Genomic DNA, 144,179 nt, shown 5'->3' with positions numbered 1-144,179 from the left:
ATATTCGAACAATGTGTCGAATAAAGACAATGCATACGTCATCTGCAGTAGGTAGGTGTTAGTTTGTTAGTATAAAAATAAAGATAGTTAAGTAATATATTATGCTCTTATTTCCAATCTAAATCATGTGAGATAAGTTTAATCCCTGCACGTACTAAACTGGGTTTCATTAATTGCTCAAATAAATTAATGCGAGAAGGTGTTATCTGATAAGTATATTAAGTAGGATTTGTAATGTTTATTGATTGTTCGATTTTTTAAACCACGATTCCTTTAGCTTCAATGACCATTACTTAGTTATATTAGGTATACTATGCCTAATAATTTTTACTGGTACTGCAGTTAATTATGCAATTAACGACATACGACGGTTATAATTATCAATGAAAATAAATAATAATAACAATTCGACATCGGTAGATATACATTCGATAAATGTGGGTAACTTTTTGTAAGTCACAATATTAGTTTGTTAAAAAAAAAGATTTCAACATAATATGTGTGTAGGCGGGGCATTATTGTGCTGTCCATAATAATGGGTCACTCATTATAATATACAACGACATAAAGGCAGCCATCAAAAATACACGAAAACAGTACGTATAATAATGTATTGTACACAAGTACTTAGAACCCACGTCATTATAATCACCACGCCATTTATAAAAGCACACAATTATTATATTTTGATTATTATATTATTTTGTAAGTGACGTTCTTGTACATGGTATACATTGATTATATTATAAGTACAACAAACATGAATTTACAATATATGACGTATCGCTATATACCTATACACCTAATAGACTATCCTGATAATATTATTATTATTACGAACACAATAATAATAGTAATATTTTATTTTTGTTTTATTTTATATGCCCAGTGGACATAAAGTACAGAAATTATTCAAAGTTATATCAGAATACATAATAACAATAGATTTCAAAGAGTATAAGAGTCAAGGGATAGGAAAAAACAAAATATAAAGCTTAAAGCTTAAAGCTATAAGTCCCAAATATTTTTTATACTCATACAATGTTTCAATTCCGAGATAGAATGAAAAACAAATCAATTGTTATATGTTTATTATTTAAAGTTAACATTCGGTTAATGGGCACAAAAATACATACCGCTTGTTGGCAAGTATATAGTTTTGTTTTGGATATTTGTATTAATTAAAACAAAGATATCGGAAAAGTCAATTTTGAAATTTAGTAGGTGATAAATCCACCGAAAATCATTAAACTGCCTTCTAAATTCCAAATGTTCAATATTAAATATTTAAGCTAACAATTACAATGGTAGTTCAATGGTGATAATAATATGCGAATTTGAACTGTATTTTTATGAAAACAATATTAGGTATAAGTTTATTTGTCAGCATACTCTATGAAAACGTTTAAACGACTCGTGACAGTTACCTAACGAACGTCAATTGCGTATAACACATTTTTAAGATTAAATTATTTTACATAAATTAGGTACGGTATAACGCCATTCGGCTAAAGGCTAAACCATTGTAGTTATTACCCACTCAGATATTATAATATTATTATAGAACTTCTTAAAATGCTCTTAATAACAGCTAAGAACCAATTAGTTTATGATTATAAGTCAAACTCTGCAGATACCGAATAAGTATGTTATTATTGTTATTACACGAATTAATTTAAATCGCTACATAAACCCGTATTATTGTAATATTATTAATTTCTACAAAGTTTATCAAATTTAATATTCTGGTCTCATACATTCCTTCAATCCTACAATAAAAGGTAAATCCATATACTTGTAAGATTATGAAGTGTGATATCAAATTTATAATATTATGACATAGTTAATATTTTATACAATAATAACTAAAATAATACGTCTGGGAAACAATATAGCACGATCATTGATCACTAAACGACCATTTATGTGTATATAATGTATATAATACGTACACCTCGTAGACGTCATTAATATATTGTAGGTACATAAATGGCCACTTAAATATGTCGATTTAATTGACACATTAATTAAAACGATTAATATGGTACTAATTAGTAATTTGTATATAATTTATAAGCCCACTAATATAGTAATTCCGCGGTGTCACATCGTAAGAGAAGAAAGCAAATAAGTCTCTGCTGTTACGGTAGAAATGATTTATTATACAGTAAAATAACTATAAATAAGAATATTATGTTATATATTTAATACGTATTAAAAATCTATCTCATGATGCAGTATAAAGAGTAATAATAAAAGTACAAAAAACAATTACCACACATTTTGTGAATATTTTTTTTATTACTATTCGATCACAAAACTTTTGTTCATACATACATTGTAATATTAACAATTATAAACTATTATAATTTAATTAACTTCCTCAAGCAAACCAATATTTATAACCAAATCTAAACATGTAAGCAAACGTAATGTAAAAAATAAAATAACTAATGGCCTTTGCCGCCGAAGTTGTAAACGATCAATAAAAAAAAAAAAACTATTATATTACTGATAACCTATTATTGTTCTTTTATAATTAGCTGCAGATACTCGAAAAATTAAATCTACATAAATTATTCGTCTTTTCTAAATGGTCGATACTGCTGAAAATAGAATTTTAATTTCTATATAATAATAGATATAGAACTATATTAGTTTCAGGTTTTGTGGTATTTATTTATCAACACATCGAGTCAGTTGTAATACATAATATTATAGCTAATCAATGATACTATGAAACATAAACAAATATATTGGATTATTCTTAATAATTAAATTCACTAAAAAAATAACGGTAGTAAATAACCTGTTATAGGAGCAAATGTCGTACTGTTGCTGTGTGATGTTTTCAAATTTCCAAAACATAACTAATACCTACGTCCTACATGCCACATAGTTGCTTTTCTCGTTTATTATATAATCATATTTGGCATATCAATCTATAGGATAGAACATAACGCCACCACTAACTGTCATCTTGAATACTGAATAGGTATGTGTCACGAATTATAACGAAATTGAATAATAATTAATTCACTGAGCTTCTTGACAACATAATGTAACTAATATTTTATTAAATACTGTGTACAATGTGCATTGTACATGTAAACTGTATTTCGCGCTATTCAATTTGTCGTTAAAAAAAATGCATTAAAATTTAATCGCAAACCTTGATTAAATACCTTTTTTGTGCACACGGAATCCATTGTAAGTTAAACAAATTTCATGTTCTAATATAATATTATTCAACTATAGGTGGGTGCCTAACGGGAGTAGAAATATTAAGTAACACAATAATGTAAAACACGACTTATTATCACGTCATCAATACAGCTGAACATAATACAGATGAAACGTCTGGTCTGCAATGACAATATTATGTGATCATTTTTAGGACAAAAGTTACATTTTTACAACAATAGTACATTAAACGGTATAGGAAATTTTACATTTAATTGAATTAACAAATATATTACCGTTGTGATGTGTACAATTTTGGTCATATCATTCAATCATATTTATACATTAAATTAATATAATATTAATAAAATCCTACGGAAAAGAAAATGTAAATATTATAACGTTTTACCTATTCAAAATATATATAGGTTCTTGATACATTGTTTTCCTATGCCTGAATATTATGTCAAACAAGACCTGAAAAACATTGCAAATTTTGAACCTTAGAATGGTCAGTTAGAACTATAACAATAATATAATATCAAAATTATAACTCATGGGCCATGGCCTATGTCGTGAAGGGTAAATTTTTGTTAAACAAAGAAAATAATAATATAATGGTGTGTGATTTAGTATATGAATTATTTTTTGCGTTTAGGTTATTAGATTATAGAGCATTAGATACTGAGATACAGCAACACCTACGACATGCAACGTCGTATGCGATTTAATGAAATTAGTAATATCGTGTTTTCTTTTTTTAAATTGAATTTTTATTATAATTAATTCAAATTAGAGTATTAAAGATTTCCAGTAAAATCGAATTGACAATTCTGTATATTTTTACATTTGATATATATGTCGTAATGCTGAAATAAATATTTCTACCTTCTCTTTAGGTAGTAAATGAGACGACTTACTTTATGACCGTCTGTGTAAATATTGATCATTAAATCTTCGATGGACCATATACGAGTGTACCTATTTAAGAAAAGGTCGTGGCTCGTTTAAGCGCATTTTAAAATTCTATCGACAATAAGCTTAGATCTATAATTGCAATAAAGTTCGTACGCATATCAATAAGTTAGATTACCTTATCGGGAACACTTTACAATAAATTTGAGAAAAAAAAATACAGAAAATAATATAATAATAGTATTATTGTATTGTTGTTGTAGAACTAATACGCTCATATGGGTAGGTACTCGCATTCGTAAAAAGTAAAAAAAAACCACGAGCAAGCCGGCGGCTTCTTCCTCTGCTCTAAAACGGCCGTTATCGCAAGCACCGTAATGGTGTTCACACGATAATACCCCCTCTCCCCACCCGCCCATCGATCATCTATACGATTCAATGCCGATGCAGCTGAGCTAGTCGGATTTGACGTTCCTTTTGTGTTTGTCAACCCGATAATCCGATCGGTGTCGCTGCCGAGAAGTATGTGCCGCGGCTTTTGTCAAAAGACATACGCGAATCTTTTTTTTTTTAACTTCAGTTGTAGCAGTAGCAGCAGCAGCATCAATTATGGCCACGAGTGATTTTCATAACACCTGCAACTAAAACAAAAAATCACGAAATAATGCACCAAAGCTCGCAAGTTCATTATAATAATATAATATAATATGACGTAGGTATAATACTTCTTAAAAATAAAATAAATATTTAATTTATTTACGAAGGAAGTGATGTTTACTATAGTGATTATATACTATGTTTTAGGTATATAGGCAGGGCCGGCTCAAGGCAAATGCAATCGACACACTCGCAAATGGTAGCATTTTGACCTTAGATATTTTGGACAAATTTTTAATCACATCGGGCCCAATAAGACCGACACTGAGTATATAAATAGGTACTGTAAAACCTATTTCCGGGTTCTCTGCTCACAAACATATAGTATTGTTTTGAAGACAGGTAGGTACTAGTGTATGAAAATGTCATAAAATTATAATTGTGGATCATTTCTTGAAATATATTTACGAACCATTTCAAATGAATTTGTAACATTTTATTTTTTTATATATTTTTTGTTTTACGTACAATTTTCATAACTTAACTTCACAATATCATAATATTAGGGAAAACAATTACTAACTAGTGAGTAGTTGTATATAAATATAAATGATTATAATTAATACTTGTATTAAAATTAATTCAATGTTTCACGTTTTTGTGAAATATTTCTACTGAAAAATACTATATTATTATTGTATACACTGTAGATTTAACCACGTTCTGGAATTTTTTTTCTGATGAAAAATGATTTAATGAAGGTATTTTTCGTTCAATATAATTTCAATTTTTTTGTCTTCGTTTATATGACACCGTCACGCAATTTCGTGATTTTCAGGTCAAAAATCGTAGAATATGCATATTATCAAAATAGAAAATTACAGAAAACGAGAATCCTCGTGGTGTATTTACATTTAAGTATGTTTAAAATTAAATGATATGACTGTCGGGAATCGTGTAAGATTCAGCACATTGCACAACGCAAAATAATATTACAATTATACTCAAGAGTGTACTGCTGTCACGGATCTGAGGATCTGACACGAAATTACGTTTCTTATACCAACAGTGACGTACGCAGAGATAAAGTTCTAGGGTTTTGACCCCCCCCCCCCCTTAAAATGTTTTCATTTTATAAAACAAATTTGATTTACCCCATTTCAATACACAGTCGATAAATTTTCGGTAACTTTTAATAAATATAAATTAAATTGTTAATTTATTATTAATTATAATCTATTATAACTAATTATAAAAACTGTTAAGCAAACTATTTAAATTGTTAATTATTACATAAATTATTTACTCAGATAAAACCCTAACTGAACTAAAATCCTGCGTACGCAACTGTAGGTATACCTGCCTGCCCTTAGTATGGATTTTACGAAAAAAATATGAATACTTGATGTAAGTCTCAACATACAAAATATGTCAGATATATTTAATTATCGCACTTCTGACAATAGTTTTAAAAATATATAATATTTTACAATGTTTCCAAACATTATTGCAGACAGTTTTACGACCTAGGCTTTACAGACTGACCGCATAGGCACCATATAACACCCGTTGACATTTTTGAAAAGTGCTAAGTTAACGAGTTCCTCCAGTGGACCCCTTTTTATGTTGTATTATAGTCTCTTATTAGAGTGGTGGCTATAATATGACTATGCTAAGCGGCCGATATCGAATTTCCATTCGAGTGCTCTGCCTTTTGGTGGCCCCGAAGGCGGTGCACTAAAAAGGTCTAAATGGACATATTATTATTTTAAGATAATTAGGAATGAGTGTCAAACTCTGGTAGCTGTATCATAATATTGTGTGTTTGTTTTGCAAATGGCTGAACTATAATTGTTATTATTAATTTACATTATTATCGTAATTAATATTTTTTTCTTTATAAATATTGTTTTTTTTTATTCCGATTTCAGGGTCCGTAACAGAACTTTAACATTATTAGATATCATTTGAAAAGTTTTAACAGCTATCCTAAGACACATCGTATATTTATTTTTAAATTGAATGATAATATTTAACATCGATAATATAATCCTAAAAAAAAAGTTTTGCAATGCTAAAGGATCAATGCTGACTTTGGGACTTAATCGTGGGACAGTATAGTCTTACCGCACACTACAGAGTTACACGTTACATAATCTAAGTGCGCTCTAACTTATAAGTACTTGAAAACAACTCAACCAGATAATCTTGAACACAAATGTTGTATTTTCTGTCAACCACCATGCGGATAAATAAGAACGTTCGACATTCCGATGATATTATTTTTTAATTTCCTTCAAACTCAGTCTATGTGTGTGTTACTCGATTTCATAAAAACCAAAAACATTCTGATTTATTTATTTTTATCCAAAAACACGAAAACTGGTAAAGGAGTATCTATCTTCCGATCATAGTATACCGAGCTTTTATTCGAATGCCCCGGAAATAAGATAAAAATATCTCTAAGCGGAACTTAAATTACACTTCATTACCCCTATAACCGGGCCATATATCATTTCATACTTACATAATTTATCAATCATTATATTCAGTATTTAAATTCCACGAAATGAAATAATTTTACATTTCTTAAGTATGTTCAAGTCTTTAAAGTTAGATCACAATAACCTTGAGTTTGAACTTCAGGTCTCCGTAGGTGGAATTCTAAAATATTTATCAAAATAAACATAAGATACCATCACTGTAGTAAAATAAATATAGTTTTCCATAATTATTCAAGCTTAAGACAGTTTTAAGTGTGTACTTTCGTCCAACGTTTTTGACGTAGAAATTATAAGTTGTTAAAAACCACTACTCAATGAATCGTTTATTATTTTAAAAATAACTCACCAACAGTCGTGGTATTAGACTATAAAATTAAAATAACATATTGTGTTATTATTTATTTATTATTGCTACTTTGTGTATACTATTAGACTATAAAGGTTATTATTTTTTTTTGTTAAGGCATCAAGAATCGTGATACTATGAGCCTACTTTAAAATCAAAAACAATTTTAATAACTTATTTTGAACTTTGTATTAAATTTACAAGCCTTATTAGTTACAAAAATTGGAGAATTTCTACATTTTTAACTACCTATTCATTTGAAAATGTGACTATAGTTTTATCAGAATTTGAAATTAAAATTCTTATAGAATATTATTGCAACTATCTGTACTTTTGATTTTTTTAGTTGGTATATAAAAAACTTATAAAAAAAAACTCTAATTATTTTCAAATTATTTAATAATAAATATTATAAATTTTAAAAAAATCACATGTGTGATAAATAACTCTAAAAGAATCAAATGTGTTGAAAATTGTTGTTCGGTACCGACTCTAGCGGTGACAATAGTTATTTGGTCATAGATCTCCGCCGATAGAGCACAGAATCTTCTAGAAAAGAATCCCACTCCCCGGCCGCTCCTGTACCGTACAGAACCAGCTCCCACCGCCGGAACAAAGGTCTATCACTTATACGTCACATATCTTAGTAGTATTCAGTCGTCATCTGTCGAATCTGTCATCGTATCTACTACCTAAATTGTGCCCACCCGTTGTTGTTGTCGCGGTGTATGTATACATAATATATTTACGCGCCGCATTGCCGCACAAGTTCGATTTAGTTGTCGTTGGTGGCATGTGGTTTTCATTCCGTAGGTAATAGGTGCAACGAGCATTAATAAACGTGCACCCGCGTGCACGTAAAGAGTAGTGACGAGTGAGTCAATAGTGGTCGTGCACGGGTGCGATCCAATCGGTTACCAAAAGGACGTCGGACATTCGGAGTTCGGACAGCCATCAGCGTGTGGGTCGCGGGACCTGAACGAAGACGAGCAGACATTGGGGTGGTCTTCGTTATACATTTATATGAAGCCATATGCAGTCGAGCGGTCTACAATAACCGGGACGCAGTATCATAATACTTGATACTCAGTTTTTATCTATATTCCATATTATCCCATTAGTATTTGCGTATAGATATGTTGTATTGGCATTATATCAATATTTTTCTATTATGGCCTTTGTGATGTTTATCGTATCATTATAATAAAATTACGGTCTTATTATTTTATTATTATTATTTTCGGAGTAAGTGATTGGTCCAATATTCATATTATTTAGTAGGTGGGCGCCTATACACCCCTATGTGCATATGTGCTTATTATTATTATTATTATTATTTATAATAAATGTATTCAATTCATGTTCTATTGTTATGTCGTGTGAGGAAATATTATAATATAGTCCATTTGATATTATTATCAGCCCAAATTTGTTGATTTATTATTATTAGTGTTAGCAACCTATTAGTTTATAAATATTAGTCAAATTATAAATATTAATCAAATCTAAACGACAGTCAACAATTGTATTATAAATAATAAATAATAACATAAGCATTTTGTGGAAATTTCGAGTAACTAAGGTAATTCGTTTTCTAAAATACTAATTAAATTAATGAATACCAATAATATAATTTCATTATAATTAGATAAAACAATGTCAGTTTATGTGTATAATTTATATTATACTTGCGTAAGCTAATTATTATGAGTAATTCTTTATCATAAACTACGGAAAGTTAGAAGTTTTTCATGCTCGTTACGAATGATGATTTTGGTAGGTATTTATATATGTATTATTAATAATGGGATCTGCTTTGAATGCTTTCATTCTTTTAACTCCAATCTCCAACCAACTACCTGTATTTAATATGCTACGGACTGTTTAATTAAAAACAGGTAGGTTTAAAATTAAGCTTCCTTGTTTTTATAAGTACGAACACGTTTCCGGATATTTGGATGTGCATTGTTGAGTGTTATTGACAAGCCTTATAGGAACGAACATTATACCTACAAACCTACTACATTTTTAGTTCTCAATCAATTTTTGTGTAAATATTTGTATGGCGATATCGAAACTTTTTGATGATACAGAATAATAATATACAAACGGTTTCTTTCGATTCTAAGCTTTGTTTATGTTTCATAAAAATGATTTTATCAATTTATTTGGTTTCCAATAAAAATGTATGTTTCTTTGATTGGGACGAAAAAGTTGTATTTTATTTTTATAGTAATTCTTATGTTATTTATTTATTTATACATAATAAACAGGTAGGAAGTACAGATGTATAAAGTTTCAGTATCACAATTTAAGAGCTAACAATAATCAGGATAATAATAATAATAATATAATATGAATACAATAAAATAAAATAGTATAATAATAGTGAATAATAATTAATAAATATTTTATGAGTTGAATTAATTTATAACATTTAATACTGTACAATTTGGTTAACAGATAATAACACATTTCAACTTTAATATTGAACTTAATCTTAATAATAATAATAAATATGGTATTTAATTTATTGTTAGATTTAAACCTTAGTATACATTTTGTTTGAATAAATCACGCCTGTGACATAAAAAAGAAATCTATGCGATCGGCTATAACATTACATAATGAGAGAGCTGTGGGGAAAAAAGATGTGGAACTGTAGTTGTTTTTATAAAATGGTAGGTACATGAAACAAATTCGATTTTCTTAAATAGCGATTTGGTGTTTTAAAACCAATTATAGATAGCAATCCCGGGGAATCAATAAGACCGTTTAGTAAATCAAATAACAACATAATATCTGCAACATTCCTTCTTAGTTTACAATTTGTAAATCCGAAAACCGAGTTTTGCAAACTGGTTATAATAGGTATATTCAATTTATAACATATAAGTTTTAAAAATGATTTTTCAATCGTCTATTTATATGAAGAATAACTTGGAGACCAGACTATACAGAGCCAAACTCAAGATGAGATCTGATAAGTAAAAAGAATAATGTTTTAAATGTATAAAGAATTTACTATTTATAATAATAGTTTATGTTATATTATATTGATTTTTAATAATTTTCTTGAATTATTTTAGTAAAGTATAGTGCCATACACACAGCTTCATAATAAGACATAAATTGATTTTTCATTTTTGTACTTCTACGTTTTAGGAGTAACATACAGGACACACAGCATAAATTAACATAAATGTTTTGAAAATGTCATTGTGTACGCAAAATATAAAGATAATTTACGTAAAATGCTATTACAAACATATTATATGGTTTTGTGAAGAAAAAATCCCGTTTTTCCCAAGTTATAGGTTTCAAAAAATACTGGGCATTTTTTATTTTAACATCCTAAAGTAGGTACCTACTAACTAGATTCACTTATTTCCTACCAAAAAATATATTGAAGTTGAAAACCAAAATAATTTCTCTCCTATAAATTGTATACACAATAGACATGTACAAAAAAAGAACACTGGACCATTGGGAAATCAATACGTACTCAATTATCGCTCCGCTCAGAAAAAAAATAAAATATATTTATCATACATTAGCCTAAACATAATCACAATTCATTTTTTTCCACGTAAGATGGCATTGGACATTAATATATTATGATATGAAATTATTAACTTTAAAGAAAATCCGATATTAGACGTGATTAAAACTTAAAAAAAGAAAACATGAAACTTATGCGTCTGAAAACGATGTTCACATATTTTATACATAGATTTCTGTTCGATTGTTTCCTTATTAGCACAAAATTAGTAAGCTTTTGACACCTTGCAATAACTTCATAAAATTTTCAACCAACCACGATGGTATTCATGACAATAGGCGCATATACATCATATATTATACAAACTAACCATAATTAATATTATGTGTTGTACTCATAGATATTATTATGTTAAATGTAATATTATTTATTTAATCATGGTGTATTAATTATCCAATGTTAACTAGTTGTTAAAATAATAATAAAATAAAATATAGATTACACAAAGTGAAAAAAAAAAATTAAGTAAGAAAAACAATGACTTCCGGTTCCATTTCCTGTCAAATTAATAATGACGCGTTATGGATACCTGTGTGTACAATACGCAGAACGTGTACCTTAATTTGAAGGATTTTTAAGTACTTATTGTTTTTTTTTTCTCCCAAAATACATATTTACTAATGTAAAATCCAGTCCCAGCCACAAGCCATTCAAATATAATACCGCGTTATACTAATTACCAATCTATTTTCTGATAATAATATTTTTTTTTAATGTGGTCTAGTCTCATTAATAATATAATAAAATTAGTATCATAAAATAATAAAAATTACGACAAAAATTATTAAAATTTATTTTCCTATGGTAGACCTAATATTTTTATAGTACCCTTAAGTTTAGGTACTTACATAGTATTTACTATTCATAATATTAAAAGTTACTACACAATATTATAATTCTTTATAAACTTAATAAAAATTAAATTACTTAATTTATTTTATTGATATTTTAATACTTAAACTATATATATATATATATATATTAGTTTTATTATTGTAAACACCTTCGGTAACATGAACCATTTGATTGATAAAAAGGTTTATTTACGTGTGTATAGTTTCTTATTCTAGTTATCCTACTGAATATTTTTTACATCTTGGTTTGGCATTTTATGGCTTTTATGTATTTGATGATATTGAATCTTGAATGCAGAGGCAGAGGATGATTGTAGAGTATTTCAATTAATTATTCCGGCAAATCGGAGTTTGATCTGATATTTTAGGTATATTCGGCATTCGGTGAGTATATGATTGACTTGTATTATACCTAATAAACAATAAATTAACTTAACATAACATGTTCAGTAAGAACCATTATCCATAACACACAAATAAAAATAAAACGAAAAAAAACATTTACGCTTTGCGCTTTTAAATCTTGAACATTATTCATTATGTATATTGATTGCTATGTCATTGCGATATGGACATCATTTTAAATTCTGAGCGGAGCGATGATTTTATCGTGATGTGTGTTTTTTTTTGTGTCTGTCATAACGTTTTTGGGCGGTAAAAGTACTTCGATTTTTAACTTCAGTACCTCGTTCGATCAGAAAGTGAATCTAGTTGGTACTTTGGGGGGTCAATAGTGAAAAATTCTTAATAATTTTCTAAATAATCGAGAAAAACAAACTAAAAATTAAGCGAAAAACGGGAAATTTTACGAACACTTATTTTTCGACAAAATCGATTTTGGTTTTTTATGTAACTTTAAAACAAATGACCATAGATACATGAAATTTTCACCGAATAATTATATAATTTCGACTTAAGTTGAACTATTCATAGGCATTTGAAATTTTCGAATATTATTAGTTTTTAAAAAATTATATATCGATAAAAATGTATTTGTTAGTTTGAAAAGCTTGAAAAATTATTACAAGGCTCTTAACATATTGTTACAATAGCAGTTGAAAAATAACATAAATTCATAGTCACAATTTTTATTTACAAGCATTCAAATTTTGAATTTTGACAACACGTAAAAATCATGAAAATTCGTAAATTATTTTAAGCTAGAAATTCATAAACAATTTTCATTTTATATCTAAGATTTGAAAATTTAATACATGGCTCCTATCATATTTTTACAATAGCAATTGAAAAATAAAAGAAATGCGTGGTCTTAATTTTATTTTTACAAGCATTCAAAGTTTGAATTTTGACAACATATTATGTAAAAATCACGAAAATCACGAAAATTTGCAATTTATTTTAAACTAGAAATTCATAAAAAAATTTCTTTTTAAATCTAAGATTTGAAAATTTTTAATAATCTATAATATATCCTAGACAGATAAACCGTCTTCTCTCAGAATCGTTTTTCGTATACAATGATATAATATCATTGGATTCAAATTTAATTCCATCCATTACAGTAACCCAATGGTAACTTACTGTACAGCAGAGCGACATCCACGACTTACCCCCCCCTTTTTTTTTTTTAGTGATAGTGCTTAGAAGAAGGTCTTTGAGTATATGGGTAAAACACGATTGCGTACGTTCGTTATTGGCATTACCTTTTTAAGCAACACGATTGCGTACGATTTTACCTATTTTTTAACTACATGATTGCGTACGAAGTTTTAAGCGTTGTTGCCAATTTTCATATCGATATACAGAGCCCCCACAAGGGGGTCTGATGGACCTTGAGTACAAGGGCCCGAATACTTTAAGGGCCGGCGGGCCCGTTGAAATTTATTTGTAATTTTTGAAATTTTAGTAAAAATACTTATTTTATATTAATTAATATTGTAAAATAACATTTTAGGTACTTGTTTTTTCTTTTTTAATTTAGATAATATTGTAATAAAAAAATAGAAAAGACATTATTAACGTTGGACTGTTTATGAACGAAATAAAAATGATTTTTTTAATTTTTAGTGCTTTTTTTTTGTTGGATTTTTGAGACTTGCTTGGATTTTTAACTGTTTCTGAATTAAAATCGGTCTTTTTTAATGAAATTATATTTTTTTGTCAATCGAATTATCAAGTAAGTTGTAAATGTATAGATTAAGTAAATAGAACGATTACGTTGATGCAACGTCCTTTTTTCACATATTTTTTTATTTATTTATTTATTTATTTACGATAATTTTATTAAAATAATAATTGACAATTTATTTATTTATTAATTTCTTTATATTATTAAGTTAATCTCATTTTATTTATTATTTTATTATTATTTTTTTTTATGTATTATTATAGAACTGTAAATGTATTCGATATTTATTATATTATTATTTATTTTATATAGGTATGATGAAATATGGTAAATTTGATAACGTTGCATACAATTTCATACGCAATCGTGTTTATTTTTTTTTTTCTGAAAGGTACTTTTAACCCATCTACAAACATACGCAATCGTGTTGCCAAAAAGGCCAAACGTACGCAATCGTGTTCTACCCGAGTATATATTAAAAACGTATTTTGGGTAGTTTTTTCAATTAAGGTAATAATAACAAATTAGTGACGCTATCCGCAGCAGTCACAAATACAAAAAACTATTACTTCATCGGACAGCTGACGCTCGTCAATCGTCTCATTGGGACACAAACAGCGTGATTCTGTCGACTCTCCCAACTTACCCGATCAAGGGAGAGGTGAAGTCGGAGACAGGCAGCAGGCTGTAAGGTAGATACAAACCTTTGACGAAGGTGACGACTTGCTTAATCGGTGACGTTTTACGTATCACCAAGTCCTTGACGACGACCACCGCGACCATTACGAGTAAACGGTAGACTACCAAAACGTCCGAGGTAAAAAAGTCCGAGTAAAAAGTCCGTGTTTAAAAAGTCCGATATAGGTACGTCATATAATTAAGTAAAAGAAAAAATTAATACTTAATTTAATTAAGAAATAATTTTAATATATGATTATATTTTATTTGTATGATTAATTATTTTGATTGTTTTATATTTAGTTATATATTATAATTTTTATCATTGATTTTTTTTGATAATATAATATTATACCGGACTTTTTTATCTCGGACTTTTTTCCTAGGACTTTTTTACTTCGGACTTTTTTTCCGCGATTCCGAGTAAACATATTATAGTTAATTTTGTTAAAATAAAATCTAAAATTTCACTGTACATTCGATATTGCATTCAGTGTCTGTGTATTATTTTTATATCTCACCCAGCACAGATTTTGACCGAAAACGGCAATTGTATAAAATGTATAATTATTATTTAAAAAAATGACTGAAGTCAACGCAATTCATGTCAATACGTATAATAGGTGGTAAATTACTGTTTTAAAATATTAAAAAATAAAAAGTGAAACCTTTTAGAATATTTATAATATTATACAATTATGGTTATGGATAAAATAAAAATTGTCAGAGAAAGACTGTGTAAAATCAAAGATTCGGTTTTTCAGATATATTTATGCGTCGGACACAAAATCGCATATATACATTTGGTAATTATTGGTATAATTTAGGTATTACATACAAATAAACCACTTATATAGTTGTCACCTACGATCGGATTTCATTCGTTTATAGTCGTAGGGGATAATCCACATCACATAGCATTGCGAATTCTATACGGTCATTAGTTGTGTAAAATCTCATAAGCAGTTAATATTATAACGTGACTAACAATAGTGAAACTAATACGTTTTATCTTATGTTATTTAGTGATATTAAGTATTCGTCTGAGGCACTGTTAATCATCATAATCATAACTCCCTTTTTGGTTTATCATTTCATAATGTAATTTCACGTAATAAAAGTAACATCGATAAAAATTAAGTATTATTTTTAAGTTTTTGTAAAATCATTTTATTTATGTCTAAAGGAGACAGACCGAGTGTTTCCCAAGGCGACAGATACACGAATAACGTCGACTGTGTTTGACTAAAAAAAAAAAAAATACACTGCAGAATAGCGCCTAATAAGAGATAACAATATAATGATAAAATATTAAAAGTGCCATAACAAGGATTATTTTCAGGACGATTGTTATAAACAGATAACAGACAATTTATTTGATTTGAATAATACCAGCTGTGCATATAATATAATCACACGACGTTGTACAGATTACTGGCGGATACTAATAAAATATAAAAAAAAAATCTTATCTAAAAACGTACGCACGTAATATAGGAGACACCTATGGATGCGGTTTTTTATAGTCACTGCGGGTACATACAAATGTAGCACCGTAGTGTAAAGGTATTAGCCGGTAAACTGCAATAGCTAATATAAGTGTTAATAGAAAAATTAAAAACTATTATATTATAATATTATGGTTTTTATTATTATAATTTTTTTTTTTGCTCATAATTCCGTATTGACTGCACACTTAAACCTCAGCTCTTAAGAGGTAAGTAGGTAAGTACTAATGCGTGAAACATAACGTTTAGACCTCGATTAATTGGATTTTTTCAATGGATATACGACCACTATTAATTAGCATTTAACGAATAAAACAAAACATTTTTATAAGCATCGCGATTTTAAATTTTCTTCCCTTTTTTGCACATTTAAATCCAATTATTATTTTTTTTTTTCATTCGCATTCGACTTATAATACGCTACGACGTACATCAACCACGATGAAACACGAACAGTACCAACCTAACGCATTTATATTACATTACGTATACACTTGCAAGTAGCCTTGTGTGGGTCTTTTTTTCGTGGCATTTAGGAAGCTGCTACTGGTACCCCCAGGAAGTTATTTTAGGCACGTAAAATTCTGATTAAAAAATATTCGAATTTAGAACAATAAGAACAACTGAGGTAATAGATAGTAATAAAAATAAAAATGAAAATAATACAAATAGATAAATATAATCAGAGCGTCGAAGCCTCCCAGTGAAGGTACTACAATAAAAAAAAAAAATAACACGAATATTAAGATTGAATTAGATTGTCAGTAGCCAGTAGGTTTCTACACCACTTGCGCTTTAGCCGTTTGGGAGGATTTTCAGGGATAGTCAAGGAAGATATATCATGCATGAGTGGGTTTCTGTGGTTTAAGAGGCAGTTATGGAATCTTTTGTAGTGTGTTTTAGCAAGTCTACAACAAAGGGTATGGAGTGGTCGTGATGGGAGTGTGTGAATGGAAACGTAATAAGGTGTTTTAGTGATTTTTCTTAGAGTTTTGCAGGATTGATAGATTTTCATTCTATTGATATTAATAGGTAACTATTCGATGATATGTAATTTTTCAAATTGAATTACAAAATAAAAAATAATAAAACTTAAAATAGTTCGAGTAGGTAATCCATAGAATCATACAATTATTGTAAAATTAAACAAAAATATGGTCATATAAATAAAAAAAACAACAACAAAATAAATTTGATACAAATTATAATCGCTCGTAACATCATTCTGCACTGGGTAGAGTTTTTGAAATCATCAATGATGGAAATAATTATAGAAAAATTCATAAATTATTGGTCGGCTGGCTGACACGTCGTCGTCGTCGCTATCAGTGTTTCTAGACTGTTATGATTTTTATTTATTTTTAGTAGTTTCTAGTGGGTATGTGTTCAGAGTATGCAGCGACCTCCTACTAGCGACAACACACTACGGGACGGTCATACGCAGATCGAGAAGTGCTTTCAATAATTATTTTCAATAACCATGTGGAAGTACTGTTTACGTTTGTTGTCTGCCTGCGACTGTCTTCGGTAAAGCACGATTCCGTACGATTTTGATCAAATAATGGATTGTCAAAATTACCTCAAAAACAATATGATTCCGTACGATTTCATTTTACAATGTTGCTATTTATTATATTTATTTTCAATTTGTTATTTATTTGATTGTCAATAAAAAAATTTGATGAAAATTTGTCAATTAAAAAAATATGTAAAAGTATAAGTTGTATAAAAAAATATGTAAAATAAGCCGATATTTATAGCGATTAAGTAATGCAAGTGGTTTACCTATTTTCCGAAAAAATAAACTTCACTTCGTTAATGACTTCCATATTGACTACTTAAAAATTGTATTTGCATAACACACCGCATTTTACAACTTAACATAAATGACAAATTTACTAAATGGCGACAAGCGACTGTAGTTACGAATACGCACAATAACGTACGTAAAACGCTATAAAAGTCAAATATCTACGTAATCTTATGGAAATTTGGCAACATTACACTAAATCTTGGGCACAAAACGTACGGAATCGTGTCCTATCCACTGTCTTAATATTAACCAAATTCATATTAAATATATTACCCTTCAAAAACGGTAGCTCCTATACAGTATCGTGCTCCAAACACACAAGAATGGTAAGCACCTATTATAATAGAATCAACGTATATATTACACTTTTACAATAACTTTATATGTATATATTTTTTTACTTATTTATTCACATTTCATACACATATATAAAACTTAGTAATGGTAACAAAAATCCATAAACATTTAGGACTTTGTAAGTTATGGAACAACGTTGTTTAAAAGTTCAATAAATTATTATATTTACATATTACGCTAGTTGTTAATGATATTATATTATACTATCCATTACTAAGAATTTTAAAGTCTTACAAATTATAAAGAAATGTGTCATAATCGTTATGAAAAATTCAACAACAATGCGTGCGTACATTGTAATATTATGTACATAATATCTGTCCTTCCTTCCATAGTAATACTATTCGTTTAATCATTATGCTATCAAAACAAACACGAAGTTATATGGAAAGTCATAAATATAATATGATAAAAGACGTTAAGAGGCTCATAATACCTACATTTTTTTTTTTTGTGGTGTGAAGAGCGTGGCATATGATGATGGTCGTTATGGGTATAATTTAATAACGGGTCTTAATGATAAATTTACTAACGAAAAAATACGTGATCACAGTTAAAAAAATTGTTTCAACTTAAAATTATATCTCAACAGAGAGTGTGCTGTCAATATATTATTATTGTTTTCGAATTCAATTGTAACGTTTTCCACAAGGGGGAAACACGACTATACCTATAAGTGGCTAAGTATACATACATATCCATAAAATATTGTGTTGTTAGTTTTTCAACGATGAACTGCATAATTTACGTGATGTATTGGTGTTCAAATAATTCCTAATTTATTTATATAATTATGCGTATAATATAAATTACTAGTTGGAGATTACATGTCTCGGAACAAGTAAAAACAATGCATAAAATCTTTTATAATCACAATAATTCGCATACATTATAGCGTCCCATTTGGCATTTTGTATAATTTGTATAGCATAATATTGCGCACAAACATTTAAATACATTTTACGCATATATTTAGACCTTATATTATGTTGTGTTCCGTTATATTTATGCTTTCACGAGAAAGAAATGTAAATTAATATAAAAAGTGAAACTTTTGTCAAATGTGCAATACTCATAGTGTCCACCTTATTTATTATTTATATTACTGACCAATATCTTTTTTTTTTTTTTTTTGTATAAACGAATATGTATAAACGAATACGTTTAATAATAACCTAACCTTACCCTATTTTTATACATATATTATACTGTAATTTATATTTATTATTTACAAATTATGTGTTACAATTTTGCTTATATTTTTCACTGTACTATACTTACATGTTTTTATTTATAGAAATTAATGGTAAGTGTGCATTTACGAGCTATAATATTGTCCCACGATATATTTGTTTCGATTAATTTAATTATTTTACGTACATCCTGCTGGTGGTATAATTACAATCAGTGGGTAGGGCAATAATGTACTGGACCGATTAAAATAAATTATTATTATTATATTACTATAATTATAGGTTGTATTGTTGAATAAATCTGACCGTGTCACAGATTTACGAAGTACATTGTATATTCGCTCGTCTCTATGATTAGTCTCGCTAGACAATTTGAATAAAGATAGATTATAAAAACATGAACGAAATAGGGATAAGCACAATAGCTTGTTGTATCATTTATTTTTATAACAGTTTATCATATTCAATCGATCGTTACGTAAATTTATCAAAAATAATATTTTTATTGTTATTCTTATGTTAAATAAAAAAAAAAAACTAAAATAGTTATATTTATTAAACGATTATAAACATGTCAATTGTTAAATTAAGTAAAATTATTTATGATGATTGTTAACCTATATTCTATAAGGTCATCATAGCAATGATGGATTTTCATTTTCATTTTTTTTTTCGATTAAAACTATTAAATGCCAAATCATGATTAAATTGCAGTTTTTTCTTTTAAACACCTACGCTTCTATAGGAAATTTATAAAAATTATTGATATTAACCTAAGTTAAAGGCACAGCAATAAGCATATTTTTATGACGATAATTGTTTTCATTTTCAATTTTTAACAGGCAATATTTGTTATAAAATAAGATCACAGAGTGTCTACTATCAAAATAAATTTAATTTCCTGCAAACATATTGTGCAACTCTTAACTTTCCACAATTCATTGGTCTAATATGTAAATTACCTTAGTTTTCCACATTTTATTTCTACTTTCCATCTGTATTATATCACGCTATGCTAAACTTTGAAAAAAATTTTAACAAATTATAATTTTTGAATAGTATTAACTTATATTTTAATTAATTAAACAGGGTTTATCATTTTTTTTCGCAACGAATACTATTAAAAAAAATATATATATATATATATATATATATATATCAAAATCTCAAATGTAAGTATTATAGAATAAGACAGATAAATATACAATGTTTGTCTACATTTTAACGACACTGAAAAGTTGTTATATATGACATAAAAGTAATGAGATAAACTTTTAGCTCAAGTCTTTACGACCAAAACTGTTTAAGTAATACCCAATAAAACAACAAGACATAATGAACACTTCAGATTTCTCGAGATTTCACTGAAAAAGTGAAAAGCGACATGAGATTATAACTCGTACTTTTAATTTATATTATTTTTCACAGCATATAATACTATTTAACATGCGAATATTTATATAATCTAAATAACATGGAACAAAGATTTAGGTAGGTACATAATAATATAATGGGGTTTATTTTACTGATTTATATTTAACAGATTCAACGTGTACTGTGGTAAATTCTAAAGTAATAAAATATAACTTTGTAAAAACAATTATACAATATACACATTTAAAGCACTAACTTCCTGCTTGAAAAAATAATATCAACTTATAATTTGATTCTAATTTATATAATTTAATTTTAATATCACCATATTTAGCATAATATAAAGTTGAAACTAACAATATTATAGGTATTTTGTTTTATTATTCCTGAGAGCCCATGGAATTTGTCTCAGTAATGACTTATTTCGTTTTTTTTTTTTTTTTTAACTACTGTCCCTAATAAACATTCAGGTATAACTACATTTAAACTTTACAAAGACGTCGAGTAAATAATTTCAACATTTTTTGAAATTTCAGCGACATAGTGTTCCATTTTTGTCTATACATTAATGTTAAGTTTTTATCAATTTTGATAAAATTATACAAACATTAAATAAAGACATAATTAAATTAAATTTTAAAAACAAGTGGACAAGTACCTAGGTAAACACTCTAAGGTATAGTCTTATTAGATGTCAAGTTTAACTCGTCATTGAGTAGGCCATTGTAATATATATATATATATGCATTAAATTTAAATCCAATAACGATTTCAAATGCCTATTAAACTTGAAATTAATCTAAATATATTCAACAATTGATTGAGCGTAGAAAATAATTTATGTAACAATGGAATATCGTATGTTTCTACGATTAATATACCCATTGAATTACATTATCTAAAACCATTAAAATTGTTATACTATGCGTAAATAATATAAGTTTGTAAAAATTTAAACGTATGACACTCGTAATCAATATTTTTTAAATAAAATTTAAGTCATTTTTTTTTTTAATAACTCTTGTAAGTAAAACTATTGAGTATAGATAGTAAAGATAGTACTTATCTATACTCAATGGTAAAACTTTTATGACACCTCATACCTATTTCATATTCAAATTTAAAGATATATTAGGTATGAATAATTAAATATGTCATACATTTTTACGATTAAGACGGATTACATTAACTATTTAACTTCATAATAATATGCTCTCTTAAAAAAAATTATTGTTGGATTATGCACAGATTTTCTTTGCAATTCCAATTTATTAAAAATATGAAATTTAATTTTTAAATTTCAGACAACTCATGTAAATTTATCTTTAAAATTCCTTGAATATAAAATTTCTGAAACTTTACATCACTACAAATATTATTGGTATTACCTAATTAATAATAAATTATTCTTGTTAATAGTAGCGAACACACAGGGAATAGCTCAGAAAACGTTCTTCGAGCCTATTTATCATCGACTTCAAATTTAACATAATAATAATATACAGTTTGAAAATTATTACAGTGTTCTATCTTCTATGAAAGATAAACTCAATAACTCAAAATCTCACATACAGCAGAAAGATTTCTCTACTATTTTATATAACTAAAAATCAAATATATAACATTAAGTTTACGTACTAAATCATGTTTCATATTCAATAGGGTGTTTTAATCGCTTATAAATTAAAATAAAATAAATGAAGTATATTTATAAATATAAACTTCTTAATTGAAATATTTACATTAGTTTTTAAATTAATATGAAATAAATTTAAATTTCTTCATTGTATACCTACGTTGTATTCAAATGCATATTTTATATTCAAATTTATAAATGTATTTATGAAAAAAAAACAGACATGTATCGAGAAAAAATATTCGATACGTACGCAATGTATAACATATACATATTACTATTTTGTCACATAAATTGAAATCGAAATTTTTTTAATCCATTAGTTCATACATATTATACGATCGGTAAATGCAATAACAGTAGAGTTTTTCGCTATCGTTACTAAATATAATATAAATTAATAATAACGAAAGAATCACCAAAATCTTGACTCGATCTCCTTTTTTATAGATCTCAACTAGGATCCATAGTATACCATATTATTCTATTTTTGCATAGCAATATTTATGAAAATTAGCTTAAAAATATATTTTAAATATGTCACTTATCACTTATAGTCCAATGCAAGTATTATTACTGCTTATAAAACAGTTTTAAGATTTTTTTTTATAGAAGATTAAAAAACCATTTATTTTACTCGTGGTATTTTTATAGTTGTTTGTTTTTTATGCTTGACTTAGAATGTTCTGTGTACACGGTATGGGTTCAATTTCGTTGTTCAAAATGAAAAAAAATAAAAAAGGTTTCATGTCCTATATTTATTGAAGCTTAACCGATTATTTTGAAAATTGAAAGTTATCAGGCTAGGTTTTCGTGAAGAAAATTGAAAAATAATAAGATAAAAATATTAATTTTTCCAATGCTCAGTTTATTGTAGATACCTATTAGTTATTACGTATTATTGTTATAATCCTCTAGAAGTCATTAATAATATAAATTAGTAATTATTGCATTTAATTAATAATTTAGCGATTTCTAACGATGGTACTTTTAATTAACAAAAAAAAAATCATATTATTAATAAGCTACTTATTAGTTATTTATTATATAATTTCGTTAGTTTTTAGTTTAGTCACTAGTTTATTTTGTTTTATAAGTCATATGTTTAAAACAATTTTTTTTTTTTTTATTAAGAATAAGACGTCAACAACTAGGTCATTAGCCTATGTATGTTACAGATATTAGTGAGGTATTAATGTATAAATATAATTAAGCTATGGTTATAAGTTTCATATTTACAATTTTTAAGTGATACAGTATTGTTTACAATGAATTGGGTATACATAGATTTGACTTAATATTTAAATTTTTTTGTCAATGCCAATGGATTCGAAGAAACTATGGATCAGGTGGGAGTTGTGTTCACCAAGTGCTTCCTCCATTGAAGAAGGTTGATTGAGAATGCTAAAACAATATTATTTACATAATAATTTTAATGGTTTTTTATAGAAAATCTATGCCTATAAATTGATTAAAAATAAATTGTACTTTTAATTGTTTCTGACAATATAACAAAATTATAAAATAATATAAAATTATTGATAAGAATATTTAAATCATACGAATACAACAACTAATTTTTATACTTTATAACTAATACAGTAAATATTTATTTTTAGATTCTGAACGGAGCGAGGAATGTATTAGTTTTACAATGATGTTTATTCTTTTATCTTTTTCTTTTTTATTCTGTAAACACTTTTTCTCCCTCTAAAATTGCTCAAAAGTACCATCTGTTCTAAAAGGTAATGTTCTTGATTTGTTGCTATAAAAACGTTATTTTTCGATTTTCGAAAAGGTACTCGAAATAAAAGTGGTTTAAGAAGAAAAAAACGTACAATTTCATAATTTAAATATTTTATAATATTAAATAATTACGGACGACGTTTTCTCCCAGAAATATTGCTTCAAATGAAAAATGACAAGAGATGTTTTTTGTTATATTTCTGATTTTGTTCCTTATGGTTTAAAGTTTGGAAAATTTTAACCATTTTTTAGCTATTTATAGACATCTTAATTTTGGGAGTTTTTTGTGGTAATTTGGTTAAAAATATTCGTAAAAACTTGAAATTTGGGTTGTTTACTTATATAAGCCTTACCTAGACACGGTAAAATTTTCAAAACATTTGAGCGACTTTTTAAATCTAAGATTTGAAATTTTTTGATAATTTATCATATTATTATATCCTAGACAAATAAACCGTCTCCGCTCAGAATCGTTTTTCGTATACAATGATCAATGATGTAATGTCATTGGATTCAAATTTAATTCCATCTATTAAAGTGACCTACTGTACAGCAGAGTGACATACACGACTTACCCACTTTTTTTAAATTGAATTACAGTTTTGATGTTAAATTAATATTAAAAACAAAACATGTTAAGCCAACACTTACCAATATGTGCAGTTGTTCATTAATATTTAGAACTAAGCTCTTAAATGAGAGAATTTTTTTTTTATGTATACATTATTTATATATTATAATATTCACACTCGTATATTCCATTATACTCTTAAGTTACGTTAGAAATAGGTGCATAATATGCAATCATATTTCGAATAAAATGTTCTACCACTTCATGTTTTTACTTAAATTTTGTGAGTGCAACTTTCCTTTTTTACACTTCATAACGTGAAGAAGTGAGATTTTATATTCAGATACGATACTTTGAATTCAAGAAGTATAGTTTAAAAATGAGGGACTATAATCTATATATTATTATTTAAAAAATTCAGAATTTGCAAAAAAAAATAAAAAACAAAGAGTTGTAGGTTACTTTTATACATGATAAACCATTTGCCTAACCTAAATTGCCAATGGCTGTTAATTATTTTTAAAACAAATATTAAATTGTCAACTTCTGAAAAAAAAAAACACTTATTTCTGAAACTCGATTGTATTGTTTATGAACTATGGTTCATTACTTGAATTACGATAAAGACGACATTTAATTAAATTAAATTGTTAATTATTTTATAAAACACGCCGTAATTATTTTTTTAGGGACGATGAGTTCAATTATTAATGAGTTGACGCGGTTTACACAAAATGTTATACTATGTTATTAGTAAGTTTGCTTGTGATTAGAATTTTTATTTTTTCGTACAGGTAAAAACCTGATATTTCAATGTTCTCAAAGTTTCTAGAATAATTAAAAACAAATCTTAATGATGAATGTTGTTTGCCGTACATAATAAAATTAACAGACGAGTATAAAACGATAATACTTATATAAACTGTGTGATTAACTTACTGAGTGCATCCCGTGTTGTTTAGTATATGAGATTAAAAATTATACCTTTAGCTATATATGTGTAACATAATTAATCGGATTAAACATTTTCAAGTAGACATGATCACAAAAGTACGTGTATTATCGTGTTACGTGTTGCATTATGATATAATCAAGATAAAATAAACAATACACAACAGTACAATAAATAAAAATAAAATACATTTTTCATATGCTCTGATGCAATATTTTTAACATTCGAATAAAGACGACCGCCAAATTTCTGAATTTCTTATCAATATCATATCCCTAGGAACGTATATATTCAAAATTCTAAGTAAAATATTCCTATAGGTACGTGTGTTATCGACATATTGTGACAAGTTTTTGGTGTAAAAATTATTTTCAAGTTGAGTAATATATATTGTATTTTTACATCATTAAACTTCAACACAACTATATAATGTAAATTGTGTTCTTCTGGTTAAATAATCATTATGAACATTTTATTTTAGTATAATGTGCTCACCCATAATTTTATAAAAATAATATGAAACTATTCTTCACTTTTCCTAGTTGATGTGTTTAAATCTATAATAATATTAAAACACATTATCTGTTTTATAATTTTACTCATCTCATTTACTATACTCATAATAATTATAACATGTTACATGTTTTGAATAATTTTAACGTTGGACATTCATCATATTTCACCTTATATAGCCACATTCGTTTCACTTTTAAATATTATTAGTATTGGATCATTAACATAAATTTAAAATATTATGTTACTATAAAAGCTCAAAATTTTAATAACTGAATTTAAAAAAAAATGTATTTATATTTGATTTCCTTAATATATTTTTTGGAAACGACCATTATCAATAAAAAATGGCGAATGAGTCATAATATAATAACCATTTAGTTCAGCCGAAATCAATGAATTATGTTGAATGTTGATGCATTTGATTTGTATAGTACTAATATTATCGTGTCATTTTTGTTTTTTTTTTACAGAAAATATTTTAATTATTTTTTAAATCAACGTCTACATCATTATAACGGAGAAGGTATTCATGAGTGTTCAATATTCAAAGTCACTGAGCCACGTGAAGTTGAGGGAAAAACAAAAACAACTATATTTCAGCTATTTTGAAATTATATTGAGAGAATTGAAATGTAAATAAACTAGATTTCTAAGTATAAGTTATATAATGGTTCTAATTCTACACAATGTGATTTCAAATTTGGAAATAAAGCCCTGGTGATTGTTAACAGTAAACACTCAAACACTCATTATCTCTAAGATTATAAACGTTTTTCATGCTAAATAGTTTTTTTACACTATTTGAGGCAACACAAATAAAACATGTTTTTTCAAAACAAATTGATGGACTATACATTTAATACTATACATATGTATAATACACGTACGTTTGTATCAAAATAACGCTTATTATAAATTATAATATGGTGTTTCCCCTTCAGTCCTCACTCTCATCCAAGCACTAAGATAAGTAGTTATCACAAGGACTTGAATTTATTGGTCACACGCCTGTCCCTCAAATCAAAAAAGACTGCCCGATATGTGAACTCCGTAATAAACAATCAACCATCAAATATATCACATTTGAATACCTAAAGTTCAACAGCCTTAGACTGCACTTGACGATGCAAATTCTAAAAATATTCGCAATTTTTTTACAAACATAGGTTTAGCAAAATTAGTTTAAAAAAAAAATTAGCATAAATAAGAACTTATTTACTGTCTTACTGTCCAACATAATGTCCTCCCCCACCCCTATAGCGTTGAAACTAATTTGTAAATATCGTAGGCTAATGACACCAGTTGTTGAACCCAATAAAAAAAAAAAAAAATGGTATTTCAAAACTTTTCAAATAATTTAGACACGGATAGAACGTAAATAACGGTATGTATATATTATTATTGCAATCGGAAAGGTTAACTGCAATAGGCGGCTGCTAGATTTATGAGCGGAATCACAATTTATATTATTATTACGGTAAGGTTCTACAAATGGCTTCACTTTAATTTTGCATATGAGTTCGGTAAGTCTACAAACGTCATTATTTTCTTTTAAAATAAAAAAAAATTATCCCATAAGTATATGTAAGTTTTTTTTATGACCGAAACGTGGTTATAACATAATATCAATGTTATTTGTTAATATTTCAATCAGAATAAAGTTTAATTTTTCTAGCATGTACTGAAGAAGATTTTACATAGGTAACAACTGATCAAAATAGTAAATAAATAAACCCAATGGCCTATATCGCCGAGGGTATATTTCGTTTTAATAAAAAAAAAAATAATAAATAATAAATATAGAATGGATATACATCAAAAGAGTAAAAATATCCAAATTATTTGCATTCGAATAAAATATAAAATATAAAAGATAATTATATGTTTATATATTAACGATTTACGCATTGAACTATTTTCATTTTAGTAAATTGTAATATTAAATAGTAAAAATTATTTTAGGATTTTATATTTTTATAAAAATATCATACTTATCACTCAAATTTTAACGTGACAACAGTTTGATTATTCACTATAACTGTTTATTTACAGATCTTGTTCAACAGGTGAAAAATCTATGAAAAACAATAAACGTTCCGTATTTTGTATGTGTTTGTATGTTTTATGAGCGAAATTTTGGAAAATAGACTTCACAGAATACAATGAAAAGTCACCAAATCCTTTAAAACCACAACACTTTTGTGGTCCATCATGTCATGCAAATCTAAAATGTCAACAATAAAGAAAGTAAATTCAGCTATTTTGTTATATTCACACGACTTGTTCGGATGCCTTATACAGAGAAATGTTGTCATGCGAATTCAAATTTAAATTCAGTTTGTGTTGTTACATTTAAAACTTCCAACCGAACACATTTTGTCACAATTTATGTCATTTAGATAAATTCTTACACGATTTAGTCTTAATTGTTCAATTTATTTTGTATTTGATAATCATGTTTCTAACATCCTTAATTTATCATAGTGTCAATTCAATGCTCACAAATAATTATCGCTTTATATTCTGGGATATATGTATTGAGCATAGTACAAAACAAAAGTTTAAGCATTTAAGTTATTTGTTAATTTTTCCCAAACTTAAAAACATTATTAAACTTGCTTTCAAACTTAGAATATTATTAAATTTATAGATATAATATTGATCTTAGAGTATAATTAAGTCTATGAATGGATGATTATTGTCTTAGATAAATGTATTTACATATATATTAATTAACCATCACTGCAATGACATAAAAGCGTATTATTTTATGTAGATATTTATACCAACAATAGAATATGGTAAAATCACCAAGTACCTATATACTCACTGAAGGTCACTATATAGTCAAGCTAGTAGTAATGTCACGTAGATATTATAATATAGGTAATTGATTATGTATTTCAGGTTTGAATATTATCATATTTTGTGGGCAAGTAATAATTATTCAGTTGTTTCTTCAGAACCAATATAAAACATTATTAAATTAATACATACGTATGAAAACATCCACTAAAGTCATACCGTCATATACAGAGTGCAGGTTTGTTCAAAATGTACACCATCAATCATCATAATATGCACACCACGGAGACTTCAAAAATATATCGTTCACATTTAATGAGCGTGTATTAAACTATGTACCTATATAGTTATACGATACAAAGTTGTACACTACATGAATATAATATTATTTATTATATAGCTTGTATAGTTGCCATGTGGATCCGACATTCATGTATACTTAAAACCCACCTAATACTTACCTAATACATTAAATAATAATATGCACCCCAAACAGGTATATATTTTTAGATATTTATAAATTTTTATTCATTAAATGAGTTTGTGTAGTACTATAATTCCATTTCATAATTTAAGGCGGGGATGTGCAACTGATGGCGGCGGACCGCGAGCCGTGTTCTGCCAGCGTACCTTTTATCTCCGACCCGTGCTTTATATTAATTCTAACATTTAAAATATAAACTGATTTACAACTTCAAGATAAAAAATAAACTTTTTATAAAATTATTGGTTTTTAGATGGATTCAGAAAAAAATTGATTTTTTTTTAAGAAAATATGCATTGTTGAAAAGAAATTAATACTTTTTCTGTGCTGTAAGATCATAAAAATATAATTTGATATTAAGTTGAATTTTGAACTATATGTATTAAAAACCCACTTAAACGAATTAATAATGTAGTATTCGAAAGAAAATTTTAAGAAGTTGAACAATTGCGTCCTCAAATTAATTTGTTTAATAATCCTAATAATTCTATATGACAGTTGAAATTTAAAATAAAGATGCTTTCATTTCACTCTGAATTATATGAGTTGCAAATAAATCCATTTTTATCTACAAAACAGATTTATGTTTGGTCTTAGAAAACATAATCTGTTGAAAAAATATTCACTTTTACGAAATTTTTCATTGAAAATTTATGTTATCTTTATTGTTTGAGACAATTTACGTTTGTGATTTTACATTTTCTAACATGGAATATTGATCATATCAAATTGAAAAAAAAATCGTTCTACAGATGAAACATTATATTATCATCTAATTCGTATTTCCATTTCAGAAATAGAAAATTGATTTTGCTACTTGCGCAAACACACATTCTCAAAACTCTCATTAAATAAATTGTAAAAATTATACAAAATAAATGCTTATAATTAATTGTTATTTTTTGCGTTTTCCATTAATTTAAAGAATACAATAAGTGTTTAGAATAATTATTAATTAACAAGGGTAGGTATAGATTTAAATTATATAGTTCCATCGACACTCGCAAATAATGGAACAAAATCGTATTCATGTTTACGTATTAAAACTGTTTACCATATACGAAGCATTGAAAAGTTATATATATCTAAAAATATAACAGCATTGAGTTTTCACCTTTTAATACATCATAGGAACTCGTTGCATTTTAAATCCAGTACAGAGCAAAACCTATTGATTTACAGCGAATTTTTTTTCAGTGAACACGTGTTTTTGATAGAAAAGATTGCACCAAAAGTTTCATAATATCCCTATATCGATTGAAAATCGGACAGCACAGATGGTATTTCATACAGTTTATTTTTTAAATTCCCAGTATACTTATCAATAAGATATTGAATAACTTAAAAAGGTCAGTGAAATTTAGAGGAAACCCATTTTTGACTAAATCCTTCATGTGGTTTGAAAGTATAGAAAATAATAATGTTAAAAGTGTTTTTTAAATTTTAAATTTTAGTATATATCTGCTGCTAAGCTTAATAATAAAATAAAAAGCTTAAAATCAATAATCAGTATTTTTTAAATTAGTAATAACAATATAGTATCTAATGAAACGTGGAACTTATATTTAACAGAATAGTACCATGATAACTATGTTAAAAGAGGGTGCAATCTAATTCAAACTGACTCCATTGTAAAGATAGATTGTATTTTTGTAACTTTTAAAAAAATTATAAAATTCATGCTCTGTGCGCAACCTTGACCATAAGTAGTATGATATAGTCTCACAGTACCAACTGGCTAAGTTTTTATTACTTTACTATTCATTAGTATTTTAAACTAAAATAAATATAAATAATTATCAACATAATCGCATCACTTGTGTAGGTTAAACAAAAAATACAAATAAATAATTATTTTTATTCTTTTAAATATTTTTTACTGAAAAAAAAATAATTATTTTAACCCGGAATATTGTCGTATCTCTTAATAGTATATTGCATTTTTCTGAAAAATTGCAATTATCAATAATACATAAAAAAATTATTTAGTACAAAAAAGCACGTAATAAAAATAAAAACATCTTCATAAAAGCAAAATAACATGCACTGCATACACAATATAATAGACTTTAGATTGTTTAGAATAACTTTTTTTATTTCGAAACATTCCTTTCAGTTATTCTAAATAACGATGTTTATTCCTCAAGATTAAGTTTAGCAACTTGATTTACTGTAAGTATTTACTAACCAAAATTACAATGAACAAAAAATTTACATTGTGAGAATAAATAATTAATAAATTTAATACAAATACAAACGGTAAACGACTATTTCTACAAATTGTTTAGAAAAATCGTATCTGATTTATAAAATTTAATTCTAATAAAATTAAAAAAAAAAACATATTTTGAAACCCAATAGTAATTTTACGTCAACATTGCTGGCACAATATATCCTAGGTATGAACTATATTGCATCGTACATTTTTGATTTATATGCAAACATCAAATTCACAATAACATTGAATGTCTAAAAAGAGTACCTACTTATTCATTTTTAGGAGTCAAAAAATATTTGTATCGTACATCAAAGTTCGAGGTAGGTTGGCACCTATAGGATACACTTACACTGTATAGGTAACTTAAATAAACAGTTAATTTATAGCTCCAAATATTTCTCAGGCATTATATTTTCTTAGCTGAGCGTTCCTGAGAGTTATTTTCTATTTGTTTCACTTTACTAGTTGGCGGTTCTCTAAACAAAACTTTAATATTTTGTTTGTGACGTACTATAAGAGTAATTAATAATGGTGAAAAACACTGTATCAGCGAAACACTTAAAGGTTAAAAAATAACTGTCTCTCTTTTTCGGCTAAAATATACTTCTTACCACTTGTTTAATGATTTCAACATATATAGAACCATTAATTATAACGTGCTTATCGTTGTGCGCTACGATAGTAGTATAAGTACCTAGTTAGTCCTTATTACATAATTTAATATTATGTAAAATGTGCATGTTGTATAATTTTATAAACATTTACAACCTCTTGAAATATTAAGGACAAATTATTAAACTATAGGCACTGTACCTATAATATTTTTTTTATACGTCATATAAAATTTAGAAGTGATCATTGGTTCAAAAATATTAATTAAGAACTGTCTAGACGACAGTAGTCAGTAACTATGATCAACTAACCAGATAGAAGAAAATGTTGTATTTAGCTCACTTATTATTTAAAAATGAAAACCATTTTCGTTCACAGCATTTTCTATTTATTCAAAACATAAATTAAATAATATCGTGAAGTTATTTTGAGACACCACAAACCATTAATTGGATAACAAATAAAATATTTCCATTAATAATATTAATTTAGATGGTGATCTTGTAATTATCTATGTATCCAAAATTATATTTGCAATTTAATTAATATTTTAATAATATAATTTCACTTCATAATTGTGTAATAATATACAAAGAAATTGGCAGTTAGATGAAACTAATGAACGGAGGAAAAATAGTTATTTAATTTTAGATTCCGATTGATGAAATGAATCAATAGATTTTACAACGTTAAATGTTTTTTTATTTCTGTAACTGAAAACTGAAGACACTTTTTTTAGTAAAAAATTTTTTTTCGGGGGGTGGGCTGATCAATTTTTTACACAGCGGTGCATTAAATACCTATTAGCACGGCCGAAGCTATAGAAAACTAAAAAAATAAAGATGACAATTTAAAATTAGTAAAATAAAATTTAAGACTTTTTGAGTGAATATTGTACACCATTGAAATAATTTTTAAATTTTATTAACATTTCGGGGGGGGGGGCTGCAGCCCCATCAGCCCTCCCCCTGGCTATGCCACTGACTAGTATGTATACACTTAGATCTATTTTAGTACTTTTAGGTGATTAGAATTTAACATTTTCAATAGGTAACTACTTTTTAAAATAATCAGGAAAAACTATTAAAAAAATATGAACGTAAATTGTTTGAATGTTATTATAATTATTGTCAAAATAATTATTTGATAACCAAGATTACCAAAAGTTAGACCACCTTCACTCTAAATCTTTTTCATCATATATACGATATGATTTATCATTAAATTCGAATTTAACACAGTAAAAATTACAATGTCTACTTAATGACGAGGTACACACTACTCCTACTGTGCGGCTATCGGTTACCTGCCTCTGCTTTATACTTAAATAAACTAACTAAAATTTAATAATTAATTCACTAAATGATATATTTTATTTTTAATTAATTATGAAAACAAAATTTCAAAAGTTATTCGTAACTAAAAATTCATTTAATTATATTCTCAGTATTTTAACTAGGTAGGTATCTTCATAAAATATGTTGTGAAAACTTTTTCAAAACTTCAAATCTCCTGATAAAATGATATTATAATTCGTATTAACTTGTATGAGTTATATAGAACTCTGAGAAACAAATAATAATATAAAACTGGAAAACACTATGGTGTATTGTTGTATATTACTATTATAAATTATGATTGCAGGTATCTTATTTACAGTGTTCAAGCAAATTTTGATAAATAATTAAACAATAAATCTAGGTAGGTATAGATAATAAAGATCAGTAAATATGTTTTTATGAAAATAATTTTTAATCCAAAAACAATGCATTCCAGTTAATTAAATAAAAGTAAACCACAGAATTTAGTTATTTACATGTAGATAGGTAGTTAAAATTAGGTTTAGTCATTTATGTTAGTTTTTTGTAACTTTAAATATACTTAAGAGTTCAAAATTTGAGTTATAGGACAAATTGTATTGAATATATTCCTTTCAAAAACTTAGAAAATTATTTTTTATTTATTTGTTTAAATTTATGATGAGATCCACATGTTGTAAGATTATTTAAATAATATTTGATCTAATAAAGAATTAATTCATAACTACTTTTAACTAAAACAATCTATTTCTTTTGCGTACATATTAAATATCTAATTAATATTTAGAACTATATGAAAATATTGGTATAAAATATTATTAAAAAAAAATAATAATAAATAGATACCATAAAAGACATTTTAATGTAAAACCTCTGCATATCCTTTAATGATCTCAAATTATAATTTAAATTAATTAATTTCGTTTAAAATAAAAATATGAAGATTCAAACATTTATTACTTAATTCCATCATGTTTAAAATACACAATGATTATGTTTCATACAATAGATTGTGGTGCTTATTTTTTTGTAAGGAACAAATACAAGTTGTGTACAATTATAATAAGTGTAGGTATATGGGATATATAAATAGTTTAAATATACAAATTATACGTTATTATTCTTCATAATGTAATAATGGACTACTAAATATGGGTATATCTAAAGACTTACTAAGCTTTATTTAACTCGCAAAACACATAGCGCTTACTGTTCAGTACATAAAGTAATAAGTTTAGTGGGAAACCTACCATATTCCCCTAACTTACTTAACTCACTGAATATTTTCATTTTGTATAAAATATCCATTCATTACTATTTTCCTCATAAAAATATAATATTTAAAAATAGGTATATAAATTTGAGCATCTATTATTAATTCAAAATGTATTATATAAGAAGAATTACTTACTTGTATTAGGCATATTGTAAATGTACAGTATATTTTTATCAATAATTTAGGTTAAAAAAAGTTTACATAAATTATTTTCATTAGACTAGAATACAAGTTCATTAGAACTTGATTATAAACAAAGTATTAAAATAACTAAATTTATAAAAAAATTATTGAATTATAGCCTATATCCTATTTTTATTAGAAATTATTTCAAATGTGTTTCGTATATTCATTATTTGTAGACTGCATATTGTAATAAATATTTATATTTGTATTAGACCGGAAAGTTGGTAGACAACCTCAATATTCTTTTTCTTCTAGGACTTAAAGCGGTCCATTTAGAACCATCATCGCCTACAATGCACTTTTCCACCTTTCCCTATTCAAAACCACTTCCATATCCAGAAATGAATTGATTTCCTTCAGGGTTAAAAAAAATAAACCTCAATCACTGAGAAAAATTACTGAGAACATATACGTCTAAATAAATTATTAATACATACATTTATTAGTGGAAATTTCAAACAGGTAAATCAAGTTATAAAATATAGTGATTTGAATGCTATTGCAGTAGATGATATAAAATTTAGTTTGAATTTGTTTAAGATTTAGATTTGTTTCCGTCAATAACTATTTACTGACTAATATATTTTATCAAATAACATTTTGGAGGAAATTATATCTTCTTGCTTAAAAACAACAAACAATGGGCTAAAATAATTTAGCGGGAGTCTAGTTGGCTTTAATGTATACTTCTTATACACATACGCATACAATCAATTTCAATTATACAAACTATCGTGAACACAAAAATAGTTAAATATTATAATATAAATTTTGATTTTATTGATCGAAAACTCTAATGTTGCATCATTTGAAAACCCATTGTTCTTTTGGTTTCAAATTTTATGGCATCAAAAACAATATATTTTTATGTGATACGAATTTTACTGCCATACGTGCACAAACTATAATTAAAATTTTAAATGTTTTTACAGCAAAAATGTATTATATTATAGTAAACACAAATGACCAATTATAGGATAGAGCGAAACTATTATGCATTGGTATCTTTAGATATGTGTACGCATAATCAGTTCTTTACAAAGTGTTGTCATAATATTATTATGTTCGGTCTGACGCGTAAAATCAACCAAGAATATGGTAGGCATAATATTATATGACACCGACACGGTTGCTGCCAACCACTACAACACACCTACGCCGACCCACGCCAACCGCTGTGTTTGCCGCCCTGACATCCACACTCTCCCCAGAATCCCATACTATTTGTTGAACAACATTTAATTATATTAGCGATGTCATGAATCTAGATTTTTACCGACAAACCAAACCTGAATGTAATTTTTTTTCTATTTAACGAACTCTAATCGAACCGAACTTGTAAATTGTAACTATAATTATATATAAATTTAAAAAAACTATTTTAATCTTGTATTTAATGTCGTACAAAATATTATATTGATAGAACTATAGCGAAATATACGAAAACATTCAATTTACACACTAAAAATGCCGTATTTGTTTTTTAAAATACTTTATTCATCAAAGTCAATACTAATTTTAATTTCGTCGGTTTGATTTTCAAACCAAATTAAACATCCCAAGTTTCATTCAGTTTGGTTTGAAGATTGATCAGTTGGTAAGCATCACTACACCATTATTTTATAGGAAATATAAAATGATAATAGTAATACAACAATAGTTAATGTGTAATTTGTTGTGTCTACGTCAAGTTTAAAATAACTATAGATTATCAAGTGCCTCAATTGTATTGTTCTGAGGCCAATGAAAATATAAAAACTGTAAAAGTACTATAGCAACTTGATAATAGTTGCTACGTATTAATTATTTTTTTTTTTTTTTTAAATCATTAAATGCCTTAAAAATAAACCAATAATTTATTAAGTTACATCAAATATGTTTTTTTTTTTAGAACTGTTAGTGTTCAATAGATAAATAATTAAACAAAAATCATTACTTTTATTTATTAAACTGCATTATAAGTCAAATCGTACTGAAATATTTTATTTATTTAAGAAACTAAACCAAAAGTCTACTTATGGTTGGTAGGATAAAAAATAAAACAGAGCACAGTGGAAGAAATAACTGTGGTATTGTTATATGTTAATAAATATTCTAAGAGTGCAATATGTAGTAACAATAATAATTGTTACATTTCAAAATATTTTCACATCAGATCTCTTATTGTGGTAATTTTAATGAAAGAAATAATTGCACAATACTAAATGTCCACCACGTTGTCTGGTATTATAATATATTAATATCATTTAGCTGTTGGCACTTGGTAGTAACACAATATGAAAGGGCGTTGCTCAATAATTTATTTTATTTTATGATAAGAATAAATGCTGACGATCACCCCAAACGCCACGCCTGCATTGAATTCACTGCCGACAAATTATGTTTCGTAGATTCTAAGAACGAACGACACATTTCCAGAAATAGTACAGTTGTTACTTTGTAAGACATTTTTTTTTATTAGAGAATCCGCCAAAAACTGACAATGTGAATTGGTGATCATCGAGCAATAATAATATTACACAATGCATTGGACAGTCCTGCAACGCAGTATCTATTATATCGTAAAAACGTGTACCTACAAAGGATTGGTCACAAATGTCGAGTGTTTGGTATGTTTACCGCGGGTGCCTGCACGCCCGCGGTCCTCACAATAATATTATTATTATACGTGATCAAAATAACTCGACCATGGTGTTCAGTCAAAAATAAACGTAATAATATATCATGCAACTCTGGAAAATGTGTACAATTTTTACCGAGCTTTAAAACAAGTGAATTCCTCTATAGTATAAAATATATGATTTTAGCCCGTCAAAATCTTTCGTAGAAAATTAAATTTTAGCGAAAAATCCATCATTGAAGTATTTTTGCATAATACATATTATAATAATATGCTTATATATCCCATGGGATTAACTCAGTGGACAGCCAAATACGTCGAGTCCATCTCCCATTTGATATTAGCAAATCGTTTAATAAATTATCTGCATTGTAAAAATAATATACTCTAGGGTTGTCGTATTTTATTCTGCTTAAGCCTGGGCAAATATATTTTTTGCATAACTTTTATGTGAAAAGTTGTCTACTCCTTTATGGTCAACATCCAGATTTAACACATTTGTCCATAACTGTTGAATACCACACAAAATGGTTAGCACTTAACGAAATTTACGTTTATAAAGCAAATACTAACGCAATGTTACAAATCGAAATGAGTAATTATTGACAAAATCATCAATTATTAGTATGACATGACAACTCTAATAAGATCTAATTAAATTACACATAGCTATAATTTTATAACAATGTAACATAAAGAATAAGATAACATAAGAACATAAATACCTAATTGTAAACTAAATAAGTATGACGTATCTAATCAATTTAAGATTAAACTTTTCTTTCGAGTAAAATACAAATCATAACATTTTAACGGGAATGGACTAATGAAATATTTTATGGATTTCTACTGTCACCGCAATCTTATACCATTCTGCTTTCTTATCAAACTATATAAATTTATAAATGAAATACCATATTATATTACAAATTTCATATACTACACCGATGTCATTCTTGTTGTGCCTCTGAATTCGTAACGAAATTCTATCGACAATCGCTGGCAAAACATGTAAGGCTAAATAGGTTTTTACGTACCGTAATCTATAAGTTGCCTACAAACAATGGTAATTAAGTTTGACTATATAGACGTCCACAGACAACCACGGAACAGTAAAAGTACAAACTACGAGTTTGGACCACGATAATGCGAACCATATAGTTTTAATATAGGTAACAGTTTTTGGTTTATATAATACAATAGAATATAGTTATAGTCGCTACAATATGATACAGGCTTGACTGTTACTACGGAAGATAAATCGTGGTAAGAAAAGATTTCACGGCGGTAAACGGTGACCACGTCAACGGTATATATTACCTGTGAAACGCAATTAGGGGGAAGGCGCGTATTTCTTACATCTTCAAGGAGGAAATTTCTTGTCTACGATTGACGGTGTAGGTGACGACCGCGACAGTTGGTGAGCTACGACTGCAAACCAAACATGTGCACAGTTCGTGAAATAAACGATTCGTCTACGATACCTTCGTCGTTTACGCATAATCGGCAATAGGTTTCGGTGAAGAATATTATCGAGAGACGTCGTCGTCGGTTTTCGGAGAGAGTGAAAACACCGAAAACCTAATTCGTGTACGGCTGTGGCCGATCATACTGCTCAGGTTATTTGTTCCCAGCTAGTGATTTTCGAACCACATGTCCGGGTCGATCAAAACGCCACCCATAAGTCATGAACCGATTAATTTTTTTCCTCGTATACGTAATAGTAATAATTAATTAATCACGGTTCCTTAAGCGCGAACATTTAGCGGTACGTAATTTGGGTTATAAACGTTGAATATCATAATTTATTATTTCACACTAATTGAGTATAACAGCGTATAAAATTATAATAATTCATAGAACGACCACACGCGTTCATAATTTTTTTCGTGAGAATGTGGGAAACCGAGTCACTCAGAATACAAATAATTAAAGATATACCATATAATATAACAAAATGGTTTTTTTTTAATTCGTTACTTTGATTTTTCAAACGAGAATACATTTTTTTTACACAGTGCCAGTGCAAAATTCTCTTTTTATATAAAAAGTGATAGTTTGGTTTTTTTTTTTTACCGAAATCCGTGATCTTCTCGGGCAGGGCTTTTTTTCTATATTTCGGAACAACCGACAATACCTCTGATGTGGGTCCGAACACTCCGAACTTTTAAATGACTTTGAGTGTTAGTACTTACATTTTGTAACTTTAAAAAATATGATACCCGCCACAAATCGAATGACGTGCTCTGGATCATTACTAGTAGGTAAAAGGTTTTTGTTTCCAAAAAAGTAATCCATGGCCGAAACTTAAACATTTTGATACACGGTGAGGCACTTGGCCATCGCTACAATCTGATTTTGGATTGACTCATCGTGCACGTCATCGGCACGTAATTCCATCTGCAGGCCATCATTTAACCACTAGAACTAGGTCTGATAATATAATACAAAAAACGCTATGAGTCTAACTGATGCATGTTTTTTTTTTACACCGCAAACTGCCGCTCCTTTGAATACGTCACGCATTTGTGGAAAAAAATAATATCACGTGCAGTGTTAACTTTTCGAATTATTCGCATATATTATAATTTGATCATACGCCATATACGGCCGAGATCGCTTTTCCCCTGATTTTCACGTGTTTGGAAATCGGGAAGTCATGGTGGTCCTTCCAGTTGTACACGAAACAGCAATACTATTATTATTATTATTGCCTACAGACATTGTGTGTATGGATTGCGGTACTACTGCCCACATAAACCACTTATATATTATATTGTTATTATTATTATTATTATTATTATTATTATTATTATTATTATTACATAGTAATCGTGATGATAATGTCGACGGCGTTACCGCGAGACGGTGGCGCGCGCGCCATTGGCCGACCGCCGGGCGGCGCGCGTGGCCGTTAAAAAGTGGCGGGCGAACGCGGCGTGCACGTCTCGCGAGGATTCCGACGAGGAACGCGTCGGCAGTAGACTTGTACGCGGAGGCAGCGACGACGACGACGACGACAAAATTATTATTGCAGCGTGCTCCTTCGAATCCGTTTGTTAGTTGTTTTTTATTTCACCGAAGATTTCACCCTTTTGGCTTCACACGGTCTCCGCGTCCAGACTATAATTTAAAATAATATTATTTAAATATTACCATATAAATATTATCTGAAGCCATCGTCATCGCGGCGATTATACAAAGCGACACCGTGAGACGCGATCTCCGCAGACGACGACGAAATCGTTGTCGTCGCGATATATGACAAAAAATAATAATAATAATATCAAAATATTAATTGCCGCTGAAGGTGTGCGAAATCGCGATTTTCTCGTTTCGACGAGGAGCTCGCGTAGTACAACAGTCGTACACGGTGTCGCCGTTGACCGCGGCCAGAAGACGCGCACGGAGTAGACCGTCGTCGTCGTTCCGCGATTTCATCGCCTTCATTAATTAATAAGTAAGTATTTTACATGAATACATCAAAATATTAATGATTGTACTGGGTATGGGATTGTATTTTTGTGTTGACAATTCACACGTAATAGACCGTCGTTGAAGCTCGAAAGTCCACCACACAGTTGATATTATTATTTATACGCAATCATAAATAGTTTATTATTAAATTAAATAATATATCAAAAGTAAATAAGAGCGAAATATATTTTATATCACAGCACTGCGGTTTGGCGTGGGGTAGTAGTTAATAGGTGTATCAGCTCTACCATTTCACACGATTTTTATCTAAGCTTTAAATGCTTTTTAATGATTTAATATAACATTATATGATGTACGATTTAGATACCATTAATACATTACGTGATGCGATTAATAGTATCACTATATCATACAGCATGCATATAAAAACACTATTACTTCATTATTTATTATTATTTATATGCAACTATTATTTATTTTTTTTTTTTTAAATGAACAATTGTCGTAATAAAAATAAGTAAAAGAACTAGTTTTTATTTTACATAATGTATTTTTATTATGCACCTATCTAAAATATATAAAAATTAAAAATATATTATTTATGAAACTAAAAATTGTTTGGGGTGATGGATAATTTAATTTAAAAATAATCACCAAGTTTTTACCAAATATCGGTAAGTAGTAAACCCAGGAATTGTCAATGCGTAAGTTATATGATTTCTGTGTCCACCAAAATATATTTTTGAATAAAGTTAAACAATTTTGAACACTAAATGAATAATAATAAGACGATACCACGCATTTATATTATACACAACTAATTAAATTATTATTTTGAGGTAAATATATAATGATATAGATTACCAATGATAATGCTAATTCCCAAAAATGAGAAACATTATCTTAAAGTTCAAGTTCAATTTCTTTGAATAGCTACTATGATTAGAATTGTTATTTAATCTGTGTAAGAACCATGAAAATGCTTGAATTCTAGTTCTTAATAGTTATAAACATAAAATGGCAACACAATGATTAATAAAACGTTTGAAATAAAATGTAAATACCTTTAATCGAAATTACATGCTTGAATTTTTAACTAAGTACCTACCAACTATAAAAAAAAAAAATACTCACTTATTTGATAAATAAAACATTAATTGATCATAAATACTGCAGTATTCGTCCACTAACAGTATCCAATATATTACAACAATATAATTAAAAATATCCTTTTAAATTAATTTCATAAAACATCGCATGGTGTTGTAAAACAAATAAAACAAAACATTTAAGAAAAAAAAAACCGATCACGTTTAAAACGAAAAAATTGTAAAACATAATTCAATTACTCTTGGTTGGGATTTCAAAGAAGGAATTCGAACATTTCGCCCCATCACATCGTACTTTTCACCACGGTATTTTTCGGTGTACTGGACATTGTATACAGCGTTAAGGTTAATGTTTGGTTTTTCCATTCTATCTAGGGTGTTTTTTCATAAGAAGTTGACACTTATTTTCGATTTAAATTTTAAACTATCTGATGGAACGCTGCAGTGAGCTGGGGATATAATCGGGTGTATCGGGTGTAAGTGTGTAATGTATACACAGATAAAATAAAAAATCATTACATGCGAATTGTATTATGTTGTTTTGTGCCTGGATAGTTCAATAATTTGTTTTTTTTTTTTGGAGTAAGCTTCTCGCTTGTTTTAAAATTAAAAACTTATGGATTATAGTTGAGTCTTTATTCAATAAATTTACCATTTTTTCTTGTTCAATATGACATGTGCAGTATATCATTATATGTCTGTAATACAAATACATCAAAAACGAGTGAAACATCTTTTCAGAACATAATATTTAATTCTAAAATCTAACAATAATGTTAAAAAAAATCACATGAGAAAATAAAAACAAACTCGCTGATGATTACAAAAGTACAAAAAATAAATTACCTAATGATGTTCATATTTTCATATTTTTTTCTTGAATACAAGAAGATTTTTAACAAAATACTTATAATAAATTAAAGTAATGAAGTTCGAAAATATATTGAGAATTCATATGTACATATAGCTTAAATATTATAAAATATAAATTATAAATTTTATGTCATATTTGAAATTAATACGCAAAAACAAAATAAATAGAAACATAAAACGGTGGCCAATAAAGATACAAATGTTATACGTTTTATGTGAAATGTAAAAGATTTTATTCGTAATATAAATTAAAATAATATTATATATTATAACTGAGATATAATTTATTTTTATCTATGCTAGCAGTGTTTTATTGATATGCTTATTAGTTATGCAGCCAAAGTTTACTAAACTTAAATTGCAGGATATCACAATATTATTACCAGGGCTTAACAACTACAACCAGGGTAGTTGGGGCTTAAATATTCTGTCAACCCAATATTGAAGTATTTCAAAGCGGTCATCTTTATAAAAATTGTATAGAAATATTATAATTAAATACTTAGTAGACCTAATATTGATTTACATTGTGATACAAGTGAGATATCGGAATATTGGTTTGTCAACATTATTATTATTATTATTTTAATTATAAGAATATTTTTTTTTTTATAAATAATAACTATTATTAAATTAAAAACTTTCTGGTTAAACATTGTTTAAATAGCTTTTATTACAATTTAAATTCGTCTATAGTTGCATATTTAAATATTTATAACTAACTACAACCACTGTTAAGAAGAACCATGTAAATTCTATAGAATATAGAATATAGCAATATAAAATTTACCTATAAACATTATTTTTAGATAAGATTTTGGATAAAATAGACAACACGATCAATTCTATAATACAATTTTAAAATTAAATATCACACAATAACTTATTTCTATTAAATATTTTTCAATGAATCCAAAAAAAATAAAAATATTTTCCAATTTATTGGAATTATTTATTTATAACTTTCTGTTATAATCAGATTTTTTGTTTCTCCAATTAATGTGATTATGTATGATTTGTTAGTATAAATACATAATTGTAATTACTTATAGTTATTAATTGTATTTTTATTATTTATTCGATAAGTTGAATTTTCGTGAAATTGAAAATTAATAAACATTAATTATATTTCTATTCACGACCATCTTAAACAATGATATAAATTGATATAATTTTATTTATGCAATTTTTAATGAACACAATTGTCTATACTTACATTGCTTATATTGATACACTATTGTTAATTTTCATTTACAATTAAAAAAGATAATAACTTAGTAGGTAGATCAATATTATCAGTGTGACAATTTTAGCTTAATATTACTTAAATGATGGGTGGTCTTAAATTGTATATTTGTTTGAACTTAAATCATATTGAGTTAAATAAAAATATTAAAAATATTTTGTTTACTTTCGATGTTTAAATTTAAACACAAAATTAAATAATATTACTATTTACAATATATGCCTAATATGCAACTAATCATAAGTATATTATATTAACTCCAAGTATCTGGGTTAATGCATCCAAACAATCACGTATGGTTTATACATCTTTAAATTGTAATACAAAAATATAAATGTTTCTTAATAGTTTTACTACTTATAAAATTGTGTACTTACTAACCCACTATAGTTAGTTGCTAACGTGAATAATATGTACACAATAAACCAAAGGTTAGTTCTATCTTACCTACAGTAATAAATTAGCCATAAACATTTATTTTTAAAATAACTTTTTTGTCTTTACTATTTATTAACTCATTCATAAGTAAATAAATGTTATAGTACTTACTTGTCTTAAGAAAAATAGATTTGTTGAGTTATTATGAAATTTTAATAAAAAAAGCCTCATGACTAAAATCATTCAATTTTCCATTCCTATTTGAAGTTCAAATGTACTAAACTATTTTATTTTTTTAATAATTTTAAAATTTAATTAATAGTGATTAAGAAAATATTATCAAAAACGTATTACTTCGTAGAAAAGTTTTCGGTGAACAAACCAATAACTTTTTACTATTTTTGAAAAATTTACAATTTACAATTGTTCCTTAACTGTGTAAAGTGAATTATTGAGTTTTTGAATAAAATTTAAAATTTAAACAACATTAAACTGGGGCGATAGGTGCATAATAAAAACGACATAGGTTCTATACTATACGTATACCTACCTTACACAATAATATATAATATGCAAATATACTCTAAATTATTCAAAATATGTTATAATCAAAACAATGATAGGAAACTCATTATACTTTGAAAATAAATATTTTTTTCAAAGTTTTAAAACATTATTGGTACATATATTTTTAATTTGGTATGCATATATGACTTTATTCGATAACGGTTGGTCATTTATAAGTATTTAAACAATATATTTAAATTTAAAAAGTAATTATATCTCAAAAAGAACTTTAAACCGTAAATTATGATAATAACAATATAATTTAACTAACGCAGTATTGTGATATTTAGATAAAAGCAAACATTTATGTGTAGAATTTTACTCCAAACCTTTATTAAATATCAAATAATAGACTAAAAACTAATAACAATCGTTGTATCAACAAAACGAAAAAAATATTTATACTTGACACATTATAAAGAATCATTGTTTACCTGGTTATTATAATATTAGCAAATTGAAAATTTAAATTTTTATCAATATTCAAATTTATTTTTATTCTTAACCTAAATATTATTCTATTAATACAATTTAATGTAAATTGTTAAATCTCTTGTCTTATAATATCGTGTAAAATATGTCAAATAATTTAGATTGAAACCCAAAAATGTAAGAAGCATATTATGTATACCATACATATGCCTATATGTATATAAAATGTTTTTTGAGTTATATTCTTAAACTGTTATTTTTTTCTTTAAAATGAATCTAGAGAGCCATTACACAATGTGTTCCATAAAAAGACATTCGATTTTATCAATTATTTGTAATTTTATGCTATATATCTAGGTAACACCTTATAAAAGTCGCAACGAATAATAATAATTAATATTTATCTACTCAGTACTCATATTATATTTTACGTGTATACTGTTAACCTATAAACTACTATATATCATCCAGTTTTTCATTTATACTATTTTTGTTGTTTATATAGATTAAACGAAATCGTAAACAATAATTTTTCTGATGTAAACGTAAAAAATCAATTTTCTATTAATTTTTGTATCCAAAATATCAACAATCCCAACAAATAATATCGTAACTCGATTTTACTATGTTTTTTTCAGTGTTACTGTATTTCTGTAAATCTCACGAAGATGGTACCTAATTAGTAACCAAAATCTTTAAAGGATTTCTTGGAAGAAATTTTGGATAGTAACTTCCAACTTTCCATTAATGCCTTCCTAATTGGTTCTACAAAAATTCAATTTCCTATATTATAAACTAAGATACATAACATATTTAATTATTTGTACAAGTAGGTACATACTCAAAATAGTCTTATAATAATTTATATTATAAGTTATGTAGGTATGCGGTATGTCATAGTTTTCAAATTATATTATAAAAAGCGGGTAAGTCGTGGATGTCGATCTGCTTTTGCTGTACAGTAGGTTACAAGTGGGTTACTATAATGGATGGAATTAAATTTGAACCCAACGATTTGATATCATTATATACGAAAAACGATTCTGAACGGAGACGGTTTACCTTTCTAGGATATTATATTATAGATTATTAACAATTTCTAAATCTTAGATTTAAAAAGAAAATTTTTTATGAATTTCTAGCTTAAAATAATTTTCGAATTTCCGTGATTTTTATGTACGTTGTCAAAATTCATACTTTGAATGCTTATAAAAAAATTGTGACTATATATTTCTTTTATTTTTTAACTAAAATTGTAACAATATGTTAGGAGCCTTGTATTAAATTTTCAAGCTTTTCTACCTAACAAATAAATTTTTATCTATATTAATTTTTAAAAACTAATAATGATCGAAAATTGAATATGACTATAAATAGTTCAACTCAAGTCAAAATATTTTTAAAACTGCATGGTAAATAGAACATACTTATATAAATATTCGGTGAAAACTCCATGTATCTATGGTCATTTTTTTTAAAGTTAAATCAAAAACCAAAATCGATTTTGTTGAAAATTGATTTTGCGTACAATTTCCCGTTTTTCCCGATTATTTAGAAAAATATTGAGAATTTCTTTATTTTGACCACCTCCCCCCCCCAAGTACCAACTAGATTCACTTTCTGATCGAACGAGGTACTGAAGTCAAAAATTAAAGCACTTTTACTAGTTTTCAGTTTTACTGCCCCAAAACGTGATGACAGTCACAATAAATAAATTAAATAATTTAAAAAAAACACACACATCATGGTAAAATCAATACATTTCTCGCTCCACTCAGAATCTAAAATTATAAATTTATAAATCCAACAGATTAAGCTACCTCTATTATATGTCAAAAAAAATAAGTTATTTATAATGTCTACAGTTTTACCCAAATGGTTATAATTCTCGTGAGTTGTAAAGTCATTTTTACTATATCTAATACTACAGATAAAATCATCGAGTGCGTAAAATATCCCTTTTTACTATTCAAATTGAATAGATTACGAAAGAAATACGATTTTTTCGAGAAAAGTTAAGACGTGGAAAATGCATTTTTAAATTATATCTACATAGAATTCATTTTTGCATTATATAACTTCCAATTCAGAACTTACCTTATACAAAATTCAGAATTTCTAATTAATTTAAAATGAAAAATATATGTTGTATATAAGCCAATAAATCCATAACTTATTTATATATATTATTATATATCATCGGTAGTGATTAAATCAAATAATTATTTTGTGTAATATTTATAAGAAGTAATAAAATGTAAAAAAAAAAAAAAATACTATGCTTTTAGTGTTTTATAACTTTTTCAATGATAAATAAAATAAATAATAATTATGAAGTAAAATGCATATTTCTATTTATTTACCATGTTCATTGGTAATAACTAATAAATATCAGGTTAATTGTTTCATTTTCCTACTTCAAAAGGTTTATTACAAACGTAATATATTATAATAGATATAAATTTTAGGTATATTTATATAAATATGTTTATTAGTATAAACATTTTTTATTCTATATTACGATACAGATAATAATTCTTAATGTGTTATTTCTTTTGTATATTTTGATGATTTAATGGGATATTATACAATTATTATTTGAATAACTTTTTATTACCAAAAAGCAATGCTATACAATGAAAAATGTTGGGGAAGTAAGAGGCTAAAATTAATTGTGTTTTTGTAAAAATATGAACTAATATAAAAATAATCGTGCCTATATGTATCGTTAATATATTTAAATAGCTATAAAAAAAATTTATGACAAACCTGGAATTAAATTTTTAAATTTTGACCAAATAAAGAATTACTATTGCCATATTTAGAAAAAAAACTAAAATCAATCAAATAAAATTCAAGCAAACATGGTCTAAGCAATTTTAGCAAATTTTCATTTACTTATTGTTGTTTTTCCGATTATTTTAAAAAGTACTGAAATTTTACAATTTCGATCTCCTAAAAGTCTCAGCTAAATCCAATTCGCTTCCAAAAACCTTCATTGAAGTTTATGATCAGAGCATTTTTCTATTAGAAAATTTGAGGAGTTGAAATTGTACAAACATTTTCAAATACCTCACTTAAACGTGTACAATTATTTGGCTTGATAAGTTGAAAATAATTTTTTTAAATTTATTTCATGATTAATAATAATAATATACATTATTTTATACAATTATCTAATTTGGACGTACCTTTCAAATCTAATACACTACTATGATATTTCTATGTCTTATCACTTATAAACCGTTTATAAAAGTGTCTTATAATTCTTCATCCACTCGCTCATCGTGATTTACTAATCCTCTTGATTACTCATGGTGTTATACATATTTTCTCTAATCTTTCTTGTTATATTTGATTTATACTTTGAAATTGTAATCTTATTATTTAATTTTATTGCATATAAGTAATTCAAATACATTATACTCTATTTCATTATTTTCCACTGCTTTTTATACTTAACTCTAAAAAACAATGTCAATTATTATAAGTATACGAGCTATTAAAATTAATTTCAATTTAATACTCCTAGATAAGAATTACGAATAAACGTTAAGTTTAAAAAATAATTAATAAAATAATCGAGAACTTATGACTAGAAAAAATGTTTATAGAAAGTTGAATACGACACAGCTGGATTAAATACCTATAATACATAGGACACTCGTCTCCCTTCACACACCTTAGTACGGAATATGGTGTATTCAGTATTTAGATATTACACTTTAGACATTAAGAGCTATAATAAAATATTGCATTCAAACAGTTTTTCCGAGTTCGTTGTTAAACTAACACATCCTATACCACACAGAATTTAATATGAAAATATTATTTATTTATGTGGTCATATATATGATAAAATTATATTCTATGAAGGTTTTAAAGAAAACATTTATTTTATTTGAAATTTGTACACATAATAACTTATACAAATACTTTTCTATTTTAAATAATAGGTATATTATTTTAACCATTTATTTAAAATATCATATTACTAGTACCTACCTACATTGTCTGATATATTTAAATCTAAAATCACACACTGTAGTATTATAACATTAGGTAGGTATACTACAAAATTGATTTCACGAAACTATTCTAAAATTTATAAGGAATAACATTATCTAAATTACTTACTCTTGAGTTTATTTTTTAAATTCTCATATAAAATAACGATCTGAAATGCTTGAGTTCTACTATTTGGAAATCCCTTACATCTTTGTAAAATCAAAGTATCATATCAAAATAATACCAAGATATCTCTATAAATTGTATAATGTATACATATAAATATAATTTTCAACCATGTATTTCAATTTTTGGATATAAGAAATCCAAATTTATTATTTTACGTAAAATAAATATTAAAGATGACATATAATTCGTGCTGTTTTAGGATTAATTTATACTTATGGATCAGTCGTTACATTAGATAATTGGATATTAAAGTAGAATCATGCTCAAATTATTTACTTTTATTCTGAATATTATTATTTTATTACAACAACTACACCTTAATTCCTAAGAAAAAAAATCATAAATACAACTTTATTCTTCAGATTTCGTCAAATGTTATTTATGAATGCCCAAGAAAAAAATGTCCAATGATAATAAAATAAATGTTGAAAAATATGTACATTGTGTTTTAGACAGTTAACAGTTCTCGTTAATAAAGTTTGTCTCCAAAGCGATCCATTTTTTTGATTATTCCATGCAGTAAATATCAACACAAAAAGGGACTCACCGATTTGCGATTTTACCGTTAAACAAATATATAATACTATGTATTACTAAATATGTATCGAATATATTAACAAAAAAAACCCTATGTCAACATTAAAAGTCATTTTTAATGTAATAAAAAAACTCTTCATTTAAAATCAGGAACCAGCAGTCTGTTTGTTACTTGATAATACAAACTGTCAATAGAGTGTTGTTATTATTATATTGCCATTATTATTTTTTTCCGATGGCATAATTTACAGAGGTAAAACACAGTGTTGTAACTCACACCGATTGTTTTTTTTTCTATTTTCAACATTTTTAAATAATTTATTACTATTATTAATTTTTACTGAAAAAAGGGTGAGGTAAAACAAAAACAATAATTATTATTGTGCTCTATGTGTAAAGAAGCAGACGACTGAGGTCTGTCAGAATGTTAGAATAACACAAGTGACATATAATCGACCCTTCCGGTTCATTGGACGAACATAATACATACATTCGGTACAACAATACCCCCACGGGATAATTTAAGAAAAACGTTTTCCTCGATAACTCACAAAAATATTACTTAACTACAAGCACAAGTCTTTGACCCCTTATCCTTGCTCATGTAATATAATCATTAACCATTCCAATGCATTTATTGAACTACTTTATATTTTTATTTGTTATTGAATGTACCTATAACATTTAACTATTAAACAGTCTAACTAACAATACTTAGGGGAGGAAATTAATGAACGATAAAATTATCCAACTGCGTTTACTCTTTGGTCTCTTTTACATTTAATTGCAACCACAGACATTTAATATGCTGATAAATTATTGTTAAAAATTAAAGTATTTTTTATTCCCGGCGTATAGTTTATATTACGTGTTGAACCCCATTTAATGAACAAAAATCAACTATAAATTATATATAACTTGTAATAAAAAATTAAAATTATTGAATACATTTTATTTTTGTTTGAAGCTCAGTCTCATCTTATTTTTGAAAATTTCAAATGTAAAGCTTTAATATTATTTGTAGTTATATTTTTATTTTACAGATCATAGTTGTTTAGATATTACAATCATGTACAATTTATTTTATACATAGCTAACTTTTTTTAAAATATTTTTTGAGTCTGTTGTCATCTTTTGGAACAGTGATAAAATGCATCAATTTTCCACTTAACGGTTATTTTTGGTGTCAAAATTGGTTTTATAAGTGATACATTTGGAATTTAACGTAATCGGGATAAACTTAAAAATAAAAAATATTATAAACCGGAATATTTATGCAACACCAGTTTCGATAAAATCAATTATTTTTTGTTTGCATTTAAAAATTAATTCCCTCAAATACTTCAAATGTTCACAAAATATTTATAAATACAGTTTTTTTTAAACATTTTAGCTTTTTTTGAACTATGCAAAGAAATTTTAAGTTTTCTTAGTTTATTTTCATAAAAAGTCAACAAATTTGAATTTTTTACCAGGTGATACTTCCTATGCTATTCTTACAGCAAATAAAAAAAAATATTATATAAATAGAACAATTTATTATTTTAAATACCAGTAGGCTATATAATATTGTTCTTTTTTTGGTCAAGATTAATTTAAATGACTATATTATAACTAATATAAGACAAATAAATTACTCATAATACAGTTATATGAATGAATTATACAAAATATCCTTAGAAATAAGCATTGGGCATTGCGTATTTATAAAGATAATCGTTATGTATGTTATATAATATGCAATGAATCATTATAGAATTCATTATTTTAACACATCCTATTCAGTAGCCTACTCAATTACGATATAAAATTAAAATCATACCATAAAAAGTGATTTTTTTTTTAAATTAGGTATGTAAAAAAAAAAATAATAAATTCTTCCACAAAATTTTACTCGCCTTTTAGAAATAATGGTTAAATCCAATAAAAGAAAATCAATTATTCATTATACTTAAACATTCTAAAAGGGTTCATTGAAATAAACAAGCAATAAGTCATGCTTAATAGTTAGGTAATTCTAAACTCGTGAAAAAGTAGTTTAACCCAAAGAAACTCATTAGTAATATACATTAATCTTATATAATTATTTTAAGGACTTTAAAGAAATCATCAAAATATGATTATTTCCAATAATATTTCTAACTATGTTTAGAATAATGGAATCTACGAGTTCAATTATGTAGAATAAAAAGTAGAATAGTGGATAATGATGATTTAAAAGTATCATAATATCTAGTATTACTATATGCGTATAAACAAATATGTAACTATAAAATTAAAATAGTATTTTTCATTTATATATTATAAATCTTTAATATTACTTTTCTATGTTTGAGAATTCCAAAGTCAATAAATTGTAAATGGCATTATTGTTCATCAAATATTTCTTAGGACTAAAACACATTTATGCGTTTAATTTAATAACGCCTATGTTATTAATTATTATCATAAAATACATTTAATCTAGGTAACATAAAACCATAGCTCAATTAAGATTTTTATAAATCCAAATCAATTAACACAATTTAGTTTTAAACAGTTTTAAAATTTTTAAATATGTTTAATTCATTTAGGAATAATTGAAAATAATGGCACGTGACACACCGGACGAATCAGTTCCACTAGAATTAATCATACCGGGCAATACAACAAAAAGAGGATCATTGGTCAGTAGTCGTTTCGTTGATTTAGCCACTGATGGATTGTCAAACGGCCATTCGAACGTCCCTGTTCAAAAACCATTGAAATTGAAGAACCTCATATCCAAAGGAGAAGCATTCGATTCCTTGCATCACAATTCTACCAAGGTTAGTGTTTTATTAATTTTGTATTTAATGCATACGTATTTATATATATTTTTTCAAACAGAAATATATGTAGTACCTATGCTCAAATAATTGCATTTTAATTAAAACAAAAAAACATCCGAATTGAACAATGTTCGTGTATTTGAATGGCTTTAGGGACTGCTAATATAAGTAAAAAAAAATAAACGACAGATGCTTATCTGACTTATCTGCCGACAGAATTTAACGTTCAAAAGCCAACTCATCTCAAGAGTAGAACGAACCCTATTGTTGGAATCACGTATTTTTTAACGGTCAAAAATCAATATTTGCTATAGTTACATCGTATACAATTTTTTTTTTCTATAAGAAATCGTCTAATAATTCTGATTGAATCTTTAATTTTTATTATTTTTTGATCAATAATTAAATCATTTCGGATAAGATAGGTTGACAGGTAACTTAAAAATATATATAGATACATTATCATATAATATTAATTAAGTAATAACACTAATAACAGTTATATAGTTTTAGTACTTTTTATGGACATCATATATAGTTAAATTACTAAAAATTCTATTGTATTCTGTAATTTTTGTTTTAGTAATTTTTAGTATTTAAAAACTCATAAGAACACTTGTAAGATATCATCATCTACATCAGTAATTCTGTATACAATATTCTGTATATTTTTGAATAATTTTAGTTATCCGTTGTCAAACACATTATCGGCATAAATCCTGTTTTGAAAATATACATAATACTTTTTGTTTGCTCGTGATATATTATTATATTATTTTTTCATATATTTTTCTTAAAATTGCCTAGTGAAAGGATTTTTACAGACAAGTTTTAGTGATTAAATAAATTTAAGTGAATAAACAACAATACAGTATTTTGAAATCATATGCATTACTTAATTCATAAAATCATAACTATACGCATTTATAAAATTCAAGCAACAAAGCAAAATCAAATAACAATAAACAATATTCTATTTGAATGAATTTAAATCTTGAATATAATATTATATTTAACAAAATTATTACATAAAATACCTTATGTTGTTATAATCTAATAATATACATACCTAGATACTTATTCTATAAATAGATATTAAATATTTCCTCATATTTTATCAACCATCATCTACATAATTTATTTAGAATTTTTAGATTATTTAATAAAATAATTATCTATCAGATCAGTTGTAGTTTACAACCTGTTCTACAACACCAGGTTCGTTTTAAATAATAATCTCTTACATTTTAAGTTCACAACATTTTCTATTTTTAAATGAAAAAATAAACAATTAGATATATTAAAAAACACACATAAAAAATGCTTCAATATTGTGCTAGCTTATTAAACAATATTTATTTATTTAAATAATAGTTACTAGATTTATGATAATCAATATCATAAAAAATAATTTATTTGGAAACGGATTCCTATTTGTTATTTAACAAAACGAAAATTTCGGCTTACCTATTTTTTTTATTTTATCTCATAGATGAAACAAGTATCGGTATTTTAAGTGCAAGTACTTTATTAGAGATGTCCAGATTTTATATATTTTAAATAAATTGCCCATTAAGTACTTTTAAATAGGATATTATATTACGTTAGTCCAAACTAATTCAATAATATAAATCAAAGTAAGTTAAATGACCCATAAACTTATAATCTAAAGAAAGAAAAATTCAGTATATTAGAAAATAAATACTATTCGATTTTTGCTGTCATTCTGAAACTGATTAACGAGTTTATTCCGATTTGACGCAAATAAAGGAAAGTCAATTCCGAATCAGTTATGCTGTCGTTTTAGATTAAATACGACTATCTCCATCATTAAATCATAATAAAACTTAAAATTTAAATTTAAAACTTGAATCTATATTGTTCTCTAATAATAAAAAACTTTTATTCGATTTATCATATTGTAAATCTATAACATCGTTATTATTTTTAGTACAATCTGAATTCTATAGATGATTTAAATAAAAACTAAAAAGAACGAATAAGTATTTTGTCCAAGTTGTTTTAAATGTGTAATCTTTAAATATTTATTTTACTGTATCAATTAATATCTATACCTAATGATTCTATGATGCATAAGTAAATGACTCAAAATGATCATAATATATAACAAGCCTTTGAGAACCTGATATTCTTACTACGTTCCTTTAAAGAAATCATTAAAACACTATAATATATTTTAAATTATTTTTTTAAAGTATTGTTATTTAAATCTTGAAATACACTGTGTTCCCAATAATCTTCAAGACACATTAAAGACTTTAACGTAAATTCCATAGAGTCGCTATTAGTTAGATGCATAATATGAATTATCTAACAATCACAAATTAAATATATTCATTTTTTTTTTTTTATGTATAATGTAATGTATAAATTATTTTTAAAAACCTATCTGTGATGAGAATCATTTGTGTTGGGTGGCTTCTCTCCTCAGAGTTTGTCCATTTATTTGTATGTCTTGTTTTTTTTTTTTTATATATTATGTATTATAAATTGTATAATGTGTTTTATGTATCATCTCTGTAATAGTCGAGCTGTCATAGTTGTATACTAATAGCTAATAAAATAAAAAAAAAAAAAAAAAAAATGTATTATAAATCTTACACGTATGGCATATTATTATACTTATTGTATCATAAGTATAGATTGTATTTATTTCATACTTTTTTTTATATATTGTCTATTTATAATAATATTTAATATTAGGTACACCACCACTGATATTTAAGTATATTATAAAAAAAACGGAAAAACGGTAAAACGTCATATAAAAAATATCATCAACATTGCGAAATTCCTAAAAATTAATGTCATAAAGATTATAATAATACGTACGTTAAAAAATCAATACACATAATTAATGATTAGTTCTTAACATTTCTTTCGCTTTTTACGGAACCAGATTATAACATAATCGCGTTGGAGGAGAAACTAAATTAATGTCAAATTTAATTTTGAGATGACTTGTGGCAAAAAAGCGTCAGAAAGACTAATTTTTTCTTATTAAAAAAAATGTATTATCAATTAACATATTTATATCATACACTATGCCAACAGATTTTCAGAATTAATTAAAAATAACACTTTCGTTGACCTATTCATTTCCTAATAAAATCTCAGTATAAATAACAGTTGAAATAACAATTTATTTCTAAACTATTATTTTAATAACTCAGAAGTTTTATTAATTCCATGTTTAAAAATAATTACCATTCATTCAATTTAAATATTAAGTAATCTTGAGCTCATTGAATTTACGTTTATAATAAAGTTAGATTTATATATAAAATGTATTTCTGAAACTTTTAAGTTAAAATTTCAAATTATTCATATATTTCATATATTATTATTTATATTACTAATTTTAATTTATTATTTTAGCAGTATTTTGTTCTTTAGAAATAAATTTATAAAAATTTATAAATAAATATTTAAATACTGTTTTTTAAATCTAGTATATGGTAGTTATTTAGAAATAAAAAAGACTTATCCTGTCATAATTTGTATCAAGTATAAAGATATTGTAAGGATCAAAGGATATATCAAGGTTTTCGATATAATATAAAAAAGCTTTTTAACTCAAACTATACTTTCTTTTCATAATTTTCCAGGAAGTTCTGCTGGAGAGTTCAATCGAATTATATATATTATTTTTTTACACCGTTAAACCAATATTGTGATTATAATAACACCTATGTGCTTTTGTCATTTCATCTAAAATTTATGGTTGTTAATTTTTGTTTTTTTTATATTAAAGCTTTGGAAAATGTTACATAATAAAGTTTAAAATGAAAAATTTTTCTATTGATAGTTTGAATAGTAAAAATATACAGTGTCAAGCAAATACATAAACAAAAAAAAAAAAAATTAAATTAAAAATGATGATTATAATATGGCATTCACTCTATAAGAATTTTTAATTTGATAATAATATATTTATTGATATGGTCCGATAGTCCGTTCGTTTGACCTTAAACAAACACTTCATATATATATATACGAGTATGTCGCATCCATTTTACGTTCTGACCAGTTTCGTGAAATGGATAGAAATTTCATCCAGTTCACGAAACGGAACTTAATTTTTTACAGATCGCGTAATTACACAATTTGGATAACTTTTCACGAAATGGACACGGATTTTAGTAATACGGAACTTGTTCCGTAATCTGTACATACAAATGACGAAACAAATAATACGTGAATGATTTTTATTAATAGAAAAAAATTGTCGTTATGACCTGTGGTAATAATTATAATAATCATGGAATTCTAGTAAACTTTAGGTAATGTATCTTGTATAAATTATCAATAAAAAAAAAAAAAAATATGAAAAAAAATAATAATTATGACTTTAACTATAATACAATTTTAGGTAAATTTAAATTGTAAACAATTTATGTATAAAAAAAAATTATTATTATTAGGTATTCCGAAAAAAAATAATAAAATGTAATTTTTTTATATGATTGATTTATTTTAAAACATGTTTGATAAGAATCAAAAATATAAAATAAGTTTAAAACGAAAAACTAAACTTAAATAAAATTTTAAAAAATTAAACTTGAAAAGAATGTCATGCTGTCACAAAAAAAAAAACTCATGTACAAAATACTTAATACACGTTATACATTGTCATAAATATATTACTTGTAATTTTTATTGTGTATATCAATCAAGAATTTATGTCTTATGTGATCCATACAAGAAAATAATCTCTTTAAGTATCAGTTTTAATGTTCTTAAGAAATAAACACAAGGGAATTAAAATAAGATGTAACAATAATGCATTATTTTCTTAAAAATATTTGAATTCGAAACCTAAGCCATTTGTTTAAAATTATTGTGTAGTATAAAAAGTGAAGTATATTGACGTATTGTGAGTTATGATGAATCCACACACGTGAACTGATGTGCCGTGGTAATATTATATTATATTTATAATTTACGTTTAAGGATTTTAATACTCGTATAACATTTCAATTTTTTTCTACTGATATTATATTTGATTACAATACGGCATTCCAATACCCTCTTTATTCACAACACGATAAGATTTTAAAACTATATTCTTAAATTATACATCGATTAAATTAAATATAAAGAAAAAGTTTAAGCTAAAAAAAAATTTATCGAAAATATTTCGAATTCAAAAAAGTTCTTGTTTGTCCTGGAATCTGATTTTTAATTGTCAAACTTAATAATTAAAATTATTCTAAATTGTTTCGAACTAGAGTATTTTTTAATTGGAAGATATTTAATGATATACATGATGAGGTATTGCATATATTGTATGTATTACTGTGTATTAAATACATTAAACAAAAAACATCTTATACTTAACAATTAGTTAATAACAAAAAAAAAAAAAAAAATGTATAATGTAGAAACAAACAAAACTTGTGTCTATTATTTTCATGGACAGCATTTTAACTATAATATAATAAGCTTAAATACAATAGATCATTGGAATTTGATTAGGTTTAATTTTTATTAAACTTATGTTAAAATTAATATTTAATAATTATTATTAAATATAGAAAATAGATTTTTAAAAACCTATTAAAATAATTTACGTATAATATCTAGACTTCATAGACATTAATTTAGTTATTATGCACAAATTTTAATAGATAAAATGATAGATTATAATATATTTATAAATCATTTATATTTTCAATTTAAAAATATATACAGAGTAATTTACCAATCATACTCATGCATTTTTTTCTGAAAAACTTAACCAGAATCAAAATTTCCACGAGTAGATTTTTATTTATTTAATTTTGTTATTTAAAGATAAATGGTTCATGGGAATGGGTTAAAATATGGTGATTTTAATATTTGTAGTTATTAATATTAATCTATCAGCATCAATTATTTATAAAAACAACCCGAGTACAATAAATACTAGTTCTAAAATTAGGTCTATTTTATATTTTTGTAAAACCATTTTTAAGGGCTATTACCTATCATTAGTAGAAACATTTTAATAACTAAAAAACAACTCATTTAAATTTTAAATTAAGCATATCAAAATTTAAAATAATTTACAGTAAAAATTAGGGCTTTCATTTTTAAAACATAATTATGTTTTGCCACTGCTAAATTAGTACAAATAAATCTCAGGAATTTGAAAATATGATCTTTGAGTTAAATTTAAAATCCCAAAATCAGAATTTTTTTTTTTTAATTTGCTTTTTATTACAAAATAATTATAGCAAAAATCAGAATTTGAATACAGTTATTATTAAAGAAAAAATGGGGTTTAGCATACTTGATGAATCACCCTGTATACTTTACATAAAATACAAGAGTACTAAATATTTAATTCATTTTGTCTTAATGTTTAAGTTTTTAATTGTTTATGGAATCTATAGTGATAATCATTATCATTTCCGTATAAATAATTATTTTGAAGTCATTAATATTCACCGAGTCCAAACTAATTTCCAAAGTTTAATCTTAATCGAATGTGTAACATTTCCGAAATCAACAACAATTCTATGATAAATATGTATTTAAAATTGAGTAAACTAATTTATAAACGTTCAACTAATTACATACAAAAAACTATACACGCCGTTCGGAAAAATTTATTTATTTAATTCTAATTAATATTATCAAATTTCCAAAATTTGAAATTGAATATCTTTAACAGTCGATGAAAAAATGATTTTATTTTTATTTAATTAATATTTCCGATTCCATGCTTTGATTATTTTTTTTTTTCGTGTTCTAAAAACCAAGAACGGGTGGGAACTGTTTATTTCAATACTGCCATCCATTCCTGTATTCTTTGATTACCTACTAAACGTGATTCATTTAACGTATGATACTCACTATTTCAAAATCTATTGACTTTTAAGTTAGATTTTTTCCAAAATTGACTATTAAGATTAAAATACTCTAAATAATATTTTGCTCCGGAATATAAAATTAAAAATATTTATTGTCATTTAAAAGAGTAAAAACTTATCAAATGAGAATTATAAGGAATTATGATTTTTTTATTATTTTCCAATAAAATTTTTTTCTAACGGTTTAAAATTATATAAATGAAATATTTTTAAAAAGTGATGATAGTGTTTTCTAAAATGTCGATTTTATTACGTTTTATATAATACCCTGTAGTTAACTAAAGAAATGAATTAAATAGGTGTTATACAACTGTTGTTGAATAATATTTGTTATTATTATATTTATTACCATATCTATAAATTAACATGTTTATATTCATCTAAAGTAATGTATCTCTGCAGTATAAAATACATTATATTATAAGCATTTAAAAATTTAATCAGATAATAATGTAAAACTTTCCTTATTTATTAAAAAAAAAACTTGGTTAGGTAGGAAAATTGAAACGGAGATTTAACCATTACAACGTTTATAAAACGTACATTTATTTTGTTTTTAATAACTTGGCAATGGTGTACTGTGAAACACTAAAGTATAAAAACTCGAATAAGAAACACATTTCCATAAAACAAATTATACACATTATATTTGAGCGTTATTATAATCAAAAACAAATATAAAAAAAAAATTCACTAGGAATTTGTTCAACAAAAATATAGTCAGCTCTTTTATCAGTATATTAATTTTACTGGTTATCTTTACGAAACATGTTCACTGTACATTACTAACAATAGTGTTCATATTTGTTTAACTTTCACAGGAATCGAAAGTTGTAGAATTTTTATATAGTACTATAAAGTAAAATCAGTTATTTTTTGCACATTTTAAGCAATAAAATATAACTTTGAAATAATTTATACCTATTCTTATCTATGAACTATGTTAAATTTGATAAGTTTTTTTGTTCAAAGTAAAATTATAATTCTATATTTGAACGTAACAATGATAACTTATTTATATATTTAGAAATAAATTAATAGTTAAAATTAAATTATTCATCAATTATTGATGTGGAAATATCAATATTATCCCAAATGGCTTAAATTAAATAATTTCTGGGGTATAGTGGCTGGGCGGATTAAGGCGTCGGCTGCGACGCACACTGTCACCGGCTTGAATCCCGCGGTCATGGCACAAACCTACGAGTGCCCATTCGAAATTCTTACAAAACATCCACGAATACCAAAACCAACAGTTCCCTCCCCGACAGTTCCACAGACTAATGGCCCTTGTTGTCGAAGCCTCAACCCTCAATAAAAATAAAAATAAAAAAAATTTCTGAAAAAACTTATTATCTTCATATACACGTCATTAACTAAAAATAATTTGTCTTATTCTTAACTACTATTATACAAGTTGTTTCTGAAATGGTTGAGGTAACTAGAATATGCGTACTCAGTGTGATGACCCAATGACGATTTTTTTGAAATTATTTTTGTTGATTAATCTTATTTTTAGAACATTATCTTGAATGTGAAAATTAAATTAACACTAAAGTTGAATTTTTTGTAAATTTCTCATACGAATGGAGGTGTCACATAATTTTTACGATTGTCGCGCGTTTTTCACGCTCGGATCGCCGACTAAAAAAAAATGGTGTGACACGTTGATTCGTATGAGAAAATTACAAGGTAAACATTGGTGATGGTTATTTGTTGTCATTTACCATAAGTACAAAATTAAATCTCTTATCTTATCGAGTTAAAATAATTATGTTACTGTGATATCCAAAAACTGGAATTTCAATATAAATAGGAACACAAATAGTTTTTTTTCATTTATCTCTAACTTATGACATTGCAAATAAAAATTACCATATTTTATTACCTGTACATCTAAAACACATAACTAACTTAAATTTTATCCTTTACAACTCTGTTAACACTATTTTTGTTATTATTTTATCATTTTGATTAGTTGACAATGTAAAATAATGCACCAATTTAATCATGAAGGTATGTTAAATGACAATAAATAACTATCACCAATGTTTACCTCGTAGTTTTTTCATACGAATCGACGTATCAAACCATTTTTTTTCGTCGGCAATTCGAGCATGAAAAACGCACGACAAGCGTAAAAATGATGTGATACCTCGATTCGTTTGAGAATTTTACAAAAAATTCAACTTGAGTGTTAATTTTCACATTTGAGATTATGTTCTAAAAATAAGATGAATAAATCCAGATTTTGAAGATTGAAAAAAAAATTCAAAACAATCATCATTGGGTACGCATATACCTATATACCTATATACGCATATCACATTGAGTACGCATATACCTACTAGTGTTACCTCAACCATTTCAGAAACCCCCTGTATTTTATACCTACCTATGAAATCATTTTAAATTTCGAAGAAAAAACAATTAAATGAGTAAAGAATACAAATGGTTCATAAAAATAATATCTCCGTGTGACTATTGATATACTTAAGTATAATACAATTATTGTATATTATTTTTGGTCAGTAGGTATATCATACGTATCGATATTGTTCTCTAAAATATTCAATTTTTTTATTTATTAAAAAATGTATAACATAAATTGTCTGGTTAGCACAATATGCAAATTTGATATCAACAAATATGAAATCACAAGAGTAAAAATAGAACATATAGGACTGAATTAATTGATTTTAATAATTTAAGTCATCTTCACACCAGTTTCTTTGGAACAATGAGTTGGGTTATCGAGAGAAAACAAATCCGAATGAACTACTCGAAAAAAAAGAGTACCTATAAAAAATAAAAATCTGTATACATTCTTTAGAAAAATTATTTTTCCCGTGCAAAGAACACTTGACCTAAAAGGTAATGTATTCCTTGTTTACTTGTAGTTTGTTACATAAAATATATGTTTACTTTATACTTGAAATATAAATTTAAAAAAAGTTCACACAAATTTCCAATTATTATTCCTTATGTTTGAAAGAATTTTGTTATACATCATATCAAAGAAATAAGTCAATTTTATTAATTTTCTAATGTTTACATAACAACATGTGTACATCATAGATTGTTTATGTAAAAAAAAAATATGTTTTTAGTGTTTTTTCAAACTTATAGGTATTTTTAGGTATAGACATTTTGAATATTTATAATAATTTCATCAGGCAAAAATTAATGTAATATGTAACACTAATAACAGAGGTTATTTTCATAAAATAAATATCTAATTGTATTTTTTTATAATTTTTAAAATTCAGATATTATTATCATATTAGCTATCTAAATATATTGTCAAATTTACTAACTAAAACTGTTATAGATATAAAAAAATCATCTTTATTGATGTTAAATTTAAGAGGTATAACAAATAATATCGTTTGCTATGATTTACAAAATAAAAAGCAAATAAGTACCAAACTACTATATATTAGATGCCACTAAATTATAGACATTATAATGGATGTGTTAAATTTGAATTAAATGATATAACATCATTATATACGAAAAACGAATCTGAGCAAAGACGGTCTGTCAGCCAATGATATCACTTAACATAGTATATTGATACTATTATGAGTTAATTAATTAATTTTACTATTAAACATTAGTACTACAGTAGGAACATTTTATTTTATCAACATTAGTCTTAAGAAAAACTAATAAAAATGAAAATTATATTTGTCTATAAATAATTCAGTATGATTCAAAATATTTTGAAAGTTTTATGATGTATAGAAATAGTTAATACAATCATTCAATGAAAATTTCATAGGTACAGTTAGGTACAACAAAAACCAAATTCAATTTCGTTGAAAACCAATTTTGCTTAAAAATTCTCATTTTCCTAAATTTTTTTTTTTTGCTCTTCCTGGAGTTTATAAAAGCAACCGGGAATTTATAATTTTTACCTCCCAAATAGGGAGATACTTATTAAACGATGTTTAAAATCGAAGCATTATTTCAACTGCTTATCGTGTACTTATATGTATATTAATAGTTACATTAATAAACACACACACGCGCGCGTGCGTCACACACATCATTGTAAAATCAATATATTCATCGCTCCGTTCAGAATCTAAAATGTTCATTCAATGATATTTTAATACACAACAACTTGACGTCTTATAAAGTTTCATTTAAATATATATAATATTATATTACCTATAGTTAATATGGCAATATTAATATCTCATATTCCGTGATACAAAAACTAGATATACAATTCCTAATGGAGATTATGAAATGAATATGAGGAGTGATTTATACTTCATAATTTGAAACTTTCAAATAATTGAATACAAATTCTAAATAAGTTGTATATATAACAATGGGAAATGAGAATAATAATTAAAAAATGTTTTAAATTCCCGCTTACAGAGAGGAGAGAGAGAAAATGGAAGAAAATGAGGAAAGGAAATAGTGATAGCAAATCAGAATTATTTCATTGGGATGCTTTGTTGTCAATATTTATTTAGCCATCCTCGAAGTACAATTTACCAAAAGTATTAATAGATGCTTAACTAAGGTGAATGGTTGCATCAAAATACTATTCTTTTACATTTGATTTTAATCCAAAAGCTAAGATAAATATCATATAAAAAATGAAATCCCAATAAAGACAATTCATGAGTCGTCTCAACAAGTCACAAGTCACAACTAAGATCAACTAATGGTTGATTACGACTTTTTTAATTATTGTATTACATACCTTAAGGAATACCATTAGATTTTTCAGGTAGCTTTATGTATAATTAAATATTCTTCCCATTAGTGCAGATAGAAAAATTGTCAATTTAAATGTTTAAATAACTAGCAGTTGTATAACGTAAAAAACAATCATAAGTAAACTGTTTTGTTATTAACTTTTTTAATTATCTCGTTAAATACTTGTTATGCAATTTTTCAATAAAACTCAAAATTCATCATTATTGAAATTAAAACTAATAAAGTAATAACTATATTAAGTGTTAAAAAATATCTAATTAAAAATGTTAACATTATGTTATCTAAGTATCTATATAATATGTACACATAAGTCTTATTCAAGTATATTTCACAAAATCATTATAGAGGAACTAATTTAAATATCCGCTGTTAAGATTCATTTGTAATTAATTAAGTAACACGAAGCCAATGACTATTGTTTCCAGGTGCCTTGCGTTAAAGTCAAACGAACACGCTTTGAAATATTATACTATTTTCTAAAATACCTAGTGTTCACAATGGTAAAATAATGAGTGAATAATATCATACAAATTTAAAAATCGTTATTAACTATTAAAAACTCAATAATTTAACTTATAGTTGTAATATTAAAGAATATAATGAAATAAGAAATCAATAACTTTAAAATCGAATTAGTTGAACTTGTGCTAGAATTGATGATAAATACTAGTATTTATTATTACACTAATATACGACGAAAAACTGGAAATATAATGTTTTCACTTTTCACACATGTGGATCAAATTGTATACCTTGTAACAAAAAAAAAAAATCATTCGCAGCACAAATAGATACAATAATGTCATTCCATATTATTATAATGCAATAAATAATATGATTTATAATTAATTGTTAATTTTAATAATAAACATTTTTTCCTGACTTTTTTAATATAGTATAAGCTATAATATTGATTAGATTTTATACATTTAATTTTAATAATAGTTTTCAGTTCTTAAAAAATAAATGAATAATATATTATTATATTAGTTTTTAAATGTCAAAGATAAAAATTCTTTATTCATCAATAAATTCATTATTATAATCAAAAAATTTAGTTTAGTTTTATTAACGTGTAAACATAATACGAAAACTTGAATACATAGTATTATTTCAAGTTAAGGCGTACTCTGGCATTATATTTGTACACTGGTAATAAATTATGTTCATAATATACTCCTTTACGTATTAACATACAAAAATTCAGACAATGCATATATCATATTTCTATACCTGCTAGTTAATGTATTGAAGGTATTCGTTGAAGCGAAAAGATTTGAGAAAAAAGCAAAAGCATTTTGATAGACTGCCAACGTACGACATATGTATAAAATTTACAATTGTTCCGATCATCTATAGTATTTGGTAACATTAATAAACAGCAGTTTTAAATACACGAAACACTTTAGTAAAAGTAAAGAAAAAAAATAAAGTATAATAAAATGGAAAAAACAAAATAAAATTTTTATAACTCGCCGTTTTAAAGACATTATTATTATAGAAGATAAGTAAATAGTGTGCCAGAGTATAATATTTAAATAATTCTAATTAATTCTAAATTTATTAACTATACGGAAAACTTCTAGTATCATATTCCAATAGTCCCAATGAATGTAAATCGATATCTATAGGCCTGAATGCCTGATACATTTTTGTACAATATTATAGGTGCCTACTTAATACAGTTAATTATTATTTTTCAGTATCCTACTTTCAACTGTTTTTCAGTATTAATTGACGCTACGAATTTTATTTTTTTTTTTAAACATAAATAGGCACTCTCTGACCATTTTTACTTTAACAGCTAAAAGTATTAAACATTCAAAAAAAAAATGTTTGCTTAACGAATAACAGGTAAATTATTTTATTTTATTATAAAATAAATGGGACAGTACTGTTGACAGGTATTTCTAAAACGAAAGGTAAACTTTGAATAAATTTGATATTTTGAAAAGTTGTTATTAATATTTGGTTTATATTTTAATCACGATGAGTAAACAGTTATAAATGAATTACAATTTAAATTATTCATGAAATTTTTTCATAATATTAGTGTAGATTAAATTTGAGCAATGGAATTTATTTAAAATTATTTTCATGTTTGTAAATTAAATAACGTGTATTTATACCTATGATAAACATCGTTGATTATGCATTTAATTGTATTTTATTTTTATTTTATGAGTATTAACAATATTCAGTTAATATATTGATAAACATAAATGTTTTAATTACTCGTATTAACAAAATATTTACTGATATTTTCAAATCATTTAATATACTACCTGTAATAACTATAGACAATCATATCATAGACTAAATACATTAGATATTCAAATTGTCACTAGTTAAAACTATTAACTATGATACTTAGAATAACTTACATGCAATCTATCTAATTAGTAATAACGTAATTATTTAATATAATTATGATTTTATTATTTTACTCAAGTTTCTATATTATTTAGATTCAAATATAGGGCATAGGTAAATTCTTATTAAATTAAAAATTTGAAAAAAACCTAAACATTATATTATACCTATTCAAACAATTTAAAATTATTATACTTATGGAGGATACCCTAAAATATAAATATTTCCTACGTATCGATATTATTTGAATGAATTATTCATTTTATTCATTAATTTATACTGTAAAAAGCGGGTAAATGGATGTCGCTCTACTGTACATTAGGTGGTGGGGTGGACCTCTGACTAGGGTAGGTTAGATTTGAATGAAATGATAGGTATCATTGTATACGAAAAACGATTCTGAACGGAGATGATTTGTCACTCTAGGATATATTATATTTAAATATTGTCATATATTCTATTTCGAAACAAATATATTATTTTTCAATTAGGACGCATTTTGAATAAGGCATGGTTAATCAATTTTTTCAAAAACATTGCATGTAGTTATCATAATTCATAATACCTTATATTATCATAGTTATTATACGTCATATATACCTGATTTCATAAAAATTTTAAACTCAAGCGCTCAAAACATTTTTCCTATAATGACGCTTCAAATTTTCTCTATAGCTAATTAAAGCAAAACTTATATAAAACTTGGTGTTGAATTTTTCAACCTTAGATATAAATACAAACAATTTTATGAATTTTGAACTACAAAATAATTTCCAAATATTCATGATTTTGACGAATTTTTGTCAATATTCGAACTTCAAATGCTAATAAAAAAAAAATTGTGCATATATTGTATTCTTATAATTTTTTAATCACTATTAAATTATTGAAATTATTGAATATCACGAAAAATTATTTTCAATGAAGAAGATCTATCTGCGTTTATCCTATACATATTACTAAATACTTAGTTTATTTCATGAAGCATGTTTTATATTGCTATTATAATAATATATTAGACTATTAATTTGGTAGGTTGAAATTATTTTTACTGAAAATATGGCATTTATAATATTTTCAATATTTAATTGCTATATTAGAATATAATATGTATATTATATAATATTATGCTATTAAATTTCTAATCAATACCAACTTACCTTAGAACGGTGTTATTAGGTTCGTGGTATAAACAAACTATAGCATACCTACAATTTATTATTCTAAATGATTTTAAAAAAATAATTTTTTTTTTATAGAAAATATAAAAGTACAGATTAATTATATAGATAGTTTCAAATACCCATGAAAAATGTTTTTTATAATATAAATGCATTAATATTCAAATTAAAAAAATTGTTATTATTCGTTCAAATATCTCGATTCGTCCAAATTTTAACTTAAAATGTATACAGGAAAAAATGTTTTTCTTTTTTTTTAGATTTTATTGAATCAGTTTGAACTACGACGTATAAGGAAACTTTTATTATATATATGCTATAAAAAATAATCATTTTGAACATTTTCAAGATTTTGACTGTCAATAGTTAGAAAAAATAAAAATGTAAAATCTTCAACATTCTAATAAAGGTATAATAATAACTTATGAAGTAACCTTGCGTATTACTTTTTAAAGCTTTTCAACCCACTAGAAAAAATTGGTTTTGTATAAAAATTCACATCTTCCTTTTTTCATTTTTCTAAAATAAGAAAAAAAACAACTGGGATCGTCTTTTGCCCCCCTCCCTAAATTACCAATTAGATTCACTTTCCCACCATAAAATATGTTTTGAGATTAAAATAGGAGTATTTTTCCTAGTGTTCTAGGTACTATAAAAGTGACACCAGACAAAAAAAACTCACACAAAATTGTAAAATCAATACATACATCGCTTCAAATCTAAAAGAAGGATTTTTTATCTCAGTAACTATTAAAATTAATACTATTTTGAAATTAATACCAAGCTATATCAGTAGGTATCCGTTGTTCGTTATGTTAAAATACTTAAATTGTTCGTAACTAACATAAACAGCTAATATATTATTTTGAATGTGGCCACAGAGGATTCAAATCCGTCCGGGGGCTCCCTCCGAGTTAATGCATGTGAAATATTTTTTTGCATTTTTTCTGGACACTTTGTGAAGTCTATGAGAAGTCACTGTGCTGGTATTGGGAAATCTCATGTGTCTCAATCTGATTGCTTATGGAAGTAACATTGTGATGAAACATAGAACATTGTTTTGCGACATCTCATTCAGTAACTTCACAGGTAGGGATATTAACGGTGCCTAAGACATCTCCGCGATAACCATAGGCATTAATATTAAACTTCACATGACACAAAATAACTGCCATATAACATCTTTGAGAATGATTTTTGCACACAGGGAGGGGGGGTATATGTATGTTCTATGGTAAAATTAGTTTTAAAAAAAACCAAAAATTTAAAAATAACACATAAAAATTTTATTAATTGCGAAAGATCGTGAATTTTATTTGTAATAAGTATATTCGTTATAGGTATACCTAACTATTATAATACGATATCAGATTTCATTGTATTATACAAATAGACAATCGCTATTACGTAATACTATGTCGAGATGAATCGACTTGATACTCAGCTTTCACCTTAAACATTTTTAGTACATACAATGTTCGTTGATATTTAAAAAAAGTACAAGATTTTTTCTAGACATGTTAAAGATTAATGTGTGCCATTTCTTATTGATTTCATTATTTGATCACATTTTTTGGAAAAAAAGTGTTACATCTCATTAACTTATTTAAATGAGGTTTTAAAAACATAAATATGTATCTCTCCGAAACAAACCTTCTGTACTTGCATATAAAATGTGAAATGACTGTGGCAAACTGTTACCATTTTAATAAAAAAAAAAATGATTTGTATTAGTTTAAAATATAAAAATGATTGCTAATTATCATAAATATGGATTATTCAAAGAAAAATAAACACTAAATAAAATATTATATATATATGTGATTTTAATACAATCGTTTACTCTACGAAGGTTTATTTATTTAATGTGTTGAAATATAAATGTTTTAATTTAAAAATCTTTTTTTATAAATTATACAAAATAAATTATCAGTAATGTAGAATTCATACTATCATATGCTATACTTCGTATAAAAATGTTGAAGAAATTGTATAGATGATGAATGTGTAATTATAACTTTTAAAATTAGAGTTAAATATTACGTACAGAAAATTTCACAATGTAATCGATAATAGTGATAATAATTGATAATAATTGAAGATATACAAGAGTACCCCAGCATCGTATTTATATAGTTGGTTCATTTAAAGTACATAATTATATTAGGTTACGAGATATTTTTGAAATGAAACCTTGAAATTTATTCAAACCTAAATCCTTAGAAGACTTAACAATAATATTTTTTATCTGTTCAAGTTTAATTTACTTACTTTTAGCAGTTACAGATTTGTGGAATATCTGAGGTGTTGAATATAAATCAGTATAATACCAATCAGATTTCTAATTTCCACTTAAGAGTGAACGGCATACAACACGAAAGAGAAAGAAATAGTCTATAAGAACATATTATTATGTGATTTTGTGAAAAAAGGATAGATGAGGGAAATTGACCGGAATAAGAGTTTTACGTTGCAATTCTATAGTCTATAAGACAATAATTCAATGTTGCCAAATGCGTTACGATTAATACACTTCGAACTTTTTGGAAAGAAAAAATGCTGATTTCGATTTTTCTCGTAAGGCTACCTTGTGACAACTGGTCCACTTTCAAAATCACATTGTTTAAAAGTCAACACTATAATTATATGATTAATCTTTGTACCTACTCTGTTAAATTAATGTAGTTTTCAAAGAATTGATTGTAGACCACACATGACAAGCTTTTGTTTGATTAACTGACACCGAAAATACTTAACTTAAAATAAAAAGTATATATTAAATACTTAAAAATCATAATAGTTGTTAAACGTATATATTGACTGAATACATAATATAATTGCTTTTATGATCATTTAAATCAAAGTACATTGAATTATATTATATCACTTTATAAATTGAATTACGTTCTTATTTCGATTAACGGAAAGTGGCAAAGTACTTTTTAGTTTTTATCTCCATTGCATGTAATAAACATCTACTGTAATAAAGTACGATTATATATAGTATATTACAATATAATACATATTATATATAATTAAAAAACTATTAAGAAATATTTTATTATTATTAATCTATTAAATTCTCTATTTTTTTTTATTAATTGTCTTTTATATAATATTTGCATTAAATAGTTAAATAATTAAATAATTAAATATAACATATATTTCAAAACCAATAATTACTCTCACCTAACTCACAATAATCTAAAAAAAAAAAACGTGCGAAACTATATTGTTCAAATAATAAATTGTTGATAATAAAATACAGTTAGGTAGGTGTTATATAATTTTTTAGTTATAAATTAAATGTACACAAACAACAGACATGAATTAATTTCACCGTGTTATGATCCGTTAATTTCAAAATAATTTGGACAGGTGTTTTATTTTAAGTTATTAAGTCGATTTAACATTTTAAATGTTTTAATTTATTCAAATTTGTTCAATCTAGTACCTATAATAATATTATGATTGAATATTTAGTATGTATTATAAATTATTAAATTATTCAGTTTTAATGTAAACAAATGATTTTTTTTCTGAAATCTGAATAATCTAGGTCCAAACACCTACATACAATTATTATAAATATTACTCTAAGTATTTTTGTTTTTTTCTTTTTTTTATTATAATAAGTAAGCCTCGACAGCGAAGGCCACTGGCTGAAATCTCAAAGTATTTATACGTTTTATGAATAAAATAAATGTTTTTTTTTTTATTTATTTTTGAAAGATATTGATTTGTACAATTTAGGTAATATAAATTATCAGTATCTGTAAAAACAAGCCAATCGTAACGTTACCGAGGCTTTTTTCTTAATAAAAAAAAAAAATTAATTAATTAATATTAAAATTAAAACTTTTTACATAAATATTTTTATTCTAATATACTGATGTGCAATCATCAAAATAGGATAAAAAAAATGCAATATTTATTATATAAATTGCTATTATTTAACATATTTTACTAATAAATAATAATATTATTAAAAACCAAATATTTCCAAAAATAATAAATTAACATAAATGTTATAATTTGATATTTTTCGAAACTTATCAAATGGCTAATAATATGTTATAGATAGTTAGCTTATATAGGTGTTAAACAGTTCTCACTCGGTCATAATTTTTTTCTGATAAAAAAAAAAAATAAAGATAGTTAGCTTCTATAAAAAATCTAATAAATATAATGTGTAACAAATTTTATTTGTTTATTAAACATATGAACAGAGTTTGTGCTGTATTGCATTCACACATTTATGAATAATACCATCATCAATATTAGATAAAAGCAAATATTGAGCAGAAGTATGCGTTACGACTTCATAAATACAAATTATTCAAATTATGAAATGACCTTACTAAATCTTAATAGATGAGGATAATTAGATAAGTAATTATTTAGGTCAGTTTACAGGTAAATAACAAACTTCATGGGCAAGATTTGAAGTTGGATTAAACACATTTTGGCTATTGTTTTCATTATAGAATTGACACACTACAAATATCAATTTTGAGACAATTTTATAATGTTAACTAATTTCGACTGAAATCATGATAATTTAATAATAAAGAAAACAGTCAGTGGAGTCAGACAAATAACTAAAAAATATACCAAGAAATTATAGATTACATTGCATAACGGTAAACAAGCACGACTTGATCCTGACAAATTTAGGTCTCATAACTTTTTGAAACTAATTTAATTCCTGCCTCGTCGCTTACCACATAATACACTTTTTTTAAAGAACAGTTAGTTTTTCGTATTTTTTTTTTATTCCTTAAATATATTAAAAAGTTTAAATTATTATGACCCAACGATGATGCATAAAGTATGTTTAAGACATTAAAGGAAATTGATTCAATGACTACATAGTGCAATTAACAGGTTGCGAGTCACTATAATTATTACATTCTGTATGGAAATCACACTACTTATTAATCTATTTTATCTTGTGTTTTTAACTGAACCCGCTAAATAACGTCGGATTAATGACAAGAGAAAGATAAGCCTTTCGCCAGAATATGTGTCTCTTGTAACCTAGCTGCCATTATATTATAATGCACCTCGCAAGATGCGACAAACTAATAAATTTACTTTTTATACACAAATCATGGTTTCAATTAAAATGATTTCCTCTCCAGACACGAAATTAATCCCCGTGCTTATAGAGCTTTTCGACATCCAAGTATTCGAGGTGGGAGTATACACCAGACAAACTTCTTGTGTGTACGCGCGTACGCTTGTGTGTTTGTGTGTGTGTGTGTGTGTGTGTGTGTGTGTGTGTGTGTGTGTGTGTGTGTGTGTGTGTGTGTGTGTGTGTGTGTGTGTGTGTGTGTGTGTGTGTGTGTGTGTGTGTGTGTGTGTGTGTGTGTGTGTGTGTGTGTGTGTGTGTGTGTGTGTGTGTGTGTGTGTGTGTGTGTGTGTGTGTGTGTGTGTGTGTGTGTGTGTGTGTGTGTGTGTGTGTGTGTGTGTGTGTGTGTGTGTGTGTGTGTGTGTGTGTGTGTGTGTGTGTGTGTGTGTGTGTGTGTGTGTGTGTGTGTGTGTGTGTGTGTGTGTGTGTGTGTGTGTGTGTGTGTGTGTGTGTGTGTGTGTGTGTGTGTGTGTGTGTGTGTGTGTGTGTGTGTGTGTGTGTGTGTGTGTGTGTGTGTGTGTGTGTGTGTGTGTGTGTGTGTGTGTGTGTGTGTGTGTGTGTGTGTGTGTGTGTGTGTGTGTGTGTGTGTGTGTGTGTGTGTGTGTGTGTTTATTATAATAATCTGAATTCAATGGAAAGCCGACAGTTCAAGCGCACGGCTAATAAACACGTCGATGCTTTTATCGAACACTCTATTAATAACACGCGTATAACGATAACTGAGTATAGGGAAACAGAATGAGAGCAACTTTGGGAGGTTGGGTATAAAGACTACCTGTGACCTTCAGCTAGTTTTAAAATGTGCAATCGTTATATTATTATATAACTATGCCCAGTACCGTATCTGGGGGGGCACGATCCGGGGCCCATGCGCCGGGCGCTTATCACAGAGGGGCGCAAATTTCAAATTTTAAACTCATCATTTTTATGATTTGGTGACTTTTAGGGACGCTAATATTATGTTGTGCCCCGGGTTGCATAATTTGTAGATCCGGTACTGACTATGCCTATAATACATCACGTGAAAATCGCGTGATTTAATGCATGCAGATTATTAAGAGATATTGTTCAGAATATATATTTCTTTAAGAAAAAAATAAATGTAAGTCGTCAGTAAGGAAAGTTTTTAACTGCCTATTAAAAACTAAATATGATTAAATAAAATAAAAATTAACTTTTCGTTGTAAAACACAACGTAGGTATATAGAGATATTAAAATCGTAATAAACCATTGATATTTTTATAATTTGAACCGCAAAAAAGGTCTCTCCTGTTTTATATGAATAAATAAATAATATTTGAAAATTGCTTTCAATCAAATATACGTTTTACACAACATTTTTCTCCCTTAATTCATAGTATAAAACGTTCAATGACAGTGCAAAATAATTGTTGAAGATTTTTTATTGTTTTTATTACTATTTTTGTTTCTAATTCACCAATAACACATAAGTCAATAATTGAAAGTTATTTATTATTTATTATATTTTTTTTTTGTTGGATAAAAAATTGTTTGCTTAAAAAATTGTATTAAAAATAAAATTGGATTCTAGGATATTACCATGACTATAACCGACAAGGTACAACGTTGTCGAATGTCTATCGATTTAAAAACACGACTTTAGAGTATAAAATATTTGTGTTAAGATAAAAGTAGGTATATTAAAAATAATTTAAAGATTGGCTCGTTGCGTTTAAAATAAAAAATAGTTAATAGCTTTTACGTTTATAAACGATTTGAATTTATCAAATGTTTACATTCAGTCGGTATTTATTGAGTAGTCAGGTTGTCTATTACGAAATAATTACACGTTATTAAAAGTCTCTGAACCTCATCTCGTTTGACTGTTTATACTATTAAAAGAAATTTTAGATAATATTCTAGTACTTAAGTATTTTAATTCCTGCAAAGGTAAAAAAAGTGTATGATAATGAATTGATTCCCGGTTTATTGACTCATCGGAATACGGTTTTAATAATACCTATCATTTGAAAAGAAAATTAACAACATTAACATTGCGCTTAATTGATATTAATTTACGAATCATTATATTTATAATAATATTAAATAATTTTACCTAATTTATATACCTCCCAATAATATTATACTTCGTTCGTTATTTAATTTGAATTTGGGTAATTTTATAAGTCATCAGATTGAACCATACTTACAAACATTTGATAGATATCTATAACAGTGATGTTTAATTCCCTGTTTAGGCACTCATTATGAAAACATGGACACATTTTTATGAGTCCAATGACCTAAAATTTATACATACATTTTATGATTTTTGTTGACATAGTTTGAAGTATTATTATTTTCATGAGACAATGTGATTGTGAATAACTGACAACTGTTTTTTCGTAACTGAGAAACTCTGATATACAGTATAAGCACTCCAGTATTTTCCTCTCAAGAGAACACTACCCAAAAGATTACAATATATTTTGTGATAAATATTGTCCTTATGTGTTTTCATATTCTGTAACTTTATTTGTGTTTTTTAAATTTCATCAGTCTATGTACTTTTCTTATAAAATAAAAATAAATATAAAACCTACCTATGAAATTAGGACTATCTTCGGTATAACAAAATTAAATTAAATAAATAAATACAAATAATCATGGTATAGACTGAAAAACCTACTATGTAGATTTACATAATACATAAATTATACTGAGAAAACAGTGAAAGGATTTTAAACAAAATGTTTAAAATATATAAATTAGTCATAAAAACATTGTGAACAAATTGTTAATAAGTGATGAGGGAATTGATTTACATTTTCAAGCATGCACATTGGTAATTGTTTTTTTTTTTTTTTTGTACCTACCATTAAAATATTGTAATCAATTTGTAATAAAAAATAAATAAAAATTGAAGGTACAATCATATTTAATATAATTTATTGTAATTCATTAAGAGTCATAATAGGCATAATAAGTTACATTAAGATAAAAACATCCAATCATTGTATTGATCAAACAGTTAAAGTAAAATATATACACCAACTTATTTGTTTTATTGTTCATAATTAATATTTATTTATGCTTAAGACAATAAGTTTCACCCTTCCATGAAAAAAAAAACATTTAGTTAAAGATTTATTTGCATTGTTTTTAATAATATACACTTATTAAGCAATACATATTATGTATGTATAAGATATAATATGTAGATTGTATAGTAATAACGTTAACCCATTATTAAAAACATGTCTTATTACAAAAAAATAACAGATTTTTTAAGTTCAATATATTAAACATTTTATTAATAAAAAACACAAAGGATAAATGTTTGTTTAATTTTTCTAAACATTTATTTAAGTCAAGATTAGAATTTTTGTTAAATCATCACTAAAAATACTTTTATTCTAATTAGAATAAAATTAAAATGTTCTTATATCTTTTCGTCCAGTTTTCTAATTTTTCGAACATAATTTTTTTACTTAAATACATTTTAATTTGTAAATTGATAGAATAACTGATGTCTTAAATTGATTGTAAAATATATAATGCAATCACAAAACTTTTCAATTAAAAAAAATAATATATATCAAGAGTAATGAATAATAATAATATATTTAATAATTGTTATTAATGATTTATTTATTTATCAAAAAATTATAGCACAACTAAAATAATAATGTACTTAATAAATAATATGAACAAATTGATAAATAAAATTGTTATATACATTATTAATTTGTACCATACTTTAGTTGCGACTGGTGTACCAAGTAAAAATATACTTACGAAATTAGTAAATTTCATCATTATAAAAAAATAAGTTCAATGTCTAACAATATAATATGATGTGTATTATGCATATTTTATGTTACTTAAAATCAAAGCATGAAAATCAATTGTTTTTGTATATACCTATCAAGAACCTTTTTTAATAAACGGAAACATTATATTAAGTAGTATTTATGTATTTATATGTACTTCTGAATCCATTTTCATATCTTCCTTGGTAACTAAATCATGTTTTACGGGCAATACTCTGTTCAATACATTATAATTTACCGCGTAACAGCTCAGGAAATCCACATAGTTACTATAACTGTGACCATCAATGTTGTGCCTCAAACAAAAATATTTAATGTACTTATTCAAAACTTTTAATTTTCTTACACTTTTTTATTCATAAACTGAAATATTTTTTTTTATTTGTATAAAAATATAATTTAGTGGGTAGAAAAATAAATTTCATTTGATATGAAGTTTTAAAAATTAGTTATATACACAGTTACTATTTTTTAGTGAGTGAAAAAGTAGACAGTCAAAGATTACTAGGATTTTCAGATAATATTATACGACAAATTGTACTTTTTTAGAACGAATTATTACCAGTAAAACCTGAAGTAGTTACCGCTGAAAGAAATGAAAATAGTGTCAGAAGCAATAAATATATAATATTATTATTATAGGTTTACTATTTTCTTTAAAAATATATATGCATATATAAAACGTTTTTATTTAAATCACAGATTTCTGTGTAAAATGTATTATGCCATAAACTATAGACGATAACGAATGATAAAATTATCAATCCGAAATATACACAACTGATTACTAAGAGTACCTACAGTGTTTAATATTTCTATACAATATGCTTATAATAGTTAATCTACACAGTTTAAGCTAAAGAAAATCCCATTTGAAATTATTGGATTATGAGTAGGTTTATGGCATTTTTTTAACACCCAAAGCCACACTATTTGTTCTGCACAATTTCACCTGTGCACTTTAACTTAACACGTAAAACAAATATTTATCTTGAAAATCCATGATTTGGTTTTTCATTTACGATACCAAATATTTTAGTTTCAACAGAAGATACAAAGATACCTACATTAATATTATTATAAACAGTGTTTCTTAAAAGAATTACAATTCATAAATTACATTTTCAATTTTCAGCTTAACATAATAGGTATTTATAATTTTATAAAAAATAAACATATCTTTATTAATAATTTATTTTTATAGACCGAAAGAAATAATATCAAATGTTTAGTAAATTCTATTCAACTTGCAGTTAATATAACGTCATGTGTTTTAATGTATTGCATTATTGTATATTGTACGGATGCGAGAATATTATAATCCATTCAAGCTATTATTTTTTTACATTAAATCGTGATTACTGTGTTCATAATGTTTTAAATCTAACTAAAAACTGTAATGTTTTCAGCCCCCGCTGTGTAATGAAAGAGCATGTCTGGGTAGCGTTATGCTTCCACCGGCATTCCACAACTCAACAGTAAGACCAAAAGCTGAAGTACTAGAACTTGCTGAAGATTTTATGAAACAATATTTCGCCTCCATTAAAAGGTAAGATTTTGTAGATACAAAACAATTTTTGGATTTGCGATTTGTGTCGGCTTGAAATGTGATAACTGATAATTGTACTGATTAGTAGTTTGTAACATGATGTATTTCCTTATGCAATAAACATATTAAACTATTAAAGTATGAGACTTGTAATATAGAATACAGTATAAAAAATTATATGAATACAATAATATTATACTATAAGCCAAGATATTATATTTTAAGTTAAACAAGATCGTGATTTATAGAAACATGAAGTGATTGAAAATAACAATTATTTTCAATATTAGAATATTGATTTTATAATTTTTGATAGACATACGTCAAGGCTATCTTCTAAATTTTTAAATTTTTACTCTTTAACCATTATTAATTCTGTAAATCTAAAATCTAATATTATTTTTTAAATTAAAACTAAAATTATATTAATAGAACTGTGTTGGATACATTATATATTGAAATATATTCAGGAAATTAACTCATGATTATACTTTAAAAAAAGCAGAATTTATCGAAATTATTGTTCATATATTTTATAATTTAAATTAAGCTAAAAAATTGTAGACAAGAAAAAGTAAAAATAACTAAATATTTTACATATTATATTATTATATTTGCGTTTAGCTAGAGTTTTGAAGATTATATTTTAATCACAGCGATAATTGTGTAATACTTATTATTGAGAATATCTTTGACAATTATCGACGGCAAGCTTTTTGTCGAATTTAAATTATTTTATTTATGATTTTCATACTTGTTACATATTTGTTTTGAAACATTTCAGTCATCTGTAATCTTCCTCATGGCTTAGTAGATCTACCTATAAATCTATTCAATATGGTTTTTTCATTCGTCATCTATTAGTCCTCTATCATATAGGTATTTTTAATACTTCTTATCTTTACTTTGATTCTTACAATACTTCAAATTTCGTACTGCATTGTTACTTTTCAATCAAGTTATCATTTATAAAATAAAATCCATAAGCCTACTTTTGTGGAAATTTTTTCGCCCGTAATAAACTTAATCGATCGATGTATACAATAAAATTATTATATACCTGATGTAGTTAGATGCGAACGGATGAAATTACAAATTAAATAATCCAGAATAACAATTTTAGTTATGTTGTTGTAATTTAAAATATTATTCGTGGGTAAAAGACATTTCTATAGTATACATTATATTCCAATTGAAATAATTAATGTTATTAATGACTTATACTAACACTTTATAGTACCTACGTCTATTGTTTATACTAGAATGACTGAGTGAGTCGGCCAGTCGGGTACATACATTTTTTTTTTTTTAAATAACAGCAATTTAATAAATAGTACCTACATAATATCATAGACTGACAAACCACCTTAGCTCAAGATTGTTTTTCGTATACAATGATATTATATCATTGAATTCAATTTTAATACCATCCATTACATTAACCCACTTGTAACCTTCTGTACAGCAGAGTGACTTCCACTTACCTACTTTTTTATATTTCTACTGTATAAACCACTTTAAAAAGTTCATTATTCTTAAACATTTTTACTTTCGTGTAATATTGCTGTCAAAAGTTTTTGTTAATTTGATTTAAAATTAATTAAAATGTAATAATCGGACCGATTTCAGGGCTATGCTTTGTTAGGCCTTTAATCACGTTGTTACATAAACTAAAGTTTAGCTACTGAGACCAAACGCAGGTATAACCGATTTTCCGGAAACTTGTGTCTCCGTGTCAGACTGCCAGATTGTATTTAGCCTTTTCGGAGTCAAGTGTATAGTATTACACGAAGAGTTTTAATCGCAGTTACATTTACTGGTTAACTGGATTTAAATGACCCAACCAAAGTTTAAAACATATGGTCGGGCTTAGATGTTCAACAAATGAAGTCGATGCCATACTTTAATATAATGCATATTAAACAGATGTTATTTTACTTTTGAGTTGCTTTTGGCCCGCGAACGGCAGATGCGTCACGCGTAGTATTATGCGAACGCAATAAAATCGGAAATCTCTTAAAGGTGTGTCTTAGCCGTTAGTAGTTAATTATATACTCATCCGATGTTGTTTATTATTGCGGCCCATCGGGCGAGCGTTCCGAAAATGTTACGACCCCAATAAAAACCATATCCTGCAATGTGCACAGCAGCTAAGGGTCGTTTCGTGCGTATTTAACCGTATTTATATATATATATATACACATATGTGTGCTTGTCAATTCAGACGAATTACGATTCGGATTCATTTGTTTGATTGAAAAAATAACGCGGCTTTATCGAACAGATCGAATGTTTATATACGTATAAAAAGTAGTAATAAACCGTGGACGACAATAATAGATCAGCGAATGTCAAACGTCCGTAGTAAAACGATATTAGGCGCAGTTTAATTCTATTGTATGTAGTCGCTCGTGGCGCTTGAACTAAAGGCAATAATATTATTACAATTGTATAGACGCATCAGATGGACGAACGTTTTGATGATGGAATGATAAAAACAGCTAACCAACCCACTACGTTCCTCCGTATAAGCCTCATACTCCGATAAAAAATAAGAGAAAAAAACTTCTGTCGAATGAACTTCGAACTGGCTCAATTACTATACAAAAGATACTATTATTATTACACATCTTTATGGTACCAACAGAAAACAAATAAACTCTGTAGAAAATGATTCTACGTAAAATGGGTATAGGTATTCAACAACACATTTTAACTACATGATCAAAAGTTATTCGACAGGAACTTTTAGTATGTATTCTACAAGTTTTTCAGATGTTTGTTTTGACACGTGTTAGTGATAATTGCTACCAGAACAGCTTACATGTTTCTAAATTATACAATATTGTAGTATTATACTACACTAATAGTATATATAATATTATATAATGTTTTTTTCCCCGACCAAACGTGTAAACGTGTTCAAGACTTCAGGTTTATAAATAAAAATATTTTACAGCAACCAACAATTGTGAAAAATGTTATTTATAAGATTGATAAAATTATTTTAATCGCAATATTATAATATTAGAAATTACTTTAGTAAAATTACCTAGGTACTTATATTTCAAAAACGTATTAAATTTAAAAAAATTACAATAAAACGTTTATGTATTAAACTCGTTTAGTTTAAGCTACTACATTTAGGTATAAGACGCACCATATTGTACGTTTTGCTTTAGTTAAATTGCCTGTGACAACTTCATATAATATAATATCAGCTTATTGTATCATGATAAGCCGATTAAAAAGTAAATATTACTCGAGGTGAATAACATTAGCCTGCTAGTCCTTTAAATTACTAAGACTTATGACCAACATCATCAATTTCACGGCTAATTTGCGTAACTCAAAGATATTCACAGTTTTATTAATTTAACTTGAAATGTTTTATGATTAAGTATTAATTTTTTAAATAAAAATAATAATTAATACTTAAAATAAAAAGTGGTGTAAATTATTGGATATGATTTTGTTGATGTTTATATGATGTCATGATGTCACTATTTTTCATTTAAATGCTACAAAAATTTTGTTTTTTCAAAACTAATTCAACTTAAAACTTATAAATTACGATTATACTGAAGGAGTCTACACTTGTTTATTAGAAAATTAAATTAGTATTTTTTTTTTTTTTTATGAAGTCCGTATCATTTAAATGACAGCTGATTTAACAATCAACACATTTAACACGCAATATCATCCAGTATATTACGTGTACAATGCTTAAAAAATTAACAATAACTATCTGAGAACAAGATTTTGACAGCCTATACCAGTCGTCGGGTAAAGACTACTAAAATGATATGTCGAAAAAACGCATTAAATTTGCATTTATTATTATTGTTTAAACGTGGACATTAAACACGCCGAGCACAATGTCGTATTAAACCGATAATGAAATCGCTATCTTTAAAACAATTAATTATTTTACTTTGTAAATGTGACACACAAAATCAAAAATATTTATATAGTTAAATGATTTATGGATAAAGCAGAATCCTAAAAACAGCTCTCTTACACAGTTAGACATAAATTTAAAGTAAAGTATAGTTAGTAACGTAGGTACGTTCAAATGGTTTGGTTTGAGTAGGTTTACGTAATAATTATATAAACTAAACATATGTATTTAAATAAAGGAAAGGTACGGAAATATTACCGGTTTAGCTTCTGCTAATGATCCGTGCAAGCTATAAGCGCTCTGTTAAACATTTTAGTTGCTAATAACGCAAAGAGATTAAGCCGATGGATTTTCCCTATTTTTTTCCTCTTTTAAGTATCCCACCCATTTTAGACTAATTTTTTTCCATAACATAAATTTTTTATTTTTTTTTTCGCTTCTTGAAATTATTTTATACAAATAACGACTTTAAAAAGTCGCATTTCCACCAACCAGATACGCAATAACAGGAAAAAAACAAAATTACTTGTGCAGTCTTATAATAGCACTTAGGTATCTACATATGTCTTGCCGTATTCGATATTGAAAATTTGATAATTTATTTTTATTTTTTTCAAGTTCACTATGTTTTATGTACAATTTCGTTCAAAATGTATATCGATTTCATCAACAACGTCAATATCAATGTAACTTGGTTTATTTTTTTATAGAATATTATTTACTATTAAATTTTTTGAAGAACAAATTATCTATTAAAATTTTCAATTAGCGTGATTTTTTAATTGGTTACAACGTCGCGTTATTCACGCGCGTGAAAGCACCACGCCGACCAGTCATTTAGCGCTTTAACGTGCGTTATACACGTTCTGTTTGACAGCTTTAAGTCGTACACAGATTAAGAAATGTAAAAATTGTGACGTGTTCGGGACATTTTCAAGCCAAAGAAACCGAATTACATCTAATAAAATAACAAACAGTTTCATAAATTTCGTATAAATATAAAATTCATAACAAAATATGTGCACACTAGTTAGTTTTGATCTAATGGATTCTACGTTATTTAAGTCATTTCATAAATAAAACAATTTTTTTTCAATTCAAATAAATTTTATCTACTCTTCAAACATGAAAGTACAACTACATAAAAAAGTTTAATATATGCTACCTATGTATCAAATGTCAAAATTAATTATTAATTCATGCACAGCTTAAATGTTGTCCTATAGGATTAAATGAATATTAATGTCCTCTAGTGATTAGTATTAATATGATTAACTGCATTATAATGTTCAGTAAAATTGGTTTAATTTTTAAGGCGGCCAATGGTACTTAAGCCAGTATATCCAAAAGGTACTTAAAATATATTACCTACACATATTTGGTTCGCTGTCAATTCTCCCTAAAAACACACACACACATTGTATTGTATTTTAAAAAAATAATAAAGGATAACAAAAATACGATAGCCATGAATATCTGTCTTCTGCTATCTGATATTATTGATCCAGATGTTATATTTTACTCATATAGTATATTTAATTCATATTTTTTTTTTTTTAGTTAATCAATAAATAAGTTAATAATATCAAGCTACCAAGAACGAATATTACATTAAAATAGGTATTTCTACACTATATGTATGCTACACATATTGTAAATATCCAACTTTTTGATTTGTTATAATATTTATAAAGCCACTCAGAACTATATACATATATATGTGTATATACACAATTTATTTTTTGATATATATGTAAAGATACATTTTTCAGTGAAAATAATAGTAATAATACATATCGTTATTTTTTGAAATATACTTCATACTCATGTTATTGTATTGTTCTCGAAAATGCATTATGTTTATAACGTCGAACTACGCTGTAACCTTATCATTAGTCATATTTTTAATCTTTGAATACATGCATAAAGTATAACATACCATTTTTCAAAAGTTCTTAATATATAAGATACCTAATACAAATTATTCATCTATAGATAAAGTAAGACAACAACTTTAATCGAATCTTATAAAAACACAAACAAATATACTAAATATATGTAGGTAATCCATTTTTACCCCTTTCAATCAAAAACAATATATTATTATTGAATTCAATATTAATATATTCATATCCTACTGCCAGCTGTATTATGAAAATGAAACAATACGCTTTAGACTGTGTGCTGAGCGAGGAACGTATTTTAATTTTATAAGCTTACGAATAATAAATTTGATCAAGAAAACCATTTGGCCTAGATAGTTTATTCTCATTGAAAATAAAATCAACAAATAATTACGATCAAAAAATAATTTATATATCAGATTACTCGTGTATGGCTGCTGAGTAAATTGTAATAATTATACATATTTTATGTTCATTAAAACTTTAGTATTATTCACTTTGTCGAAGTCATAACACATTTATAATAATATTAATATAATCCTCTCATAAATTTAGTTTACTCGTGGTAATCTATACACTGTTGATGTTTTAAAAATATTCCAAAATTATTATTACATAAATTCTGTTTTACTTTGATTTAGCATAGATTCTACAGTAGATAACTAAATGTAAAAAATCAGTAATATCTACATAACTATACAGTGAATAATGCGACTATTTTGTACGTCACAATCCTCGGATTGGTTTAATTTTCAGAAAAATAATGTCCCCATAAATCTTGTGTATTTACAATGTTTCTGGGCTGCTTGTGTGTATTGTCTCCAGTATCTTTCATTATTTTTCTGGCATATACCATGCACATGTATAGATTGTTCTTGATATTTCTCTCACACATTTCCTCTCAATCATACCTTTTGTTATTAAGTTGTGGAGTGTACCCCACTCCCACATTGGTGAGTTATTGTATTCTTTTTAAAATATGATTTCTAGCAAAGTTATTTTCTCTATTACTATGTGTACTTAATACGCCATCGTTCGTTTTCCTATTTGTCAGACTTTCATATCCAATACCTACCACGTTTCCAGTGCGTCTATAGTAGGTATATATTATACTTTGATTATTTTTCTTTGTTCAATGACCGTATTATGCTTTACTATATTATGTTAAACAACCACTTTTCATTACATTTCGAACATAATATTTTATGTTTGTATTTTTTTTTCTTTGGTGTAAAAACGTTTTTTGAGTATTCTATTTGAATTTTCATTTCATTTGTTAATCTACCTACTATTAAGTTATTTTTTATGCTTGTAAAAATTTTAAAGTACAGAACTGTCGAATAAAATTGCAATGAAAATTTTAGTTGTTTCACAGGACTTACTTATTTTAATTGGCGCAAAGATCATAGATTCGGAAATAATTAGGCAATTAATTATACAAACTTAAATTAAGGTTTTCAAATTCTAATATTATTCATCATCATACTAAATATTTCTTTGAAATGTATTTTAAAAAAAACTACAGTAATTGGCTTACGGGACAGCGTGAACTTAACACCACGTAAGTCTCTTGTTTTGTGTATACGTACTGTTTACAACTATTTTTCCCCCGGAAATAAGATAAAAACATTTTTAAAATTTTATTTGGGTTCCAAAAGCGTAGCTTGGTCAGACGGAAATATACAGCATAACATAATAGTTTAAGCCCCAGGTGGTTTGCCCATTTAGGTTCTATTAAGGTTTGGCGAAATTTAAGTTTAACACGGGCGTTGGATTAGAAGATCAATCGCGACCAAGGTGGCTTACTTAATTTACATCGCACCTAACATATAAATCTAAAAGTTACAATGAATAGACATGGTTTAATTTAAATGATGAAGTTATGTTAAACTTCAAACAAAAACAAATATAAGTATAGAACCAGGACGGAAAAGTTTTAGGATTATTTGTATTTGCTTGTCTGTGCATAGACGATTTATAGCTACTAATGCTACAATATTACTAGCGTTTCATGAGATCTAAAATTTAAATAAACATTTTTTGTATTATACTTTTTAATATTCAGCTAATAGGTTAGGTTTTATTGTAAAGTGAATTTTTTTATAAATACCTATATTTAATACTGATTTTGTGATATTCACAATGTAATAATGTGTTTATTATTCGAATACAAAATTGCAACTTTATAAATACTTTTAGTAGATGTGGTATTTATCATTGTTTTATAATATATTTGATAACAAAAACGTCAAAAACCTTATTATTATGTCTATTGGCTACTGCGAAATATACCTAATTATAATTTAATAAGCTTTGTTTACCTACGCAATATAAATACTTGGTAATTTGTTTGATATAAATTAATAACATATTTTAAACATTTTGTTTTAGAATATATCATGAATAACAATTTCAAAAATTGTTAATGTTACTCTAAATTCAGCCATATTCTATAACTTATAATTGAAAAATATTCTTGAACTCTAATGTAAATTGTATTCTTTGTATGCACGTTCATTAACTATGATTTCACTTATTGTAGAATTTGGTTTCTGCAATAACTTATTCACTACATCTTGCAATACATTTTTTCTTGATAGATTCTAGACCAAAGCCTTCTTTAAATACTTTCTGCCTAATAAATATTACTTTTTTGTTATTTGTGTAATATGTTTATAATATTTGTATAATTATATAAAAAAAGCGGGTAAGTCATGGATGTCGCTCTGCTGTACAGTAGGTTACTGTAATGGATGGGATTAAATTTGAATGCAATGATAGGTATCATTGTATACGAAAAACGATTCTGACAAAGATGATTTGTCAGTCTAGGATATATTATATTTAAATATTGTCATATATTTTATTTTTCAATTAGGACGCATTTTGCATAAGGCATGGTTAATCAATTAGTGTAGTTATCATGTAGTTATCATAATTCATAATACCTTATATTATCTTAGATATACATATACCTTGGTTTGAAGATAAATCGTTATCATTACACGATTTCATAAAAATTTAAAACTTAACATAGGTACTTATATAAACATTCGGTGAAAATGTCATGTATCAATGGTCATTCGTTTTAAAGTTACATAAAAAATCAAAATCGATTTTGTAGAAAACTGATTGTACGTAAAATGTCCTGTTTTTCCGTTAATTTTTAGTTTGTTTATCCCGATTATTTAGAAAAATATTAAGAATTTTTTACTTTTGATCCCCCAAAGTATCAACTAGAATCACTTTCTGATTTAACAAGGTACTGAAGTTAAAAGTTGAAGCATTTTTACTGCCCCAAAACATAATGACAAACACAAAAAAAAAAATATTCATGGTTTTGACGAATTTTTGTCAATATTTGAACTTCAAATGCTAATAAAAAACAATTGTGCCTATGTATTTTTATAATTTTTTATTCACTATAAGAATCACTTATGAGGAACTTTGTATTAAATTTTCAAGTATTTTGATAGGGCCAAAAATATTTTATTGACACTACAAAAAAATTTTTTTAGAAAAATTGAAAATTTCAGTTGTCTATAAATATCACAAAAAAAGTCAAAATATTTTGAAAATTAAATCATGTAAAGAAAATGCCAATCTAAATAACTTGTGAAATTTTCAAGTATCTACGACTTATACTTTTTAAATAATAACAAATATTTAAAACCGTTTCCGGATAAATCGTTATCGTTACGCTATTTCGTAAAAATTTAAAATTCAAACGCACTTAAAAATTTTTCTATAATGATGCTTCGAGTTTTCTCTATAGCTACTTGAAGAAAACTTATGGAAAACTTAGTGTTGTATTTTTAATCCATAGTTATAAACGCAAAAAATGTTATGATTTTTCAACTTCAAAATTACTTGCAAATTTTCGCGTTTTCGACAGATTTCGTAAAATTTTGAACTATAAACGCTTATTAAAAAAAATTGTGGCTTACGATTTTTAATTTTTTTTAGCTACAATAAGAACAACTCATAAGGAACCTTGTATTAAACTTTCAAGTTTTTTTGGTCGTCCGACATTTTTTTACCGACACTTCAAAAAAAAAATTCTCAGAAAAATTGAAATTTTCAGTGGTCTATAAATAACTCAAAAAAAGTCAAAAATTAAACTGTATATAGATAACACAAACATAAACATTTAGTGAAAATTTCAAGTATTTACAGTGATTAGTTTTTGAATTACAACCATATAAAAAAATCGATTTGGTCGAAAACTGATTTTGCGTAAAAATTCCCATTTTTCTATCATTTTTTTTTTTTGTTTTTCTCGATTTTGTTGAAAACTGTTGGAAAATGTTTACTTTTGACCTCTATAATGCACCAAGGATCTTCAATTTTGCATCAGAAACCACCCTCAAAGTTTGAAATCGAAGCATTATTTCGACTAGTTATGCTGTACACAGACACAAAAAAAAAGAAACACTCATCATTGTAAAATCAATACATTCATCACTTCGTTCAGAATCTAAAAATAATGTTAAAATATTGTGTTCCTTACAAGATGACATTTAAAAAAATAACTGACATGACAATTAGTCTAAGTCTGAATAAACCTTGAAAATAAGTTTTAGTAATTGTATTATTACTTATTTAATTATAAATAACAATTTAAACAACTTATAATAAAATGCTCAGCATATGAATTATATTCATAGAAATGTGTCGAAAGTAAAAAAATACAAATTTTATTTTCAGTATAGTTAACTTTATTCAATATTAATGCAAATTTTATAATGATTTAACTTTGAAATATTTTATCACTAGGTCGTTATTCATTTTATTTACATACAAATTACTTTTTAGTCTTAAAATATAATGCACCATTATAAGATGTACCACGGTAATTCAATGTTTTTTTTTTTTTTTTTGACTATAACTATTAAAAACGCTCCATTACCCTGACTTTTGGCTCACCATATACATATTGCCTACATATAAGTATATTACACATAAATAAATGTACCAATTGCAAATTAGTTATGAAATTATTAACAGTATATCAAAATATTCCAATATAGCTGTATATTATATTGTACATCAAAAAATTATTATTAATTTACATAATTTATTTCAAGTTCGAAATTCACAATTTTTGAGATTATTTGTATTTATTTATTTATTTTTTTAAATTGTTTATGGCATCAACATCAACATCAACATCAACTACATGGTTATTAGCCGGCGTTACGTATTAAATTTACATTAATTACTTACATAATTGCTTTCTACATATTACTTATAATTAAGGATTTACATTTTAATCTAAGTTAGAATATTTAAATTAGTTGACGCAGTCCTGTTGAGTTGACGAAATTGAGGAGTTTATTGGTCGTCTCGGGAGTGGGTGATAGCGTCTCGTATACTGTATTGGGTAGTTTTAGTTCAATGCGCCTTTCACTGAATTGATGACATTCTGTTAGTATATGCTTGACTGTGATGATTGTTCCACACGTTTTTGAGATTATTATAGTTAATGCTTGTGAAACACCTTAAATATAGTAATCCACAATTTTGCTACCTATAAGCGTTCAAAAATGTTTATACTATAACACCAATATCCAATAATAAGCTATGTGATTAGAATCATTTTCTTGATGTTTCAAATTTCAATATCAGTGGCGTTCCCATGGGGGGGTTATATCCCCCCATTGGCTTTTTTTTGTTAACTTCAACTTATTAGATATTACCATAGACATATATAAACATTTATATATGGATATGGATATTACTTTTAAAATTATCAGTAATAAGTCATTGCTTATTATAAATCAGACTTTTTTTATGTTGTTAATTCGATATCCAAAAATATTAAGGTAATATTCCTTTATATATCTATTTAACGTTTGGAATAACGAATAACTAAGTTGTTTTTAAGAATTATTTTTCTTTTGTATATTAATTATTTTAATAATGGTTATATATGTTTTTAGTTTAATGTCGTCATTTTATTTAAACAATAGTGTATAGTGTGTGGCTATTTAAATTAATTCTAATTGTAGAATGATACTCAATATGCATGAATGTTCATATGTTTAGCAATTTTTGTGTTTGGATAACCATGATTAATTTAAATGTACTTTTACTAAAAAATGTATAACATATATCCCCCCCCCCCCATTGAAATTTCCTGGGCACGCCACTGTTCAATATAATATATTATATAATACACACAACTGAGGAGAGAGTAAATTCTCAAAATAAATCGAAAATGCTTGTTGAAAATATATTTTACAAACGACTTAATGGATTTTGACCGTTAATAACCAGTTTACAAAAATGTGAAATAAATCGCATTCAATTATAGTTGAAAAAAAACAGGATTAAGAGTTCGTTTGTACAAAATGTAATAAAAAATAAAATAAAACACTATTTTTAATAGAATATTTTTTTCTCAGTTTGTTTATATACAGATACGCTCATACATTACGCTAAGATAAGTTAAACCATTTTATGTGTATTCTATATTTCAATTTTCCTCAAAAAAAAAAAAAAAAAAAAACCGTGAGAGAACTGCAACTATTGTATAAACAATAAAGTGTAATTGTTGGTATTATATTTTTTTTAGAGCTTGAGTATGATTTAATTTAAAGTTTATTAGAACATCAATAAGTGTTAAGAATAATTCATTCAACTAATTTTCCAAGCTGTAATTTATGAGGGTAATAATTTTTATTTTTCCGCACTAGTTGTTCAAATAATCTCAAAAATAAAGAAATAAAAACTAGCCTATTAACTAACTATTAACTTATAAATGCATACTTCTTTTCGCTCGGGATTTAAATTATAATGTAGAATATGTGTCTAATAATACATATTTTAATTAATCTATTTTTTAAATTTATGTATATCAAACCTTCGCTGTAGTAATTGAAATAGAATACCCGTACATTATGAAACTCAATAATGGTTTTCTAAAAATCAATAATACCTATGTATTTTTTTTTATATTAGGTAGGTAAGTAATGAAGTCAGTTACCTAACTATAAGTTTAGGTACTATTGCAACAATAGCAAAATATGTTAGGTCGTATAATTTTGATGTTGATAGGGTGGGAAAATACATGCAAAACCATAATTTGATTCTGAGTGTGTTCTGACTTTAACATTTATACACTTAGCTGCCGTGGGTAATGTTATTTATAAAACATATCATTACAAAACACATTTTACATCACAGTAAAGTTCTTTACAGTTTTTGACATAAGCAAGTTTTGAAGGTATCCATACAGTTGATAAAAGTGGGCAAAAAGTTGGTGCGCGTTTCCTCTATTGGCACTCGAGTAGACTATTATAATACGAAAACTTGGGTTTTCACTGACGAATACACCAGTGAATGGCACGGGGAGGATGTGATATTTTGGCGAAGCTATTTTAATATTACAACACCATAGTAAAGTAAAAGTAGTATATGGTAGAAATTGTGGTTTAAGTGGTAGTTGTGGTAGTGGTACGTAACTGGTATTGGTATAGTAGCGGGTAAAACGTATTCACCTGGGGAACGAATGAGTTATTATTAAGCGATCTAACAATATGATAGCTACAAAACTTCGTGGACGAACCAAAGTCAAAACGAGGTAGTCGTATACGGGCGAGCATACTAAATAGGTAGCTGGTAACTACCACTCCGATAAATCACACACGCATACCCGCTCACACACGTAGGATTCGCTTATATAGAAAATGGATAGGGATCAATGGTTAACGAAAGGAAATGAAACGTAAATGACCGAAACCTTCCGGCGAGAACTTTTAATACAAAAAGCTACTTTCTTTTAACGTTTTTCTGAAAAACCGTTCTTGGATCTTCTCCCAGTAGAATATGTGTTGTCAGATTTTTCGTTCCAAATGATTAAATGCGTTGAGCCGGCCGCCACTACCGGCCGCCCGCACCAACGCCACTGACTAATAGTAATTCGGTGAAAAATAGTAACGTACCCACTGCCTATATAATTTAAACGACACGCATAAGTAAGAACGTTGTACAATCTGGGTTAGTATGTGTGTGTGTGTGTCCATGGATACGTTTTGGGCGTTTGGTACCGATTTATCTGTATGACATTTAGTAACCTATACTCGTTTGAAACTGATTCGTCGGTACAAGAAAACAATACGCTAAAAATAATTCGAGATCAAACAAATCAAATTTTGTACCTATGACAGAAAAAGTAAAGTTATGATTTATTTCAAACCGGTTGATTCGCAGCAATAACATTAAAATATTTATTTACATTTTTTTCCTCACTGCAGGCATTACGATAGAAATAAACATTATAATTTGACCATACAATATTATAATTTTATCATATCGTTATTTTTATTCGTGCACTATAGACCTATTATATGTGATTGTTTTGCATACAAAATATAACGCATAAACAGTAATGCGTCTTGCGCGTTTAAGCAATTTTCTGCTAACCATATATTGTTAGTTTTCATGATATGGGCCTTTCGTGATACTACTTGATACGAGAAAATTATTACGACCCAGTATATATGCAAATATTCTATAGAGCAAAAAAATATAATACTATATATGGGTAATAAAAACTGTGTACTTTAGCGTAGACACCAGCAATTTACCCGATTTGGCACGAAGTATTGTCATACACTCGCGCCTTTATTATCCGATGTATTCATTATATCCGTCTAGAGATAAAACGACCAAACTTAGTCGGTCATGAAGTGATGAATAACGAACCCGTTTACCCACATTATGAAAACTAAGTCGAAAATACTTACGAAAGTTTTATGCTCTTATACCAGTATCGCGTCCATTACAACTTATTATATTAATAATAGTAATACAACTAAAATTAGCCATCAACTACGTAATTATTTTCATCACAAATTCACAACTGTAAATTGACCTAATAAAAATAACAATACAAACTTATTATTTTTTTAAATATATTTATATTTTAATGCGCCTACTTAATATTGTATAATACGCAACATGGTTCATTAAAATATGCTAAATACATTGCAATAATTTACAACCGATCGTTTCATAATATGAATACATATATATGTGACAGATTTCATATTAATACAGTAAAGTCATTAAAAGGAATGCGAATCTATGTTGATGACAATGATAATAATGATATAACTTTAATTGAATAACTTAATGACATAATATATATTTTAATCAAGACATTTCCATGCTCAACAGCTGAATGCGAACGTGGGTTTAGTGTTATGAACAATATATGTACTGATCTTCGTTCAAGATTGCTTATAAAAACATTTCAAATTCAATGTTCATAAATATTAATCGTCCACCTTTACACAAATGGAATCCTAAAGACTATGTCGAAAGTTGGTTGATCTCTCATAGAGATGATGAAGACAACAAGTCAAGAAAAGTTAATACCAGCACCACAACTGAAGACCCAAAATACAAATTAGGGCAATTACTTTAATTGTGTAAAATGTATTTAAAATGTTTTTTAATAAATTAATTCATATTTTGAGTTAAACAGACAAATATACAAAATAGTGAGTACTTGTTTGATATGCTGTCTACTTTATAATTATTTCATTAATCATAATTCTTTGTATATTGGGTTAATATGCTATCTACAAATGAAAATAGTCGTTTTGTTCACCAAACGTATCATGGTTGTCACTGGTAGATAAATAGACGAATACTGAATAGTGAAAGGAGTGCGGGGGGGGGGGGGGTGTTTGTGGCCCCCCGCGTTTTTTTTTAAATAATTAAGACGTGTATTCATAAACTTTTTAGGACTACATCAGTGGTTTCATTACGTAAAATATACACACCGTGATTTATCTCCCATCGATAATCATAATTTTACAATTTTTCATATTCATTGAATTTCCTTAGGGTTGAAACCAATCAACGTAACGATTTTTGACATTTAATATTAGGTATGCCTAAATAATGAACAGTCAGACATAACGATAGTTCGATGGTGTCTACTTGTGTATAGATAAAAATATCATACACGAGTCATTTTTTGGAAAATAATTAAATAAAAGCAAAGTTTGACTTGAATGAACAAGCCGTAATACTTCGGACAAAGTACCAATTCAGTATGCCATTTGTTGTTGTGAAAATATTGTAGTTGGGAGGTCATTTTATGCACCGTTACACTCGTTAAGCGATTACTCGCTACTCATGCGCATGGTTAAATAATATAAGAGATGAATTCATACATCCGTACATTAACGAAGAGCGAATAAAATCATCCGAACTTTTATCGGACTTAAACATTAGTATTTCAGTTTTAATGGATTATTTACATAATCAAGTATAGTGTCGGTGAAATCAATGGGCGGATGTTTTAAATATCAGCTGAAAACATCGCCAGAATGAGAATTCAAGGTTATTCGCAAACTTCACTGGACTTGAGAACCGGTTAATTTGGTTTCAAATTGTTATAAAACGACACAGTATTATGATCATCGTAAGATTTTTTGATATTACAAAATTTCATCTCGACATCTACCATCATAAATACGAGATGACAATATTGTAGAAACATACAATATATAATGTAATAATAATAGTATAATTATTTTGCTGATCTAAACATTCGTATTAAAGAGCTTGTAAAAGATGAAACGATTTGTTTATAGTATTCTACAGCCACATAACTATTACATATAGCTATATTCAAATCTTAAGACAAACCGTCCTCAATTCTATGCGCCTAACATATGTTAACGTTTAGACAGCATGGGAATGGGACCCATATAGATTCCTATATTTTTCAGGTGCGAAGCTCGTTAAGATAAACACAAATTTCCGAGGATCAAAAGCTATTTAAACGTCATTGCGTAAACATCCATTATATATTATTATAATGCTTAATCGATAAACATTCATGACGCGTGAAGAAATGCTTGGAAAAGATTTCAGACACGTTTCACACAATGCTAGTAAAATGTATATGGATTGGATTAAATTGTTGTGGTGTATTTAGGTGGGTACCAGTATTTGAATTCGTTTGTTTTCGATAATTTCGTGAATTTTTCAATACAAATTTCGTCGATATAATATATTTATATGAATTAATTTGGTTGTGGATAGTTTTTTTTACATGTCAACGGAACACCCCATCACACCAATATCAATCACTATGGATTATCACTACGTGGTTATCGCTACCACACTTTGTTCATCTGTTAGGCCATAGATCAAAACATTGATATATGAGAGCTAAATTTTAAGAAAGTCATCAATCATTAAACGGTTATTGTTTTTTCTGTCTAGTAGAGCTCCAGCCTAGCTATCTATAAACGCTACTCGAAACTAGATTAAGCGTGACCTATATTAATATTATGATTCAATGCAAAGTAATAAACAGTTGAACCTTTAAATACCGGATACTGAAATTGTATTCATTATTCCGAGTTATACGCTATTCAAAGGATTCAGTAGCTTGTTCCACAAAACAATACGCTATATTTTGGAAGTGTCCGTTAGGGAAGTTTCACTGTATTTTCAATAATATTTAATGCGATGAACTGATCTGGTGATAAATATAGACGAGTAAACTCTCATATCTAATATTTTCTTTTCACTAGAATACGGAAATAACTTGATTTATAAGAAAGCAAAATATCTTCTCGCTATATAATTGTTTGGTTTGTATATTTGCTAAGCACGATAAAATAATATCGTATGCTATAAATTGTTTTTTTATTCCACTGTCCGGATGTATTTCAAATACTTGGTATTTTGTAAAAATTTACTTGTGCACTATACGTTCAAGCTTGAATACATCTCCGATTCCAAAGTAGATATTTGAAAAGCATTTACATTATTTGTATTCAATGTATTCCTCAACTCGTTTTTTAAAAGCATTTTTTTATGAAACTGGTATGTCACACAAACAAAGTACTATTTCAACACCAAAATATAATTATTATAAATTTAAAATTATCATATGATATATATATATATATATATATATAAATCAAATATAGTACTCTTCGTCACAATATCTCCCACACGGCCACACCCACTACCCCACGTGTAATTGCCGCTGAACGACATGAACCTGGTGGAAGAGGGAACAACGATCGCCAAGTGTCATACGCCGCGAGAACGATAAATTATCATAATCATAATAATAATAATATCTAAACATTAAACGTGCCACAGGTAATCATGTACCTAATCTTGATATAAACCTTCTTAGACGGCGTCGTATTATACGCGTTTCTTGCGTTCGCGAGAATGGAAGAAAAGGACTGTATTATTATTAATACGGGAGAGACCGCGTCGTATCGTTATACCCATTCAGTCACAATAAATTCGTCGCCGTGTGCTACTCGTATAAACTCGCGTATATATAATATAATAATAATATTGCTATAGTAATCCACGCAGAGACGTCGAGAGCTTATTCTCTATTGTCTTCCCCTCCCCAACGCACACACACACACCCTCTAACCCATGTACTCCACCCATCACGTCACGCCTTACCATCGTTGTTTCCGTCATAATGACAAAATAATTATCATTACCTACCTATGTAATATAATATTATTAATAATATCTTTGTATTATTTTACGAGTCTATACGTATATTATGTATGTGACAGCGACACATGTATTTGTACCAACTTGTACACACAATACACGGTACAAGCAAAATAATAATTATAATATTAACAATAATAACAATAATAATTTCGAATACCCAGAGGTAGCCCGCGGCTATATTATAATATTATAATATATTATACGCAGAGTAGTAAATAGTTCTCTTATCACTAAACCACCATTCCCTCAGCAAATGTATGTGTTTTGGTAAACTTTTTTAGATCTAAAAATAAATTGAGCTCATTTATATAACACAACATTTTTTATCGTTATCATTTTTAAGTTTTTTATTTTATTTTAAATGAAAACACATTTATAATTTCATACCCCGAATCAATAAATATTTAAAGTTCAGACGAATGGAGAGCACACAAACGTTTTGGGGTGTACTGCTGTGTTGCTTCACGACTCCACTCATCTGCTGGTTCAGAAACGTATGATATTGTAATTTAAAAAAGTAAAGTACTTAAAAAAATAATATTATTATAAATGTAGTTTGTTTTTTCGAAATTGTTGTGTTGTAACGACTCGAAGAAAAAATGTTTTTCATAACACATAAACATTTAACATACCCAGACAATAAATTACTATCGTTTAACTGGTAAAATATTCATCTCGTACACTTTTATATATTTAGAATGTGTTTGAATGTCGAATACGTTTATAGTAAATCGTACACGTGAATTGTTTATTTGTAAATAATAATAATATATTACTATAATCCTCATCTCGTGATCGTTCGCTGGTTTCGGCAGTACACATTTTTCGTTTATCAACCGAATTGAACTTGTGTGACGTATTTTTTTCAACGATTTCGATCGATAAACCCACCGTAAAGGGAAAATATATTTAAATTTTAAATGACCACATGCAAAAATAAATAGACCTCAGCATCCAAAAACGGCACGATAATCAAACAAATCGTCTTATTATAACGCTATGGTCTACGACGACAATATCATCGACAAAAATCGGTACAAAATCTAAAATCACGAATTGTTTTACTTGGAATTCTATAGATAGGTATGCAATAAATTAGCGGGATACAGCGCAAATGCCTGTACTTAAAATGTGTCGTACAAAATGCACGCGTCTGACCACCACCGTCCACCATCCCCACTAACCGACGTCACCTAGTGATTAAAACATTTTAATTTCAAACTTTTGAACGATCTCAAGGTGTAGTAGGTATACTTAAACTTCTAACCAGGATATCACGAGGTATGAAAACTGATAAGCAATCGTGTTATTTCGTAGAAGTCGTATTCTACCGAACCCGGTGTCCACTTAAATATTACAGTGGCATAATGCTTGAGCGTTATTCTAATATACAAATAATTTATTATTATTTCACTCGATTACTTTTTCCTATTTATTTGTATCGTCTTACGAGTATAGTCTCAAATTAAGGAGATATTTATAATCGTATACCCAAATAATTCTCTTTAAAAATGATCAACATTTCCCTAACACGTGTTTTAAGGTACCTAAATAAATTGTATAATTATGTATCAGCAGCACTCCGAAGGGGTGGATCTGGGTCAAGACACCTCCACATCATTGTAGCATATAGCATATAAAATGTTTAATGAAAAAAAAATGGTATTAAAATGTTTCTTATATACAGCCATTAATATGAATTATAATTTGTAATTTATTTAAATGCATGTTAATGAAAAAAAAATGAAATGGAAATTCATTTCTTAATTTGATCTCTACCGACACAAAAAACTGCTACTACTGAGCTGCGCGAACCCTAGCTGTTAAGGTGAATTTGTATGAAAAAAAATATGTTAGATGCGCAAATAAACATTTCGAATATATAACATTACTCCGTCCAATCACTTCTAATTGGGTTTCATTAGAAATGCGAGTTCATACCATACAAGGTATTATACGCATGGTATGAAATTATCTTATACGATATGTATAAAAAAACTACACACATTAGTTAATATTATTAAAAAATGTATTTGATGTTTTAGAATATAATTTATCATGAATTGTAACTAGGTACATTATTTTTAGTTAAAATCATTTCTATTCATTAGGATTGAAGGCATAACTTCAAATATTAATTGAATCTAAAATAATTTGTGTGGTATTGTGGCTTTAAAATGTTTTCTGAAATCATTAAGACATTTTAAAATTGATCATTAGAGTTATCACCCGGATTCAATTACTTTAATAGTCTAAGTACTATGATGTGTATAATACGGTATAAGATAAAAAAAAAAATTAAAACACCGTATTTTAACATCTCTAAGTTTTAACAGTAAACGCGTTCATTTAACAACGGTTTTCATATTTACAGGTCCAATACACCAGCGTATGAGGCCAGATGGGAACAAGTACAACAAGAAGTTAATGCGACGGGTACTTATCAACTTACAGAAACTGAATTGGTATTTGGTGCCAAATTAGCATGGAGGAATTCTGCCAGATGCATTGGACGAATACAATGGGCTAAACTGCAGGTTCGTGTGTTCATAATATGATAGTTTCCATAACTGTTAAACGCAGAAATTTAGTTATATTTTACGTATATTTACGTTAGGATTATATTATAATAACAATAATAAAATTCGAATATTTCAGTAATATTACGAGAGTAATATTGTAAGGAATTGTTATTTATGATGATGTTTATTATAAAAGATACTAGTAACGAAAATTATTTTCTTACTGCATGAAATATAAAAACGTAAGAAACAAAAATATTTACGAAATCCGATTGAAATATTTTATATTTTAAAGAATAATAGTTTTTAAATAAATATATATTACAATATATTAAAAATGCAATTTTGCAACCGTTCTACACTCTCACTATACGTGTGTCTTATCTTCACCAAGTTATATACAGTTTGACAATAGTTGTATGTCTAACATATATTTAAATGTTCGTGAAAAATAAAAATGTCAATGAAAACATTTTTTAAGCTGTAACTTTAAGGCTACGCACGGATCATTTTTAACCCATTCTGCTGAACACGCTTCAATGGTTCTAAACATCCATTCAATCAAGACTATAATCTTTTTTTTTTACCAAGTCATCCATACAGTTAGATTTTGAACTCAAACCCATTGAGTATTCATGGGTGATTGAGAATAAAACATTTGAACATACGCCGATGATAAGTGAATTGTCGGTGGTTATCTATAATAAAACGTATATAATCTCATTCTAGTGTGTTAAAAATGAATTGAATTATAAACATTTGTCTGGTAGATAGTTCCGTACCGTACTGGATAATAAATATGAATAATATTATACGTAAAATGCATCGTATGAAACTCCTATATTTATGAATGTATCATGTCTCGAAATCAATTGCTTATAATTTAACAGTATTGTTTTTAAACTCTAAACTTTATTTATTGCACATAACAATTTTTCAATTTATTATTAAATTACATATTCCCATAATATATGTCAGTTAACATATTTTGTAGAGTACCACTTAAAATAATACATCGATTTTTAACATGTCAAAAATATTTTTTGTTTTATATTCAAGAAAATACTTGATTATTAAACGGTTTAGTAGGTACTAACCTATGAATTAATAAATTTATACCTTCACATTTATATTTAAAAATATTTTATTTTTTTCATTACCTATATATCATCAACGTTGCCTGGCCCAGGCTCCATAAATCGTTACTATTTGGATTTTCTTAATTATTCTGAAATTATTTCAAATATAGACATATACTTACCCGAATTTGTTCGGAATATTTGATAATTATTGTTTATTTTTCAGATGTTTGATTGTAGATCAGTGACTACGACTAGCAACATGTTCGAAGCTATTTGCAACCACATCAAGTACAGCACAAACAAGGGTAACATAAGGTTTGTAACTAAAATAAACATTATTCACAATACACGGTACAAGTCTTTAACATTTCTCAAAACACAAATGCATTCATCCATATGACCACTATAAAATACCTATCTATGTATGTGTATTAGCATATTAAACAAAATTCTGGAAGCGAAACTTCTCAATTTATTCTTCTCCAAACCCTTATTATATACCTAGCGATATTATTGTTGTTGTTGTTGTTGTTGTTGGTGGTGGGAGTGGTGATGATGGTAGTGGTAGGGATGCTGTTGGTGAAAGTAGTCGAGGGGTTGTGGTGCCAGTGGTAGTAGTGTTGGTGTTATATAAATAGCATCGTCGAGTAGTCCGATTTCAGTGTGCGTTTAATAATTTAATTTGCATACGCAAACCAGCGTGCGATCCTTCTTCACTTCATCCAATAAAGACAGAATTAAATTCTACAAGTTTGATTAAACTGTCAGCTATTGATTGGATTTACCATATGAACCCGTTCGTGTCACCTTTATTCTTGTAGATTTCATTGTAACCAACACATTTGCATATATTGGAGAATAAATCATGTCTTAAATCCAAAACAGATATTTCACGTCGTTTTCTAACTAATAATTTATTTGACTTCCACGTTTGTAAATGATGTACAAGTCGGCTGTAAATATGATCGAAAAAAAAATTTAACTCTAATTAAAGAATCAATAAACTAGGCTGAATATAATGATATATTTTAAATAATATGTGACTTGGAATATTTCTTCATTCGTATCAAAAAGTGAATACAAAAAATATTACTAACCAATATAGATCGAAGAATAATCGAAGATAGCAAATCATCCACTAACGACTAATCGATAAAAAAAAAAATACAATACTTTTTTTTATAGAAGCAAAGGCCGTAGCATACGAATCATGTTTTTATTTTTAAAACTGAATGATCATTATAACGTGTAGTGAGATGTAATAACAATTCAAACGCAGTTACCATTACCATAAAAATCGATATACTATAATTCTAAGAACAAAATTATAGGTAAAAGTCTACGTCCTACGAATGAATGTTTCATCCATTTTTTTAACTGTATTTTAGTTATTCCAATACCATATGATACATAAAAAAAAATTGGTTTTGTTATAAACAGTCTGCCTAATAACAAAAAATAAAAAAATAAGGTGTCATATATCTTATAGCTCCAAATTTACTACTTAAATGAATATTTCATAAGGTTCCATTCTATAATTTTATTCGTATACTCCACGTTTATAATAAAATTATGTTTATTACCTTTTATAACATATTGGCACTTGTACAAATCGAAAAAAAAAACCGAATACATTTAATAAATTAAAGTATTTTATTTTTTTTATATTTCGAGTTTTTTTATTGAGTTCGGCCTATTACATTTTGAGATTTCTTTAATTATAATAAATATTTTTACAGTCATCAAATATATTAAAATATATTTAATTAGAAAATAAATTGAAAATACTTTTTTGTCCATTTATTATAATGTATTATTACTAGAAAACTAGATGCAATAATGATACGATATGATTAAATAAATAGTTTATTGAGTATTTATTGGACTTAAAAGAAATCTTTGTTGAAATTATTGTGTAATAATCCAGGTTTAAAAGTAATTTATACATATTGTTAGACTGGATTTTTAAGATTAAATACGAATATTTCATGGTTGATTGTTGCATATGAAAATTTCATTTTGCGAGTAGATTTTTGTAGTGTTTTTTCAAAGTATTTATTATCTTTAATATATTTGTTTGTATCCTATAATAGGCCATTCCTTAAGGCTTAAATTATTGACCGTGATCAATGACCTGCAGTGATCACGATCACTACGATCACGGTAAGGTATGAAAGTTATGACTTTTAAATATTTTTACAATACTTTTCAGTTGTCTGTAATTTTATTGTTGTCATATCAGACACAACGTGGAATGTAACAGCAATTACGCTAGAATGGCAGATAAAACAACATCGGTGGCATCGGGGATACCATAATGTTTTTTAAAAATTTGAAAATAAATAGAAATATAATAATATATAGACATTTAATGACCTCTGAGTGGTTGACAGTTCACTTGAGCCCACATAAATCAACTGAAAAGTATTCATTTTTTCAGTGATGCAAAGTAATGTTAATGCTATAAGAGATGTATAATTTATTTTTTAACAAATAATTATCACTATAGGTTGGTACAGAAAACCCCAATTTAAATTAATAACTATTAATTATTTTCATTTGAATATTATTATAAAAATAATATTATGTAATTATAGCATAATATATCAATGTAAATACAATCAATGGCCGATTTCCAACCGAATAATTCGTAAGCAATACAATTTTTTGACTTAGTATCACAAGGTGTTATTTAAAAGTTTTATAAACTGAAAATACATCAAATGAGATTTAATTTCCTGCGTCACCTAATGTCGCTAGCACTTATTCCAGCATACGGTATAATAATATAATACATTATATACGTATATAAATTCGATGAACTCAAAGTTGGAACTAAAGAGGAAAGGATTTTGCATATAGGAATACCAATGAATCTGAAAAGTTTCTTATTAAGACAATTTTGCAGTAAACTTTACATTTTATGCAATCATTTTAAACAGAATGAGCGTATCCAAAATTTACATTTTCCACACTATTGTTAATCTTAAAACCTAATATATAAAAATTAAATAGTTAAAACTTCAAAAAAATTAAGCTGATAAAATATACCTCTAGCGTGAACTACTTTATTATCTACTAGAATTTATTATTTATAATATTCTTATTAACATGAAAGTCACTGGTCAAAATACTTTTTGAACAATAAGTAATCCATCTCTGTTCAAAAGGGCATAATATATTCTCGAATATATATAAAAAAAAAATACAATCGATTACTGTTACGTTTTCTGCACATAAAAGATTCCTTAAATTGTTTTCAATTTCAAATTTATATACTTAAATGCTAAATTTATGATTTACGTTGACTGATCTATTAAAGAATTTTCCATTTTTTTTTTTTTTTTTTTTTTTGATAAATTCATTCAAAATTAAACAATGTGTAGCAAACATTTAAATAAGCAGTTAAAAAAATATCAACTATTTTACATAAATTATCAATTTTAAATACTGAATTTATTTTTACAAACACAGACTTTTTCCGGTTAAGATTTTCGGTTTTACAACACTTTATTAAAAAGTTACAAAAACGAATTGAAAAGTTTCAACAGTCACTTACAATTTACAAAGTTTTGAAAGGATAAGTCTATAAGTTTCCCCTTTATAAAAACCACAGTAGGTAATGCGGTTGAAAGAACTTCGTCACATTTTTTTGTTAGTGAACAGATGATGATTCTATTTACACTAAATACTTTGTTATTTAAATTGTGTTGGTTATAATTTAAAAATAAACTATATAAACATGTTTATATTTTTAAATGAACATAATTAATTATGTAGTTATCCATTCATTATAAACCAACAATCAGTTCTTAAGTTCAATGTTTACATAGCACCACCTTCTTTAAATACAAAATGTTATATTATAATAAAATTTTTATTACAACTTTATTATTTTTCGTCTTACTGTTCGATAACAGGTATACTATTAAGTATAAACTATAAAGACACAATTCTTAATTTTTTTTTTAAATTATCAACAGATAGAAAACAAAATCTTAAATTGATACCAAACATTAATTATAAAGTTCATCGTCTGTTATATTATTTTCCATATGTTTTCTATAGTATTGTCACCGGATAATGTCTGAAAAATCGTCCTTATACTTATTTCAAAGCCTTGAAGCGTCCGATGGATCGCAAAATATTAATATTACACCGAATAGTTCTCTCATTTTATTAATTGAACGACATACTGCTGCTTATTCTAAAGCTAAATTCCACTGATTGTCATCTTCTAATAATCCAAGGGCTCTACATGTTGCTTGAAATGTCAGATATTCGGTGTTGTTCACAGTCTTCAAAAATTAATACGATGTTGGGCCTTTTGTGTGATGAAGAAGAAGACGAAGATGGTAACATTCAACATTCTTTTGGTTGATTGTATAAACTCTACCCAAAGCTGTATCTTTCTTAACTCCTGACCAACCAACGACATTCTGGCCATATTTACGTCTGACAAATTTCTTACTTATCCACACATAATACGAAGCAACTTGTGGATAAACCAATGTTATTGCAAAACCATTGGCTTGACATATCAGAAAAAAAGCCTGAAGAGTAGTTATAGGAGGAATTTCTATTCTTTCTGTGACATTATCTTCTGTAAAGTAAACACGTTGTCTATTTTCTAAGAGAACATAAAGATGAGTAATCTTTATAGAGTAGCTGGATACCTATCGTGTATATGAAAACCTAAAATTTTCCAAGCTACTTCGGCAATAAAAGTACGCAAAAAACTGGTTTGTACGGAACAGCCCACCTGTTATCTAAGTCAATCGACTTAATACTTACTTTCAAACCTCCATCATTTGTAGATCGCCTTCTATATTTTGGATGGCCATCTTCTGCTTTTTGATTTTCTTTAATCAGGGTAACTGGATAACGTTTGCTGCAAACACCTTCTTTCATGCAAGGAAAATTTCTGTTCAAAAGTTCACCTGGTCCATGTATCATGTCAGCCTTTACTATCTCGTACAATAAAGGATCTATAACTGGATTCAGAATCTCAGCACACACGAATTTATCTATCATATCTGATGATATTCCGCGATATCCGCGATGGATTTTCAGACCGGTTAATGGTTTCTCGTCTTTTTTTTTAGCTTCCTTGACTTTATTGCTTTGAAGTCTATATGTACATCTAACACGGCAACGCTTCTTACTTTTATTAATTAAATTGTCTCTAACATACATAATTCATAACAAATGATATATTTTTATTTATATATATATATATATATTATTGGTTAAGTATCAACTACTTAGGTTATTAACTTTAACAAAAGTATTACATTTTTACATTATTATATATTATGTTATTGTAAAATTCAATTTTTGTAGATATAAAATTATGTTTTGATAGTTACAAAATGGACTATTTTTATATTTTATAATTTGTATACGACATATTATGTTTGATAATGTTTCAACAAGTATAACATATAGTTAAATATTAAAATTTTTAGTTTGGCAATAAAGGAATAGGTACGATTTTGGTTCAAAAGTATCTCGCCCGTTCAAAGATATTGTTGATGAGTGTATCAATAAATTAATCATCATGCTTCATAATCAAATATTTATGTTTATAGATCAGCTATAACTGTTTTTCAACAAAGGACCGATGGTCGGCATGATTTTCGTGTTTGGAACTCTCAACTAATTTCTTACGCCGGATACAAACAACCAGACGGAACAATCATTGGCGACCCGATGAACGTAGAATTCACTGACGTAATGTTATATTAAAAATAAAAATAATTTACTTTATGGTTTTTAGTTATTATTATAAGCTCCATACTTCCGATTATTATAGCTATGAAAATAATACGGTGTTTGTATACAAATATTTACAAATTATCAGACTGGTATTATAGTGGTGAATCGTAAAACACATTGTATTTCAATTTTAACGACTTCAAATCAATCTGCAGCTAATGATTAAGTTGATTGCAACTATTCATAATATCTTTACCTATCGACTCCACCAAATATTAATTCTCCCCAGCCTTAAATTTCACATTATATGTTATAAATATTAAATATAATATTTGTTGAGTTAACCATTTGAACAAAGCAATGAATATATTTATAAATTTAAGACACAGTGTAATCGATAGATAAATATAGCATGGATAGCAGTCAGGGGAATCAATACCAAATGAGTCGATATATACCTTTTTTTTTGAACAGAATGTTTTGTTGGAATCGATAATTTGCGTATGAACTACTGTTATATTTTGAACCTACCGTCACATTTTGGGCAAAATATGTTATTTATCATTATATTATGGTAATAATGTTTTCTATATTGTAGTTGTATGTTGTATTAATCGCTATTATTGTTACGACAAATTTTTCAATACAATCTAAGGCCAGTTGTTTCTCTTATGTCATTCATAAATTCATCAAAACTCCTAGAGAATGGATGATAATGAAAAGACCTCTAACATAAATTAGTATATTCAAAGCTGTCATTTAGTTCGAAATGAAACTGGACTTCAGAAATTGCCAATTGACTCGATTAAAACTCAAATAATATGTAACAAAAAATAAAACCATTCATTAAAACAAATACAAGACTTTACTAAAATAATAAATAACATTATTTATAATTAAATAGTAAAAACCTAAATAGTGAATATACTGTACGAAATGAAATAGACTGCACTCAAACTAAAATAATTATACTTGTCTATTAGTACCATTGAAATTAGTCTCTATAATATTTAACATTGGTATACTTACCTAGTAGTTTAGACATTTAGTTAATATATTATTGTTTGTTAGTCTTAGTTTATGCCTTTATGGTTGAAAACTCAACATAATATAATTATATCGGTACAAAGCCTCACATTGACAAAACCACATATATTTATTAGTAAAGGCCGGATTTATAGAAATTTTAAATTATAAAATATGCATGCAAACATGTAAGAACTAATAAAATACAATATACAGGGTGTCCAGAGAGGATTTGCCTACCCATTGTGATATCTCCTGAAATAATGGACATATCAAAATTATGGTTTTGTAATAAGACTCACAGGAACAAGAACAACAATTATTTCATACTTTAGTTTATTTTAATGTTTTGGTAAAAAAGTTAAAAAAATTATTTCTTTATTTAATCATTTCCAAAAAAATTAACTAGAGGCATTTGGTTTAATTCTGGTTTTGTTATAAGACTTACAGGGATAATAACTACTATTATTTCATTTTAAAATTTAATTTAAACGTTTTGGTAAAAATTAAAAAATGTATTTTTTATTTAATTATATTCCCAAAAAAATTGAGTGTAACCATTTTGTAGAGTTTATTTTTCTGAAAATATTGACGTTTCAAAATTTTATTTTCATTAATTTTTTGATTTTTAATTTTTTTTTAGTTTCGAGCAAAATTTCGAATTATTTAACATTGTAGTGTTACATGTAACACGCCGCGCCGCAAGGATTCTTGTACGGCCAGCCTAACACTTCCGTCTTCCAGTGTGTCTAGTTAATAGTTATAATCATATTTTATTTCTTCAAAACTAGAAAAAATATTAAAAATCATGAAGTTAGTAAAAATGAAGTTTTGAAACGTCAATATTTTCAGAAAATAAACTCTACAAAATGGTTATAGTCAATTTTTTGGAAATAATTAAATAAAAAAATTAATTTTTAATTTTTTACCAAAACATTTTAATTAAATTTAAAAATGAAATAATAAAATTGTAGTTCTTATCCCTGTAAGTCTTATAACAAAACCAGAATTGTGATATCTCCATTATTTCGTGAGATATCACAATGGGTAAATAATCCTCGCGGGATACCCGGTATGCTAGAATAAAAGGCAAAACACGCATACTAAAATTTCAATTTCTATTGAATTTTATATTTTACTTAAATTTTGAAGTAATAAATTATCATTTATCACTCATAATTAGTTATTAATTTTATTTAAATTTTTATTAAAAATACATCCGACGAATAATTTGGAACAGACAAATCGTTGAAATGACCACTACCACCTTGAAATATTTTCAAAATTTCTTTTAAAACCATTAGTCCTTTATTTTTATTGAAACATTTTGAAATTTTGTTTAAATTATTGTGCTATTTGCTCCTGTAGAAAGTTCATTGTCAGATAAAACCAGTAGAGCCACGTTTCCACTGTTACTTGCACAACCAACATATGTCAGAATATACAAAACAATACAGTATAAAATTTTGATATTTAATCGATTAAGTAATGGTTTATGTACACTCAATGAATGCATGTTTATTATGTTTAAAATAACAAAATGTATTTTATGCAAAATTCAGTTTTTATTTATTACATTTATACAATATACTTTACATGAAACAAATTTATTAGAATTTAAACCCAGATTCAATCGTACATATTATTGTTTTTGTTTTTTATTATAATATACGAGTAATACTATGACTGTTCAAACTAAAATTTTCGGTAATTCACGTACATTGCACGGAATGTGTGGTCACGTGGAGTGGGCATGCGTACACGGAATGTGTGGTAGGCGTTACGTTACATACTTTACCCGAAATATGTTAATATGTTGGTACGCCAAACACTCAATTGGTACAATATGACGTTCTGGACTTAATTAAATTAACGAAGTGACGTGGCTTTCAGGTGTGTATGAAACTCGGTTGGCGCGGAAAGGGCACAAGATGGGATTTACTGCCTTTAGTGTTATCAGCAAACGGTCACGATCCAGATTATTTCGATTTACCGAGGGAACTAGTTTTGGAGGTTTCACTTGTTCATCCTTCGTGAGTACAAACTATTACACGCTATACTTAACACATTAAAATAAATTATGTCATTATGATATTATGAATAATCAAGGATTTTAGAATATCGGTCCATCGTGTACTTAAATATTTAACACGTATATATAAGACAAGACAACGATACAATTATTTTTTTTTTTTATTTTAAATTTTATACCAAAGATACAATTACAATTGATGATATTTTTATACACATAATTTGATTTTTCGAACACGAATTGCGTATCCAAATATTTAAACTAGTAATTTTCACTTAGTTAACTTTGTAAATATTTGTACTGAATTTTTTGCAAATATTTTTTGATGCATAAATATTTGTTTCTTAATTTCATTCCATGAATATAATACAACTAAGAAACATGAATAAAAACGATGCACATAAATCTTAATAAAATTGTTTACTGTGTATAATTGGCAATTATACGTGTATGATATTTCTAGGATTTTTACTAGAGTTTTCATCAAACTACTGCATATTCCGGTATTTAAACCAGTAAAACATTTTATAAAGTAGGTATATGGCATATGGCGTCATAATAAATATGCATGAAAGTTATTAAAATATACACACATAATGACCCATATATGTTTGCTATGAGTTTCATATTTTGATGTATATAACGTGAGATATAGTGTCGAAAGGAAGTAAATAGTTAAGGGATAAAAAATATTATTTTTCTTTTAACGAAGCAGTTTGATTAAAAACCAATAAAATTCCTCATAAAAACCAAAGATAATTTGCTTGAATAAAATATAAATTGATTAAAAAGTGAACTACATTTATTATTCCATACAATAATCTCCAGTTCGGACGATTGATAAAATCGCATAATTACATTTTATTCTCGAATCTTAATATGCTTCCTAATAACTTGTTGATTATTATTGCGTATAATTATTATAACTGAAAATTAATTTAATGTTGATAAACTATAAAAAAAAAAGTGTATTTCATCCAATTTTAAATACGGAACACTGACAAAATATATAGACGTATACTACTTGTCCATACTCTCCATTATCAGCTTATACAATATTGCTGGTGTTACGATAATATTATGTATATTTTTGTATTTAACCATTATAAACTTAACACAGTGTTCCAACACATTATCTAAACATTTTTCAATTATTAGTCTTATTTATGACTGTGAGTGATTACATATTATGTAATATATACGTATATGTTACTGCTAAAGTCCAAAATTGGATAATGTTATTATAGTATTCTTAAAATTAACTAGTTTTGGGCCACGTGCTCGATAAACCCGTACGCTGTCATCTTAAAAATCGGCAAAACCGTAGGACGAAGATCGTTTGAGTGTGAAGCAACTACTATAAGTGTTTTGTTTCATGATTATATTTTTATATTTATACCAATAAAAGTGATTCCAACAGAAATCGTCGTTTCGAACTTAATTTGGTTTTATATATGGCCATATGGGTGATTATTCGACAAATAATTTAAGATTTTAGTATTTTCCTAATTTTTTTTTATGTCATTCAACGACGAAAGTTCTGCAGCAACTTATGTCTCTAAATTTGTAGTGGACAATAAAATAATTTATAATTTTAAATTTTTAGACTAATTATTTTTACCTAATAATTTTAAAGTTTATAATTCATTGGGTACACGTCAGAATAAATTATAAATATCCAATGGCATTATTGACTTGAAAAACAATGACTGTGTTTATTCAGGATAAACGTCGAAATAAAATATAATTTTCACTTACATTTTTATTTATTCTTCGGAAAAAGCTAGCATAGGGATAGTAAAATATTTCAATCAGTGGTAATATTCACATATTGTATCTAATTTAGTGTATAACTAAACTTGGCTAGAGTGACAGTTATCAAATACCAAATATATTGTCAAGTTAGTAGTAATCACTATCTAAACAGTGAGACAGCGGACCAGCGTCTGGAATAACAACACATAGTCTATTGGTATCATGCTTGTTATATATTTCCATATAATAATTATTTAATATTTACACGGTAGGGACTGCAAGAGTCACGGGTGTGACGGTCAGTCTACTAAGGCGGACTGCCGCCGTGAGAGCTAGTAGCGACCGGCACTTGCGTGGTATTTTTTACAATGGTAAATTAAAAATAATATTGTTGTTATTATAAAATGTAATATACATTAATAATAATAAGAGCATAACACTCTATTTTTAATACTTATAAAATACTACATCAAATACTGGATTGAAAATCTGGTGAAATCAATAAAATCTAATCTATCATAAGCAGAAAATTATAGTTACCAAATAGTTTTACGAAAAACAAATGAATGTTGAATACATTGCTTACAAATAGAAGCAGCCTACTGTCACTCTTTGAATAAATGGAGAAGAAATATCACCCATGCGATGTCTGATGTCTGTGACAAGTCATCAATGGAAGTAGCGAATTGACAAAACATCGAAGAACACACACTGGTGAAAAATCTCACACGTATGGTTTTTCTCCAGCGTGTGTTCGTCGATGAGTGTGACAAGTCATTCAACAGAATTAGCGATTTGACAATATTCGACGAACACACACTGGCTAAAAACCATACGGGTGCGATGTCTGTGATAAGCCGTTCTCTTAAAGTTTTAGTTTGACGAGACATGAACGTCCGCACATGGCACTCTGATCGGTTTGATCAAAGATCTAAGATTCAAAGATCATATTGAAATAGGTCAACATATAATGTTTTTACTGATGATGTGTTTTATATAATAAGGCGTTTACAGTTTTCTTCTAAATCCGTAATCTTTTAAAGCCAATTTGTACACGTTTTAGTATTTGTATAAAATTAACTAATAATAGATAACAATACATTTTTGATTAATCGAACAAAATTGTTAATTTATGGTAATATTAATTTAAGTAATTTAGGTACACATTTATACATTTTTAGGAAACTCGAAATATTACTCACGTATATCGTTTTATGTTTTATCATCAAATATGACGTGAAAGAAATTATTGACGCTTGAACTGGACGTGCTGAAAATGATCACGTGTGGACCCAGAAGTACTCTCTAGTCTCTCTTCTTCTCTTTGGAAAAATTATATATAACATGTATTTATTTGTGTAATGCTTGCTGTACCTCTCGGCGTTACGCGCACCAAAATGTATTTTTACATGACAGCCAGGGTTATACAGTATCAAAGATATAAATATATTATTATATCTAGTATCTTGTACCTATTATGATAAATTTTATATTAGAATCATGTATATATTTTTTCCAAAAGACACAAGATATTATCATTGTAAAAATTTGTACTGAACAGTATCAAGACATTTTTGATTTTCATATTTTTACGAAAAATTTTCCAGGTGTAGTCGAGCCGAAATTAACGATAGTGAAAAAATGTACCACAAAATCTTATAACTTGTAAGATAATTTGAAAAACATTAAATTAAATTAGGATTCCGTATGCTTATATACGGTATACATATGTACACCAATTTACAGTCATACAGATAAGCACTAAATTAACAATTTTGGATTCTATAGCCTTGACATTAGGATATGGATTATCTCTATATTACCCCGATAAAGTAGGTAATAACTTGAGCCTCCTTTTCACGGCTAATGTAAAATATTATTAGTAGTATTAATACATAATATATTATATTTATTTCAATAAAATTAATTAATATAAGTTAATAATTAAATATTAAAATATACTTTATGTTACATTAAATTAATTTTTATTACCTAGATATAAAATCTATTTTATTATTTTATTAGATATAATTAATTTTAAATAATATCATAATTACGGTTAAGATTATTTTTGAAAATAAATTACCTATTTTGCAAACAAATTACAAATACGTTGTTTATTTGCACCTTCGTTTAAAATGTTTTGAGTATTACTTCCACAACACTCACACATTTTAGACATTTCTTCATCCTACGAAAAAAAAAGTTATTTAATATTTTGTAAACAGTATTATTTATGTATTATTTAATCTTCTGATGATGATATATGATCTATAGTTTCTGGTAAAAGAATATACGTCGACAATTCAATTTTGATATCATTACCACACTTTTGGAACACCAAAAATACAAAATATGTCTATAATATGTTTTGCAACCTCTTCAGCTTGTTTGGTTTTTAATGCTCTTATTTGTATAAGCTTTGTAACATGGTCTTGGTAAACCATAATAATAATAATAATATTCCGCCCAGTCTACTTGTGACTTTATTATGTCAATAATGTCAACTTGAGCTCTACCATTCATTTCAGAGAATATCATTGGTTTAGTAACAAGACCTTTTTTTTACGACTACGCTTGATTTTTTTTAGTTTTGATCTCACGTTTTTAATTTATAATACTATTTTGAAATATTTTTTTTTATGATAAATAAATAAAATTTTGTTTTGAATACATCTTATTGTGGTGTATGCGTCCAGATTCGAACTCAATTAAATTTCAACTGACGTTATAGGTACTCATATAGGTTAGGTAGATACTTTTAATATAAGCTAAAATTGAATATTGGGAAATAAACATCAAACGATTAAGATTAAGATTGCTAGATAATTGGGTAGTGAAAGAATAATATTATTATAATTTATAGTGTATTGATACTACTATTTATTATTATTATTATGACTATTATTGTTAAAATGTCATCTTATATTTGTACGGTTTTCTCGTCATAAAAACAACACCATAAAATTGGTTAGGTTATTTTTTTTTGAAAATATGATATAATACCAGGTTTCTTCTATTTTTCTAACCCGTTACTTCATCCATCCATCAGTGGCTAATGTACAAAATAGCTGGTTATGTACGAAACAATAATTTTACATTTTGAGTGTTTCCTTTATCCCAATAACTGGTATGGACGATATGCACTTCACTCGCACTTCGGACGTTTAGCCGTAACATATATATATATATATATATATATATATATATATATTATATTATACAGAGTGAATCTGAAAGATAATGCATAAATATTATGTAATTTTGGTGTATGATTTTCAAATCTTCTAGATTCAAACTACTTATAAGTATACTCATTAACGCTTCAGACAACTTGCATATTATTATACATACTACATAGGACATAGTTATTGTGCTATTGAGTGTATAAAATTATATTAAATCTATAAATATATTTGAGCCTTCATAGTATGTGTGGTCACATAATGAAGTTATTCCAGTGATAACTCATAGTATGGTGCACAGGGCTACAGGAGCCCGTGAACCAAAAAAAAAAAAATATGCATGAAAAATTATTAGATTCCTATAGTAACATATTATTAATTGGTTATTATATTATATTATATATTATATTATAATACACATTGTCTGTACCTAATAAAAAAAAGTTTTGGCAGCTTTTCATGTTGAGAAGTGTGTCTATAAACTATTAAAATAAAGTTCACAGCCGTGTAAATATTAGCTACATGCCTCGACACATCGATAAGTTATAATCTATAATAAAATGGTAATTAAGAGCACATATTTTAATATGTGCACCAAACCTATCCTTACCGTACCGCAATGTCGCATCGATCGTCGAAACGATATCGCACCACTGTACTTAATTTCTACATGTGTACTCTCAAATCAACTAATAACTACTACATAATATCAACAATATAATATAAAAACGAATTAAAATCATATTGTTACAGAATTAATATTTTTTACCATCCTACATAGGTATCTTATACATTGGTTGTGCACAACCTACATAAAACTCACGAGCCGCCACTAGATTATTCATATATTCTTTTTTTTTTTTAATCACTGTTTTTGGCAAAATCATTTTAATAAAGTGGAAAGGCCTAACTATTGTATATAAAGCCGAACAAATTATTGCTTTCAGTAGAATAAATCAATTTTTCTTTGACCTAAAATCAAAATGTATCTTAACCTCAATCTCAAATATCAAAATTTGGCTTATCTTACGGACTGAAAAATGAAAACATAATATATATTTTAGTATATACTTTTAGTATAACTATACTTGTGAACGGAAAGATAACGGCTCAGTGAGACGAAGCGCGTTTTAAATTTACATCACTTTATTTGATAGCTTCAACTGATTTGTTTGCAGATTCGATTGGTTTTCTGACTTGGGTCTCAGGTGGTACTGTCTCCCCGCAGTATCCGGGATGATGTTTGACTGTGGAGGAATCCAGTTCACAGCGTGTCCGTTCAACGGGTGGTACATGAGTTCGGAAATCGGATGTAGGAATCTATGCGATCCACATAGATACAATGTTCTAGATGTAAGCGATCAATGGATTTTTGATGATAAAGTTTTATATTTAAAAACTATTTACAACTTACAGGAAGTTTTAGAACGTATGAAAAGCGAATTGAAAAATTATGGATTTTTGAAAAAAGATCGCGCTCTTGTTGAAGTGAACTTAGCCGTACTTCATAGTTTCCAAGTAAGTCAATATAATATAAGGTGCTTGTTTTTGTAAATAACTATTTTAGTAAATTTTAACGATCTTAAGTTATAACAATATTTTCACAACAGTCAAACAATATAACTATAATGGATCATCACACTGCATCCGAATCGTTTATGAAACACTACGACAACGAATTAAGAACAAGAAAAGGATGCCCCGCGGATTGGGTGTGGATTGTGCCTCCAATTTCTGGCTCCATCACACCTGTTTTTCACCAAGAAATGGTCAGCTACGAACTTCACCCAATGTATGCTTATCAGGTAAAATCTGAAATTTTATATAAATGGACTTGAAAGATTATGAGTTCAGTTAATTTACCATTAATACATTTACTTTATTTATTAAAATAATCAATGTACTAAGAATAACATAATACCTATATGTAAACATTTATAATGCTATAGGAGCTTATTTTAATCAAAAAAACATACATTGTAAATATTAAAATCGTTTAAGCAAAAAAAGATTGAATATATTGTTGAAAGCACGGTTTAATTTAAAATTAAAAATACATAATTCACATAAATCATAAACCTACACGAAATATTTAAAAAATCTTATTTCTGAAAAATAATATTACAATAACACACAATTGCTATAATTATACATTTATATCTAAAATTATTTCTTGTTTCTTAAATCGCATTAATAAATCACTAAATAATATTTAGTAAATAATTTGTTTAAAGGAACCAGCCTGGAAAACTCATGTTTGGAAAAAAGGACAAAATCAAGGAAAATCTTTAAAAAAACAGAGACGAAAGTTCCACTTTAAACAAATCGCTAGGTATTTTGAGAAAACCATATATATTATTGATACCTAAAAATTTTAATTCCATTTAACTAAATTTCATTTTTTTTTTCGATTAGAGCTGTGAAATTCACATCGAAATTATTTGGACAAGCATTGTCTCGTAGGATTAAAGCAACCATCCTATATGCAACAGAAACAGGAAGATCAGAAATGTATGCGAAAAAATTGGGTGAAATATTTGCACATGCTTTTCATTCTCAGGTACATTGCATGGATAATTAATTTACCAATACGCACGAAATCACAAAAAAAATGTATTATATCAACAATCACTATGTTTACATTATATTATTTTAAAACGACAGTATTTTGATTTTAATTAATATTTGAATGACATTCAAATTAATATAAAAGGTAATGAGCATGGATGAATATGATATGACAAGTATTGAACACGAGGCGTTGTTGTTAGTCGTTGTATCAACTTTTGGAAATGGTGATCCTCCCGAGAATGGACAGGTATGTTTAAGTTATAATTATTATTAATTAAAAACAAATGCTAATTACTAAACAATTAACATAAATAATTAATGACTAGTTAATTACAAGGTTTTTTTAAACATACTTAACTATACCTACGAGTACTATATTACTATACCTCGTATTTTTAATTTTTTTAAATATTTTTTTTTTTTTTTTTTTAATAGAGGTGTATGAATAGAGCTGTAATTGTACTTAACATAAATAAAATATTTAGATAGGAAGGTTTAGATTTGGTAAATTTACGCACTTAATTGAGTAAAAATGATATGATTAATAATAGTGCCAGTTGTAAAGTGCATGTTTTATTAATCCAGATAAACTACAATTAGTTTTTAATTTAAAACACAAATTAGTCGGAGTCCGGAGTCCCTACCTCTCCAAAAATCATAAATATTCCTAGTCTAGCTTGTAAAACCTATGACAGGTAAATGATTAATTCAAAATTTTGAACCCATTCAGGTGAAGATAATATCGTGTAAAAAGATCATAATGTATAAATTAAAGAAATAAAACACCAAACAGCACAACTTTACTAACATTTATTTTTAAATAAAAGGCCACTACCCACAACTTTATGATCCTTTTTAGATTGTGAAAAGTGGCCATTGTTTGTATAAATAGCATTAGATGTGTATGTTTTTCATATGAACGTTGAACATATTTTAAGCTAGAAATAATGCTTCATTATAACTGTATCTATCAATTTTGTATTTGTATAATCATAAGCGTAAAAATAACTGCCAAAAAAAATTGCGAAATTCACAGAATGAATTTCAAATGAACTAGTTTTTGCAATTTCTCGAAATCAAAAAAAATAATAATCCAAATAAACGAACCAGAGTCCTTTCCCGGAATCTAAATGTTATTTTAAATTTACAAAAGGATATTATTGGTTATCGATGGATACTTAAACTAAATGGATCTCCTTTGAGAATTTAACCTAAGAGTTAATGTACTGCTAATGTTATATTTTTGCCATCTATTGTAAATACGTATGTTTTTCCAGGTTCAATTATACTTATCAAAAGTTATTTATAAATAATTTACCCGATTCCGGGGAGATTTTTTGTTTAGTTGTACATACAGTTAGAGGTTGGCCAATATTTAAAAAGAATATGAGGAAACTTTATTTTTTTGACTCCTTAGAAGTTCGTTAATATAAACAAAAAGAAAAACCCTGCAGAAATCATACTTCTATTTTTTTAGCGTAACAAAAACTTATTCAAAAAAATAAAAACACAACTTTCCAATAAAAAAATATTTGTTTTTGAGTTTTTATTATTCACTATAGGAATTCGCACAACAATTGCATTCAATGAAAATGGAACACGAAGGCACTAATTCTAATAAATCACTTGCTGTTAAATCATCGCCTCTCAGGTACTAGCTCTTGGCACATCCAAATGTGGTTAAAGAACAAGAAGTAATCACCAATATTTAAATATTTATTTTTAGCTCCGCGTCATTCATAAAGGCAAATAGTCTTTCAGAATGTTACCATTTAACCGAACTAAATGATTTGTCTAACAAAGATTCAACAGATGTTGATAACTTCGGACCACTTGGAAATGTCAGGTAAACTATTAAAATTAAGTAAATTGAAAACAATACGTGTACATTTAAGTTCAAAAATGCTTGTGGAGTGGATTATTCCATAATTGATAAATTATAATTAATGCTATAACTTGTATTCACAAAAATTTCAATAGACAAAGTTTTCTATAAATTATTTTATAAAAAGTACAGGACAGGTAGTTTTAACTCTAATTGGGAAAATTTAGCTAAAGAGTCAACGTGCAATAGGGTGGACAACTCTAGTTCACTGCAAATACTTCTTATGCAAGGACACTTAATTTAATTTACAAATATACAAAATGAGTCTATTTTATAGATATATGCTATTTTTCTTACCAATTATAAATTAAAACTGTACCTTTTAAATAAGGTTTATAAAAAAAATATATATATATTAATTTTTAATTTAACTCTATTAAGCTTATTTATAACTGAACAGAACGAGTTAAAAAAGTTAATTGACTTTACCAATCTTGGAATTTTATATCAATAAATTACAATATTATATTAAGATCAATGGTGTAATTTTGATATAAAATTTGTATAAACATCAAATTTTCGGTTCAAATTTTTATCAAGATAGTAATACTGTAATACGGATATACCCATAAATTAGAATGAACTAGAAGGCAAAAAAAAACACACACAAATGCACTCTTAAAACTGGTGATAAGATTTAGTTACTCCACTTTAAAAAAAAACCCAAAACTTTTTAGGCTTATCTTACTACTAAATATCTTGATGCCATATTAACAAATGTGTATTATATATGTTTAGGTACTTATTTATTGTAAATTTGGTAGTTATGTAAATTATTGAAATATTATATTCCCGAAATTGGAGGAAAAAACAACATCAAAACTCAATTTTAGTACATAAATATTGGACCTAAGACAAGAAATCACATGTTTTAGATGAATTCAAACGTATTATAAATAATTTATAAGCTGATAAAAAAAAATCCTCTCTATTTTACAAACTGGTGGATAATTATTTTTGTAATAAAAAAAAATAAAACAAAATATCCATCTTCATGTAGTTGTTTAAAAAAAATTAAAACACGTAGAAAATATTTTTTGTACATTTAAATATGTAATTCTTTAAATATGCCTTATGGTGCATGCATAATACATGTTTAGTGAATTTATTGATTTGTTTTTACCTAATCTATATTTTACGTTTGATTTTTAAATTGAAATCTATTTTTAATTCGTACTATTCTATATGCCATTTACATTTAATCAATAGTTAAGTCTCTTTTTATTTTTATATTAAATACATATTAAAATATTATAAATGTTTTAATTATACTTATCAGGAAAAATTGTTCCTTCAACTCTTTATTTATTTTAATTAATCAACTATTAGATATGAACTAAAAATATTAAACTTTGAAAAAAAATCAACTTTTTTTAAGCATATTTTTGAATTTTTCTCATTGAAGTTTAAAATGAAAAAACTTTACAATGACTGTATAAACATCGTATAAAATCATAAATATTATAAAATAATTAATTATTAAAGAATGGAACTATGTTTTCAATTTCATGTTATTTGTTTACTGGAAGATGTAAAAAAATAAAATATGTTCAAATCTAAAATCAAACTTAAAAGGTAAAAATAATATTTACTCGTTACAGATTCGCTGTGTTTGGATTGGGCTCGAGTGCATATCCAAACTTCTGTGCATTTGGATCGTATGTTGATAATCTTCTAGGTGAGCTTGGTGGAGAACGACTCATCAAACTCAATAAAGGCGACGAGATGTGTGGCCAAGAGCAAGCCTTTAAAAAGTGGGCTACAGATGTTTTTCATGTGAGCAGACTTAAAACAATGTTGACATCAAAAGTATTTATTTTATATTTCCGATTTATTGCTTTTCGACGGAAAAGCTTTTGTACTCGGTTCAAACGTGTGCGGCGATCTTTATTACATAAAACTTATAGTGATTTCTTCAAATAAATCATCAAAAGTGTTAAATTAAAATCGATTATTATTCGAAAATAACCATAAGATTACTCTTATCTGAAAACACTGAAATATCGTAATGCAGTAGAATCAAAATAAATAAAACGGTAAGTAGGCAGATAAAAATCCCACGTTGGGCGTCTATTTGTAGTGGAATAAAGAGGAAAACGGTATTGAGGAAATAAGAGATGTTAAAAATATAGTAATCACTTACGTGTATAACATTGATTTGAATTCCTAATATTTTATGTATACGCTCGTGTAATTTTTTTCTCTGCTACTAAATATTACTGTACTTAAGTAAGGACTAATAATTCCGTTTTTGGCTTTAATAATTCCAAATGTAATGCCACTTATCTTGTTTGTAGTGACGATGAATTCTTAGTCTTCGATATCTCACTGGGCGTTAATCGTGATTCGATGTACGTTGTTATTGCAATATTTAATTAACCATAAGTGAACTACTTCTAAAATTACGCATACCTACGTTACCTATGTTATATAACTTAAATTTTATTGAAACAACCTGATGTTACTTACTAAAATTTACTGTCGTTTATAAAATTATTTTCATGGAATATGTTGATGTTTGTTTGTAATACACACGGAATACCTAATAATTATGGATGATTGATTATGTATCTAAGATATTTGTTATACATGTAGTCGTCATACATATATCGATAAATCTAAAATATGAATATCTTAAGGGTGTGTACAAGAAGTTAATCTTTCGGAAATACTGAATGCTACCCGATACTATTATACTGTCGATATACTTTACAATCCAACCCTTAGGAGCAATGAGATTTAGATAGTACTTTTAGAACATTATTATTTGATTATTAGGATTTGTTGTTACATGTAGCTTATTTAGTTTATAAGATGTAAATTGTAAATTTACATAATTAAAATAAAAGCAAGCAAAGATTTTAAGATAAAAATTTCGAATGAGTAATGCATAAATGATAACAAGAGGTTTTTTTTGTTTAAATAATCATAAGCATAAATTTAAACCAATAAGACCAAACCTATACACCAATGCAATAATTCAAATTTGAGAAAAACGAAAGATCAGAAGTTTATTTTTAGAATAGAATAAAAATCAGAAATAGTTAGATTTTTGCAGTTCATCATCTCGTGCACAGGCCGTCTGGCCTTTAAACTCGAGTATTTCAACAAGACTGGACAAGTTAATGATATGTGTTAATACCCAAATACCTATGTCAAGTTGACTTCGATCAACTTAACGAATACTATTAACTTAACTTAACTTCAACTAATAATTTAAGTTAATAATAAAAAAAAAATATGCATTTAAGTATAAAGTAATATTTTATAAAATAAATAGCCATCACTTGAATAGTAATTTATATTCATAGGTACCTAAATTACTATTCGAATAATCTATGGTTATTGCACTAGTAAAAATTAATTTATAGAAATATTATGATTTATGAATAACATAGTTCGTTGCATCGTTGGCTAAAATTGACGTATTTGTATGGGCTAACTAATGTTAGCCCTATATCAATATTTATTAATACCTAACTACTACAATTTATTAGTTTTTAATCTATAAATACAAATAGGAAATTATTCATAAGAATATCTTATTTTTTTCTCAAATAATATTTTTTATATTCTGCAAACTTATAATGTTATAAACCTAAAACAGCGAAAACCATTGTTAATAAAAATATTTTTCTGTGTAGTACAAAAATTCAAAGTTAACTTATTTGGGAATATCAAAAAATATGAGATGATTTTAAATTAACATACAGATGACAAATGAATTGAGTTAAATTGAAATTAATTAAAACAGCGAACTAGTATGTTAAGTCAATAAGTTAAAATTAACTTGATTTCTTCATTTATATTTATTTGTACTTGTGATTTGCTTCAATATTTGTGTATGTATGTATCTAAGCGTGACTTAGCGTACACGGACGTGCTTTAATGTGACTTGTTTGTTGACATATTTGCTTAATGGCTCTTAATGCATACCTAAGGTATATTTTTGCATCACGAGAGATGTAACATAAAAGGCAATTATAAGTTGTTAAGTTTATAAGTTAGTGTATTTTCGCGACTTTTTGATGCCTAGTCAATGTATAATATGTAAGCCTATTTTTACATTAATATATCTATGTGTATATATATATATATATGTATATATATATATATATATTTGAATAACTGTGTAATCATTTTAGTTACCTACCATTGGTGAAAAAATTGATGATTTAAATTAATATTTTCATTTCTTTTGATGTTGGCTGCGCAGCGCCACAGTGACAATTTTTTAATCGATAGTGGTTTCATCATATATCATTTTTTTTACGTCATTGTTTCCTCTTTGTCGGATGTGTCAAAATATGGTCATAATTTGTACATGGACGGCTAGGAATTTCGGTGTGGTTAATATCTTAATATTATTTATGATTATGATAATATAGGTATAGAAGAAAATTATTCAATATTTCATATTTTTCTACACTCGTATATTATGGTCATTATCGGTATTAAATCATTTTATGTATTTATAATGTAAAAATTAGATATACAATGTATTACAGTAATATCATAAGTTTAGTATAAAATATATTTTTAAATGACTTTTAAACCATTGTATAACATTTTTGTTTTAGCTTCTGTGTTCCGTTTTTGGGGCCAGCCTTGCTACTAACACTGTTCACTTCTTATAAAAATAAAAAAGACTAATACATTGAAAATTATTAGGTTGCGTGTGAAACGTTCTGTTTGGATATGGACGAGTCTCTTAGCGAAGCGTCACAAGTACTTCATAACGAAAATCTATCAGCGTCTACTGTTCGATTCGTGAATAATTCTGAACCGGATGATCTCCATTCCGGTACGGACAAATTACATTAAAATTAAATGTTATTAATATCAACGATTGGCATGTCCATACAATTGCTCATGTATTTTTTTACTCTAGCATACGCACACTATCACAACAAACGGGTTTGGACATGCAGACTCTCCAACAAACAGAACTTAATGAGCAACAGTGAAGATGGCAAAAGTGATCGAGTGACATTGTGGCTAGAAATCGATGTGGATGATTGGGCGAAATCGGATAAAATAATGTACCAACCCGGCGATCATGTGGGCATGTTCGCCACCAATCGAGATGAACTTGTATCAGGTATTATTCCGTTTTTACAATGTGATCAAGATCCCGACGAACCGATGGAACTTCAAATGCTCAAAGAAAAACATACATCTTCAGGTAAAATGATTGATAAACTTTAACTTGTAAGTCTTATGTATAAGTATAATATGAAACATATTATATTATATATGTGTGTGCAGTTGTAAATTTTTATTACGTCTTAGAAATAATAATATATATACGTATATAAATGTATACAAAATTAATTGAGTGATATGGTCGTTAGATATTTAGATGTATGTACGTTTTCACATTATTTGCTAAATGGTAACAATAATGTATTGGAAGAAAACGTATAATATTTATTTTTTTCTGGCATTAAAATATTTAAATTTTTGTAAATTCGAATACGAAAATATCATACAATCTATTCGTTACGAATTCCATTTATAAAGATAATTTACTTATGCAATTGAGATTTTTTTTTAAATTATTTTCATTCTGAAATAGAGAAAATGTAAAATAAAAACAATTTACTTTCATACATAGTCACGAGTTGAATACCTATTCATTTTCTAATAGGTATTATAACTAGAAAAACTCATAAACCTACACTGCAAAACCCATGCTAGTCGATGACAGTCAACTGCAGAATGCCAGAATCTAAGCCCCACATAATAGACCGTATTCTAAGATAAGTTTCGCAAGTGAAATTTATGACTTTAGAAAAGTAGAAAACTTTAAATCACCGACCGTCCACTTATAACAAGCCCAACGTTTTAATAGTCCTTGAACATAGTTTAGATTTTTTATTCATAATGAATAGTATTACGAAAACTATAAATTACGAAACGTACATTCTAAGCTTGGCATCAAAATAAATGTAAATTTACAGAAACTCATGTTTTGAATACACAGTATAGTATCTATGTATATTATAAAAATTTTTTTTTCTTATGTTTATCGACGTTATTGGTCCTTTAAGGTATTTCAAAGAATTGGTCCCCCCACGAGAAGATACCAAGATGCTCTTTGCGAACTTTATTGACACGATTCTTAGACATCACTACGCCGCCTACACCAAATATGCTACAATTTTTCGCTTCGTGTGCTACTGATCCCACTGATAAAAAGAATCTCATAGCACTAGCAACAGTAAGACATTATCACATTTTGTTTAATATCACTATTTTAAATTTTAATTTTCCGTTTTTGTAGGACAGTGCCGCTTACGAAGATTGGCGTCATTGGAATTTACCCAATCTTCTAGAAATTTTCCAAGAGTTTCCTTCTATTAAACCACCTGCTGCTTTATTAGTCGCACAGCTTACACCGTTACAACCGAGATTTTACAGTATTTCTTCGTCAAGTTTATTACATCCACACAAAGTGCACCTCACTGTCGCAGTAGTGACTTATAAAACTAAAGGTAATTCTATTAAACATTTAACATTAGATTAAAATATATAACTAGATTAATATGTTGAGTATACCTAAGTTATTATTATTTTGATTTATTCTTAATCAAGTAATAGATACCGACAGGCTTCATCTAGAAATTATACGGTTTTAATTTTATTTTCAACTTTAAAGGAGATACATCTATCTGAATTATGAAAAACGTATAAAAAAATAGTATATATCAGTCTATAATGTTAAATTGTTGAATGATATAAACTATTCACGTAAAAAATTGGTTTGAATATAAAAATAATTATCGATATTATTTTTGTTAAGGTGGAAAAGGTGCACTTCACTATGGCGTATGTTCCAATTACTTGTTAGATGCGAACATTAATGACACGGTGTATATGTTTATTCGAAGGTAATAATAATTATAGTAATTGTTATTGAAACCAATATGATATTATCATGCCAACATTGACCAATTACTATACTATCAATCAATCAGTCTAACAACACTGTTCTCTGATTGACCTACCTAATATCATATTACTCTAAACGTCTATAATAACCATTTCTCTTTCAATTCGTAGCGCACCAAATTTCCATTTACCCGAAGACGTAGCGAAGCCATTAATACTTGTGGGTCCCGGCACAGGTATCGCCCCGTTCCGAGGATTTTGGCAACACAGATACGCACAAAAGAAAAACGGAATTGGTAAACACGACACGTTTTCATATCGCCCATTATATTATTATAGCATATAAATTAATATAATAATCTTAAAACGTCCGTTATACAAGAGTTTCTCACTCCCATTATGTCCGTAGCAGATACCAAAATGGGCAGAACCATGTTGTTCTTCGGATGCCAATACAAATCGATGGATCTCTACAAATCGGACAAGATGGAAATGATAAAAGAAGGAGTATTAGACAAGACTTACTTAGCACTATCCAGGGAGCCGTCCATTCCAAAGGTCAGTTTAAATTCAAATATTGACATACCAGTGTTATTAAAATATATACAAATGGTTTTGATCGAAAACTTCATCTAAAACGGTATCGGTTCGTGCAATAATGATCCAGAAATACTGCATAACATACTCCTTGGATCTATATAAGATTATTTTTAAGTTTTAAACTCAAACCAATAAACAATTTTTTTAATGTTGAATTAGAAAATTTTTGTTAATCGTAATCAATATGTATTCAAATTATTCGCAACTTTTTTTTTTCTATTAATAATATTAATATAATACAGGCGCAAATGAAAACCAAAAATATTCTATAAAACAAACAAGTCACCCATAAGACATTATAGATCTTATAAAACCCTCTTGATGTTAAATTCTATTATTTATTTCAGTAAAATACTTTATTTTAATTTAATTCTAACTGAAACTCTTACCGTAACCCATTAATTAAACTACTCTATCCTCTATCTCACTTACCGGTAATGTACGTAGAAGGCTCAAAAGACAGTGGCCTAGAACCCAGTTAAAATTAAAAAAAAAAAAAAAACAATAATAATAATATTTGAAAAGTATATCAGGTCAGATGGTACTGCTGAGTATCTATCCATAAATGCTAACCTCCATACTAATCAGATTTACTCATTAGTCATTACACTTATTTTGTACTGTATAAATGGTAGATAAATTTAATACGAAAAATACATTTTAAAAACTGAATTGCTATTACCACCTAGGAAGTTATACTTTACAATTTATATAACTGTTGAATTTATATTATGATTTTAAACAAATGTGCATCCGAATCGATACGATAAAACTAAAATAATATTATGGTATTGTTATTGCTCGTATAATATATAATATTAACGAATCCGCTGTGTTATAAGACCATATTGTTGTTTACAGACTTACGTACAGGACTTGATGCTGAAGGAAGCGAAAATGATATACGAATTAATAGCCGTGGAAAGGGGACACTTTTACGTGTGCGGTGATTGTAAAATGGCCGAAAACGTGTACCAGACCCTCAAGTCAATAATTCAAGAGCAGACCGGCATGAATTCTACACAGTCCGATAACTTCATGTTGGGATTACGGGTACGTTCATACAAGATTTATGGTGATCGAGGCCGAAAAGTCAGGAACGATATTTTTACTTTTTTAAGCGTGATTTTAAGAAACACATTTAAACGATATTCACAGAATAGCGTGAAATATCTTTTGTTTCATATTTTGAAAGTCACATAATCATAATTGAATAATCGTGGGGTAATCTCAATATATAATCGAAACCAAATCCCCTACAAAAAAATTGTTGAGTAGGTATTGGAGTTATTTTTGAGCACTTATTAGTAATGTTATATAAAAATTTGATATCATTATAAAATAATTTATAAATTGAAAAATATATTTATTTATTTTTAAGTCAACATTTAATGTCTGCAAAAAATTTTGTTTTTGGCCCGATGCGTTTCATTACAGAAATAAAAATATTTTATCCCATTGAAAATACTTATACTCAATAACAGATTAAAAGTTTAACACGTTATTTATTATCGCAGTAATAGCAATATAATCATTAATCATGCTGTATGAATATTAATTATTATTTATAATATGTTTAATATTTTAATCTATTAGTTAATTCCACATAAGTAATATTTAAAACAAAAGAATTTAAAATATTTAAAGCAACAATGGGGTTGAGATTTATTCAAATTCGTTTGCCTGATTAAACGTTAACTAAATAAATTTAAATATAATATCAGCCAGTCCCGTAAATTTACTATTCCATTGCCTATTTAATCATATTTTAACGCATGGTGAATTGTAAGTAATATCGTAATGGGATCATGGGCACCAAAATGATCTACTAGAATATACAACTTTATGCAACTACATGCAAGTAACCGTTTATTATAAACACTTTGCGTTTTCTAAATTATGGTTTAACGCCATAACCATGCAGAAAATAATATGCTTCTGAATGAACATCGCAAAATTATTATACAAGCGCTTTATAATAATGTATAATACGAAATACGAGGTTTTTATTTTTCATCCCATCCCCACAGATAAATTTTTAAAACTCCAAGCCACCCCCCCCCCCCCACAACATGATGCAAAGTCATACATAAATTGTATTTACAGCGTTTTCCCGTTGTCCTAGGTATAACGCAAAATTAAAGTCTACGAGATAGGCACACGTCACTGATTCTTGGCATCACGTTATTACGCTGCCACTTATATATCACATACCTATAATAGTATACTCATCGGCGTATATATGTATAATATATGATAGGTATAAAAAATTTAAAATTAAACTATATACCTAATATGGCTATTTATATCATATTTTATCGTATACACGCCTTTATCGGTAAAAAAGCACAAAATATTTTATCATTTATACGCCTCTGTACAGACGCTTGCCATGGTTACTTACCAAATAGGCGCCTAATATATTATGTGTTCACGTAATACTTTGAAAAAAATTTTTGTATGGGACGTTTGAAATTTTCAAGAATTCGATATGGCGTTGGTCGTTTGCAAGGTGCACCCTCCCCCCCCCCTGAAATGCACGTCATGAATACAATATTTTACTGCTGTGCCATCGTGTTAATCATATAAATATTATTATTTGTTGTGCAGGACGATAACCGTTATCACGAAGACATATTCGGCATCACGCTGAGGACGGCCGAGGTGCACAATAGTTCAAGACTGTCCGCTCGGATCCGAATGGCGTCCGAAACGCTTCCATAACGTTCAATTTGGCCTACAATAGGCAACATGTTGGCTAAGTCAATAGCAACAATACAAGAATTTAGAGACAAAAAGTTGTAAGCATTTTACCCATTTATAAGACGACGCGTATACGTATGTAGACACAAATGTAAAAATATTTTTATTTTTCTCGGATGTTTTCAAACTTGCAATATTGAATATATGATGTATATGCTTACTCTCTTCCCACCTTTTCTACGCTCACCCATACCCACACAACAAGTCACCAACACACACACTATCATTGTCCTATAGCCCACTCGCATTTTTATGTAGTGGGTAAGAACATCTATAAATATGTATCATACACACACTACCCACTCGCCAAAAACATAAAAATTAAAACATCTTTGCATTTTAATTATTGGATACTTCAAAAAATGCGAATGTAAAAATTTTCGTTTTTTTTTTTATGATTTCGTGTCCTCGTTCTGGCGATGTACGTACCTACTACCCACTTAAATATTTTAAAATATGCAACGTTTTAAACGATCTCACATACACGGGTATGCGTGTGAATAATTAATGAAAACATGCACGTTTCCGTTTTGTTTCGATTTCGGTTGATCAAAAAACCATAAATACATGATTAATGGTATTAATATGGCGTAAGTGAAAACAGCGATTTTTGGAACGTCGTCGGACATAATAATATGGTACTGTTATTTATGAATTCAATTTTAATTAACTCAACAACGTATTTTGTAATTTAGGCACTAATATACACATTAGTATATACAATACACTTAAGTATATAGTATTATATAATATGAATATGACTTTTAACCAATACCTACGCTGCTACGCGATTGAAATGTTATTAGTTAGATAATATATTAATTGTATTTAAACTTAGATATAGGTATAGATACTCAGCAAAATAATTATTACACTTTAATAATCTAAGTCAGAAGTTCTTTACTTTTTTTTATATACCAGTACAAATTAAAAATGTTCACGCACAACTTGAAACTAATATAACATAATATTTAATATTAATCATAATTCTAATATTAAATTTTCTTTAAAATCACGTACTTACAGTATTTCGCGTACTATTTATTGAGAACCTCTGATTTTGGTTAACATAACCAAATAGTTGTAGTTTGAACTAAGTAATACTAACCACGAAATTCGTCTTGAATTTGTTTGTAAGATAGACTCTATTGTATAAAATATATATAAATATATTCTTTTACGTTACCAAAATTATTTACATTTAAATCTTTTAAATCTATACTTAATTAAATAACAATACATGGTTTTTATTATTATATTATAATCACTTTAACGCGTCAATTTATTACATTTTCTTTTTTTTAAAGGTTTTATTGCTATACATATTTATAATATTACTTATTATAATATAACATATACTTATTATCTTTGTTATATTATACTATAATGGGTGTACTTAAATATTTTTATCGTTTTTCGATTATAATAATTTTTAAAACAAAAAAAAGTCATTCCTTTATTGCTATTATTATTACTATTATTATCATTATTATATGTAAATATTGTATTGTTTTTCGATTTAATTATATAATATTATATATTATATACCTAGATAATATTCTAGGCGTACGCAGATGTTTATATGGTATCTAAATATTGTTGTTCAGTTATTTAAATCGTATTAAAATTGATCTACTCATTATTTTCTTTGAAACATAATTAGATAATTCAACTAATAAATAAATTTGTTAATTCTAAAAATTATACAAATATGTCTTATGAAAAATTTGCGTTTTATTTTATTATAATGGTAATTCTTTATTTAAAGGTGCATTATATGTTTTTTACGTGTGCCCACGCCAACAGCCAGTCCAAACAACTATACATAATAAGATTGTTCACTTTAAAAATTAATTGTATATAGAAAATATAAAAATAATAATGAGAGGAATTTTGAAAAGTCAATAGTCAACAAGTGATTCCTTTCTGAGGTAAAAAAAAACATCGATTTACTCAAACAATAATTTTGCATGCAAATATAATACATTTTTCCCAATTATTGAAAAATTATGAAGGCATTTTTTTTTTAACCACCCAAGTAACAACAAATATTAGGTAGAATTTTCCATCCGAAAACAATCACCAAAATTGAAGGTTCTTGCATATTATCTGCTCCCGAACCAGACTACAATACAAACACAAAAAAACTCACTTCACTACTTTACCACTAAAAAGAACACATTCTTCAACGCACAAAGAACTTAAACAAAAAAAATAACAATTTAATTGTACAACAAATGCGTAACATATTTGTCTTTCTGAATTTATACATAAGAATACATCCAATCGGTGTATAAATAACATTTCACATATCTAAATTTCACTCATCAGCCAATGATTCCAGTAATCAAAATAATTAAACATATTATATTATTAAAGATCACAATATGTATCGAAAATCCATGTAAATTTTGAGGAAGGAACAAATACAGTCGAGTCTCGAAAACTCAAAATTTTTTTTCATCCCTTGGGAATTCCTATACATTCATTGCAATACTTGTCGATATAAGTCAAATTTAACAATAGTAACTTTAATTCATATGTTAAATTTAATCACTAAAACCAAACTTTTTTTTAAATGGAGAGAATTGTTCGGGAGAAAAAACAGTAAAGAAAGAGTTACAATTTCTTTAGGACCAAATATGACTGACATAGATAAAATTAAACCACTATTAAGTATTAATTAATTAATACATATTATATAGGAAATAAGTTTTAAAATGTTATATTTTATTTGTAATATTGTAGTTAATAAAATATATATATATATATATATATAATATCTAATTCGAATTAGTTTTTACCTACCTTGAAATTCGAATTATCGAGTTTGGCTGTACTGACTTTTAATATTACTTTTTTAACAAGTACAAGGTAAGAGCTTTTAAATATTGCAATAGATGATAGCCCGGTTTAAGAGCTTGATATTATTATACTCGAAATATCGTGCCGACGATTGAAATAAAATATAAACTCACTTGGACAAATATTCAAAATGATTTTATTCTTTTTGTAAGATAAAATGTACAAAATGGAATTTTCTAATAATTGTACTAATCTCCTATTCATATAATTATTAACTATTGTTCTTAAGTCATAGTGTGGTTATGCACTTATAAGTTATATTACAATTTATCAAACTAATAAACTATGTACTCCGAATATAACATTATAATATCTTCATATAACATTTTTTATTATATAAAATCTGAATCAACGGCTAGATAATGGTTCATTAAGTGAAACTAAATAAGTCATGGGTAGTATTTAACTTATTACGTATTTCAGTCACGCGCCGTAACGATATATTATGGTGTTCCCATATTATTATCATTATTATTAAATCAGTTCAGCGAGCCATCTACACGTCTATGTACCGAGATTGCCTATTCATTTCGCCGGTCAGTAGATACATATCAATTTATAATATGTATAAAATGATTAATAAATTATTGTAAAAAAATAATTAAATTTTTTTTCAAAAATCATTTAATTCAAACTACATATACCTCTAAAATCCACCAACGTTAACATATTAATTATTAAAATGTATTTTTTTAATAATAATACATCAAAAATCACTAATAACAGATTAAATTTAGGTAATTAAATAGCTTTAAATTTTGTGCTAGAACAGTATAATTAATTAAAAATTATAATAATATTTAAATCAATAATTATTGTATATAAATCAAAAATGTTGGTTCACTACTCCACTGCCTGATCAAAACTTTAAATCAGTTCGCGTGTTCAGCTCAACGGAGACGGTCGCACATAGCAAAGTTCATCTGCACAACGATAACGTCTCTATCTGTACAAATCGAATATAATCAAACAAAATAAGGTAAGTGAACTTAAAATAATGTAAACCACACCAAACCTACAATGAGCGTTAATACTAAATTGCCCATAAAAAAGGGCCAAAACAACTTCTTTGCCACTAAAGCACCTAATAATCTTCATCTTAACAACAAAACAATCAAAACACCTAACAATAACCTAAAGATCACATCTAAAACCTCAAATGCCAAAACCAACTCAACTCCACAGCTCAACAATAATCCACACCAATCCACACCAAAACAAACACCTTCAAACTTAATAACCAATGAAAACCAAATTTCATTCGCCAATGCAGCAGCTAAAACTCGAAACCCAAAAAAAGAACAGGCGATAATAATCGAAATAACTGATGACATTCAACATCATGAATATATATATGCAATAGCAGAAATAACCAAACCGGAAAATATATTATTCATGTCACGCATATCTAAAGATAGATTCTGCATATTGCTATCATCGGTAGAACTGGTAGACAGCGTAGTTAATCACCCAACACCATTAATAATTAACGAAAAACCAATTAAAATAAGAAAATACTTTAACCCCGATAAAAGAATAAAATTATATCAAACGTATGCCCAACAATACCAAATGAAACAATTTTAAGCGAACTCAGCAACATTGGTATAAACTATAAACCCTACCAGCCAAATAATTCATCTCAGAGCCAGCGTCAAAAAAGAAGGTTTTTGATACATCCTTACTCCTTAGTTTCCGAAGACAAATATTCGTATCCACAGAAACCATCATAAATCTCCCTAATTCTTTACTTATTAATCACGAAGGAACTAACCACAGAATTTTTTTTCGGATGATTCACTAACTAGCTTCATATGTAAAAAAATTGGTCACACTTCCTCCAGCTGCAATGAATCCACAGAAGCAACCATAAAAAATCAGAATAATTTTGGAAAAATAAACGATACTCTCACCATACAACATCAACACACAATAACAACAATCCAAACAAGCAACATACAAAAAGAACACCTGTAGAGAACCCAATTATAACTACTGCAACGAATAACACCGATAACGAGGATATCGACCTCATATCATTCATGGACAACAAAAGACCTCCTCACCAACAATGTCCCGAAACTCTGAGGAAGACACAACAATCGATAATGTACAAAACACAATTGCCACCAAAATCCATAAAGACCTCACCATAAATAAAGCCAAAATATCACGAATCAATCCGCAAGCAACCACCGAGCTAAACGCAATATTAGAACCAGCAAAACAAATTTTTATCGACAACGCTACCAATATATCAATCGGTTTTAAGCAATTCAAAGTTTTAATAGAAAACGCTCAGACCTGCAATGATAAAAAAGAACTATGTGATAACTATAATATCGAACCCAATCAACTATAAATAATTAAAATTATTGAACTCATATACCCGGTTATCAACAACAGATCGATTAAAAACCGCTTAACACGATTCTCAAATGCACTTTTCGAATTAGAGATACCTATATATGAAGATGAATAATTAGAACATCAACAATAATAAACACACGCAATCAAGATAATATATATCCATTCAATTAATTAATGACATCTCAAAACTTTAATTTAATACAATGGAATCTTAATGGATTCTATAAAAAATACAACGAATTACAATTAATCATCCAAAAATATTATGCCTACAAGAAACCAATTTTAAAGATAATAACAATAGGAAATATTCCAGCATATACGGGATACTATAATAATCGTACAAATACACGCCGCGTAAGAGGTAGTGTAGCCATCTACATCTCCGACATTTTCTCCAGTACACAAATAAACCTAATAAAGTAACAACCAATTTAGAAGCAATTGCGATAACAATTCACGGTAAAGAAATAGTTACCGTATGCAATGTATATATACCTAATCAAACAAATTTTAACGATAATGACCTTACCCAATTAATTAGTCAACTACCTTCACCGTACATTATCACGGGCGATTTTAACAGTAACAATGAAATATGGGGCTCATTAACAACGAACAAACGCGGCAAAGCAATAGAAAGATTATTAAAAAACGATAATTTAACCCTTTTAAATACAGGAAGCAACACACGTCTAAATCCCCACAAAGGAAACTTGTCAGCAATCGATCTATCTTTTTCCAACTCAGCACTAGCCCATCGAATCTCTTGGACAGTGGACACTAAAATATACAGTAGCGATCATATCCAAATCTATATATCTATCATACCTAGAAAATGCGACACAAATGACATCCCTAACACAAGATGGAATTTAAAACATCCAAATTGGTAACTCTACTCAGACATAATTTGAAAAAGAAATACAAATGAACAACTCAATAATTAATTATTCAACACCAGAACAACTAATAGATTTCTTCACAAATCTTATTATAAATACAGCCACAAAAACAATCGGCAAATTTACAAATAATAACAAACCAAAAGTACCGTGGTGGAACGAGAAGATAAAAGCAACGATTAAGCTAAAAATCACCGCACTAAACCGATACAAAAAGACAAAAATTTTCAATGACTTTATAGTTTTTAAAAAACACAGAGCACATACCAAATACTTAATAAAAAAAGCAAAATTAACTCTTGGCAAGATTTTACATAAAAACTAAGCTCGATCCATCCAACGTCTGGAATAAAATTAAATCGTTATAAGGTCTAAAACGCAACAACCAAATTAGCATACTCAACAATGAAATCATAATCCCTCAGCTAGAAGCAGCAAAACAAATAGGAGAATACTTCCAAAAAAATAGTAGTAATTTAAACTATACTACCGAATTTTAAAAAAAAAACTCAATACAGAAAAGATACCGATTCAATCCGAAGTCAACCATAACAATCCACTACAAATTCAACTAAACAAAAAAATTTCAATCAACGAAATAATCCACGCCTTATCCAAATGTAAAAGTAAAATCTCCAGCCAGATGGAATACCTTACTCTTTTATCCACCACCTCCCCTCAAACGGAAAGCTCCTTTTATGTCACATATATAATATTATCTGGAAAAACAACTTCTTTCCAAACTAGCGAAACTGCACAATAATCCCGCTACTGAAACCAAATAAATATAAATTCCAAGTGGACAGTTACAGACCAATCTCCCTAATCAACAATATTAGCAAAATACTAGAAAAAGTAGTAAACTCAAGGCTATCATGGTACTTAGAAAAAATAAATTATCTTTCAACTTTTCAAAACGGATTCCGTAAAATCCACAATTGACAGCTTAGGATATATCCAAATCGAAATAAATAAAACACTTGTCGAAAATCAATCTATGAATCTAATAAGCTTAGACATAGAAAAAGCCTATGACTCCACTTGGAAACATAGAATAATCTCAAAATTAAACACAATATTATGTCACGGAAACTTATTAAATTATATTAAAATTTGTTTACAAACCAGATCATTCCAAGTAAAACTAAGCAACACAACTTCAGAAACATTTTCTCAAGAAAATGGAATACCCCAAGGTTCAAGTTTGTCCCCAACATTATTTTTAATAGCCATAAATGATATAACAAACTGCATTACTGATCCCATCAAGTACACCCTCTTCGCAGATGACTTAAATATTTTTTACAGAAGCAAACAAACACAATTCAAATTCTACTTCAAGAAAGTTTAAATAACCTAACAAAGTGGTCTTCAGAATCAGGCTTCAATTTTTCACCAAGTAAATCACAGAGCATCAGTTTTACAAAAAAAAGAAATCAAAAACCTTCCACTTTCAAAATAAACGAACAAACGATCCCAAACAAAGACACAATAAAAATTCTAGGCATTACATTTGACAAAAAATTATCATGGATACCTCATCTAAAACTAATCAAAAAAGAAATATCCCAAAGAACAAACATCATAAAAATACTAGCACACACTACATGGGGTTCCAAAAGCAAACTACTAATTCAATTACATAAATCACTAATCCGGTCAAAATTAGAATATGGCGCAGAAGTTTACCTATCAGCCAAAAACAGTGCTTTAAAAACAATAGACCCAATACACAACACATGTCAACGCCTAGCCATCGGCGCATTCAAATCCAGCCCGGTTGAAAGCATCTACATTATAGCTTAGTGAACCCCCTCTCTGGATCCGAAGAACTCAAATAGCACTTAATTTCGCCGCAAGACTAACCAGAAACAACTCTGAAAAAATAATACCAGACCACATCAATCAGATTACCACAAAATATAAATTAGATTTTTCAAATATAATAAAATACTCAATTATACAAACACCACCATGGTCCACCAAAATCAACTTAAACACAGAACTTGCAGTAAACAAAAAAAAAGAAACCATCCCAGAAATCTTCAAAAGTCAATTCTACGACCTCAAAAATAAATATTTAGGACAAGACATATATACCGACGCATCCAAAAGCGAACAAGGAGTAGGAATAGCAATCATAATCGACAAAGAAATAATAACATATAAACTGCAAAAGAAATGCTCAATCTATACCGCCGAAGCCATCGCCATAATATCAACTCTTAAACATATTGAAAACTATCCTCAACAAAACTTCAATATATTTACAGACTCCGTAAGCTCCATCAAAAGCATCAAAAATATATTCCAAACCAACGACATTGCCAGCCAACATTATAAATCAAATCGATAATCTAAAAAACCAAAACAAGAACGTCCAAATAATTTGAACACCAGGATATTGCAAAATTCACGGAAATAAATTAGCCGACCATGACCATCACGTAAAAGAAGCCATAGTATCCGAAACTCCCAAACAAAAAAGTAACACAATATTAGACACAAAAAAACACATAAAAATAATCACTCAAAATATATGGCAGAACCACTGGTCAAACCAAAACAACGAATTACGTGAAATAAAACATAACATAAATCCCTGGCCGCAATACAAAATTTCAAGAAAAACCGAAATAATAATGAACCGACTCAGAATCAGACACACACACACCTCACACCATAATATGCGGAGTAACCCTTTCAGTAAAACACTTGATGACAGAATGCCGATCAAATGAAGAAGAAAAAGAAAAACTAAATATACCAACCAACTTATACGACTCAATCGGACCCGACTAACCCATAAAAAATCACGTCATTCCTCAGGACAACCAAAATAGATAAATACATTTAATTAGAATAAATATAGTCAACAGCCCTTATTATTGTAATTAAATTGTCACCAAAAACATGTAAGTTTTAAGTAATAGTATGATGTAAATTATGTATAAAGCTAATGGCCCATGTCGCCGAAGCTATAAAGATCAATAAAAAAAAAAAAAACTTTAAATATTTACCATGCCTTGATCAATACTCGATTTTTGTGTACTAATGATCGTGAAAAATATTCTCGTATGAAATATTAGCTCAGACATTTTGACATGAAACTGAAAATCTAATACGCTTGGAAATAATAATTTCACTCGTTCACTGCTTATTGACAATTAAAAAGATCATCTGACTCGCATATTAATAATTATTATTATAATACTGGTATGTACGTATAAGTGCATATACCTAGTTTACACATTATATTATTATGTAGGTTACTACTAAATAATTAGTGTTTGAAGTATGAAGTATTTCATTTTGAAATATTTTCTGATACAAATATTATAATAATTATTTATCAATAACCTAATCAAAGAATACCATCACTAATGAATACCTAGTTAGTGACCGTTTTCCCTTATATAGTAAAATTGTGAAGGTAACCAGGTAAGTTATGACAGTTAAATCTACGTAAAAATAATTTATCAATAAATATATATATATTATAATATGGAAATATTTCATGAAATGTTTCAGAATTTAAAATTTTATGACATTTTCAAATAATATATAAATTATAAATAGATAACAGTATACCACGCCTTAAAACGATAAAGCATGAACTTTTTATATAATTGCTTACTTGTACTAAAAAAAATAAAAAAACATTTAATACCAACCCATCATCGGTATAATATTATAAACTACCTGTAATATATGCCAGAATTTACTCGATCACTTTCCAAAATCTGACCCAAACGCATTTCCTGCCTTTAAGGCTTTAAATTAGTAATAAGTTGCTCGTTACATAAAACATTTAAATTTTAATACCTATCTACTTTCAAATAATATTAAATTTTAAAGAATATTTTGGCATATCTTTTGCTCAATGATATAATACGAAAACACGCTACTGAAGACAATATATTCAATTTTTCACTTTCACTGTCAGATACTTTATTTATACCTGACCTACCTATATTTCCTATACTAATAAAATTGGATTATTTCATCTATAGTAGTAATTAATAATAATTATTATTTGCATAAAAATTATAATTTTTACTTTCAAAAAATTATTACTACCTACCTATTATATTTCTAAGATAACACATTATTTAATAGTTTGAAATAAAAATACACGTCAGTGTTACTAACCATATAATAATAATGTGACGGACAATTAACTTAGCCAAGACATTCCAATCTTTTGTCCATCGTAGTAACATACTAATCGACATAATACGATAATAATTTTTAAAACTGATTTGAATTTTTTATTATGTCTGATCGAAATCTGTCAATTTTTCCTAATTGTATCCCTCTTCCCCTTCTAACAACAGCTATAAATTTAGTTTGAATCTTTTGAAATTTTAATTATAAATCATAAAAATAAATGTAGATTGACCGATCTCCACACTCAAATAGACATTATACCGTATTCGAATAAGTTTCCATAAATATTATCGCTTTATTAGATCGATCAGTAGGACATAGAACAATATGTACCTATTGTACCTACATTCAAATGAGCATAAATTGTGAAACGCTGAGGCGGTGACTTGTATGGAAGCGCTGTTATTTCATTTACACGCAGTCACGCACATTTACAAGACCTACATGAATGCAACTTGAAAATTGCCTATTTCGAAATCATTAGAAACTATACGCTACCGATTCCCTAAGACATGTATATTATATTTAATTTAATTTTTTTCATCAAAAAAATAAATTTTAAAATTATACTACTTATAATATGTATTGTAATATTGTATTGATAATAGTATATAATTAATTAGTATTCAAAAGTTGATATTTAAGATTTAACAGTGTAATGAGGATACCTGAATCCTGGTATCTCAATTTACTAAAGGTATATACAGGTAATTGAGTACCTAAGCACTAAGCATAAAGTACATATTTTATTAGTATGGCCTGGTAATGATCTTAAAATGGTCTGAAAACATTTGGGCTCCAATAAATAAACTGAGCATGCTTTATTATTGAATAACTGGTAAGCGGAAAAAATGACAACGGAAAAAAAACCCAAAAATTAAAAAAAACCACGGAAAAACCACTACGAAAATAAAAGTGTGATTTATATTATTTTGTTGATTAACTCAAATACCTATCATAATACAATCACACAGTTATTTTATTTTGTGATAAAACAGTACATAATTCAAACTATAATTAATATAATAATTAACAAATGTCATAAGTGATGATATCATCACAATATTACAGATAATAAAACATAATCATTATTCATAATAATAATCGCAATAGTCGCAAAAATAATAATTGTAATAGTAATTGTGTAGGTACAATAATTACAGCCAACAACCAAGTGCATACTAATGGAATACTACATATTATTTTGTTAGTACCTATTTGGATGGATACAAATACCTGTCATTTGTCAATAAATTTCAATTTTATAATTTATTACCCAACTAATATTTTGACTGGTTTAAGCAAAGTTCAATTTATATAAACTTATATAAACTAGATTAAAAATAAAAAAAATATTATACAATAATTATATTAAATATAGATGTATTATCATTTATTTTTAATTTTAATTTTTTCGGAGGGCTTTTTTTCCTTGATAATTTCTTATTTATGTGTTTTTTTTCTATGGGCTTTTTTTCCGTGGGTTTTTTTTCCGTGGGCATTTTTTCCACGATTCTGAATAACTATATACTGAAAAATGTATTTAAGGTACTCTTCATACTACCTATTTAAAAGCAAAATAATGATGACATCAGTGACTTATCTAAAAGCTATTAAGATTTTATTAAGACCATAGTTCACCATTTTTTTTAACTTATGTAAACTTAATTATATTGTACAATATATCTTGATATGCTACAATCGTGATAAGTTATCACTGATAATAATGCACTCATTATCATTATTTTATATTGATGTGTATTAACATAAAAAAACCATATACCAACTTTTTTATTTTAGTAATTTATTTATCAGACATTTAAAATAAACTGTTAATAATATATTTCATTGTAAATAATTGTTTGAAAAAATTCAATATTTTTATTATAATTGTTGTATTATTTATATGAACATAAAAAATATTTTGACATGAATATTATAAATCATGAATTAATAATAATATTAAAGTTTACAATAAATAATGAAACCCATCAATATTCCCAATAAATAAATAGTCACATTTGTGTTCATTAACAACAAGAGAACAATTATATTTATTTCAATAATATTAAATAATTTTGACCAGTACTGCGGCCAAGAAGGTACACACTACTTGTACCCCTCTCCCACGCAAATAGTTTTTAATTAATTCAAATTTAATGTTCTCTAGATATAACACATTATCTAATAATATAACCCTTCCCTCTCTTAAAAATAAGTTCTATACTCCATTCACGTTAAAGAGGACCTAAAAAGCCAATTTGTGCACATAAATGTGGCTTAAACAAGCAAAATAATGGTTGACTCTATAAGGTCAACAAACAGGTGTTGCCTGACAAAAACTAGTTAATGCTGAAGTTCCTTCATAAAGTGAATAGAGTTTAGTTACGCCACTGATTTCAACACTTGTTCAGAATGAAAACAAATATCTAATTATATAATTCAATAAACATAATAAATGGCCAATTAATGATTTTAACCAAATGGGCAATAAATTAGTTTCTAATATTTTCAGGATAAAATATTTATCATGTGGCTATAATTTTTTAGAATTAAATAATATTTGTCCTGATCGGTTTATAAAATATTAAAACAATTAATATAGATCAAGCAATTAAAAATTCAATACACAGATATATGAAATGAGGATTGAAACAGTATAATGATACAATGTTATAATAATACAGTCATAAAAAATGACAAAAGTTGACTGTAAATGTTATATACATTGTCCATTAATATAAATGTCATTGAGAAACATAGCTCATTTTAATTTCATTCGAACATCATCATTATCATACAATTTATAATTTTTATTTTACACTTAACTATTATGTTTAGTAATAAAGCCTCGGAAGTTGATGCATTTTGAATTTTTTTTTTTTAATTGAAGTAAACATTAATCTTTCAAGCTAAAATTCTGATTTGAATGGTCTAAAACTAATATATTCAAATTTATTTTGCATTTTTTATCATTTCTTATTAATATCATTATATTAGCTTTAATCATTTTTTTAAAAAGTTTATATTATCTTTTTCTAAAATCTAGCATAATCTTCTTATAAATTAATTAATTATTTTATTTTAAAATATTTATTATAGGTAAGTGTTACAAAAATAACTACTGAAATTATCTACTGGTTGCGGTCAGATATATGCCAATCACACTAAGATAACAATAATATAGATAAAATGAAGTAAGCAGCTGGTTTTCATCATAATACATTTTAAATGTTCAATGTAATAAATTTGATTAGATGATTTTATTTATTTTAAACCTTTTTTTTTTAGGGAATTACGGAATTACTTTGTTTACATTATATATTACAATTTTTAACATGTTCAAAAAAAAAATGTCTAAATAAATGTAGTCATTTATTTCTTAATAAAGTTATTTTTTTAATTAATGGTAATATTTTGGTTTTATTTTGAAGTCATTTTTTATTATATTTAAATCATTTATTCATACTTAACATATTTGAAGTCTTTAAAAGGTTTTTTCGATCATCAATTTCCGAGCCTTATTAATAATATATTAAAATGTTTCACCAATTTTGATGATAATTTAAAAATGTATGATCTACAGTAAATCAGTCATTTTTACTACGAGTAGAAACTAAAAAATATTTTCTTTTTCAAGGAATAAATTAATACCAACAAAATAATAATTTCAAATATGATTTTAGGGGTTTTTTTTATTAATAAAATCTAAATTTTTGTGCAATATTGCAAGTAAAAAAGGTATTACACCTTAAGTTATTTTAACCTAAAATTGAGTCAAAGCTTACACTATTTCTGTTTAAATTCCATAAAGTTTCAGAGTTCTGTCCATACTAGTAGAAGCAATAAATTGGGAATGTTTTCCAAATCTAATTCCTGTAGCCAATGCTGTGTGATCATTGAACACTTTCAATTCTTGCCATTGCTTACACATATATACACTGAAAATAAAATTGAAAGTAATATGTGAGTAATAAATTTCAATAATTCTTTTTACTATTTTTACTCACCGGACATCAGTTCCAGCAACACCCAGATATATTCCACTTTGGTCAAAACATAAGTCTTTGATTTCATATCCATCATCCATGACGAGAGTTTTAAAGTTTTTTAATTTACGTAAATCCCAAAGTTTTACACAGCAGTCATCTGCTGAAGTAGCAAGATAGTAACCATTTTCAGAAAATGATATAGCCGTAATTGGTCCAGAATGTCCTGTAAGAAAACGAAACAAAATAATTATATTTGTATACTTAAAAAAAAATTGAATATATCCATTAAAAATTAATATAAGATCAAGAAAAAAAATGTTTGTTATTACCTGAAAAGGTTGCCACATTAGATTGTTCCTT

The 144,179-nt window shown here is 26.8% G+C and overlaps 2 protein-coding genes and 1 long non-coding RNA gene across 6 annotated transcripts in view; 2 read left to right on the top strand and 1 right to left on the bottom strand.

The window, feature by feature from the left end:
* The first annotated feature begins 16,275 nt into the window (after positions 1–16,275).
* LOC149058854 (uncharacterized) lies at positions 16,276–17,926 on the top strand. The gene is made up of 2 exons (XR_016190517.1): positions 16,276–16,453; positions 17,602–17,926. It is a non-coding gene; the product is annotated as an uncharacterized LOC149058854 (long non-coding RNA).
* A 22,897-nt stretch (positions 17,927–40,823) lies between these two features.
* Nos (Nitric oxide synthase) lies at positions 40,824–130,977 on the top strand. Of its 4 annotated transcripts, none has more exons than XM_015522997.2 (25): positions 40,824–41,374; positions 53,265–53,498; positions 79,012–79,151; positions 99,859–100,021; positions 101,312–101,403; positions 106,680–106,821; positions 109,726–109,865; positions 115,983–116,157; positions 116,221–116,322; positions 116,415–116,609; positions 117,039–117,136; positions 117,220–117,364; positions 117,518–117,622; positions 118,938–119,026; positions 119,102–119,221; positions 120,862–121,036; positions 123,932–124,064; positions 124,152–124,445; positions 125,314–125,483; positions 125,547–125,757; positions 126,066–126,153; positions 126,326–126,450; positions 126,564–126,712; positions 127,616–127,807; positions 129,365–130,977. In XM_015522997.2, exons 2-25 carry the CDS (start codon positions 53,280–53,282, stop codon positions 129,476–129,478), a joined length of 3,576 nt encoding a protein of 1,191 aa, XP_015378483.1. In that variant the 5' UTR covers positions 40,824–41,374; positions 53,265–53,279; the 3' UTR covers positions 129,479–130,977. The 4 variants fall into 4 exon arrangements, with proteins under 4 accessions (XP_015378483.1, XP_015378488.1, XP_015378477.1 ...); XM_015523002.2 differs by having other exon boundaries at positions 126,567–126,712; positions 129,365–130,976; XM_015522991.2 differs by having other exon boundaries at positions 120,862–121,069; positions 126,567–126,712; positions 129,365–130,976.
* Positions 130,978–143,502: 12,525 nt separating this feature from the next.
* Prp19 (pre-mRNA processing factor 19) overlaps positions 143,503–144,179 on the bottom strand; it is a 7,755-nt gene continuing 7,078 nt past the window's right edge. Inside the window, exons 7-9 of the mRNA XM_015522777.2 lie at positions 144,149–144,179; positions 143,838–144,042; positions 143,503–143,768 (exon numbers count right to left, since the gene is read on the bottom strand). The exon at positions 144,149–144,179 is cut by the window's right edge and continues 108 nt beyond it. Coding sequence (XP_015378263.2) covers positions 143,627–143,768; positions 143,838–144,042; positions 144,149–144,179 — 378 coding nt within the window. The 3' untranslated portion in view covers positions 143,503–143,626. The remainder of the gene's footprint in view (positions 143,769–143,837; positions 144,043–144,148) is intronic.

This window comes from Diuraphis noxia, unplaced genomic scaffold (genome assembly GCF_037042655.1).
Source record: "Diuraphis noxia isolate RWA-SAM2 unplaced genomic scaffold, SU_Dnox_SAM2 contig0002, whole genome shotgun sequence".
NCBI classification, from domain to species: Eukaryota; Metazoa; Arthropoda; class Insecta; order Hemiptera; family Aphididae; genus Diuraphis; species Diuraphis noxia.
Note: the sequence above shows the minus strand (reverse complement) of the source record. Positions and strands in the feature narration are given on the sequence as shown.

Coding starts and splice junctions, on each gene's coding strand:
- Nos (XM_015522983.2), top strand. CDS start 53,280: ATGGCACGTGACACACCGGACGAATCAGTTCCACTAGAATTAATCATA. Junction 121,070..123,931: donor AAACAATGTTGACATCAAAA/GTATTTATTTTA, acceptor GAAAATTATTAG/GTTGCGTGTGAAACGTTCTG. Junction 126,713..127,615: donor GGGAGCCGTCCATTCCAAAG/GTCAGTTTAAAT, acceptor TGTTGTTTACAG/ACTTACGTACAGGACTTGAT.